At 45.9% G+C, this 144,179-nt stretch overlaps 3 protein-coding genes across 3 annotated transcripts; 1 reads left to right on the top strand and 2 right to left on the bottom strand.

The window, feature by feature from the left end:
- The first annotated feature begins 16,293 nt into the window (after nt 1-16,293).
- On the top strand, nt 16,294-19,172 carry TUBB4B (tubulin beta 4B class IVb). The gene is made up of 4 exons (XM_073640533.1): nt 16,294-16,453; nt 17,477-17,585; nt 17,663-17,773; nt 17,955-19,172. Exons 1-4 carry the CDS (start codon nt 16,397-16,399, stop codon nt 19,013-19,015), a joined length of 1,338 nt encoding a protein of 445 aa, XP_073496634.1. The 5' UTR covers nt 16,294-16,396; the 3' UTR covers nt 19,016-19,172.
- Nucleotides 19,173-21,086: 1,914 nt separating this feature from the next.
- Nucleotides 21,087-35,976, bottom strand: CIMIP2A (ciliary microtubule inner protein 2A). The gene is made up of 6 exons (XM_073642360.1): nt 35,846-35,976; nt 35,407-35,606; nt 32,876-33,027; nt 32,627-32,744; nt 31,237-31,331; nt 21,087-21,140 (listed from the first exon to the last, which is right to left on the bottom strand). The coding sequence occupies exons 1-6, from the start codon at nt 35,941-35,943 to the stop codon at nt 21,087-21,089; spliced, it is 717 nt and encodes a 238-aa protein (XP_073498461.1). The 5' UTR covers nt 35,944-35,976.
- A 22,429-nt stretch (nt 35,977-58,405) lies between these two features.
- Nucleotides 58,406-112,858, bottom strand: LOC141153140 (bcl-2-related ovarian killer protein-like). Its single transcript, XM_073637833.1, has 2 exons — nt 112,389-112,858; nt 58,406-59,958 (listed from the first exon to the last, which is right to left on the bottom strand). Exons 1-2 carry the CDS (start codon nt 112,845-112,847, stop codon nt 59,821-59,823), a joined length of 597 nt encoding a protein of 198 aa, XP_073493934.1. The 5' UTR covers nt 112,848-112,858; the 3' UTR covers nt 58,406-59,820.
- Between the last annotated feature and the right edge of the window lie 31,321 nt (nt 112,859-144,179).

Here is a 144,179-nt window from a genome sequence, read left to right as displayed (position 1 = left end):
TGAGCCGCGGATCCTGCTGACAGTACCCGCTACTAAAGAGAATGCATATTCGCTCCTCTCTATGCCCATAGTCCCAACGTGGAGAGGAGTGAATATGTTGGCGGCAGCAGCAGCAGCTCACCTCGGTGTCTGAGATGCTGACATGAGCTGCTGGCAGAAGAACGCAGCGCTGGAGCAGAGGTGAGGAAGGAAGGTGAGTATAAGTGTTTATTTGTTTTATGTGTGCAGTGATGGGGCCATACATACCAGGATTGGGGGATGAGGGGGCCACACATACCAAGATTGGGGAATGAGGGGTGCCATGCATACCAGGATTGGGGGATGAGGAGGCCACGCATAGCAGGATTGGGAGATGAGGGGGCCATACATACCAGGACTGGGGGATGAGGGGGCCACACATACCAGGATTGGGGAATGAGGGGGCCACACATACCAGGATTGGGGGATGAGGGGGCCACAAATATCAGGATTGGGGGATGAGGTGGCAACAAATGACAGGACTGGGGAATGAGGGGGCCACATATACCAGGATTGGGGGATGAGGAGGCCACGCATACCAGGATTAGGAGATGAGGGGGCCATATATACCAGGATTGGGGGATGAGGGGTGCTATGTATACCAGGATTGGGAGATGATGGGGGCATACATACCAGGATTGGGGGATGAGTTGTCCCATGCATACCAGGATTGGGGATGAGTTGTCCCATGCATACCAGGATTGGGGGGATGAGGGGTGCCATGTTGTAGAGTGTGACATGCAGAAGTAGTGCTGTTGCTTTAAAAGCATTCAGCAACTATTAGAAGTAACACAAGCACAGGAGACAGAAAGTGTTGTGCTCCAGAAGCATCCAGCAACTAGAGGGGTTAACACAGTCACAGGAGAAGGGGAGTGTTTTAGCAGAGCCCCAGGGGGATTGTGGGGACATTGTTTACTGTCTGGCCGGAGCCAAAGAGAAAGGTGGCTTATGATCTGTATCTCACAGAAGGCAAGGGAACAGAATTCAGGTCAGGAGGGAAGCTAAATAAAGGTCAGTTAGACTTCCTGAGCTAACAGTGTGGAGTATTGTCGGCCAGGAAGATAAGGACTGGAAGGAATCCTGTCATAGGGATCATCTCCCCCTCCCGCTCTCCATTTCTATGCAGGATAAAGAATGCTGTGTACAATTGAGTCCTTGTGAAGGAAAAGCCTGTGGCTGTGTATGCATTAAAACTCTGCTGTACTGTGCTACAGGATATTAGACTGTGTACTGCTGTGCTGCAAAGGAGACTGTACTGTTAGTACTGGAGCATGTTGCTAAAAGAGAAATTTGCATTGGACTGGCCGTGCCTCATTAAATGTTACTGTTCTACCTTTTATGAAGACCCTTGTCAGATGTGTCTGGTCAGCAACTGAATCTATCGTGTGCCTGAGAGAGGCTGCAGCCTATGGTCGCCCTGAGTAACGGTTCCCCCAGGATTCCAACAAATTCATGTAACCGGTCTCGCCCCTATCTGAACTTAGGCGGCGTGCATGTGACACTGGTGGTCCGTACGGGGAATCCTGAGCGGGAATTAGCGTGTAGAGGGAGAAGTGGAAAAACACAGCAGCACAGCACCTCAACTCAACTCTGCTACACCAGTTAAAGGGGACCAGCCCTAGAGAAAAATTCACTAGCAGCAATGGATGTGGAAATACAAATGAAAAGAATTAGTGAGCTGCTTCTTCAGTTAACCTGTGAAGAATTGAGAACAGTAGCAGAACATGTAAAGATGTCAGTAGAACAGATTTCCAAAGCACACAACCGCAGGCAACTGTTAGCAGCCATTAATGCAAAAATGGATGAGCTGGGGGAGAAAGAAGCTGAAGACGTCATGGGGACATTCCTCCAGGAACTAACACAGTTTCTAACCAGGTTGAAATTGGAGGATGGAGGGGCGGCACCAATTACCAAAAGCAGGAATCTCCGTCCACAGACTGAACTACAGCATTTGAAAGAACAATTCAAAGCCCTAACAACAGCCCTGCAGGAATCGACCAAACCCTCTGAACAGGTGATAGACTCAGGCAGGACCTTTAAGCTGCTCAGGTTAGGTAAATCAGGGAGACAGTCCTCTCTAACACCACAAATCACCATAAGGAAAGAATTCAAGATCCTGGGACAGATTGGAGAGTGTGAACAGAAATAGAGACTGTCTTATAGGAACTTGTTGCACCAGATTGATGCAGTCTTACAGAAAGGCTACCAGCCAGATGAGATAGTTGAGGAGGTGGTGAAAGCGATCAGCCCAGGACTGAACCTCCATAGTATGCTAGAAATGAAAAGTCAATTGATCTTGCAACAGCTGAAGATGATTTTAAAAGAGCACTATAAAGAAGAGAATACTTCAGAATTGTTCCACCGACTCATTAACCTCTCACAGAAAAATAATGAATCACCCCAAAGTTTCTTGTTCAGAGCAATTGACCTGAAGGATAGACTGTTGTTTGCATCCAGAGATGTAGAAGAGGAAGAGAAGTTTGATGCTGGACTAGTCCAGAAGAAGTTCTTGAGATCATTGGGAACGGGATTAATCAGCAAAGATGTCAAGTTGCAGCTGAAGATCCTGGCATTTTGGACGAAGTCCTAATTGAAAAAATGAATGAGGCCGCTAGTTTGGAGTGAGAGAGCGAACAGAAGTTAAAGAAAGGCTCTGCTCCTAAAATCACCAAAATGAGTCAGCTGAAGTTGGAGACTACCGGTGGCCAGTCCGAAGATCATCATAGAGACCCTCCAGTGCCACCTCTGAGAGGAAACCTTAAATCACCAACAAAAGAGAGGACCGTCAGGAGCTGACTGGGAGGAAGTAATAGGAGAACTGCGAGCCGAGTTGATTTAGGTGAAAAAGTTGATTCGTTCCAGGCCAGAATCGGTATCCCTCAGACGCAGGAGTGAGTTCCAAAACAGAAGATACCCGGCTTGTGAAGCGTGCTGTTCATCAAATCAGAGCATGGTGTGTGTCCACTGTATAAGATGTGGTGAGGAAGGACATTATGCCAAGGAATGCCAATGGTCACGGTCGATTGGGTTAAAAGACAGGAGGTTACCAGTGGGGGGCGACTGGTAACTGCAACACAGAGGAGGCCCCAGAAGCTAATCCAAATCTCACCAAACCCCAGAACGGCGCATGAGGTAAAACGGCTGCGTCAGTACTATCCCCAAGTGTGTTCCCGTCTACAACAGCTGCAAGGGAGACAGGGGCATCAGTTACTTAATGCCCAGTGTGGAGGTCAAATGATGTACTCCTGGGAGGAGGATTTCTCGGTCAGTAAAGATAGCCTCATCAGCCTAATCGGTGAAAGGTGCTTTATACAGTGCCAGCTGGATGGACTCCTAGTAAAAGCACTGTGGGACACAGGAGCCCAAGCGAGCCTTTTAAATGAAGAATGGAGAAGGCGCTACCTGCCACACACTTGCCTTCGGTCACTAAAAGAGCTCTTGGGGCCAGTGGAACTCCACGGCAAAGCCGTCAACCAGAACGTTATCCCTTTCATAGGCTGGGTGGAAGTGACTTTCCAACTCAGGGCCACGAAGAACAGCAACACCATCAAGCTTTTGGTACCTTTTCTCGTGACCAGTGATCAGAACATGGCAGAGGATTCTATCCAGGGTTATAATGGAATTAGTGAGGTCATCACGAAACATAAGGCAGGGGCGCTGGTGGTGGATGCAATTGCCACATTGCTTGCCATACCCAGCGCCGTGGGGGAAAACGTGATTTGTAGAGTAAAGAAAGCACAGAATGCAATGGACCTAAACGAAGTCAAGGTAGGCTTGCGCCCAACCATCATCCCTGCAAACCAAATGGTGGGGGTGAGGTGTAGAGTCCGGGTAGAACCGGGAAGAAAAGTCCAGAAAAGACTGTTCATGCCAAAAGACTCCTCAGAACTTCTGGAAGGCCTAGTTCAAGGTGAGACTGTGCTTACGATTCCTACTGGTGGGTTTGCTCGAGTGACAGTACCGGTGATGAATACTACGAAACACAAAATTAGACTGGCACCAAAGACTGTGTTAGGTCACATAGATACCGTTAAAACGGTATATCCAGCCAGTGTGAGACCAGCCCAGGGGTCTACAGTGAATTCAGTCTCCCACCAAGGAACAGGAGTTGTCCAGGGGAGGAAATTGCGAAACCCACCTCGGGGTCCTGGGATCCCCCAGTACCCCTGGAACACTTGTGTGCTGAAGATCTAGCGGTAGCAAAACAGATGCTGAGAGAAGAATGTCATGCGTTCTCCAAAGATGACTCTGATATAGGCTGTATCCCGTCATTGCATTTGAAAATCAATTTGAAAGACACGACCCCAGTAACCAAAAGTTACAAGTCTGTGCCAAAACCATTACATTGTGAAGTGAAAGAATATTTACAAGATCTCATCAACAGAGGTTGGGTCCAAAAGTCGAAGTCATCTTATTCCTCTCCTATTGTCTGTGTTAGGAAGAAGGACGGCACATTGAGACTCTGTTGTGATTACCGGGAACTCTACCGAAAGTCACTACCTGATCAACACCCGATACCAAAGATCCAAGATATGCTGGATAGCCTATCAGGAAGCACCTAGTTCTCTCGATCAGGGTAAGGCATACTACCAATTGGTTTGTCGAAGAGTCTAGCAGACCCTTGACAGCATTCATCACACCGTGGGGATTATATGAGTGGATCCGCATACTGTTTGGGCTCAGTTCAGCTCCAGCAGAATTCCAGAGGAGCATGGAGACATGTTTAGAAGGATTGAGGGACGATATCTGCCAGCCGTACTTGGATGACAATGTGGTATACAGCAAAACCTTCTGGGAGCATGTTGAACACGTGAGGACCATATTACAACGGTATCAACAACACGGAGTTAAGTTGACCCCAAAGAAGTGTGAACTGTTCAAAAGGCAAGTCTGATTTCTTGGGAAAATTGTGTCCAGAGAAGGATATACCATGGACCCAGCACAAATCGCTCCGATACTGGCCTTAAAAGACAAGCGGCTCGGGGAGTTGAGGCAGATATTTGGATTCCTCTCCTACTATTGTACTTACGTTCGGAACTTCTCCAGGATTGCTGCCCCACTATACCTCCTCTTGACGGGGGCAGAGACAACAACACCCACAGAGAAAAAGAAGAACGCGGGTAGGACCAGGCTTAAAAGAAACAATGCCTTTTCGTCCCAACAGACAATTCTCTGGACAGCAGACCACCACTAGGTATTAGAAGAACTAGTAGACTACCTGGTAAAACCACTCATCTTGAGATATCCTGATTTCAATAATCCATTTATTTTTCATTGTGACGCTTCTCAAGTTGGACTGGGAGCTGCCCTGTATCAGCATCAAGATGGAAAAATGAGAGTCATCGGTTACGGTTCTAGAACGTTGACAGACGCCGAGAAGAATTGCAATCTACATTCCGGAAAATTGGAGTTTCTGGCATTGAAATGGGCTACCTGTGAACAATTTAGAGATTATCTTTACTACAGCAAAGAGTTTGAGGTATACACTGACAACAACCCTTTGACCTATGCCATTATTTCAGCCAAACTGAATGCAATGGATCAGAGATGGGTCGCTGAACTAGCTGACTTCAATTTCAGCATCAAGTGCAGGCCAGGAAAATGCAATGCGGATGCTGACGGATTGTCAAGAATGCCACTAGAGCCTGAGGAGTTCATGCAAGAATGCTCCGAGGAAGTCAGTCAGGAAGCAATTGAGAGCACTACCCAAGCAGTACAAGCTTATCAGGAGGAAGACACATCATTGTGGTGTCTGTTGACGGTGGAAACCACCATAAAAGAGAGAGAACAAGATCACCCCCTGTCGGTTCAACAACTACCAAAAGGAAAAATCCATAGAGCACAATGGGAAGATCAGATAATTGGTAGAATACTACTTTATGTGGACCAAAATCGGTTTCCAAGTAAACAGGAGAGAGACAATGAGTCACCAGCAGTATCTGTTTTAATTAAAGAATGGACAAAGTTCTACTTCAGTGAAGACGGTATCCTGTATCGTAAAGGAGGACAAAACCGGCAGTTGGTACTACCCAGAGTATTTCTTAGGTTGGTCTTCAAAGAACTCCATGAAAACATGGGACACCTGGGGTGGAAAGGACAACAAATTTGATCCGTGAACATTTCTTCTGGCCGTACATGCAGAGAGATATTGAGAGGTACGTGACCAGGGAGTGTGGGTGTCTGAAAGATAAACAACGCAGCACATCAACCCGGGCACCTATGGGCAACATCCAAACTACGTATCCGTTTGTGATGGTCTCAATAGACTTTCTACATGTCGAGACGTGCAAGGGTGGTTACGAATACATCTTGATGGTGATGGACCATTTCACTTGATTTGCTCAAGCATGTGCCACCACCAATAAATCAGGTCGAACAGCGGCAGAGAAGATCTTCAATGATTTTGCTTTGAGTTTGGGTTCCCTACGAGGTTACACCACGACCAAGGAAGAGAATTTGAGAACCAGCTCTTTGCCAAGCTAGGAAAGTACTGTAGAATTCAGAGATCCCATACAGCGCCCTATCACCCAGAGGGTAATGGACAAGTGGAACGTTTTAACTGGACATTATTGTCGATGTTGCGCACTTTAACAGCTGATGAGGAGAAAGACTGGAAGAGTTCTCTGTCAAAAGTGGTACATGCCTATAACTGTACAAAGAGCGATGCAACGGGTTACTCACCTCTTTTCCTATTGTATGGACGATCGCCAAGACTGCCAATCGACATCATGTTTGATACTCCGGTGTCAGAGACTTACAGAACGTATCCGGACTTGTTCGGAAATGGAAGGAACGGATGGCAGAGGCATACAGCACAGTGTCCAAAGTGGTTACACAAGGACAGAGCAAGAGTAAGGAGTACTATGATCGAAAATGTTATGGAGCAGAATTTGCACCGGGAAGCCGGGTGCTAGTCAAGAACATGCGTGAGAAAGGCGGTCCAGGAAAACTTCGTTCATACTGGGAAGACAAGGTGTATGTGGTCGTAAGGAGGAAAGCTGATCACAGCCCAGTGTATGAAATCTGACTGGAAACAGGAGACAATAAAACCAGGATAGTCCATCGGACTTTACTACTATCCTGTGATTATCTCACACCACAACAAGACTTCCCAGAAGCAGACCGACATCGTCCGAGATCAACTAAGGGACCACCACAGACTGAAGCTCCAGAGGTGGATAGTGACCTTGAAAGTTCCGATGGAGAAGAACACACTGTTGTACTTTTCGGACCGGCAAGGAGAGGGATGTACCATCCTCAGGAGAGTGAACTAAGTCCTGAGGCTCCAGAGTTCGTACCAAGGAGTACAGATGAAGTCCAATTCAGATCTGATGATCGAACACCGGCCCCTGTAGAGACCGATCGACACTGAGGAGGAGCGGAATTACCAGACCGTGCGGAAACAAGCGATTCAGGAGAAGTACAGGAACTTACAGAGCCAGCTCCAAAAGCATCTGAGGAAGCACGGGAAATGAATGCGGCGGAAGAAACTCCTCTGACCGAAGAACCCGTGGTATCTGAGGAACAACCCACCAGGAGGATGTCGACTCAAGAAGTGAGGAGGCCCGTGATGCTGACATATGAGACACTTGGTGAACGGAGTCAAGTGCCAAGGACTGTCGACTGGAAACAGGTATCTCTGCCTGCGGACCAGGTAAGCCCACTTGAGTGGTATTCACCACCGAGAGGCAGTATGGAAGATGTTGCCTGGTGGAAAGACTTGTTTTCATGCTTTGATTTTCCTTAAAAGACTTTGTAGAAACAAAGAACTGTTAAAGCATAGAGAGAGAGCTGGTTGAAGACATATGAAAAGCTCCAGCTGAAGAGATGCTGATCATTTTAATTGTGTTAATTGTTTATTTCTTACAGGCATCTTACAAGAAAAAGGTTGTAAGATTAGGTTGTAATCAATGTTTATGAATGTTATACCAATTTCACAATGCCAATTTGTATATAAAGTTATCCAACTTTCACCACTCTGTCAGAATTGGTCAGATTGACCAATTAAGATGAATGTCGAGGACGACATTCAAAAAGGAGGGAAGAGTGTGATATGCAGAAGTAGTGCTGTTGCAGAGTCTGACATGCAGAAGTATTGCTGTTGCTTTAAAAGCATTCAGCAACTATTAGAAGTAACACAAGCACAGGAGACAGGAAGTGTTGTGCTCCAGAAGCATCCAGCAATGAGAAGGGTTAACACAGTCGCAGGAGAAGGGGAGTGTTTTAGCAGAGCCCCAGGGGAATTGTGGGGAAGTTGTCTGGCTGGAGCCAAAGAGAAAGGTGGCTTATGATCTGTATCTCACAGAAGGCAAGGGAACAGAATTCAGGTCAGGAGGGAAGCTAAACAAAGGTCACTTAGACTCCCTGAGCTAACAGTGTGGAGTATTGTCAGCCAGGAAGATAAGGACTGGAAGGAATCCTAGGGATCATAGGGATCATCTCCCTCATCAAACCCAACCCCCCTCCATCTCCATGCAGGATAAAGAATGCTGTGTACAATTGAGTCCTTGTGAAGGAAAAGCCTGTGGCTGTGTATGCATTAAAACTGTGCTGTACTGTGCTACAGGATAATAGACTGTATACTGCTGTGCTGCAAAGGAGACTGTACTGTTATTACTGGAGCCTGTTGCTAAAAGAGACATTTGCATTGCACTGGCCGTGCCTCATTAAATGTTACTGTTCTACCTTTTATGACGACCCTTGTCAGATGTGTCTGGTCAGCAACTGAATCTATCGTGTGCCTGAGAGAAGCTGCAGCCTATGGTCGCCCTGAGTAACGGTTCCCCCAGGATTCCAACGAATTCATGTAACCGGTCTCGCCCCTATCTGAATTTAGGCGGCGTGCGTGTAACACATACCAGGATTGGGGGATGAGGGGTACCATGCATACCAGGATTGGAGGATGAGGGGACCATGCATACCAGGATTGGGGATAAGGGGTGCCATGCATACGAGGATTGGGGGATGAGGAGGCCATGTATACCAGGATTGGGGAATGAGGGGTGCCATGCATACCAGGATTGGGAGATGAGGGGTGCCGTGTATACCAGGATTGGGGGTGCCATGCATACCAGGATTGGGGGATGAGGAGGCCATGCATACCAGGATTGGGGGATGAGGGGTGCCATGCATACCAGGATTGGGGATGAGGGGTGCCATGCATACCAGGATTGGGGATGAGGGGTGCCATGCATACCAGGATTGGGGATGAGGGGTGCCATGCATACCAGGATTGGGGGATGAGGGGGCCATGCATACTAGGATTGGGGGATGAGGGGTGCCATACATACCAGGATTGGGGATGAGGTGGCCATACATACCAGGATTGGGGGACGAGGAGGCCATGCATACCAGGATTGGGGGATGAGGAGGCCATGCATACCAGGATTGGGGGATGAGGGGTGCCATGCATACCAGGATTGGGGGATGAGGTGGCCACATACCAGGATTGGGAGATGAGGGGGCCATACGTACGAGGATTGGGGGATGAGGGGTGCCATGCATACCAGGATTGGGGATGAGGGGTGCCATGCATACCAGGATTGGGGGATGAGGGGGCCGTGCATACCAGGACTGGGGGATGAGGGGGGCCACACATACCAGGATTGGGGGATGAGGGGTGCCATACATACCAGGATTGGGGGATAAGGAGGCCATGCATACCAGGATTGGGGATGAGGGGTGCCATGCATACCAGGATTGGGGGTGAGGGGTGCCATGCATACCAGGATTGGGGTATGAGGTGGCCACAGATACCAGGATTGGGGGATGAGGGGATCATACGTACCAGGATTGGGGGATGAGGGGATCATACGTACCAGGATTGGGGGATGAGGGGTGCCATATATACCAGGATTGGGGGTGAGGGAGCCATGCATACCAGGATGAGGAAACAGCTTCTGCTATGGGGCCCTATGATTTCTAGGTACGCCCCTGCCCACATCTCCGCTAGATAGACAGAAGAGGAGAGTGAGTATCTAAGGCCCTGAAAATGTGGCCATGTATAAGTACAGAGTGAGCCCCAGAGCCATATAAATGTTAATAAAGCTTCTTCTATCAGCATTATCCTGGCACGTCCATGCTTGCTCCTATGTGATGCACATTCCTGCTGAGATACAGAGTCACCGGGGAGCAGACATCACACAAGACACCGGGACGTACAGTATATTCAGATATTAGGATATCAGCCACATGGTCTCCAGCCTGTGACTCTTCAGCTGTTGTGAAACTACAACTCCCAGCATGACCTGACAGATACACGGCTCAGCAAACAGCATCACACATGATGGGATTACATACACGGCTCAGCAGAAAAAAAAACACTACGTGTGAACGCATTCTTGCAGTCCTTAGACACGTAAACATTTGAGGTTTTTTTAACATTTCTATGTAACAATTATGGTATTTTTTTCATATTTGCCATCACTTTCACTCCTGCTGCTGAGAGTAATGACATAATCGCATTGTGTACAAGGCCCTTTAGGTGAATGTCCGGCCACTAAACCATGTCAGGTCAGTCCAGTGATCGGCAATTACAATAGTTGCACTAATCACCTTTTCCTTTGACTACTTCAGGGTTGTGTCAGCTCCTGTGGGGTTTCTATAGCAGCTAAACATAGTGGTATGCAATCACCGCAACACACCTAGCAGCCATGCTGATGTCCATATATGGTCCTTTCTGAGTCATGTCCCTGAGAAGGGCCCTGATTCCTGGCTGATCCACCCGATAAAACACAATCATTCATTTATACATTTAGATCTGATGCATGTGATGTCCGTTATTAGAACGGCATTGAGAGGATTCATACAATGTTTCACATGGGCCTCAAGGAAACAGCACAAACCTGATATACTTGTAACATCTAGATAAAGGACTAAAATAGCAATGCATGTATGAAAGCCTCTGCACTGTCTGGATATACTGTTACTTGTTAATTCTATGGCATTGGAGGCCTCTGAGTCCCTAAGAGCAAGGGCCTCGTTCTGTCTGCCTTCACTGCATCCCTATACCTATGTCAGAAAGATGGCTGTGCATGCTTGTATTAGTTGTATCTGGTGCTCCTTATTTTAGGGGGAAGCAATCAGAACTGATGCAAAGGAAGCCACCCTGTCTGGTCCTTGTTTGGTGATGGCAGATAATGGGGGACAGTCTTCTAGTTGTCAGACACGAGATTTTAAATAGAAAAACTCATGTCTATACTCAGACTTCTGTATTGTTTTATCTTTCTAAAACCTAGCTAAAAGTCATCAAGTTATGGGACCATAATGGGCACGTCAACTACCCCAGAATTATAGAATGAAATCCAATGACTCAGGCCATATACCCTTTTCCCACATTGTACAGGCCTTGACAAAAATTCATCACCCTGAAAATTTCCAATGGTAGGCTTAAGTTTGGTCTTTACCTTAACGTACACGCTTTAGGTAGCTGTTATCCAAACGATTGTGAAAGAAGAAAGAGAAAATTATGATTGTACAAACAATCATTCACACGTGCACCTTTTACACTCATTGTTACAGTTTGTGTAAAAGGGCTTAAACCCTACATAGTGTGCACATCACGTAATGGGCATGTCAGCTACCTTAGGAATATACAGAAGAATCTTCAATATTCTTTTGAAATTTGATATTTACCTTCAAGTTGGCCATACACATTAGATTGATGTGCTTTCTTTGAGAAAGTCACTGCCAAACTCATCTGGCAGCAGCTTTGTTCCCTCCCAAACAAAAGGATGGGGCGATTGAATTCTAATCGCCTGATCCTCCTTTCCTCCTGACATCATCTATTAGTGGTACAGAGAAGACAACTTGGCACTCAGGGTAATGCGAAAAAAAGTTCCAATTTTTATTGTGCATTCAAATGATTAAACGTTTTCTATCTTTGTTAGACCTAAAGTGCATACCAGAGGGACACAGATCACCATAGCCAATGCGCTTCTTTTTTTCTGGGGGTTCCGCTACACCTGCATTGAGTTATGATGAAGGTCTAACAAAGACCGAAAATGTTTAATCATTTGAATGCACAATAAAGATTGGAACTTTTTTTCGCATTACCTTGAGTGTCAAGTTGTCTTCTCTGTATCATGGATGGGCTGGATGTCCTGCTTGTGCACCAAGAGCATTAATCGCATGAGTGCCGTATATTACCTGATGTATCATCTATTAGTGGAACAGTCGCGAGAACCCCATACATATTATATGGTGAGCCGATCTCAGCAAAATTGGCAGATGACTTTTATCTAATGTGTATGGGGGCCTTAAATTCTTTTATATGGGGCAGTGATCAGCTGAATGATTGTTCGTAGGAATGTATGTTTCCAATCATTTCATGTGTAATCATGCCCAACAATCAAATGGTGCATTGCTAGTTTATAATTGAGCACGTTTTTAAGTTAGGACAGACACTATCGGTTATGGTCAGCACATTCCCTCAAGTAAACAGAAGATGTGCTGCTGACAATAATGTAAAGTGTATGAAAGGAATGGGAAAATAATGATTATACAAATGACCGTTCATACAAACCACTATCACATTCATGGATGGTTTATTTGTTTAAGAGGACCTTAATCCTACATAGTGAGTTCTGGGAGCTGGGGTCTGTAATGGTCACGTCAGCTACCCTTGGAATATCCAAAGGAATCTTAGAAATTAGATCATGAATCTCCTTACATAGACTAAAAAGTCCCATGGATATTTTACAGGCAGCTCAGGACACTTTTTGGCGACCTTAAGATGGGCTGTTGAAATTTGATTATCATCTTACCAAAAGTATAACTAAATATTGAAAGTTCAGCATAAAGGGGTTGTCGCACTAAATGGGTGATACATATACAGTATGATTGATGGGGATCTTTCTCTGTCAGTCCCATAGAAGTGAGTGAAGTAGTGGATTGAGCATACACACAAAAAGGACTTTGTTTCAGATCCCTAGTAATCATACACTTCTTTTTTTCTTCCTATTTTTTTTTAGAATGTTTACCTTGTTTAAACATTTGCTTCCTATGCTGAAAGCACAATCCCTTGCTGGACAGGAACACAAACTATTACTAGGTATCAGGAAAGGACCTGACAGACAAATGCTAATTGTCAGGTTGCTAATGGCTCTTGTTTGCCCTAACAACTGTGCCCTATGCTGGTTTCTGGAGATGTCCTGCTGTAAGTATGTGATATAATCACTAAATAATGGTATAAAAATAAAGTAAAAAAATTTAATTAATCCCTCCCCCTCAAAAAATGGCTCGTTGGAAAGTCGACCTGCTGGGCCTCTTACGGATTGCAATAAACAGGGTCATAAATGAATTTAGTGGGAAAAACCATATATGTCATGGATTTAGGGAATGTGATTTATACAGAGGGGTCTGGATTGGGGAATTTTGGTGCCTGGTATTAAAAGAGTTGTGTTAATGGACTCATTGAGATGAAAAATATAAAAAAAAATTGATATTTGCTTTCTAGACCAGTGGCACTCCTGTACATTCAGCGCTGCATCCCACGCCGGTTTCCTGGCATCAACATCCCACATGGAGGTTCTAATCGTCTGCAGCAGTCAAATTTAATATAAGCAACAGAAAGTTGGCTTGGAAAAAATGTGAACGCTGCAACCGATCGGCTGTCGCTGATTGGCTGCAGCAGTCACGTTACAGCCATGCTGTCCCTGTTTGGCAATTATCTCAGGTCAGAGCTTGCGGTCGGGCCGGGTATTGCGATACGAGCATGGTCCGTGTTTGGCACTTATCTCTGGTCAGAATCCCGCAGTCGGGAAGGGTATTATGAGAGAAGCGCGGTTTGTGTTTGTCAATTATCTCCAGTCAGGACCACATAGTCGGGCCGGGTATATCGATATGAGCACACTCCATGTTTAGCAATTATCTCAGGTCATAACCCCGTGATCGGGCCAGGTATATCGATACAAGTGGGGTCCGTGTTTGTCAATTATTTCAGGTCAGGCCTGGTATTGCAATACCAGGAGTGCGGTACATGTTTGGCACTTATCTCCAGTCAGGACCCCGTTATCGGATCAAGTATTATGATGCAAGTGCGGTCCGTGTTTGGCACTTATCTCCAGTCAGGACTCTGCAGTTGGGCTGGGTATATCAATATGAGCACTGTCCGTGTTTGGCAATAATCTCAGGTCATGATCCCGCGATCGGGCCAGCTATTGCCATACGAGCACGGTCCATGTTTGCCACTTATCTGCAGTAAGAACTCCGCAATCAGGCCAGGCATTACGATGCATGTGTGGCCTGAGTTTGGTAGTTATCTCTGGTCAGAACCCCGTGGTCAGGCTGAATACAAGTGCGGTCCGTGTTTGGCACTTATCTTTGGTCAGAACCCCGTGGTCGGGCTGGGTACTGTGATACGAGCGTAGTCCGTGTTCAGCACTTATTTCCGGTCAGGACACCTCCGGTTAGTACCCTGCGGTCGGGTCGTGTATTGGAATAAAAGTGGGGTCCGTGTTTGGCACTTATCTCTGGTCAGAACCCCTGTGGTTGGGCTGAATACAAGTGCGGTCCGTGTTTGGCACTTATCTTTGGTCAGAACCCCGTGGTCGGGCTGGGTACTGTGATACGAGCGTGGTCCATGTTCAGCACTTATTTCCGGTCAGGACCCTGCCGTCGGGCCGGGTATATTGATATGAGCGTGGTCGGTGTTCAGCACTTATCTCTGGTCAGGACCCCGCGGTCAGGCCGGATACTGTGATACGAGCGTGGTCTTTGTCCAGCACTTATCTCCGATTAGGACCCCACGGTTGGGCCCGGTACTGTGATACGAGCGTAGTCCATGTTCGGCTGTTATCTCCGGTTAGGACCTCGCGGTCAGTTCAGGTATATCGAAACGAGCGTGGTCCATGTTCGGCTCTTATCTCCGGTTAGAACCTCAAGGTCGGACCCGGTACTGTGATACGAGCGTGGTCCATGTTCGGCACTTATCTCCGGTCAGGACCCCGCGTTCAGGTCAGGTATATTGATACGAGTATGGTCTGTGTTCGGCACTTATCTCCGGTTAGGACCTCACGGTGAGGTCGGGTATATTAATATGAGGGTGGTCCATGTTCTGCTCTTATCTCCGGTTAGGACCTCATGGTCGGGCCGGGTACTGTGATACGAGCATGGTCCATGTTCGGCTCTTATCTCTGGTTAGGACCTCACGGTTGGGCCGGGTACTGTGATACGATCGTGGTCCGTGTTCGGCTCTTATCTCTGGTTAGGACCTCACGGTTGGGCCGGGTACTGTGATACGATCGTGGTCCGTGTTCGGCTCTCATCTCCGGTTAGGACCTCACGGTCAGGTCGGGTATATTGATGAGCGTGGTCCATGTTCGGCTCTCATCTCCGGTTAGGACCTCACGGTCGGGTATATTGATGAGCGTGGTCTGTGTTCAGCTCTCATCTCCGGTTAGGACCTCACGGTCAGGTCGGGTATATTGATACGAGCGTGGTCTGTGTGAGAACTGTTATAGTAAATGGAGGTCGGTTGACATCATAGAAGAGGTGCATTGATTCCTCACCACTTTCTGGGTAACACGGCGGACCGTGTGCTCTACAGATGGACCTATATGAACACGTCACAGACCATAAACGTAATTCTGAGAAATTTTCAGTATTGTATTTCAAATGTGTTTTTTTTGCAAATATCACATTTTTTGTAAGCAGTCTATCGTCCAGTCATATGTGAGGTAAAAAATTCACCACAGACGGCAACGTCCATTGGAAACCATGGTCACAGCTTGTGTTTGGGAATGTGTCTCTATTTAATTCATTATTTAGTGTAATAGAAGGCAACTTGTCTGAACAGGACAGGTTTCCAGGATAAACAGACCGAGAGAGGCCACAGCAGCGGGAAACCACACGGCCCTCACGCTACTACCAGCCGGTAACCAAGAGCCCTTAGGAACCGAATGTGACGCAAGTCAGTGAGAGTGCGCACTCTGCACAACGTAACACCCGTCTGTGAATAAGCGCTTGGCACCGCGCTAACAGTTCTTGGCGCCTGAAGCGCATTGCAGAGGTTACTAAGACGCTCACTATATCCCGCCTCCTTTCGACGAAAGTAGCCAATCAGGAGGCCAGTCAATCATTTGAATGGGACCAATCAGTGCGTGGTTGCGACGGGAGATAGGTGACCATGACAGCTGACAGGCAACCAATCAGATTACCCTTTTGTCAATGACAACGTTTGATTGACAGTTTTCTAAGCAATGGCAGGATCTTGAATGAGCCCGCCCACTTTCTGTCATCCAATAGGAGCACTAGCGCTTAGCAACAAGGTCTCGAGCCGCCTATAAAAGCTGCTGAGGGAGACGGTTAAGATCAGTCGCTGTCGCGGTAACTGAAGGCATTTACAGTACAGCCATCTGCCCGGATTTGTATCGTCGATATGAGGGAAATCGTGCACCTGCAGGCTGGACAGTGCGGCAACCAGATTGGCGCTAAGGTAATTAAAGCAGGAGGGAAGGGAGCCTGGCTTTCCTGTCATAACCGCTGCTTCATTCATACCTCCCCATCGAATATGGCGGCTGACAGCTATTCAGCCGCATTGCGGAGATCTTTAGTCCCTGTACGGGATGTGGACTGGCTATTTGCGCCGGCTCCACTCCCCACTAGAATATTCCTGTCACTTCCACACTCTAACTACTCGCCGGCACTCCGGTGGTTAAGCGGCAGTCTCAACGGCCTTTCCCGCCCCAAAGCCGGCAATCACGTGATGCGTGCCCTGGCACAGGACTTCGTGGTGGGCGTGTCCATCCCCTGAACCTGTCGCGTCACGTGTCACAGGTTACATATTTCAAATTCAAATCTTACAGGTTGGCGGGAAGTGACCTGAGGGCACCACGTGCTCAGTGACGTCACACCTGCCCTGTGACCGTATACTGCAGAGGCTCAGTGTGCTGTAGCTATACACCTCAGGATGGCTTGCTGGTGCTTGTGGTCTCTAAAGCATCTATCTGCTTCTATAAAGTTGATCATTAGGAGGATGGAAGCTGTCCACTATGGGGGTTAATGGGTTGTGTAATTTTGGGGGCAGAGATGTATAAAGCTGCACAGGAGTGAAATCCTAATGCTCATGGCTAATATTTCCTTTATATGGACAAGGATCCAGGCCAAGCTGTAGGCATGTAGGTGGCACTTTGGCTATATCAATTTGCCCTACAATGTAGGATCTGACTGGTGACCTCCTGTAATCGGCAGATGTTGCCCTTATGTTATGGTCCTTTATCTCAAGGGTGATTCTCATCCTAAACTAACAGCATGTCTCTAGTGTTCATGGACACTATATAATCAGTGGTGGTCAAAGCTCTGTCGCTGGAGTAGTACTTTAGTGGTGCTTGCTGTGTAACTGGATCTAGGAGCAATGGATCATATCCTGATCAGCTAATAGTCCATTGTTCGACTCCTTGAAGAAATGGCTTATTTGGCTTTCTTTTTTTTTTTTATTCCCCCCCCCCCCCCCCCCTAGTTCTGGGAGGTGATCAGTGATGAACATGGCATTGACCCAACTGGTACCTACCATGGAGACAGTGACCTCCAGCTGGAGAGAATAAATGTGTACTACAATGAAGCTACAGGTGAGTGACTTTCTATCCTCCTAGGATCTTTTTCTTTACCCCTTGAGGAGTTGCTTACGATGTAATGTTGCCTGTAGGTGGCAAATATGTTCCTCGTGCTGTCTTGGTGGACTTGGAGCCTGGTACCATGGACTCTGTACGCTCTGGACCTTTCGGACAGATCTTCAGACCAGACAACTTTGTATTTGGTGAGTAATCTGGTGTCTTGTGGCAGGGCAAACTATTGCAACCTTACAGGCTAATGACAAATTAGAATCCAGGTCCTGTTTTGGTGATCATGGGATACCCTGCAGGTGATCTGTATTCCCCCTGAGGGTTGGATGAGAAGTTCTTGCATCTTGGTAACTTGTTTCATTGTCCTTTCTATAGGTCAGAGCGGAGCTGGAAACAACTGGGCAAAAGGGCACTACACAGAGGGAGCAGAACTGGTTGACTCGGTACTGGATGTTGTGAGGAAGGAAGCAGAAAGCTGTGACTGTCTCCAGGGCTTCCAGCTCACCCACTCTCTGGGTGGTGGTACTGGGTCTGGTATGGGTACCCTCCTTATCAGCAAGATCAGAGAGGAATACCCAGACAGAATCATGAACACTTTCAGCGTCGTGCCCTCCCCCAAAGTCTCTGATACTGTAGTAGAGCCATACAATGCCACACTGTCCGTCCACCAGCTTGTAGAAAACACAGATGAAACCTACTGCATAGATAATGAAGCCCTGTATGACATCTGCTTCAGAACACTGAAACTGACAACCCCCACCTATGGTGACCTGAACCATCTGGTATCAGCTACCATGAGTGGTGTCACCACCTGCCTGCGCTTCCCTGGCCAACTGAACGCCGACCTGCGTAAACTGGCTGTGAACATGGTGCCTTTCCCTCGTCTGCACTTCTTCATGCCTGGCTTTGCCCCACTCACCAGCCGTGGCAGCCAGCAGTACCGTGCCTTAACAGTTCCAGAGCTGACCCAGCAGATGTTCGACGCCAAGAACATGATGGCTGCCTGTGACCCACGTCACGGCCGCTACCTGACCGTAGCGGCAGTGTTCAGAGGCCGCATGTCCATGAAGGAGGTAGATGAACAGATGCTGAATGTGCAGAACAAGAACAGCAGCTACTTTGTGGAATGGATTCCCAACAACGTGAAAACTGCTGTATGCGACATCCCACCCCGAGGCCTGAAGATGTCTGCTACCTTTATCGGTAACAGCACAGCCATCCAAGAGCTGTTCAAACGCATCTCCGAGCAGTTCACAGCCATGTTCCGCAGAAAGGCCTTCCTGCATTGGTACACCGGCGAGGGCATGGATGAGATGGAGTTCACCGAAGCCGAGAGCAACATGAACGACCTGGTGTCAGAGTACCAGCAGTACCAGGACGCGACAGCAGAAGAGGAAGGAGAGTTTGAGGAAGAGGCCGAGGAGGAGGCTGCATAAGGCGCCCCCTGCAGTTGTAAATTATGTCTAAAGCTGTAACTCCTGTTCATGACTCTTGTTGCTTCTTGATGTTCATGTTTATTTGTGTTTAACCTTCTCCTGTTCCTCATTTCATGCTGTACAGATCTTCTCTCCACCATTAAAGCATTTTTCATAAGTCCTTGTCTGAGGTCTTCTTACAGTGGGTACTTGAAGTACAGCTGCCTAGTGGAGTCCCCATAGGTGTGGCCACACGTGTCCCTAAAGCCTGGAACATAAGAGTGGTGGGTTACAAGAGGTCCTCCATAACTGCAGGTAACAGGTCTGACTTGTATGCACACAATGGCTTAATGGGCAGCTGTAAGGGAACCTTAATTATTAGAGATACATAAAGTTAACTTTCTTTCTTTTCACATGCTTTTGCAGTTTATAAGGGGCATCTGCTGGGACCCCACTTACACCTGGACTAGGTCCTACCATCCCCCCACTCACTCCAGGATGACCATCCTCTAGCAGAATTGATGTAAAACTAAACTGGGCCAGCATACTTGTCACTGGTTGGTCCCTAACTAAGAGTATTTCACCTCACTATGTACCCGTGTAATTTACATCTTGCTGCACAATATCTCTTTATTCTAGGGTCAGCACTGATGGTGGTCTGTTAAGATCCTGTAGCTGTGACAATATGGAAGTGTCTGTCAATTGCTGCACCCAAGAGGTGGCACAGACTTGTACTGTGGTAGCTTTAAAATATTTTATGGATTAATCTAAAGTGAAAATCCATGTAAATAAGCAACTAGCATGGATCAGTATCGGCTAATCCTGACTTAAATATGGGTCTAACTTTTGCATGAACGTTCCCAGTGTGTCCATACATGTGATCTACCTTCTGATGTAAAGATACTTTGCAGGGTGACACTGCATGGGGTCACTAGTGGCCCATAGAGACCTCATCTGCTTAGATCTCACTGACTGGTGGCTTTGGCCACTTCTAAACCAATTCTGGGACATTTTGCTGATTCAAGATGCACATATATAATTCTTTCTTGGGGTGGCCTCAAGATGTCTGTTTTGAAAATCCCAAATTTGGTCTCCATTTCCCTCATGGCTTCCTCCATGCAGTAGCTTAACTAAACGTTGCTGCAGATATAGGATTGTGAGTGATCACTTCTGAGACCTGCCCAACAACCAGTACACAGCATTGAGGCACTGCTGTAATCCAGCAAGTCGCTCCAGTGTCACTTGTACAGTCTGCTCCTGTGACACATTTTCCAGACCAACTAATTGTATATTCCAGTGTGGGGTCCCTCAACCTCCATGCTATGTCACTTACTGCATTGCACCTTAGTAATGTTACATGACTAGGCATTAAGGAGGGGGGGGGGGGGTGTTTATCTAGACCAGTGTCTTTAACAACTGGAGTTGGGGAACACTATAGACATCACCCTCCAGTAAGTAGGTGATAAACATGGTTTCTGGTGATTGGGAATGGGGTCCTACCTAATGTCCTGTGAATGGAACAGAGGTGATCGATGTATGACCAAGTGGTAGACACGTGCACTATTACTTCCAACAAAGTGGGAGAGCATGCATGGAGTGTTTACTCATTAGCAAGGGTCTGAGGCCATACCAAGCCTGTAGAATGATATTTTAACGAAAAAAAAACCCCTTTAAACACCCAGAGCGGTGGTCCCATGACTACTACTCACCCGGGATGAAGCCGTTGTAATTGGGCAAGAGACCAGCTGGGCTATAGATGTTAGTTGCAGGCCTGAAAGGTGGTTTCATTCTCTGTTCTGAGCTTGTGGCAGGTGGTCTGATGGGCATCTAGGAGACATGACTAGCTCAGAGCTGGCCCTATAGGCTTGGTAATCATAGTCAAATCACATCTCCACCCGTGTGGGCATCTAATGATTTGGGGAAGAGCAGGTTGTAGGCTCCTGAGCAGGGTGTTCACACAAACCTGGCAGCTGTCAGTTATCACCTTGTGTGTGTATATAAGGCCTTCTAGGACTGTTTAATACAAGTATAGTTATAACTTGTGACTAGTGCGAGGTTATAGCTATTTATGGAGAGCAACAAAGGGCTGGGCTCAGATGCCCGCAGTTGGAGTCCCACCTAGGATATGATTCATGAGGAGGGAGGCCTACAAACCCAAGATTATGGTGTTAGTAGTTCAGTGAGAGCAAGGAAGTTAACAATTATAAACCTAAAAAATGAAGGTGGCTGCAGCTAAACCTGACTCTGTCCTGGTCTCACTTCTGAGATATGGGGTCCTGGCACTTAACTGTATGGTGACTTGGGTTTTGATTCCTCTTAATGGGTGTCAAAAATTTATCCCTTAGATACACAGGTACAGCAAAACCAGCCCTAAGCAGGGCCGTGCAAACATCCCCCATAACCTAAGGTATTAGAAGACTTGACATGCTGGTCAGTCTGCAGTGAATGAGGACACCGAAAAAGTGATGCAAACTTGTTATTGCCATCTCTGGACTAGGATCCGAAAAGGAAGGGTGAGTCCAGCCCAGTATTGCTGAGTGCGCTGCCGTTCTTATGTATAGTGTGATGTGCTGCTGGTGAGTTCATAATGACTCATTGCGAGTCCTCCGAGTACCTGAATCATCCTAGTTGTGCAGCTCTTACTGACAGATCATGTAAGCATTATTTTGATCTTAACAGATGTAGGGCCTTTAAAGAAATTGGCTGAAATAAGTTATCACCCGTCCCTTAGAATAGGTGTTAAGTTGTTAATCAGTGAGGCTGGACTGCGGGGACCTGCACTGATCTGCAGTACACGTTCATCCACCATGTTCGTTTTGGGAAAGTTATTAAATGTCTGTCCTATTCCTCATCTAAGGGTCTAGACTTTTAGCTGAGATGAATCTGTGCTACAGTAAATTTATCACTTAAACATGAGCCGTATATGAGGGAGTCGGTGTCATGGAAATTGAGGAGTCGGAGGTTTGGCTTACCGACTCCACAGCCCTGGTTATATTCTTGTGCATAGGATGCAGTATTATAGTAGTTATAATCTTGTACATAGGAGGCAGTATTATAGTGGATATATTCTTGTACATAGGAGCAGTATTATAGTAGTTCTATTCTTGTACATAGGGACAGTATTATAGTAGTTATATTCTTGTACATAGAGGCAGCATTATAGTAGTTATAGTCTTGTAGATAGGGGCAGTATTATAGTAGTTATATTCTTGTAGATAGGGAGTAGTATTATAGTAGTTATATTCTTGTACATAGGGGGCAGTATTATAGTAGTTATATTCTTGTACATAGGGGGCAGTATTATAGTAGTTATATTCTTGTACATAGGGGGGCAGTATTATAGTAGTTATATTCTTGTACATAGGGGGGCAGTATTATAGTAGTTATATTCTTGTACATAGGGGGGCAGTATTATAGTAGTTATATTCCTGTACATAGGGGGGCAGTATTATAGTAGTTATATTCTTGTACATAGGGGGGCAGTATTATAGTAGTTATATTCCTGTACATAGGGGGGCAGTATTATAGTAGTTAAGAGCAGTATTATAGTAGTTATATTCTTGTACAAAGGGGGCAGTATTATAGTAGTTAGGAGCAGTATTATAGTAGTTATATTCTTGTACATAGGGGCAGTATTATAGTAGTTATATTCTTGTACATAGGGGGCAGTATTATAGTAGGTATATTCTTGTACATAGGAGCTGTATTATAGTAGTTATATTCTTGTACATAGGGGCAGTATTATAATAGTTATATTCTTGTACATAGGGGCAGTATTATAGTAGTTATATTCTTGTACTTAGGGGCAGTATTATAGTAGTTATATTCTTGTACATAGGGGGCAGTATTATAGTAGGTATATTCTTGTACATAGGGGGCAGTATTATAGTAGGTATATTCTTGTACATAGGAGCTGTATTATAGTAGTTATATTCTTGTACATAGGGGGCAGTATTATAGTAGTTATATTCTTGTACATAGGGGGGCAGTATTATAGTAGTTAGGAGCAGTATTATAGTAGTTCTATTCTTGTACATAGAGGCAGCATTATAGTAGTTATATTCTTGTAGATAGGGGCAGTATTATAGTAGTTATATTCTTGTAGATAGGGGGCAGTATTATAGTAGTTATATTCTTGTACATAGGGGGGCAGTATTATAGTAGTTAGGAGCAGTATTATAGTAGTTATATTCTTGTACAAAGGGGGCAGTATTATAGTAGTTAGGAGCAGTATTATAGTAGTTCTATTCTTGTACATAGGGACAGTATTATAGTAGTTATATTCTTGTACATAGAGGCAGCATTATAGTAGTTATAGTCTTGTAGATAGGGGCAGTATTATAGTAGTTATATTCTTATAGATAGGGGGCAGTATTATAGTAGTTATATTCTTGTAGATAGGGGGCAGTATTATAGTAGTTATATTCTTGTACATAGGGGGCAGTATTATAGTAGTTATATTCTTGTACATAGGGGGACAGTATTATAGTAGTTATATTCTTGTACATAGGGGGCAGTATTATAGTAGTTATATTCTTGTACATAGGGGGGCAGTATTATAGTAGTTATATTCCTGTACATAGGGGGGCAGTATTATAGTAGTTATAGTCTTGTACATAGGAGCAGTATTATAGTAGTTATAGTCTTGTACATAGGAGCAGTATTATAGTAGTTATAGTCTTGTACATAGGAGCAGTATTATAGTAGTTATAGTCTTGTACATAGGGGCAGTATTATAGTAGTTATAGTCTTGTACATAGGGGCAGTATTATAGTAGGTATATTCTTGTACATAGGGGGCAGTATTATAGTAGGTATATTCTTGTACATAGGGGGCAGTATTATAGTAGGTATATTCTTGTACATAGGAGCTGTATTATAGTAGTTATATTCTTGTACATAGGGGGCAGTATTATAGTAGTTATATTCTTGTACATAGGGGGGCAGTATTATAGTAGTTATATTCCTGTACATAGGGGGGCAGTATTATAGTAGTTATATTCTTGTACATAGGGGGCAGTATTATAGTAGTTATATTCTTGTACATAGGGGGGCAGTATTATAGTAGTTATATTCCTGTACATAGGGGGGCAGTATTATAGTAGTTATATTCTTGTACATAGGGGGGCAGTATTATAGTAGTTATATTCCTGTACATAGGGGGGCAGTATTATAGTAGTTAAGAGCAGTATTATAGTAGTTATATTCTTGTACAAAGGGGGCAGTATTATAGTAGTTAGGAGCAGTATTATAGTAGTTATATTCTTGTACATAGGGGCAGTATTATAGTAGTTATATTCTTGTACATAGGGGGCAGTATTATAGTAGGTATATTCTTGTACATAGGAGCTGTATTATAGTAGTTATATTCTTGTACATAGGGGCAGTATTATAATAGTTATATTCTTGTACATAGGGGCAGTATTATAGTAGTTATATTCTTGTACTTAGGGGCAGTATTATAGTAGTTATATTCTTGTACTTAGGGGCAGTATTATAGTAGTTATATTCTTGTACATAGGGGGCAGTATTATAGTAGGTATATTCTTGTACATAGGGGGCAGTATTATAGTAGGTATATTCTTGTACATAGGAGCTGTATTATAGTAGTTATATTCTTGTACATAGGGGGCAGTATTATAGTAGTTATATTCTTGTACATAGGGGGGCAGTATTATAGTAGTTAGGAGCAGTATTATAGTAGTTCTATTCTTGTACATAGAGGCAGCATTATAGTAGTTATATTCTTGTAGATAGGGGCAGTATTATAGTAGTTATATTCTTGTAGATAGGGGGCAGTATTATAGTAGTTATATTCTTGTACATAGGGGGGCAGTATTATAGTAGTTAGGAGCAGTATTATAGTAGTTATATTCTTGTACAAAGGGGGCAGTATTATAGTAGTTATATTCTTGTAGATAGGGGGCAGTATTATAGTAGTTATATTCTTGTAGATAGGGGGCAGTATTATAGTAGTTATATTCTTGTACATAGGGGGCAGTATTATAGTAGTTATATTCTTGTACATAGGGGGCAGTATTATAGTAGTTATATTCTTGTACATAGGGGCAGTATTATAGTAGTTATATTCTTGTATATAGAGACAGTATTATAGTAGTTATAGTCTTGTACATAGGAGCAGTATTATAGTAGTTATAGTCTTGTACATAGGAGCAGTATTATAGTAGTTATAGTCTTGTACATAGGAGCAGTATTATAGTAGTTATAGTCTTGTACATAGGAGCAGTATTATAGTAGTTATAGTCTTGTACATAGGGGCAGTATTATAGTAGTTATAGTCTTGTACATAGGGGCAGTATTATAGTAGGTATATTCTTGTACATAGGGGGCAGTATTATAGTAGGTATATTCTTGTACATAGGGGGCAGTATTATAGTAGGTATATTCTTGTACATAGGAGCTGTATTATAGTAGTTATATTCTTGTACATAGGGGGCAGTATTATAGTAGTTATATTCTTGTACATAGGGGGGCAGTATTATAGTAGTTAGGAGCAGTATTATAGTAGTTCTATTCTTGTACATAGGGACAGTATTATAGTAGTTATATTCTTGTACATAGGGGGGCAGTATTATAGTAGTTAGGAGCAGTATTATAGTAGTTATATTCTTGTACAAAGGGGGCAGTATTATAGTAGTTAGGAGCAGTATTATAGTAGTTCTATTCTTGTACATAGGGACAGTATTATAGTAGTTATATTCTTGTACATAGAGGCAGCATTATAGTAGTTATAGTCTTGTAGATAGGGGCAGTATTATAGTAGTTATATTCTTGTACATAGGGGGCAGTATTATAGTAGTTATATTCTTGTACATAGGGGGCAGTATTATAGTAGTTATATTCTTGTACATAGGGGCAGTATTATAGTAGTTATATTCTTGTACATAGGGGCAGTATTATAGTAGTTATATTCTTGTACATAGGAGCAGTATTATAGTAGTTATATTCTTGTATATAGAGACAGTATTATAGTAGTTATAGTCTTGTACATAGGAGCAGTATTATAGTAGTTATAGTCTTGTACATAGGGAGTAGTATTATAGTAGTTATAGTCTTGTACATAGGGGGCAGTATTATAGTAGTTATATTCTTGTACATAGGGGGCAGTATTATAGTAGTTATATTCTTGTATATAGGGACAGTATTATAGTAGTTATATTCTTGTATATAGGGACAGTATTATAGTAGTTATATTCTTGTACATAGAGGCAGTATTATAGTGGTTATATTCTTGTACATAGGAGCAGTTTTATAGTAGTTATATTCTTGTATATAGGGACAGTATTATAGTAGTTATAGTCTTGTACATAGGAGCAGTATTATAGTAGTTATAGTCTTGTATATAGGGGCAGTATTATAGTAGGTATATTCTTGTACATAGGAGACAGTATTATAGTAGGTATATTCTTGTACATAGAGGCAGTATTATAGTAGTTATATTCTTGTACCTAGGGGGCAGTATTATAGTAATTATATTCTTGTATATAGGGGCAGTATTATAGTAGTTATATTCTTGTACATAGGGAGCAGTATTATAGTAGTTATATTCTTGTACATAGGAGGCAGTATTATAGTAGTTATAGTCTTGTACATAGGGAGTAGTATTATAGTAGTTATATTCTTGTATATAGGGGGCAGTATTATAGTAGTTATATTCTTGTGCAAAGGGGGCAGTATTATAGTAGTTAGGAGCAGTATTATAGTAGTTCTATTCTTGTACATAGGGACAGTATTATAGTAGTTATATTCTTGTACATAGAGGCAGTATTATAGTAGTTATATTCTTGTAGATAGGGGCAGTATTATAGTAGTTATATTCTTGTACATAGGGGGGCAGTATTATAGTAGTTAGGAGCAGTATTATAGTAGTTATATTCTTGTACAAAGGGGGCAGTATTATAGTAGTTAGGAGCAGTATTATAGTAGTTATATTCTTGTACATAGGGAGTAGTATTATAGTAGTTATATTCTTGTACATAGAGGCAGTATTATAGTAGTTATATTCTTGTACATAGAGGCAGTATTATAGTAGTTATATTCTTGTACATAGGGGCAGTATTATAGTAGTTATATTCTTGTACATAGGGGGCAGTATTATAGTAGTTATAATCTTGTACATAGGAGGCAGTATTATAGTGGATATTTTCTTGTACATAGGGGCAGTATTATAGTAGTTATATTCTTGTTTATAGGAGCAGTATTATAGTAGTTATATTCCTGTACATAGGGAGCAGTATTATAGTAGTTATATTCTTTTATATAGGGAGCAGTATTATAGTAGTTATAATCTTGTACATAGGAGGCAGTATTATAGTAGATATATTCTTGTACATAGGGGCAGTATTATAGTAGTTATATTCTTGTATATAGGAGCAGTATTATAGTAGTTATATTCCTGTACATAGGGGTCAGTATTATAGTAGTTATATTCTTGTATATAGGAGCAGTATTATAGTAGTTATATTCCTGTACATAGGGAGCAGTATTATAGTAGTTATATTCCTGTACACAGGGGGCAGTATTATAGTAGTTATATTCTTGTACATAGGGGGCAGTATTATAGTAGTTATATTCTTGTACATAGGGGGCAGTATTATAGTAGTTATATTCTTGTACATAGGGGGCAGTATTATAGTAGTTATATTCCTGTACATAGGGAGCAGTATTATAGTAGTTATATTCTTGTATATAGGGGGCAGTATTATAGTAGTTATATTCTTGTAGATAGGAGCAGTATTATAGTAGTTATATTCCTGTACACAGGGGGCAGTATTATAGTAGTTATATTCTTGTATATAGGGACAGTATTATAGTAGTTATATTCTTGTACATAGAGGCAGTATTATAGTAGTTATATTCTTGTACATAGGAGACAGTATTATAGTAGTTATATTCTTGTACATAGAGGCAGTATTATAGTAGTTATATTCTTGTACATAGGGGCAGTATTATAGTAGTTATAATCTTGTACATAGGAGGCAGTATTATAGTAGATATATTCTTGTACATAGGAGCAGTATTATAGTAGTTATATTCTTGTATATAGGACAAGTATTATAGTAGTTATATTCTTGTACATAGGGGGCAGTATTATAGTAGTTATATTCTTGTATATAGGAGCAGTATTATAGTAGTTATATTCCTGTACATAGGGAGCAGTATTATAGGGGGCAGTATTATAGTAGTTATATTCTTGTATATAGGAGCAGTATTATAGTAGTTATATTCTTGTACATAGGGAGCAGTATTATAGTAGTTATATTCTTGTACATAGGGAGCAGTATTATAGTAGTTATATTCTTGTACATAGGGAGTAGTATTATAGTAGTTATATTCTTGTACATAGAGGCAGTATTATAGTAGTTATATTCTTGTACATAGAGGCAGTATTATAGTAGTTATATTCTTGTACATAGGGGCAGTATTATAGTAGTTATATTCTTGTACATAGGGGGCAGTATTATAGTAGTTATAATCTTGTACATAGGAGGCAGTATTATAGTGGATATTTTCTTGTTTATAGGGGCAGTATTATAGTAGTTATATTCTTGTACATAGGGAGCAGTATTATAGTAGTTATATTCTTGTATATAAGGGGTAGTATTATAGTAGTTATATTCTTGTACATAGGGGGCAGTATTATAGTAGTTATATTCTTGTATATAAGGGGTAGTATTATAGTAGTTATATTCTTGTATATAGGGGGCAGTATTATAGTAGTTATATTCTTGTAGATAGGAGCAGTATTATAGTAGTTATATTCTTGTATATAGGGGGCAGTATTATAGTAGTTATATTCTTGTAGATAGGAGCAGTATTATAGTAGTTATATTCTTGTATATAGGGGGCAGTATTATAGTAGTTATATTCTTGTAGATAGGAGCAGTATTATAGTAGTTATATTCCTGTACATAGGGAGCAGTATTATAGGGGGCAGTATTATAGTAGTTATATTCTTGTATATAGGAGCAGTATTATAGTAGTTATATTCCTGTACATAGGGGGCAGTATTATAGTAGTTATATTCTTGTACATAGGAGCTGTATTATAGTAGTTATATTCTTGTACATAGGGGGCAGTATTATAGTAGTTATATTCTTGTACATAGGGGGCAGTATTGTAGTAGTTATATTCTTGTACATAGGGAGCAGTATTATAGTAGTTATATTCTTGTACATAGGGAGCAGTATTATAGTAGTTATATTCTTGTACATAGGGAGTAGTATTATAGTAGTTATATTCTTGTACATAGAGGCAGTATTATAGTAGTTATATTCTTGTACATAGAGGCAGTATTATAGTAGTTATATTCTTGTACATAGGGGCAGTATTATAGTAGTTATATTCTTGTACATAGGGGGCAGTATTATAGTAGTTATAATCTTGTACATAGGAGGCAGTATTATAGTGGATATTTTCTTGTTTATAGGGGCAGTATTATAGTAGTTATATTCTTGTACATAGGGAGCAGTATTATAGTAGTTATATTCTTGTATATAAGGGGTAGTATTATAGTAGTTATATTCTTGTACATAGGGGGCAGTATTATAGTAGTTATATTCTTGTATATAAGGGGTAGTATTATAGTAGTTATATTCTTGTATATAGGGGGCAGTATTATAGTAGTTATATTCTTGTAGATAGGAGCAGTATTATAGTAGTTATATTCTTGTATATAGGGGGCAGTATTATAGTAGTTATATTCTTGTAGATAGGAGCAGTATTATAGTAGTTATATTCTTGTATATAGGGGGCAGTATTATAGTAGTTATATTCGTGTAGATAGGAGCAGTATTATAGTAGTTATATTCCTGTACATAGGGAGCAGTATTATAGTAGTTATATTCCTGTACATAGGGAGCAGTATTATAGTAGTTATATTCTTTTATATAGGGAGCAGTATTATAGTAGTTATATTCTTGTAGATAGGAGCAGTATTATAGTAGTTATATTCCTGTACACAGGGGGCAGTATTATAGTAGTTATATTCTTGTATATAGGGACAGTATTATAGTAGTTATATTCTTGTACATAGAGGCAGTATTATAGTAGTTATATTCTTGTACATAGGAGACAGTATTATAGTAGTTATATTCTTGTACATAGAGGCAGTATTATAGTAGTTATATTCTTGTACATAGGGGCAGTATTATAGTAGTTATAATCTTGTACATAGGAGGCAGTATTATAGTAGATATATTCTTGTACATAGGAGCAGTATTATAGTAGTTATATTCTTGTATATAGGACAAGTATTATAGTAGTTATATTCTTGTACATAGAGGCAGTATTATAGTAGTTATATTCTTGTACATAGGGGCAGTATTATAGTAGTTATAATCTTGTACATAGGAGGCAGTATTATAGTAGATATATTCTTGTACATAGGAGCAGTATTATAGTAGTTATATTCTTGTATATAGGAGCAGTATTATAGTAGTTATATTCCTGTACATAGGGAGCAGTATTATAGGGGGCAGTATTATAGTAGTTATATTCTTGTATATAGGAGCAGTATTATAGTAGTTATATTCCTGTACATAGGGGGCAGTATTATAGTAGTTATATTCTTGTACATAGGAGCTGTATTATAGTAGTTATATTCTTGTACATAGGGGGCAGTATTATAGTAGTTATATTCTTGTACATAGGGGGCAGTATTGTAGTAGTTATATTCTTGTACATAGGGAGCAGTATTATAGTAGTTATATTCTTGTACATAGGGAGCAGTATTATAGTAGTTATATTCTTGTATATAAGGGGTAGTATTATAGTAGTTATATTCTTGTACATAGGGGGCAGTATTATAGTAGTTATATTCTTGTATATAAGGGGTAGTATTATAGTAGTTATATTCTTGTATATAGGGGGCAGTATTATAGTAGTTATATTCTTGTAGATAGGAGCAGTATTATAGTAGTTATATTCTTGTATATAGGGGGCAGTATTATAGTAGTTATATTCTTGTAGATAGGAGCAGTATTATAGTAGTTATATTCTTGTATATAGGGGGCAGTATTATAGTAGTTATATTCTTGTAGATAGGAGCAGTATTATAGTAGTTATATTCTTGTATATAGGGGGCAGTATTATAGTAGTTATATTCTTGTAGATAGGAGCAGTATTATAGTAGTTATATTCTTGTATATAGGGGGCAGTATTATAGTAGTTATATTCTTGTAGATAGGAGCAGTATTATTCTTGTACAATTACATTTCTCACCTGGCTCTTATCAAATTCATCCATACTTGCTTTGACCCCTGGTCCAAAACCAACACCAAAAGCATATTGGTAATGAGGAATGAATCCGGTATAACCTATTGGTGACAAAGAACTACAAGTAATATGTGTGTATAACCACAAAAAAATTAGCTTAATAAAGCAAAAATATATTAAATGTTTATGTGTCAATTACAAATCTAAAGCTAAAAGTAGACACATCAACCAATGAATAATAAATGATTAAATTTTATTAGATAGTTGAATTAAAAATCCCAATGACAGAACGGGAAAGGGAATAAAATAAGATCCGAAAGAGACATACGCAAGGGGAAAATAATGACTGACTCCATCCATATGGATTATAATAACATTAAAAGGATGGCAGTGGATATAGATGACAAATGTAGGTGGGATGAAATCTATATAAATAAATAAGTAAAGTGCGCAATACAAATATACTGATAATATATATGACCATAAATTATTAATGATATGAATAAATGAATATACAAAATATATTTCAATATAATAAATACAAAACAATAAATGGTATAATATATTAAATAAGTGAAGTATACAAAAAGTTATATAAAGTGCATACTAGTATATTAATCCATTCAAAGAATAGCCAACCACATATGAATACCACTAGTAATCACTCAGTGGGTGAAAAACAGTCAAGAGGGTGCATATGAAATCATGTAAGCACATGTACTAACCCGAGCTATGTCTCACATCCGACGCGCGTTTCGCTGTTGCTTTCTCAAGGATATAATTGAGAAAGCAACAGCGAAACGCGCGTCGGATATTTATTTATATAGATTTCATCCCACCTACATTTGTCATCTATATCCACTGCCATCCTTTTAATGTTATTATAATCCATATGGATGGAGTCAGTCATTATTTTCCCCTTGCGTATGTCTCTTTCGGATCTTATTTTATTCCCTTTCCCGTTATGTCATTGGGATTTTTAATTCAACTATCTAATAAAATTTAATCATTTATTATTCATTGGTTGATGTGTCTATTTTTAGGTTTAGATTAATATGTGTGTATGTATAATATACATATATTTTATGACCCTCGAGTCACTAGTTAGCGTGGGCTCTCAGGGGTCCTCTGCAGCCTTTCTGTCTTATATAATCTCTTTCTGGCTGTCACTATAAAGCCCCTTCACAATGTCGGCCAATTTTCTGGAGGACGAATGAGGCAAGTGAGTTGATGGTGCTGCGGTGAAGAGAGTTTCAGCCGTAACACTACAGCACCATCTAGAGGCCACATTGTGTCATTTCTATGTAGGTGCCTCTATTATTTTAACTGTCACTTTGCTCTCCCCTACATGCTATTGGCAACACTTCCCAAGAAGCGGTGGTCTCTGCTGACTTACCCGGTATGGCCTTACGCTGCAGATTATGGGGTAGATCTACTTTAAGAGCTGTCACGTATTTACTTAAAGGGGATTTATATTCTGCCTTCGGCTTCCATTCTCTCTTGGTGTAAAAGTCCTGTAAGGAGAACCCAAAAACTGATTTCCAGGAAGAGCTGAAAGAGGGAGAACCTGCTATGTGACAGTGTATCAACTAATCTGGCAGGAAATAAGGCCTTCTTCAAGGACAAATCATAAGTTTTCTCATACTTTTCTGTTGCCGTGGTCGTATGTATATTCCGCTGGCTGTTCCATACGCCGTCTTGCCACAGATGAATGACCCTCCAGAAAGTCGTCCACTGCATCAGAGACCATGTGACCCAAAGAGGTGGAGTGCTGACACTGCAACATACACTGGTGACCTGGATGGGACGACACCCACGAAGATTAACCAAGACTGCTGTTTTTTACCTATACTTAGTGATTTGTGCAAAAATGGGACTATTGACAAGTGGAAGGACCCCAGCAACTCAGCCCTGAAGTGGAGATCCCGTAATGTTACAGAGCGGGGGTCCGAGTGCTGAGGAGCAGAGGGCAGAAAAGTCCAGACCTCCTCTGGTATAACATCAGCACAAACACTGCCCCCCTGCAGAGAGCTTCATGGCCGAGCAGCTGCATGCAGCCTTACATCACCAAGCACAATGCTGAGCGTCGGATGGAGTGGTGTAAAGCTGCCACCACTGGATTCTGTCGTCTGATGGAGGAGTCTGGGTTTGGTGATTCCAGGAGAACATTACCCGCCTGACTGCATTGTGCTGCTGTACAGTTTGGTGAAGGAAGATAATGCTATAGGCTTGCTATCAGGGGTCGGCCTCAGCCCCTTAGTTCCAGTGAAGGGAAATCTTTTATTTATTTATTTTTTAAATCAGATTTTTATTGAAAACTCCATATCCAAATTGTCCATTTTCAATGATCATGTATGACATAATTATTCCATATTATAAAACACAGGCAAAACATAACTTAAGTTCCCTAGCCCTCCCTTAGCCCAAATCCCAACATTGCAGAGAGAACCGTTTTCATTTACAGGTATCTGATGAAGGAGTCAACCTGAATGAATACAGATCCAGAGAACATACACCCTTGTCTTCGCTCTGTGCCAGCGCCTGAGAATTAGCGCTTTTTTTCCCCTGTTTGATATTAATATACATATAGAAGGATCTGTTAATAATTTCACTCCACACATCTCTTCTATCAAGGAGATGACTTTGTTCCAAAATGGGCCTATCTGTCTACATTCCCACATCACAAGCATCAGATGTGCCCCATCAATCCCACACCTAGGGTTTCGCCATGATGCAAAATGCCCTATCTTGTGTAGAAAGCTTGGACTTTGGTACACGATGAATTAAGTGTAATTGAGAGCCTTTGGTCCTCACAGGGCAATAATTTTTGGCAACAGTTTCCAAAATCTCTACTCATTGCTCCACCTGCCCAGATCCTTTTTGATTCCAATCAGAGAAGGCCTTTAGCTTTTGACACTTTGCCCAGAGTGGGATTACACCATAGCGGTCTGCATTTACTGTATCCCTACATACCCATAAGTTTCTTTCACCCCTCCCACACTTTATACACAAACACCAGTGTGGGAGTAAGAGGATTCCCCCGGGAGAAATCCCAGTCTGCAGAATACACAGAGGTGAGGACCATGTAGAGCACCCGACTTGTCCATCTGGTCTGTGTTCCTCATCCATGGAGGTGTTGTCGTTGGGATGCAATAAAATACAGCCATGGATCAGTAATGGCCAGGCCGCCCTCATCCTTATTACGCTGGACTTTGTAGTGTTATTCCAGCATGCTGTTTACGCCATATTAATTCCCTAAACATGGTTTGTACTTTACGAAATATGGGGGAGGAAGACAACAGAGGGGAAATCCTAATCTTTAGCACAAGACATTGTGGACAATTGTAGCTTCAGCTTTGTGGGAACAGTTTGAAGAAGACCCTTTTCTGTCCCCATGACTGTGCCCAGTGCACAAGGTCAATACAGACGTGGGGGAGTTTATAGTTGGAGGGTCTTACCCGTATATTCTGCAGGGTGGCTAGTAAAATTGGGGTACCTGCTGTATATAGTTGGGGGGTGGTCTTACCTGTATATTCTGCAGGGTGGCTAGTAATATTGGGGTACCTGCTGTATGAAGTTGGGGGGGAGTCTTGCCTGTATATTCTGCAGGGTGGCTAGTAATATTGGGGTACCTGCTGTATATAGTTGGGGGGTCTTACCTATATATTCTGCGGGGTGGCTAGTAATATTGGGGTACCTGCTGTATATAGTTGGGGGGTCTTACTTGTATAATCTGCAGGGTGGCTAGTAATATTGGGGTACCTGCTGTATATAGTTGGAGGGTCTTACCTGTATATTCTGCAGGGTGGCTAGTAATATTGGGGTACCTGCTGTATATAGTTGGAGGGTCTTACCTGTATATTCTGCGGGGTGGCTAGTAATATTGGGGTACCTGCTGTATATAGTTGGAGGGTCTTACCTGTATTTTCTGCGGGGTGGCTAGTAATATTGGGGTACCTGCTGTATATAGTTGGAGGGTCTTACCTGTATATTCTGCAGGGTGGCTAGTAATATTGGGGTACCTGCTGTATATAGTTGGAGGGTCTTACCTGTATATTCTGTGGGTGGCTAGTAATATTGGGGTACCTGCTGTATATAGTTGAAGGGTCTTACTGTATATTCTGCGGGTGGCTATTAATATTGGGGTAACTGCTGTATATAGTTGCGGGGTCTTACCTGTATATATTTCAGGTAAGACGTTTCCTTTGTCTGCAGTGCAGCTGTGAACTTGCGTTGGTTGCAGTTTGGGGGGCTCAGCTGGCGTCTTGGTGGAATGAGGGCTTTTGGTCATGGAGTGGTCAGTAAGGAGGCAGTTTGCGGTGGACCCATAGGTGTTTCCCAGCTGATAGCAAAGTTGGGGGCAAAATCCTGTACAACTATAGAATAAAACAAAATTAAATTTCTACAGAGAGTAGGGGGGCCCCAGACTAAAACAGGGGCCCCTTCTAGTTCTGGGTCACATCCCCCCTTTGTCTGCATATATCCCAGCACCCTGGAAACAAGGAGTCCTGCTTCACTCCACACTCCCCATTAGAAACAAGAATGAGCCCCTGCGCGGCCGTGGGGCCCTGTGTCAGTGAGAGCCATTGTTACACACCAGCCACAGGGCACTCACCCAGGGATGTGATATGGATCCGTGAACAGGCAGCTCCCGGGTCCTTGCGCCATTTTTACATTATAGCCCCGCCAGCTCCGAGGTGCAGGACACAACATGAACTAGGAGGAGACACTGCGGCCAGAGCATTATACTGGGGTTGTTACCAGGCAACCATTGTGAGGTAACAGGTTCTAATAACTCATCGGAATCCAAAGCTGGAACGCTTCATGTCAATAAGTATAAATATCACATATGGCGGGCTTAGATACAGGGGTGTACATAGAAATCATGGGGCCCCATAGCAGAGGTTTTAATTGCCCCCCCCCCCCCCCCCAAAAAAAAAAAAAAAAAAAAAAAAGAATTAAATAATTGTCGGGGTCACAGAAGAGCAGATCTCACAACTTTCCAGCCTTTACATAGTAATTTTCCTCCTGCTGAAGTCCTAGATTCCTCTGACCCCAAACACAGTATGAACCCCCATGGTGACCTCCTCCACATGCACAGTATAATGACCTTACTGTACCCCACCTCAACTCCCAAAGCAAGGTATGGTGACCCCAACACAGTATGATCCCTGAACTGCGACCCCCACACAGCCCTCCATGCAGTAAAATGGGTCTACATACAGTATAATGGCCCGCATTAGCCCTTCACACTGTATAATGGCCTGCACTAGCCCTCCACACTGTATAATGGCCCCCACACAAACTTTATAGTATAATGCACTCCCCATAGTCCTCCACACAGGATAATATACTACCTGTGGTCCTCCACACAGTAAAATGCAGCCCCCATAGGGTAAACTACAGTCCCATATAGGGTAAAATGCAGCCCCCAGTATTATGGCCACCATCTACTCCCTGATTTTAAAAATAAATAAATAAAATGCTCAAGTCTTCTCGTTCCCCCGCTGCTTTGGTCTCTGCAGGGCGTCTCCTCACCTCAGCAGCTCCACTGTCTGACACTGCGTGGCGCAATGAAGTGATGTCATCACGCCCGCTGCGTCAGATGCAGAGGAGGAATGATGGGAGAGGGAGTGTCAGCTGATGTTTCCTCCTCTATCATTGCTTTCAACTGTATCGGCATCTGCCTATACAGTTGAATGCGGGACGAGGGGGCGGCACTTGTTGGGGGGGACCCGATGCGAGCTCACAGGCCCCATAGCAGTCGCGTGGTGTGCAGCCATTGGCTGAACGCTACTGCTTATGACCTCATTAAACCCCGTGTTTGCGTGAGTTTCCTCCGGGTTCTCTGGTTTCTTCCCACACTCCAAACACATACTGATAGGGAATTTTGGTTGTGAGCCCAAATGGGGACAGCGATGATCATGTCTGTAAAGCGCTGGGGAATTAATAGTGCTATATAAGTGAATAAAAAATAAATAGATAAAATCCTGCGATCCCAACGTACTGTTTTCCCTTTATAAATCACTGGTGAGGCCACATCTGGAATACGGGATCCAGTTTTTGGCTCCACATTTTAAAAAGAATATTCAGAAGTTGGAGTCAGTTCAAAGGCGGCAACTAGATTATTACAAGATATGGAAGGCCTCATATGATGAGAGGTTAAAAAAGTTGAGTCTGTTTAGCTTAGAAAAACGTTTATATGTATAAATATATGTGTGGTCAATACAAAGGACTAGCACATGACTTATTCCTTCCAAAGACCATACTAAGGACCAGGGGGCACTCATTACAGGTGGAAGAAAGGTGATTCAGGCCCCTAAACAGGAAAGGATTCTTTACAGTTACAGCAGTCAGACTGTGGAATGCCAACCACAAGAGGTAGTAATGGCCGACACTATGGCTGTGTGCCCACGATGCGTTTTTTAAGCGTTTCCACAGCGGCAATTCCGCTGCAGAAACGCTTAAAAAATGCTTGGTAGAAGGCCTGCCATGTTTCCCAATGATAATCCGCATGTGCACATGCTGCGGAAATTTCCGCTGCAGGTTATCATTGCGGAAAAAAACGCAGCACTACCAATTATTTTGCGGAAACGCTGTGTTTTCGCCGCCATTGACTTGCAATGGAACGCATGGATTACGCATCACTGTATATGTAGATGCGCATTCAATGCATTCCAATGTGCGGATGGTACCCGGGTCTGGAGGACAGGAGTCTCTCCTCTGGACCTGGGTACCATAGTACCTGAAAAAAAAAATAATAAAATAAAAAATAAATATTATATTTACCTTCTGATGGCCCCCGGTGCGCTTGTCTTCACTTGCCGGCAGCGCGCTGTGGACTGAAGGACCTGCGCTGACGTAATTTAGTCATGTGACGGCTGGTCCTTCAGTGTACCGCGAGCTGCCGGCAAGCGAGGACGGAGCGAAGCAAGACTCCGGGGGCCATCGGAAGGTAAGTATAGATTTATTTTTTTATTTTTTACCATTCTTTTACGGTCACACTATATAAATCCATGCAACCATGTGACCAAGTTATCAAGCACTTTCCAAGTGATGCTTAAATCGCTTGGAAAGCGCTTGTCAACCCGCATGCGGAAATGCAAGTGAAGAACGCTTCACATCCGCATGTCACTGGCAGGAAAAACACATGTACAATCCGCATGTACAATTCGCATGTACAATCTGCATGCGTTTTTTCTGCCAGGGAGATGCAGAAACGCTCAGGAAAAATCCGGAGCATTTCTGCATCGTGGGCACATAGCCTATAACAGCTTTTATACAAGGGCTGGATGATTTCCTCAGTATACATAACATTGTTGGTTATAGATAAATTAGTGACAAAATGTAAAACTGGTGGAGGAAGGTTGAACTCGATGGACCTAGGTCTTTATTCAACCTATGTAACTACACTGTGTTCCAAATTATTATGCAAATAATATATTTCTCAGATTTTCCCAAATTACCTATATGAATTGCAGTCATTGTAATTTTCCAGTCAAATAACTATTAGAGTACAATTGAAAGGTTTTTGTACAAACTGCCTATGATAACAGTATATTTTTAAAAAAATAAAAAACTCAAACTGCACTCAAAATGCATGTTCCAAATTATTATGCACAGCAGAGTTTTCAACCTTTTCATTTTAATAAAGAACAAAAAAATGGTCATTTTTGAAATTATAAGCATTAGCAGGTTATTGCAAACTGAAATCAAACAGTTTTCAACTCAAAACTTTATTCTAGGTGATGTTACTTTTGTACATAGGACCCCTTGTTCGAAAGTAGCTTCTGAACTCTCTCGTCCATTGAATTTGTCAGGTTTTGGATGGTTTCTGCTTCAATTGTTTTGCATGAGGACAGAATACCCTCCCAGAGCTGTTGCTTAGATGTGAACTGCCTCCCGCCATCATAGACACTCCTTTTGATGATGCTCCAGAGGTTCTCAATGGGGTTGAGGTCAGGGGAGCATGGGTGCCACACCATAAGTTTGTCCCCTTTTATGCCCATAGCAGCCAGAGATGCAGATGTGTTATGTGCAGCATGAGACGGGGCATTATTGTAACGGGTCTGGGAGGTGGAACCTCTGAGCAACGATACAAAGGGGCAGTCCTTGTAAGGAAGCGGGTGGCTCCCAGGGTAGGCGGGCAGGTAGTCACGGCAAGTGACGGGGACAGTCTCTGGGTAGAAGGACAGGAGGTCACAGCAAGTGACGGGGACAGTCTCTGGGTAGAAGGGCAGGAGGTCACGGCAAGTGACGGGGACAGTCTCTGGGTAGAAGGGCAGGAGGTCACGGCAAGTGATGGGGACAGTCTCTGGGTAGAAGGGCAGGAGGTCACGGCAAGTGACGGGGACAATCTCTTGACAGGCGGGTGGTCACGGCAAGTGACGGCTAAGCCTCCAGATAGGCTAGCAGGCGGGTAGCAGGTGGACGCTCCCAGGTGAGCGGGCAAGAGTCTCTGGACAGGCAGATGGTCACAGCAAGTGATGGCTAAGCCTCCAGGTAGACTAGCAGGCAGGTAGCAGGTGGACGCTCCCAGGTGAGCGGGCAAGAGTCTCTGGACAGGCAGGTGGTCACAGGACGTGACGGCAGAGCCTCCAGGTAGGCTAGCAGGCAGGTAGCAGGCGGACGCTCCCAGGTGAGCGGGTAAGAGTCTCTGGACAGGCAGGTGGTCACAGCACGTGACGGCAGAGCCTCCAGGTAGGCTAGCAGGCAGGTAGCAGGCGGACGCTCCCAGGTGAGCGGGTAAGAGTCTCTGGACAGGCAGGTGGTCACAGCACGTGACGGCAGAGCCTCCAGGTAGGCTAACAGGCAGGTAGCAGATGAGCACTCTCAGGTGAGCGGGCAATCAGATCCATAGACAGACTGGCAGGGCTGGTAGGCAGACTGTCGGACTGCAGGAATGCAAGTAGATAGACAAGTATCAGGCAGGTATCAAGCAGGAATCTGGCAGGTAACTGGCAGGTATCTGGTAACGGGACCTGAGGGCTGAAGCAGAGTGATAGGCTATGCAACAACATTGCTCGGGCACCTCCATTTTGGAGGAGGTGCCTTATATATGGTGAGATCCTCCGGCCATTGGCCGGGGACTCCTTAGGATGGCGCGCGCGGCCCTTTTAAGAGAGGGGGAGCGCGCGCGCGCCCTAAGCACAGTGGCCGGGAAGCAGTGCGCGCTGCCAGCAGAGCGGGAGGAAGACGCCGGGCACGGAGCGGAGAGGTGAGGGGAACAGCGTCCCTGCCTAGCAGGAGGCAGGGACGCCGACGCTACAGTACCCCCCCCCCCTTTAGGCCCCCCCTTTTTTAGGCCAGACAGAAATTTATCAAGGATGAGAGGGGCATGGATGTTCTCCCGGGGCTCCCACGTTCTCTCCTCAGGACCAAACCCCTTCCAATCCACTAGAAAAAAGGTCTTTCCTCTTACCCTTTTGGTGGCCAGAATGTTCTCTACCTCAAACTCGTTTTCAGTGGAAACCGGAGCAGGAGGCGTACCTGTAGACTTGGAAAAAGAGTTAAGTACCACGGGTTTGAGGAGAGATACATGGAAGGATTTAGGGATCCGCAAGTTGGCCGGGAGTTTCAATTTATAGGCCACTGGGTTGATTTGTTTGATAACTTCCAGTGGGCCGATGAACCGAGGCCCTAACTTGTAGGAAGGAATCTTGATCCGGACATACTTGGACGAGAGCCAGACTTTATCTCCAGGACGGAATTGTGGAGGATCCAGGCGTTTTTTGTCAGCGTGTCTTTTCATCCGCTCGGACGACTCAAGGAGTGCGGATCGGGTACTCTCCCAAATGGAGGAGAATTCGCTAACGAAAGATTCCGCAGCCGGATTGTCCACCGAGGTGGAGACGGGAAATGGGATCCGAGGATGCTGACCGAAGACTACAAAAAACGGGGATTTGGAGGAAGATTCGCTCTCGTGATTATTGTAAGAGAACTCGGCCCATGGTAGGAGATCCACCCAGTCCGAATGGTGGGCATTAACGAAGTGCCGGAGGTAACTGGTCAGGATCTGATTGATCCGCTCCACTTGACCATTGGACTGTGGGTGGTAAGCGGAGGAGAAGTCCAGGGTGACGTCCAGCAGCTTACATGTGGCTCTCCAGAAGCGTGAGGTGAACTGAACCCCACGATCCGACACGATGTGGAGGGGCAGGCCATGAAGATGTGGCGGATAAAGTCTTTAGCCAGCTCGGGTGCAGACGGGAGGCCCGGCAGGGGAATGAAGTGAGTCATCTTGGAAAAGCGGTCAGCGACCACCCAAATGACCGTACAACCGGCAGAGACAGGGAGATCCGTTATAAAGTCCATAGCTATATGCTGCCATGGGCCAGAAGGTACTGGAAGAGGAGGGAGGCGACCGGCTGGCAGATGTCTCGGAACCTTGTTGCGGGCGCAGGACACACAGGCTGAAACAAAGTCTATTACGTCCTTGTGCAGGATAGGCCACCAGTAATGCCGGGTAATAAGCTGGAGGGTCTTTTTCTGAACGGCGTGGCCAGCTAGCTTAGACGAGTGACCCCAGTGTAGGATCTTCTTCCGATCAGGTACTGTTACGAACGTCTTACCGGGAGGGAGACGATTTAGATTCACGGGGGCCACCTGCATTACTCTGGCGGGATCAATGATGTGCTTAGGCTCCTCCTCTAGACCAGACACCAGGAAGGATCGGGACAAGGCGTCAGCTTTGATGTTTTTGTCTGCCGGGCGAAAATGAAGAACGAAATCAAAGCGGGCAAAAAACAAGGACCACCGGGCTTGGCGTGGGTTAAGTCTCTGGGCACTCTGGAGGTAAGCCAAGTTCTTGTGGTCCGTGTAAATAATTACCGGGTGAAGAGCCCCCTCGAGCAGGTAACGCCACTCCTCCAGTGCCAGCTTAATGGCCAATAACTCTCGGTCTCTGTGATGAAAGCCGGCCGGTGGGTGCAGCTCTCTGGCGCCCCCTTACCTCTCAGGTCAGTCAAGGTACTGCACCTAGAGAAAGTAGTGCCAGGAAGCTGCAACCAGCGCAGGGAACACGGTAGTGTGTTATCCCTTCAACGTCACTAAACCGTAACGTCACTACACAGCACAACTCGCTAGCGCCCTCTTAGCCTCAGGTCAGTCAAGGAACTGCACCTAGGATAAGCGGTCGCCAGGGAGACTGTCCTGTAACCTACTGGGTATCGGGGCCCTCTGTAGTGAGGGCGGTATATATATCTTCCTTGGCCGCGCCAGGAATATATATATCTGAACCTCCGACCGTCACTACCAGCCTTCCCCAATCCCCAGTTGGTATGCTGCCACCAGTCCCTATTTTAGATATACGCCCAGTCCGTGAATGGGCCTATATCGGGTCAGGAACCAACCCTGGGTAGCGTTTTTGGCTTGAGCCGAGCTCACACGGACGTGCGTTCGTTATGCAGAATAAAAGGCAGGCCCACAATTACTTGAGGTAATTGATTATAATAATACACTAGATACACGATATACAACTAAATATACACAGGTATAAGGTCAGGCTAAACTATACAACAATGGAATACAACACACAGAATCACCACAGCATATCAGTTACCGGTTTCTTGATTTTCTTGTGACGCAGGGAGAGGATTCTGCGATCGCAGGCACGGTTCTTTGTTACAGGCTGAGGCCTACCACCGCATGGTCAAACTGCTCCTCCCCTTGGTGGCCTCAGCTGGTGCTCAGATGTTCAGCACACCACTCTTGGGTCAAAAACTGACTTGTCTCTTGTCTGTCCTGCTATCTTACCTGCCCCGTCCCGCCCACTGCTGGTGAGGTCAGCTGGCTCAGTCTCCACCCTCAGGTCTAACTTCGATCAGAAGCCCAAATTCTATGGAACCCAATAACTTCTTCTGGGATGGTCTCATGATACCCCCAGGGGTTCCCATGGATTCGGGCCGCCGTAACCGACCTTTTGATATCAATTATGATACCCTACGGTCCTCAGGAATGGCTCCGCGCTATATCTTGGCTTCCAGAGCACGTACAAACGTCTACCGCGGAGGCTTGTGTGCGCAATGGCTCCGGGACGCCGTGATATTTTTTATTGGCCCATCCCATGCAACATGCGTGTACTTTTCATGTTTCTATATCTTATGCCTCCATGCTTGTGACAGACAAAGAAACTAGTCCTATGGGACAAATGGTCAGGTACAGATAGACGAAGCACCCCCCCCTGCTGGCTGTGTTTCCTCTCGAAGTCTTTGAAGCTCCTAGCATTCAAGTGTTAAGTAGGCCCCGGGGCTTCTTATCTTACAGGAGCCTGGATGGGGGGAAACTATCTAGTTGACGTTTTAACAGAAGGTCCCAAGGGTGGGGGCTGCTGAAGTGTGGCCATCCCTGGATATGATTTATCATTACCAAGATGGCGGCTACAGGTTCATCACACCTCCCCCTATACGAGGGCGCGAGGGGGTAGCACATTCCTGTGTTCCCCCGTGCGTCCTTCTGCACCCTCCCCTTGCCGGGATAACCCGTCAGCGTTACCGTGGTCACGGCCTCTTCTGTGGCGAATGGAGAAGTGGTACTGCTGGAGAGCGAGGCTCCAGCGTAGCAACCTGCCATTCGACCCAGAGACCGTGTGTAACCAGCTGAGGGGGTTTTGGTCCGTCTCCACGGTGAAATGGCTCCCGTACAAGTAGGGCTGCAGACGCTGCAGGGCCCATACAATTGCCAGGCATTCTTTTTCCACCGTGGAGTAAGCCACCTCCCGGGGCAGTAGCTTCCTGCTCAGGTACAAGACAGGATGTTCCTGGCCTGTCGTGTTGACCTGACTTAGCACAGCACCGAGGCCAAAGTCACTGGCGTCGGTCTGTACCACAAACGGCCGGTCGAAGTCGGCAGCTTGCAGTACAGGGGAGCTACTTAGGGCGGCCTTGAGTGCCCCGAAAGCTGTCTCGCAGGCGACTGTCCAGTCGACTGCGACGGGCAGCTTCTTCTTGGTGAGGTCTGTCAGGGGCTTGGCCAGGGTGCTATAGTGTGGGACGAACCTCCTATAGTACCCGGCGGTCCCCAAGAAGGACATCACCTGCTTTTTGGTCCTAGGAGTGGGCCAGGATGCGATGGCATCCACTTTCCCCGGTTCTGGCTTCAGAACCCCCCCGCCTACCCGGTGACCCAGGTAGAGGACCTCACTCATGCCCAGCTGGCACTTTTCCGGCTTGATGGTCAAGCCTGCCCGGTGGATCCGACCGAGCACCTGCCGCAGGTGCTCTAGGTGATCCTCCCAAGTGGGACTGAAGACTGCAATATCGTCCAAGTACGCAGCCGCGTACCCTTCAAGTCCCTCAAGCAGCGTATTGACCATCCGCTGAAAAGTGGCAGGGGCATTCTTCATGCCGAATGGCATCACTGTGGACTCGTACAGTCCAAAAGGGGTGATAAAGGCAGAGCGTTCCCTTGCCGCGGGGGTCAGAGGAATCTGCCAGTACCCCCGGCTCAGATCCATGATGGTCAGGTACTTAGCCCCGGCCATCCGATCGAGCAGGTCATCGATGCGTGGTATGGGGAACGCATCGGTGGCCGTTACAGCGTTGAGCCCCCGGTAGTCCACGCAGAACCGTGTAGTTCGGTCCTTCTTTGGTACGAGGACTACAGGCGAGGCCCACGCGCTGCTGGATGCCTGGATCACCCCCAGCTTCAGCATCTCGTCTATCTCTTGGCGCATGTTTCCCTGCACCTCGAAAGAGACCCGATATGCTGAACGCCGGATCGGCGGGTGATCGCCAGTGTCCACGTCGTGGACAGCCATCTCAGTCCTTCCGGGCAGGCTGCTGAACAGCCCCCGGAAGGGGTGCAGGGTGGTCCCCAGCTGGGACCGTTGGTCCTCCGTGAGCTGGTGGCCAACCCCCACATCCTCGATGGACCCACCCGCCTTGGCTTGGGTGAGCAGATCCAGGAGGGTTTCTACCTCTCCTTCCTCGGGAAGGTTGCACACTGGGTGGGCAGTCGCTTCCCGCTCATGATGAGCCTTCATCATGTTCACGTGGAAGGCCTTCCTCCTTCCACGGGCGTGATCCAGGGTGACCAGATAGGTGACGGCATTGAGTTTCTGGTGCACGAAGTAGGGACCTTCCCAGGCTGCCTGAAGCTTGTTCTGTGGTACGGGGACCAGTACCCACACCTTTTGACCCACCTGGTAGGTCCTCTCACAAGCATTCTGGTCGTACCACCGCTTCTGGTCGGCCTGGGCCTGGGCCATATTGTCCTGCACCAGCTTTGCCAAGGCCATCATCCTGTCCCGGTGGCGCACGACATACTCGATGACCGACACCTCGGGGGTGGCCAAATCCCCTTCCCATGCTTCCTTCACCAGAGCCAGGGGGCCCCGTACCCGTCGCCCGTACAGGAGCTCAAAGGGGGAGAACCCCGTTGAGGCCTGCGGAACCTCCCGGTAAGCAAATAGGAGGTGTGGGAGGTAACGCTCCCAGTCTCTCCCGTGGGAGTCGACCAACATCTTAAGCATCTGCTTTAAGGTGCCATTGAACCGCTCACACAGGCCATTAGTCTGTGGGTGATACGGGCTGGCCACCAGATGTTGCACCTGCATTTGCTTACAGAGGGACTCCATCAGCCGCGACATGAACTGGGTCCCTCGGTCGGTGAGCATTTCTTGGGGGAAACCCACTCTGGAGAAGATCTCCAGTAAGGCGGTAGCCACCTTGTCGGCCCGAATGGACGACAAAGCTACCGCTTCCGGGTACCGGGTGGCATAGTCCACTACCGTGAGTATGAAGCATTTCCCGGAGTGGCTGGGAGTGGACAGAGGTCCAATAAGATCCACAGCAACCCTCGAGAAAGGCTCTTCGATGATTGGCAGAGTTACCAGTGGGGCTTTGGGGCGCGGCCCCGCCTTCCCCACCCTCTGACAGGTGTCACACGAACGGCAGTAGGCACCCACCGCGGCTCCCATCCCAGGCCAGTAGAAATGCTGAGCTATCCTGGCCTTGGTTTTAGCGATCCCTAGGTGTCCGGCCATCGGAATCTCGTGTGCGATCCGCAACAATTCCGCCCTGAACGGATAGGGTACCACTAACTGTCGGTCCCTGGGCCACGCCTCCGGTGAACCCTGCTGGACCGTTACCCGGTACAGCCGTCCCTGGTCCCAGACCACCCGCTCGCAGTCTGACTCCATGGGAGGCTGTGCCGCCTGTTCCTTGAGAGCTTTCAGGCTGTCGTCTGCTTCCAACGCAGCCTGAAATTCCTGACTTGATGTGGCCAGAATCGACGAAACTGCCACATCCTCTGTCAGCCCCTCCGGGCATGTCACCTGGCCGCTGTCTGACCCGGCAGACACTTGGTCAGAAGTGGGGAAGCAGTCGGACCTCTGCAAGGCTCCTTGGGCTCCGGCGCTCCCACTCCTGGTGACAGCGGCTATGACCGCTGTGACCGTGGGTAGTGCCTGCTTCCCCTCTGTTTCTGACCAAGCCGCCCGATCAGGCAGGCTTCCTAGGCCTTTGGACATCTCGGATGTGGGGAACTCCTGCCCTGGGGTCTTACCTGGCGGCTCCTCTCTTGGGACACCCCCACCTCCCATGGCCTGTTCCTCCCCCTGCAGTGGGCCTATACTCAGCAGCCTGGATACCCCTGGGAGCCCTACACTGCCGGTAGCTGCCCCCCTCTCCATCCCTGAGCTTCCCTCTACAGAATCCTGCCCGCCCCCTCCCTCACCGGAGGACAAGAGGTCACGGCACGCCGGCTGAGCACCTCTGCGGGCATCCCCACACTCCCCACCTGCTTTCACTAACCCTGTTTGTGTTGTGTCTGTGCAGGTGTTACCCTCAGGTTTCACTCCCTCCTCCTCAGTAGGACACACACTACATACAACATGGTTGGCATTAGCAGCAGACAAATCAATACACTCTTGGGGGGCCGAACTTGGGGGTTCAGAGGGTACATACTGCGATACTAGACGCCCCAAGTCGGTCCCTAATAAAACATTTGCGGGAATATTTGGCGTTACTCCCACCTCCCGCATCCCCCTTCCGGCACCCCAGTCCAAATACACCATGGCAACGGGAAGTGCCGGCTCCACGCCTCCAACCCCGGAGACGGAAAGAGTCTTTCCTGGTACCAAGTCCTGGGGGGACACCACCTCAGGCCGTACCAGTGTTCGTTCAGCGCCCGTGTCCCGCAGTCCCATGACCGCAGAACGGCCTATGGTGACGGGTTGGATGTTGTCCAGGGACCTACCACCACCCCCTCCCACACACAAAACATTGGGCGCTCTCTGGGACTGGGATGGGGTCTTTTGGCGCTGGGGACACTCAGCCCTAAAGTGTCCTGGTTTGTTGCATAGATGACAACGTCTTACGTCTGGTCCTTGCCTGGAGAGGGCAACAGGGGGATACACCCCTTGTGTTCTAGGGGCCGGGGAAACAGGGGCATGACTGGGCTTACCCCCTCTCCAGGTGCTGCTGGCAGACTTCTTCAGCTCAGGCGCCCTGTTATTGGCATACTCGTCTGCCAGGGCGGCTGTAGCAGAAGCCCCTGTTGGTTTTCGGTCACGGAGGAACTGTCGGAGGTCCTCTGGGCAGTTCCACAAGAACTGCTCCGTGACGAACAGTTCCTGGACCTCCTGGCGGGTAGTAAGCGCTAGACCCGAGGTCCAGTGCTCTGCGGCTCTCAACAGCGCCCGCATATGATCGGTCCAGGTGTCCTTGGGGCCACGCAGCAGGCTCCGGAACTTCTGGCGGTACGACTCGGGAGTGAGGTTGTACTGCCGGATCAGGGCCCGCTTGATGCAGTCGTAGTTCTGTACCTCCCCGGCAGGTAAGTCCCCCAAGGCATCCAGGGACTTACCCCTCAAACGGGGGGTCAGGTATCTGGCCCACTGATCCCGGGCCAGATGGTGCTGAAGACAGGTCCGTTCAAATGCCACCAGAAAGGAGTCCAGGTCCCCATCCTTCTCCAGTAGAGGGAAGTCCTCAGCTCGGACTTTGGACGACTTGGTCTCCTGATGGGTTGGTTGCTCTAGCGGAAGCCCCCGCTGGGCCAGGTCCAGTTGGTGCTGGCGCTCCGCAGCTCGCTCTGCACGCTCTGCAGCTTCACGCTCCGCAGCCTCCCGGCGCTCTGCAGCCCGCTCTGCACGCTCCGCAGCCTCCCGGCGCTCCGCAGCTTCGCGCTCCTCCTCCGCTGCCTTCTCTGATGCTGCCAGGAGGGTTTTGTAGACGGCATCGCCATGAGACTGGAGACTTGCCATAGCCGCTTGTAAAAGGGCTTGTGATCTGGACAGGCTGGGCTGGGTAGGTGGTGGGCAGCCCACTGCGGGACCGTATACTGGGGACTGGCTCCCTGAGGTGCCCGGGCTGGACTCCTCCTCGCCATGAGTAACAATGTCCTCCCCTCCTGCCACACGGACCGTAGCATTAGCCTCCTGCAGGGTCTTGCTCCTGGTGCCGTCTGCCATCTTGGTAACCGACACCGCTGCAACCCTGAGTTTGCACACACCTTGTTATACTTTTAGCCTGACCGTCTAATGTTGGGCTGACCTTAAGACTCCAGCAGTGGAAGTTACCACTGGCAGTCTTTAGTGCCTGGGAGTAGGGGTCCCACAACACTATTATTCTGCAATCCCACCGCTCTGCCACCAATGTGATGAAAGCCGGCCGGTGGGTGCAGCTCTCTGGCGCCCCCTTACCTCTCAGGTCAGTCAAGGTACTGCACCTAGAGAAAGTAGTGCCAGGAAGCTGCAACCAGCGCAGGGAACACGGTAGTGTGTTATCCCTTCAACGTCACTAAACCGTAACGTCACTACACAGCACAACTCGCTAGCGCCCTCTTAGCCTCAGGTCAGTCAAGGAACTGCACCTAGGATAAGCGGTCGCCAGGGAGACTGTCCTGTAACCTACTGGGTATCGGGGCCCTCTGTAGTGAGGGCGGTATATATATCTTCCTTGGCCGCGCCAGGAATATATATATCTGAACCTCCGACCGTCACTACCAGCCTTCCCCAATCCCCAGTTGGTATGCTGCCACCAGTCCCTATTTTAGATATACGCCCAGTCCGTGAATGGGCCTATATCGGGTCAGGAACCAACCCTGGGTAGCGTTTTTGGCTTGAGCCGAGCTCACACGGACGTGCGTTCGTTATGCAGAATAAAAGGCAGGCCCACAATTACTTGAGGTAATTGATTATAATAATACACTAGATACACGATATACAACTAAATATACACAGGTATAAGGTCAGGCTAAACTATACAACAATGGAATACAACACACAGAATCACCACAGCATATCAGTTACCGGTTTCTTGATTTTCTTGTGACGCAGGGAGAGGATTCTGCGATCGCAGGCACGGTTCTTTGTTACAGGCTGAGGCCTACCACCGCATGGTCAAACTGCTCCTCCCCTTGGTGGCCTCAGCTGGTGCTCAGATGTTCAGCACACCACTCTTGGGTCAAAAACTGACTTGTCTCTTGTCTGTCCTGCTATCTTACCTGCCCCGTCCCGCCCACTGCTGGTGAGGTCAGCTGGCTCAGTCTCCACCCTCAGGTCTAACTTCGATCAGAAGCCCAAATTCTATGGAACCCAATAACTTCTTCTGGGATGGTCTCATGATACCCCCAGGGGTTCCCATGGATTCGGGCCGCCGTAACCGACCTTTTGATATCAATTATGATACCCTACGGTCCTCAGGAATGGCTCCGCGCTATATCTTGGCTTCCAGAGCACGTACAAACGTCTACCGCGGAGGCTTGTGTGCGCAATGGCTCCGGGACGCCGTGATATTTTTTATTGGCCCATCCCATGCAACATGCGTGTACTTTTCATGTTTCTATATCTTATGCCTCCATGCTTGTGACAGACAAAGAAACTAGTCCTATGGGACAAATGGTCAGGTACAGATAGACGAAGCACCCCCCCCTGCTGGCTGTGTTTCCTCTCGAAGTCTTTGAAGCTCCTAGCATTCAAGTGTTAAGTAGGCCCCGGGGCTTCTTATCTTACAGGAGCCTGGATGGGGGGAAACTATCTAGTTGACGTTTTAACAGAAGGTCCCAAGGGTGGGGGCTGCTGAAGTGTGGCCATCCCTGGATATGATTTATCATTACCAAGATGGCGGCTACAGGTTCATCACACCACGTTGGGCTGACCTTAAGACTCCAGCAGTGGAAGTTACCACTGGCAGTCTTTAGTGCCTGGGAGTAGGGGTCCCACAACACTATTATTCCCACCGCTGCCACCAATGTGATGAAAGCCGGCCGGTGGGTGCAGCTCTCTGGCGCCCCCTTACCTCTCAGGTCAGTCAAGGTACTGCACCTAGAGAAAGTAGTGCCAGGAAGCTGCAACCAGCGCAGGGAACACGGTAGTGTGTTATCCCTTCAACGTCACTAAACCGTAACGTCACTACACAGCACAACTCGCTAGCGCCCTCTTAGCCTCAGGTCAGTCAAGGAACTGCACCTAGGATAAGCGGTCGCCAGGGAGACTGTCCTGTAACCTACTGGGTATCGGGGCCCTCTGTAGTGAGGGCGGTATATATATCTTCCTTGGCCGCGCCAGGAATATATATATCTGAACCTCCGACCGTCACTACCAGCCTTCCCCAATCCCCAGTTGGTATGCTGCCACCAGTCCCTATTTTAGATATACGCCCAGTCCGTGAATGGGCCTATATCGGGTCAGGAACCAACCCTGGGTAGCGTTTTTGGCTTGAGCCGAGCTCACACGGACGTGCGTTCGTTATGCAGAATAAAAGGCAGGCCCACAATTACTTGAGGTAATTGATTATAATAATACACTAGATACACGATATACAACTAAATATACACAGGTATAAGGTCAGGCTAAACTATACAACAATGGAATACAACACACAGAATCACCACAGCATATCAGTTACCGGTTTCTTGATTTTCTTGTGACGCAGGGAGAGGATTCTGCGGTCGCAGGCACGGTTCTTTGTTACAGGCTGAGGCCTACCACCGCATGGTCAAACTGCTCCTCCCCTTGGTGGCCTCAGCTGGTGCTCAGATGTTCAGCACACCACTCTTGGGTCAAAAACTGACTTGTCTCTTGTCTGTCCTGCTATCTTACCTGCCCCGTCCCGCCCACTGCTGGTGAGGTCAGCTGGCTCAGTCTCCACCCTCAGGTCTAACTTCGATCAGAAGCCCAAATTCTATGGAACCCAATAACTTCTTCTGGGATGGTCTCATGATACCCCCAGGGGTTCCCATGGATTCGGGCCGCCGTAACCGACCTTTTGATATCAATTATGATACCATACGGTCCTCAGGAATGGCTCCGCGCTATATCTTGGCTTCCAGAGCACGTACAAACGTCTACCGCGGAGGCTTGTGTGCGCAATGGCTCCGGGACGCCGTGATATTTTTTTATTGGCCCATCCCACGCAACATGCGTGTACTATTCATGTTTCTATATCTTATGCCTCCATGCTTGTGACAGACAAAGAAACTAGTCCTATGGGACAAATGGTCAGGTACAGATAGACGAAGCACCCCCCCCCTGCTGGCTGTGTTTCCTCTCGAAGTCTTTGAAGCTCCTAGCATTCAAGTGTTAAGTAGGCTTCTTATCTTACAGGAGCCTGGATGGGGGGAAACTATCTAGTTGACGTTTTAACAGAAGGTCCCAAGGGTGGGGCTGCTGAAGTGTGGCCATCTCTGGATATGATTTATCATTACCAAGATGGCGGCTACAGGTTCATCACACCTCCCCCTATACGAGGGCGCGAGGGGGTAGCACATTCCTGTGTTCCCCCGTGCGTCCTTCTGCACCCTCCCCTTGCCGGGATAACCCGTCAGCGTTACCGTGGTCACGGCATCTTCTGTGGCGAATGGAGAAGTGGTACTGCTGGAGAGCGAGGCTCCAGCGTAGCAACCTGCCATTCGACCCAGAGACCGTGTGTAACCAGCTGAGGGGGTTGTGGTCCGTCTCCACGGTGAAATGGCTCCCGTACAAGTAGGGCTGCAGACGCTGCAGGGCCCATACAATTGCCAGGCATTCTTTTTCCACCGTGGAGTAAGCCACCTCCCGGGGCAGTAGCTTCCTGCTCAGGTACAAGACAGGATGTTCCTGGCCTGTCGTGTTGACCTGACTTAGCACAGCACCGAGGCCAAAGTCACTGGCGTCGGTCTGTACCACAAACGGCCGGTCGAAGTCGGCAGCTTGCAGTACAGGGGAGCTACTTAGGGCGGCCTTGAGTGCCCCGAAAGCTGTCTCGCAGGCGACTGTCCAGTCGACTGCGACGGGCAGCTTCTTCTTGGTGAGGTCCGTCAGGGGCTTGGCCAGGGTGCTATAGTGTGGGACGAACCTCCTATAGTACCCGGCGGTCCCCAAGAAGGACATCACCTGCTTTTTGGTCCTAGGAGTGGGCCAGGATGCGATGGCATCCACTTTCCCCGGTTCTGGCTTCAGAACCCCCCCGCCTACCCGGTGACCCAGGTAGAGGACCTCACTCATGCCCAGCTGGCACTTTTCCGGCTTGATGGTCAAGCCTGCCCGGTGGATCCGACCGAGCACCTGCCGCAGGTGCTCTAGGTGATCCTCCCAAGTGGGACTGAAGACTGCAATATCGTCCAAGTACGCAGCCGCGTACCCTTCAAGTCCCTCAAGCAGCGTATTGGCGGGATCAATGATGTGCTTAGGCTCCTCCTCTAGACCAGACACCAGGAAGGATCGGGACAAGGCGTCAGCTTTGATGTTTTTGTCTGCCGGGCGAAAATGAAGAACGAAATCAAAGCGGGCAAAAAACAAGGACCACCGGGCTTGGCGTGGGTTAAGTCTCTGGGCACTCTGGAGGTAAGCCAAGTTCTTGTGGTCCGTGTAAATAATTACCGGGTGAAGAGCCCCCTCGAGCAGGTAACGCCACTCCTCCAGTGCCAGCTTAATGGCCAATAACTCTCGGTCTCCTATAGAATAATTGCGCTCAGAAGGGGAGAAGAGTTTGGAGAAGAAGCCGCAAGTTACCATTCTTCCGGAAGACAACTTTTGGGTAAGTACCGCTCCGGCTCCAGAGGAGGAGGCGTCCACTTCCAGGAAGAATTGTTTGTTGCCGTCCGGACGATGCAGCACCGGGGCGGAAGAGAAAGCCTGTTTTAAGGAAAGAAAGGCTTCCTCTGCTTCGGGCGGCCATTCTCTGGGATTAGTGCCCTTACGGGTGAGCGCAGAGATTGGGGCAGTCCTGGAAGAGAAGTGCGGTATGAAGAGGCGGTAGTAGTTGGCGAAGCCCAGGAACCGCTGAATAGCCTTCAACCCCTCTGGTCGGGGCCACTTCTGGATGGCAGACAGTTTCTCAGGATCCATTCGTAGGCCGGTCTGAGAGATTATGTAGCCCAAGAACGGAAGCGAGGTCTGCTCAAAGAGGCACTTCTCATATTTAGCGTAGAGGTGGTTCTGCCTGAGCCTGAGCAGGACCTGACGAACATCCCTCCGGTGAGTGAGAAGATCCGGAGAGAAGACCAAGATGTCGTCCAGGTACACCACTACGCAGGAGTAGAGAAGGTCCCGGAAGATGTCATTGACCAACTCTTGAAAGACGGCGGGAGCGTTACAGAGACCGAAGGGCATTACCAGGTATTCATAGTGGCCGTCCCGGATGTTGAATGCCGTCTTCCATTCATCCCCCTGACGGATACGGACCAGGTTATACGCCCCACGGAGGTCCAGCTTGGTGAAGATTCTAGCCCCCCTAAGACTGTCAAATAATTCCGGAATGAGCGGAAGGGGGTATTTATTCTTCACTGTGATCTGATTAAGGCCTCTATAGTCTATACAGGGACGGAGTGAGCCGTCCTTCTTTTTGACGAAGAAGAAGCCTGCTCCCGCCGGGGAGGTCGATTTCCGGATAAATCCCCGGGCCAGATTCTCCTCAATATATTCGGACATGGACCGGGTCTCAGCAGCGGACAAAGGGTAAATACGCCCACGGGGAGGAGTAGCGCCGGGCATCAGGTCGAATGGGCAGTCGTTTGGTCTATGTGGGGGTAATGTCTCTGCCTCCTTTTTATTAAAGACGTCCGCATAAGACCAATAGGGAACCGGAAGACCAGGTAGATTGGCTGGGGTAGGAGAAGGACGGACAGGATGGAAGGGAACTAAACAAGTCTTATGGCAGTCCTGTCCCCAGCAAAGGACTTCTCCGGTCTGCCAATCAAGCACGGGTGCATGTTTCTGAAGCCAAGGCAGGCCTAGCAAGAGGGCGTGAGAGAGTCCAGGCAGAACATGAAAGAAGATGCTCTCAGAGTGCAGCATTCCCACCTGCAGGGTTATGGATTCGGTGATGAGTTGGATGGGATGTGGTAAGAGGCCCCCATCTACGGCAGCGACAGATAAGGGTACAGCTAGAGGTTTGGTGGGAATGCGGTATTTCTCTACCAGGGACTGAGAAATGAGATTTCCGGCAGCTCCAGAGTCAAGTTGGGCTAGTTCAAAATAACGGTTCTCCCCGCAGATGATAGAGACCGACAGCAACAGAGATGGAGAGGGTTTACTCTTCTCTAGGACGACCTCTCTGAGCGATCCTAGACACAGGCGTTTCCCGACCTCTCCGGGCAGGAACGGATCCGGTGCTCCTTACTGCCACAGTAGAAGCAGCTCCCCTCGGCTCGGCGTAACTCCTGACGGGTCTTGACCATCTTGGTCTGGTCGACCTGCATAGGCTCGGGTGAGTGCGCCTGGGGAGTAACGGGAGAAGTGACGGGTTTCTGGAAGGTAGGGGCTAGACGTGGAAACCTCCTCTCACGGGTGACCTCTTTGGCGCGCTCCTGGAACCGGATGTCTATCCGGGTGGCAAGAGTTATTAAGTCGTCGAGAGTGGTAGGAATGTCCCGACCGGCGAGTTCATCTTTAATACGGCCGGACAGACCCTCCCAAAAGACAGACACCAGGGCGTCGTTATCCCAGGCCAGCTCCGAAGCAAGGGTACGGAACCGTATGGCATATTGGCCCACGGTGAGATTTCCTTGACGGAGGCGTAGCAGAGATGATGCGGATGAGGTCTTCCGTCCTGGTTCGCCGAAGACTTTCCGGAAAGCCGTGAGAAAGGCTGGCAGGTTGGACACCAGGGGGTCTCCTCTCTCCCATAGAGGATTTAGCCAAGCCAGTGCCTCTCCCGTGAGATGGGACATGATGAAGACTACTTTGGCTCGGTCGGTGGAAAACTGGTGTGCCAACAGTTCGAAGTGCAGAGTGCACTGGTTAATGAAGCCCCGTGCCTGGCTGGGATCTCCGCCAAAACTAGGAGAAGCGGAGAGGCGGGGACCGGGAAGAGATGCCATGGAGTTGATGGGCTGCGGCGGTGCCGGGGTAGTAAGTGTGCGTGTGGAGGCAGCTCCCGAAGAGGTAGACAATGTGTCCAGGCGGGAGTTAACACTACGCAGATGACTCAGGATGGACTCCTGTTGGGACCTCTGACGGGAAAGTTCATGACACAAGTCCGAGAGCGAGGGAGCTTGGGTGCCACCGGGTTCCATGGCCCGAGCAAACTGTAATGGGTCTGGGAGGTGGAACCTCTGAGCAACGATACAAAGGGGCAGTCCTTGTAAGGAAGCGGGTGGCTCCCAGGGTAGGCGGGCAGGTAGTCACGGCAAGTGACGGGGACAGTCTCTGGGTAGAAGGACAGGTCACAGCAAGTGACGGGGACAGTCTCTGGGTAGAAGGGCAGGAGGTCACGGCAAGTGACGGGGACAGTCTCTTGACAGGCGGGTGGTCACGGCAAGTGACGGCTAAGCCTCCAGATAGGCTAGCAGGCGGGTAGCAGGTGGACGCTCCCAGGTGAGCGGGCAAGAGTCTCTGGACAGACAGGTGGTCACAGCAAGTGATGGCTAAGCCTCCAGGTAGACTAGCAGGCAGGTAGCAGGTGGACGCTCCCAGGTGAGCGGGCAAGAGTCTCTGGACAGGCAGGTGGTCACAGCAGGTGACGGCAGAGCCTCCAGGTAGGCTAGCAGGCAGGTAGCAGGCGGACGCTCCCAGGTGAGCGGGTAAGAGTCTCTGGAAAGGCAGGTGGTCACAGCACGTGATGGCAGAGCCTCCAGGTAGGCTAGCAGGCAGGTAGCAGGCGGACGCTCCCAGGTGAGCGGGTAAGAGTCTCTGGACAGGCAGGTGGTCACAGCACGTGACGGCAGAGCCTCCAGGTAGGCTAGCAGGCAGGTAGCAGGCGGACGCTCCCAGGTGAGCGGGTAAGAGTCTCTGGAAAGGCAGGTGGTCACAGCACGTGATGGCAGAGCCTCCAGGTAGGCTAGCAGGCAGGTAGCAGGCGGACGCTCCCAGGTGAGCGGGTAAGAGTCTCTGGACAGGCAGGTGGTCACAGCAGGTGACGGCAGAGCCTCCAGGTAGGCTAGCAGGCAGGTAGCAGGCGGACGCTCCCAGGTGAGCGGGTAAGAGTCTCTGGAAAGGCAGGTGGTCACAGCACGTGATGGCAGAGCCTCCAGGTAGGCTAGCAGGCAGGTAGCAGGCGGACGCTCCCAGGTGAGCGGGTAAGAGTCTCTGGACAGGCAGGTGGTCACAGCACGTGACGGCAGAGCCTCCAGGTAGGCTAGCAGGCAGGTAGCAGATGAGCGCTACCAGGTGAGCGCGCAATCAGATCCATAGACAGACTGGCAGGGCTGGTAGGCAGACTGTCGGACCGCAGGAATGCAAGTAGATAGACAAGTATCAGGCAGGTATCAAGCAGGAATCTGGCAAGTAACTGGCAGGTATCTGGTAACCGGACCTGAGGGCTGAAGCAGAGTGATAGGCTATGCAATAATATTGCTCGGGCACCTCCATTTTGGAGGAGGTGCCTTATATATGGTGAGGTCCTCCAGCCATTGGCCGGGGACTCCTTAGGACGGCGCGCACGGCCCCTTTAAGAGAGGGGGAGCGCGCGCGCCCTAAGCACAGTGGCCGGGAAGCAGCGCGCGCTGCCAGCAGAGCGGGAGGAAGACGCCGGGCACGGAGCGGAGAGGTGAGGGGAACAGCGTCCCTGCCTAGCAGGAGGCAGGGACGCCGACGCTACAATTACCATGCATGAAATGATCTCGATGGTCCAGATGGATGGAGTGGAGGATGGCTGGTTGATGGACACCGCATGCAAACACAGCTACGGCACTAACAAGGAGGAGGTGGAGTAATGTTTTGGCCTGGAATCATGGGGAGAGAGATTGTCGGCCCTTTTAGGATCCCTGAAGGGGTAAAGATGAACTGCATAATGTATGTTGAGTTTCTCAAACAGCACTTCCTTCCATGGTTCAAGAAGAAGAACCGTGCATTCCGCACCAAGATCATTTCATGCATGATAATGCCCCGTCTCATGCTGCACATAACACATCTGCATCTCTGGCTGCTATGGGCATAAAAGGGGACAAACTTATGGTGTGGCCCCCATGCTCCCCTGACCTCAACCCCATTGAGAACCTCTGGAGCATCATCAAAAGGAGTGTCTATGATGGCGGGAGGCCGTTCACATCTAAGCAACAGCTCTGGGAGGGTATTCTGTCCTCATGCAAAACAATTGAAGCAGAAACCATCCAAAACCTGACAAATTCAATGGACGAGAGAGTTCAGAAGCTCCTTTCGAACAAGGGGTCCTATGTGCAAATGTTACATCACCTAGAATAAAGTTTTGAGTTGAAAACTGTTTGATTTCAGTTTGTAATAACCTGCTAATGCTTATCATTTCAAAAATGACCATTTTTTTGTTCTTTATTAAAATGAAAAGGTTGAAAACTCTGCTGTGCATAATAATTTGGAACATGCATTTTGAGTGCAGTTTGAGCGTTTTTTTTTTTTTAAAATATACTGTTATCATAGGCAGTTTGTACAAAAACCTTTCAATTGTACTCTAATAGTTATTTGACTGGAAAATTACAATGACTGCAATTCATATAGGTAATTTGGGAAAATCTGAGAAAATATTATTTGCATAATAATTTGGAACACAGTGTATATGCACAGCTTAGCAGACAGTATAACACATAGAATTAGATACAGCCGATCAGCAGACAGTATCACACTGGATAGGATTAGATACACAGCTCAGCAAATAGTGTCAGACATAAGAGTAGATACAAGTACTTCTCACTAAATTAGAATATAATAATAATCTTTAGTTTTATATAGCGCCAACATATTCTGCAGCGCTTTACATACATTATTATGACTGTCCCCTTTGGGGATCACAATCTAAATTCCCTATCAGTATGTCTTTGGAGCATCATCAAAAAGTTAATTTATTTCAGTTCAGTATTATTGATGATTATGGCTTACAGCCAATGAAAACAGAAAAGTCATTATCTCAGTAAATTATAACAACAGCTTTAAAAATGTTTTTAAAATCTGAAATGTCTGTTCAGTAAATGCCCTCAATACTTGGTCGGGGCTCCTTTTACATCAATTACTGAATCAATGCGGCAATGTGGCATGGAGGCGATCAGCCTGTGGCACTGCTGAGGTGTTATGGAAGCCCAGGTTGCTTTGATAGCAGCCTTCAGCTCGTCTGCATTGTTGGGTCTGGGGTCTCTCATCTTCCTCTTGACAATACCCTATGGGGTTAAGGTCAGGTGAGTTTGCTGCCAATCAAGCACAGTGATACTGTTGTGTATAAACCAGGTATTGGTACTTTTGGCCGTGTGGACAGGGGCCAAGTCCTGCTGGAGAATGACATTTCCATCTCCAAAAAGCTGGTGGCTCTTGAAGCAATGACTCCAGCAGCAGTCCACTCCTTGTCAATCTCCCCCAAATTTTTGAATGGCCTTTTCTTAACAATCCTTTCAAGGCTGCTGTTATCCCGGGTGCTTGTGCACCTTTTTCTACCACATTTTTTCCTTCCACTCAACTTTCCATTAATATGCTTGGATACAGCACTCTGTGAACAGCCATCTTCTTTAGCAATGACCTTTTGTGGCTTACCCTCCTTGTGGAGTGTGTCAATGACTGCCTTCTGGACATCTGTCAAGTCAGCAGTCTTCCCCATGATTGTGGAGTCTACTGAAACAGACTAAGGGACCTTTTTAAACGCATCGGAAGCCTTTGCCGGTGTTTTTTTGTTAATTATTCTAATTTACTGAGATAATGACTTGTGTTTTTATTGGCTATAAGCCATAATCATCAACATTAACAGAAATAAACACTTGAAATAGATTACTCTGTCTGTAATGACTCTATATAATATAGGAGTTTCACTTTTTGTATTGAAGAACTGAAATAAATTGACTTTTTGATGATATTCTAATTTAGTGAGAAGCACTTTTACTACAGTTTAGCAGCACAGTATCATACATGGTAGGCTTAGATACACTGACTCAGCAGACTTGAATAACCCTGACATTATAAATCTCTCATCCTTTATTGTAGTGATATAATACACACACAGGACTTCCTATCACTCTAGTACTGTTACTCCAGGAGCTGACCTGTCACTTTGTGTATCACATGATGGAGAAGTGTCATTTTCTTTGTGATATGTTGGTGACTGTTTGTGCCCTAATGATGAAGGTTAGACCTTACAGCGTCGGCCATGGCTTCTGGAGTTGGGCACTTTGCTGAGTGTCACCCAGCTGCATTCTTCCTATTTTTATTGTCTATGTGAAAGCTGCTTATCTTGGTTCAGGCAGCACAGTTTCAGAACTATCACTTTCTTTTGCACCTCAAAAGGAAGACATTTTTTTCCTCCATAAGAAGTGTGTAAGCAGCAAAGCGGAGCATATGGCAAGGATGGTGCAGCAGATGCACAACGTCTTTTTCTCCAAATCTTCCCCTTTTCTAAAGTGTTCAATAAAACCGACCTATAAAAGGAAAAATAAATTCATACAAAGATTATAATAAAATTCCCAAGTTATAGCAGTTGTATATATATAATTATATACAGGAGATGCCCTGGTTATATCAGCTGTACATATTGTAGGGATTCACTCTGTCAGGTAGGCATTAGGCAGCGTTCACACAGGCAATGCGATTTGGTCCAAGCATATGCAGATTTATTTCTTTCATAAAACTCCAAGGGAGTTAAAACAAAAAACAGCAAAATTAAGACTTGCAGTTCTATGATTTATCCCTGTCCTACCTGGCTTTCCTACAATATATAATTATATACAGGAGACGCTCAGGTTATAGCAGCTGTACATATATAATTATATACAGGATATACCCAGGTTATACCAGCTATACACATATACAGTCATGGCCAAAACTTTTGGCTCCCTTAATATTGTTCCAGAAAATGAAGTATTTCTCCCAGAAAAATACACATGTTTTGTTATACACATGTTTATTTCCTTTGTGTGTATTGTAACAACACAAAAAAACTGAGAAAAAAGGGCAAATTGGACATCATTTCACAGAAAAAAACCCAAAATGGGCTAGACAAAATTGTTGGCACCCCCAAGTTAATATTTGGTTGCACACCCTTTTGCATAAATAACTGCAATCAGTTGCTTCCTATAACCATTAACGAGCTTCTTACACCTCTCAGCTGGAATTCTGGGCCACTCTTCTTTCACAATCTGCTTCAGGTCTCTCATATGAAGGCCCCTTTTCCCAACAGCAATTTTAAAATCTCCTCACAGGTGATCAATGGGATTTAGGTCTGGACTCATTGCTGGTCACTTTGCTGGCAGAACTCTCCAGCGCCTTGTTTCCATCCATTTCTGTGTGCTTCTTGAAGAATGTTTAGGGTCATTGTCCTGCTGTAACACCCATGACCTAGGACGCAAACCCAGCTTTCTGACACTGGTAACTACATTGCGACCCAAAATCCATTGGTAATCTTCAGATTTCATGATGCCTTGCACACAGCCAAGACTCCTGGTGCCAGAGTGTTATGTGCAGGAATAACTACTCTTTAGCGACTCGCATCGGATCAGCAAAAGGGCAGTCACAGACGCACTTTGCGTAAGCCACCATTGCTACGCAAGTCCTTAAGCCCTTAAGGGCAGGGATATTGTTCACCCACTCCCGAAGGGAAGGGGGGCATTACAGAGCCCATCCCAGACTGCTGTCGCAGGATAGCTGCTGTCTGGTGACGTGGACGATGTAGAGACAGGTACAAGAATAAATACAAAGCTAACAGCATAAAACCCAAATGAAAACCAAAGGGAAACTCTGGGACAATAGCTAATAAAGAAGAACCAATAACGACCATTAGCAACTGCTGAGAAGTGTGACGCCCCTGCGGGTTCAGTCGCCACAGAGGTACTGCATCTCACCCAGAGGTGTGGTATCTCACTCTCAGGTAAGGAGGGAGTGCTGCCCGGGACCCACACACCCGCATCCAACACACTCCACTTCAGGAGGGAAGGGCGAGATTGCTCTTAAGGAAGAGCACAGTCCCTGGTCCCTAGCTGGAGGGTGGAACCATGTAGTGGGTGTGAGTGGAGGAAGTAGTTTAAGGGAGCACTTCAGTGGGAGTATAAGAAAGCAGGGAACCATCTAGAAGGAGGCAGAGAGAACCAGTCAGACAGAGGAGAAGGAGTGGGAGCAGGAGCTCTGTAGTTCTGCTCAGAGGAGCGGGCCTGGAGTGAGAGGCCCAGGAGGACTGGCAGGACGAGGAAGGGAGCGAAAGGAAGGCTCCAAGAGGAACAGAAGGGATCCTAGGGGCACGGGAAGTGTGGATTCCACCCGTGCGCCCGAATCTGCAGGAACGTGGAGGGATCAGACGGCAAAGGGGACTGGCCCCTAACTAGTGGAGAACAACAAGGCTCAGCTAGAAACCGGAGGCTTCTGTACTTTCAGGGTGCCGCTACTCACAACCGCAACTACATCGCTAAAAAGGTAGCCGCATAGGATACAGGGAACTGCAGGTTGCCCGCCAAGATCCGAGGTTACCAGCTTAGGACACTGGTTGCGAGGCGCAGGACAGGAGAGTGAGAGCCAGCGCAGGAAGACGACCGAGGAAGGCACATAGAACGGGGTTCCATTTAAGTATTCCTGAGATACTTGAGAGATTGCTGAACCCCTTCCTTGGTGAACGCAGGACGACGTGGGAGGTTACCCTGGTACTGGTAGCCTCGAGTGCAACAACTGTGAGTAAATCTGAAGACTGCACCCCACTGTGTTCTAGAATTATTATCTGCGCCGTCACCTGCACTACACTGCACAGCAACATCTACCTCATTAACCCCTTTAAAGCCCATGACGTACTATTCCGTACCTGCGCCCTGGGCTTTAAGAGCATGGTACGGAATAGTATGTCATGGCGATCGCGCCCGCACACAGGCTGTGCGGGCGCGATCGCCGCCGGGTGTCAGCTGATTGTCACAGCTGACACCCGGTACTATGTGCAGGGAGCGGTCCCGCACCGCTCCCGGCACATTAACCCCCGCAATGCTGCGATCGAAGTCGATCGCAGCATTGCGGTGGCTAAGGGGAGGTGATCGCAATACTCACCTCCTCTTCCGGCCTCCAGCGCTGTCTGCCGCGGCTTCCCGGGTGTTGCTATGACGACCCGATGGCGTCATGACAACATCCGGGTCACCAGACAGCAGGAAGATTTTTTGGTCATGCGCAGTACATGACCAAACAATCTTCTCACTGTGCAGCGCTGACTGCCTGCATGGCACAGGGATGGTGCTCCATCCCTATGCTATGCAGGCGATCAGAATAAAAAAAGTGAAAGTCCCATAGTGGGACAAAGTAAAAAAGTTAAAAAAAACTGTAAGAAAGTGAAAAAAAAAAAAAAAAAAATTGTAAAAATATTTAAAAAAAAATAATCCACCAAAAATAAAAATATAATGTACCCATCAATAAATATTATTATGAAAAAACAAACAAACAATAAAAGTACACATATTTGGTATCGCCGCGTCAGGAATGACCTGACCTATAAAATTGTCCCACTAGTTAACCCCTTCAGTGAACACAGTAAAAAAAACAACAAAAAAAACGAAGCAAAAAACAATGCTTTATCATCATACCGCCAAACAAAAAATGGAATAACACACGATCAAAAAGACGAATATAAATAAAAATGGTACCGCTGAAAACGTCATCTTGTCCCGCAAAAAAACAAGCCACCATACAGCTCCATCAGCCGAAAAATAAAAAAGTTATAGCTCTCAGAATAAAGCGATGCAAAAAAATAATTTTTTCTGTAAAATAGCATTTATTGTGTAAAAGCGCCAAAGCCTAGAAAAACGATATAAATGTGGTACCACGGTAAACGTACTGACCCGAAGAATAAAGCAGCCTTATCAATTTTACCACACGAGGAGTAGCATAAAATTTAAAAAAAGAAAAACAATTCCTGAATTGTTGGTTTTTGTTTATTCTGCCTCCCAAAAGCTGGAATAGAAAGCGATCAAAAAATGTCACATGCCTGAAAATGGCACCAATAAAAACGTCAACTCATCCCGCAAAAAGCAAGCCATTACATGACTCTGTCGGCCAAAATATGGAAAAATTATAGCTCTCAAAATATGGCGATGCAAAAACTAGATTTTACTAAATATGTGTCTTTTAGTGTGTGACAGCTGTCAATCATAAAAACCCGATATGATTCTGGTATCTCTGTAGTCGCACCGACCCGAAGAATAAGGTCATCTAATCACTTATACCGCACTAGGAACGGCGTAAAAAATAAACGCTAGGGCTGGGGTTGGGGTTAGGGTTGTGCTAATGTTAGGGTTGGGGTTAGGGTTGTTGTTTTTTTCAAAAGTAAAAAAAAAAAAAAAAAAAAAAAAAAGATGACGATATGGCAACTAGTGTTGAACGCAAGTGTTCGCTACTTGAGTTTGCATCGGGTGCTCGGGTATGCATTGAGTATCGCGGGTGCTCGAGTCTCCGCCCCATATGCTTCGCGGCCAAAAAAACCTCGCTGGGATTGCCTGCCATGCACGAGCGATCTTGTTTTTTTTTGGGGTGTCTAATAACCGTGAAACATGCGGGCGGGGACTCGAGCATTTCACTTGAGCACCTGTGATACATAGTGCATACCTGAGTACCCAATGCAAACTCAAGTAGCGAGCACTTGCGCTCAAGACTAATGACAACTTATTCAATATGATGACCTAATGTTATCAAATTCTGTGTCGTACCTCTGGGTTCAAAATGTTCACTATACCCCTTGATGAAATCCTTGAGGGGTATAGTTTCCAAAATGGGGTCACTTGTGGGGGATTTCCACTATTTAGGCACATCAGGGGCTCTACAAACGCGACATGGCATCCGCTGTCGATTCCAGTCGATTTTGCGTTCAAAAAGTCACACAGTGCTACTTCCCTTCTGAATTCTGCCATGCGCCCAAACACTGTATTTTCCCCACATATGGGGTATTGGCGTACTCAGGAGAAATTGCACAAAAGTTTTTGGGGTCCATTTTCTCCTCTTACCCTTGTGAAAATAAAAAAATTGGGGCTAAAACATCATTTTTGTGGAAAAAGTTTTATTTTTTTATTTTCACAGCTCCATGTTATAAACTTCTGTAAAGGACTTGGGGGTTCAAGGTGCTCACCACACATCTAGATAAGTTCCCTGAGGGTCTAGTTTCCAAAATGGTGTCACTTGTGGGGGGTTTCCACTGTTTAGACACATCGGGGGCACATCCGCTAATTATTCAAGCAAATTTTACAATCAAAAAGTCAAATGGCACTCCTTCCCTTCCGAACCCTGCCGCGCGCCCAAACAGTGGTTTTCCCCCACATATGGGGTATCTGCTAACTCAGGAGAAATTGCACAACAAACTGCATAGTGCAATTTCTTCTGTTTCCCTTATGAAAATGCAAAAGTGGGGGCTGAAAAACATTTTTGTGGGAAAAATGTGAAAATGTTATTTTTACGGCTCAATGTTATAAACTTCTGTGAAGCACCTGGGGGTTCAAGGTACACACCACACATCTAGAAAAGTTCCCTGAGGGGTCTAGTTTCCAAAAGGTGTCACTTGTGGGGGGTTTCCACTGTTTAGGCACATCAGGGGCTCCCCAAATGTAACATGGCGTCCGCTAATTATTCAAGCAAATTTTACATTCAAAAAGTGAAATGGCGCTCCTTCCCTTCCGAACCCTGCCGTGCGCCCAAACAGTGTTTTTTCCCCACATATGGGATATCTGCGTGCCCAGGGGAAATTGCACAACAAATTTTGGGGTCCATTTTTTCCTGTTACCCCTGCGAAAATAAAAAAAAATTGGGTCTAAAGTAACATTTTTGTGAAAAAAGTTAAATATTATTTTTTTTCTTCCAGATTCCAAAAATTCCTGTGAAGCACCTGAAGGGTTAATGAAGTTCTTGAATGTGGTTTTGAGCACCTTAAGGGGTGCAGTTTTTAGAATGGTGTCACTTTTGGGTATTTTCTGTCATAAAGACCCCTCAAAGTGACTTTAAATATGATGTGGTCCCTAAAAAAATGGTTTTGTAAATTTTGTTGGAAAAATGAGAAATCGCTGGTCAACTCTTAACCCTTATAGCTCCCCAATAAAAAAAAATTTTGCTTCCAAAATTGTGCTGATGTAAAGTAGACATGTGGGAAATGTTATTTATTAATTATTTTGTGTGACATATCTCTCTGATTTAAGAGCATAAAAATGCAAATTTTGAAAATTGCAAAATTTTCGCCAAATTTCCGTTGTTTTCACAAATAAGCGCAAGTGATATCGAAGAAATTTTACCACAATCATGAAACACAATATATCACAAAAAAAACAATATCAGAATCAGGAGGATCCGTTGAAGCGTTCCAGAGTAATTACCTCATAAAGTGACAGTGGTCAGAATTGTAAAAATTTGCCTGCAAACCACCTTGGGTTGTAAAGGGGTTAAACATCACTTCACAGCCCTGGGGCTTAGCTCTACCTGTGGAGAACTGAACCAACTCTGCTGCACTAACATCAGCTCCAGAGGATCTGCACCGCAGCGGCGGCTCCATATAGCCACATACCACAGGTGGCGTCACGAACATTAAACTATAAAAACTATAATCCCCTTTTATTGACTGCCCTGGGTCACGGACCGGGTCACCGCCACTGTGACTTCCCCTGGCTACTGAGTACCCCACGGCCCAGGGGGCGCGTCAGAAGCAACCAAAGTCCAACCAGGAAGCACTCACCACACCACTACGCAAGGGAACGTAATAAACAGCACTGAACTGAATTAGAAGCAGACCTTAAATAGCCAGCCAAATCCAAAGACAACAATCAGGTAGTGCATTTCTCCCAGTCATGTCCATGGAGTCACTCCCTGCTCACCTGCACAGCAGGGTGCAGACATTCCCACCATTGGCTTACAGCAGCCAAGGCAGCGTCCTGCGTTGCCTGGCAATCGGTAGACACAGCGTCCCATGTCTCCCGGGTTGTGAAACAAGTGGGAAGCACGGCGTTCCATGTTCCCACATCGCTCACCACTTCCACCACATGTAGTCGCACAACACAAGTGCGCGATAGTTCCGCCCCCAGCGCAGACAGACCGGCAGAGCAGTCTGGAAACCAGTCTGGAGAATGATTGTGTAGCGCCCCGAGGGTTCAGTCGCTACAGAGGTATTGCATCTCACCCAGAGGTGTGATATCTCACTTCCAGGTAAGGATGGAGTGTGGCTCAGGACCCTAACACCCACATGCACTACACCACATTTCCGGGGGGCAGGGCGACAATGCTCCCAAGAGTGAGCACAACTGTCCCTGTCCCTGGCTGGAGTGGGGGGAGGGAACACCTAGAAAGGGGGAACCCGGTAGTGCGTGGGTGGGGAGAGTAGATTCAGGGTGCACTGAAAAGTAGGAGTATATAAGGTGGGCACCATCATGGAGTCAGAGAGAGGGGAGAGCAGGGAGAGAAGAAGGCTGGGAGCAGGGGTCTGCACGGGCTCTGCTCCGCAGGCAGGCCAAGTCTCAAGGCCTGAGCCTGGAGAGCGAAAACAGAAAGGAGAGGAACGGAGGAGGCTCCAGGAGTGGAGTGAAGGGACCCCAGGGGTGCGGACCGGCCAGTCGCCACCGTACGCCCGCCGCTACCAGAGTAGGGGGGTCAGGCCAAGAAAGGGAACCGGATACCTCATCTAGTGGAGAAGAGCAACTACCCTCAGCTAGTAACTGGAGGCCGTGGCACTGCACGTGTACGGCCCCTCACTACACCCGTTAGGAAGGCACCATATAGGACCCAGGGAAACGGAACATACGTTTGCCCGCCAAGGCCTGAGGCAGCTGGACAGAAACGTGGTCAATTGTGGGGTACGACGGGCCAGAGAAAGGACACACGAAGGGGGTCCTGAAAAGCATTCCAAAGGTTCCTGGGAGTTGGCCGAGCCCCTCACCTGGTGAGCACAGTACGACGTGGGCAGCCATTACCTGAAGAAGTGGCTTGGAGTGTAAAACTGTGAGTAAAGACCCTGGACTGCATCACTGGACTCTGAGTCATTACTGTTGCTGCCGCGCACCATCACCCCCACCATCTGCACTCACTGCCCTGAGGCTATACTTCTCCCGTGGGGAGTTATTGTTATGTTCTGCTACCAGAGCTAAGGAAAGAAAGGAGATCTGTCCCTACGATAGAACTCAGCTTAATCCCTACGATGTAACAGGGAACCTGATCCTGCGATCAGACCTGCTAAAGTCCTAAGCTAGTCTGTACGGAGACCTATAGATGTGGGGAAGGAATCCCTACAAGTACTAAGGACTGGGAGGAATATGGGACACCTTCTAACAGAAATAGTAGCAGACAGACGAACAAACAAAATATATAGAACATAGAGGTCAGTAGACCAAGCAAACTAACAGAGCACAGGCTAGCTAGAAAGTAGATATACAATGAAGTCCAGCAAAGCCAGAAGGGCGGAGCAGGATTAGATAGGCCAACAAGGTCATGTGACCAGCAAAGGAAAAAAAAACTAAGAGCAAGGTTCTAACAGTACCCCCCCTTCTAAGAGGATCCTCCGGATCCCCTAGGACCAGGCTTATCAGGAAATCTCCTGTGAAACGCTCTGATAAGTCTGGACGCGGAAACATCATCCGACCTCACCCAAGAGTTATCCTCGGGACCGAAACCTTTCCAGGCCACAAGATACTGCAAACTACCTCTATACCGTCTAGAGTTAAGGATGCGAGAAATTTCATATTCCCCGTCCTCCACCACCGGAGGAACAGAGGCAGAGGCGTCACAATCCGATACAACAGCTTTTTTCAACAGAGAGACATGAAATACCGGATTAATTCTCCAGGAGGTAGGAACCTCCAACCTAACAGCAGATTGGTTGACAACCTGAAGCACCTTAAAGGGCCCTACAAACTTGGGACCCAATTTCTTTGAAGGAATCCTCAACCGCAGATTCCTAGAGGACAACCAAACCATGTCACCAACAGCGAACAAAACCTCCTGTCGTTTCCTATCAAAGTAGTCTTTAGATTTTCTGTTGGCCTCCTGAAGATTACCACGCACATCCGTCCAAACTCTCTCCAAATCACCGGAAAAATTCTCCTCCTCAGGCACGGCAGATCCCAACTTGGAGAACGACCCAAACGACGGATGTCTCCCAGAACAACAAAAAAAAGGCGAACAACCAGCAGAAGAAGATGTATGATTGTTCAGAGCAAATTCAGCAAGTGGCAGAAACTCAGACCACCCCTCTTGATTGTCTGCCACAAAACAACGCAAGAACTGCTCAACATCCTGGTTTTTCCTTTCTGTCTGGCCATTAGATTCAGGATGATATCCGGACGAGAACGACAAATGAACTCCCAACCTATCACAAAAGGCACGCCAAAAACGAGCCACGAACTGAGGACCCCTATCAGAAACAATGTCAGTAGGAACGCCATGAAGTCTGACAATTTCCTTGACAAAGGCCTTAGCGAGAGTTTTAGTGCAGGGCAGTTTGACAAAAGGAACCAAGTGACACATCTTGCTAAAACGGTCCACGACCACCCAGATGACAGTAAAACCCTCAGAGGGGGGAAGGTCAGTTATAAAGTCCATAGCCAAATGTGTCCAAGGAGCACTGGGAACCTCCAAAGGACAAAGCAACCCCGTAGCAGGAGTATGTGAGGACTTAGATCTAGCACATATAGTACATTGACGCACCCACTTAATGACTTCCTTCTGCCATCCAGGCCACCAAAAACTGCGACCCACCAGTCTCTTGGTCTCAGAGATTCCGGGATGACCTGCCAACCGAGATTCGTGACACTCAACAAACAAATCTCTCCTAAAGGTCCCAGGCACAAACAACCTCCCATGAGGAGTGTTAGAAGGGGCATTCTCCTGTGCTTTAAGAATCTCATTTTCCAAAACGGAGTCCAAAGCAGCTATCACAACACCTTCTTGTAAAATGTTCTCCTCTTTCTCAGCACCGACTATGGGAGAAAAACTGCGAGACAAGGCATCCGCCTTAACATTCTTAGTACCAGGGATGTAAGTAACGGAGAAATTAAACCGCGAGAAAAACAGTGCCCACCTAGCCTGACGGGCATTCAGGCGCTTGGCAGCATCAAGATATATCAGATTTTTATGATCCGTAAGAACCTGAACGGGAAATTCCGCACCTTCCAAGAAGTGGCGCCAGTGTTCAAATGCGAGTTTAATAGCCAATAATTCCCGATTACCAATATCGTAATTCAGTTCAGTCTCCGAAAATTTTTTTGAAAAAAAGGCACAGGGATGTAATCCATCCCCGTTATCCTGAGACAATACTGCGCCAACCCCCACAGAGGAAGCATCAACCTCAACCAAAAACGGCCTAGTAACATCAGGCTGCATAAGGATGGGAGCAGAGGTGAACCTCTCCTTGAGATACACAAAAGCTTCAATGGCCTCAGAAGACCACTGAACCGCATCAGCACCTTTCCTGGTGAGATCAGTCAGAGGTTTGACAATACTAGAAATTTTTTTTATGAATTTTCTATAGTAATTGGCGAAACCCAAAAACCTCTGTATCGATTTCAAACCAATAGGCCTAGGCCATTCCTGCACAGCCTGAACCTTAACCGGATCCATCTCAAAACCTTTGCTGGAGATAATGTAGCCCAAAAAACTAATTCTCTGTACAGCGAACTCACATTTCTCCAGCTTAGCAAAAAGCGAATTGTCCATTAATAACTGTAATACCTCACGCACGCTCCGCCAATGAGACTCCAGATCCGGCGAATAAATCAAAATGTCATCCAAATACACAACCACATTTTTACCGATCAAAGGTCTAAGGATGTCATTAATCAGATTCTGAAAAAATGCAGGAGCATTAGTAAGACCAAAAGGCATAACCAGATTCTCAAAATGACCCACAGGAGTGTTAAAAGCAGTCTTCCATTCGTCACCCTCCTTCATGCGCAACAGATTGTATGCCCCCTTAAGGTCAATTTTAGAGAACCACTTGGTCCCCATTAACTGGTTAAACAGATCAGGAATCAATGGCAGTGGGTAAGGATTGCGTACAGTAATTTTGTTAATCTCACGAAAATCCAGACAAGGACGTAAACCACCGTCCTTTTTTTTTACAAAAAAAAATCCAACCGCCACAGGAGACTTAGAGGGCCTAATGTGACCGGCGGCCAAACTTGTCTGTATGTATTCCTCCAAAGCCTTCCTCTCAGGAATAGTAAGGTTAAATAAACGACTTTTAGGAAGAGTCGCTCCAGGGACAAATTCAATAGAACAATCATAGTCTCTATGGGGAGGCAAAACCTGCGATTCCTTCTCAGAAAAAACTCTCCAAAAATCCTGAATAGGAACAGGCAATTCTCCCCTATCCAAAGCTGCAATACGCCCATTACAACACTTGTCATAACATTTATGGCTCCAGGATTTAATTTCACTGGTAGACCAATCCAGTACAGGATTGTGAAATTTTAACCAGGGCAATCCCAATATTACTGGAGAAGGCAAGTTATTCAACACTACCAAATCCAATTTCTCATGGTGAACACCATTAATAGTGAGAGGAAATTCACAGACCTTGAGAGTAATATTCTTCAAAGGGGAACCATCCACAGAAACCACAGCAATGGGGGATGATAAAGGTTCAGGTTTTAAATTGAGTCTTTCCACGAATCCCCCATCAATAACATTCAGAGTAGACCCACAATCGACAAACACCCGAAATTCCATTATTTTTTCCTGAGCAATCATGGAAGCAGCTAAAAATACACCCTTGGAATTTAAACAGGCAATATGGGCATGACTGACCATTTTTTTTTCTTTCTTCATATGAAGCTCACAGCCTTTAATCAAATGACCAGATTTTCCGCAATAGAAACACAAGCCTTCAAAAAATCGACGGTCTTTTTCTTGAGAGCGAGGTGCCACCGATCCAATCTCCATCGGTTCACCACTGTTAGTACACACATTCTCATAACCAGAAACTGACATAGCAGAGGATTTGCTCTCATTAACCCTTGCACGCAGTCTTCTATCCACCCGTATAGCTAATTGCATAGCCTGTTGCAAATCTTCAGGTGTAGTATAAGCAATTAGCAGGTCTTTAACCCTTTCACTGAGCCCAGCAAGAAATAGACTTTTCAGAGCAGAATCGTTCCACCCTGTTTGAGTAGACCAACGACGGAAATGAGTACAATATTTTTCCACATTACCTGATCCTTGTTTTAAACGTCTCAACTCAGTCTCAGCTGATGCAACACGGTCAGGATCATCATATAATAGTCCCAAAGCAGAAAAAAAACTATCCACTGATCTGAAGCATGTATCACTAGGTTGCAAAGAAAAGGCCCACTCCTGAGGCTCTTTGCGCAAAAGTGACATTATGAACCCTACGCGCTGGGATTCATCCCCAGAGGACTTAGGTCTCAAACGAAAATACAATAAGCAAGCATTTTTGAATGAAATAAATTCTCGGTGTTCACCAAAAAATAAATCCGGCAAACATACCTTAGGCTCCAAGAAATGTGCTCCAGGACAGTTACTCACGTGCTGACGGAGCTCGGCCACCTCCAGAGAGAGTCCCTGCAGGCGATGAACCAAATCCTGAACCGACACCATGATGGAACAGAAAAATCTTTCCTTAGAGAATTTGCTGGCTGGACTTACTGTTATGTTCTGCTACCAGAGCTAAGGAAAGAAAGGAGATCTGTCCCTACGATAGAACTCAGCTTAATCCCTACGATGTAACAGGGAACCTGATCCTGCGATCAGACCTGCTAAAGTCCTAAGCTAGTCTGTACGGAGACCTATAGATGTGGGGAAGGAATCCCTACAAGTACTAAGGACTGGGAGGAATATGGGACACCTCCTAACAGAAATAGTAGCAGACAGACGAACAAACAAAATATATAGAACATAGAGGTCAGTAGACCAAGCAAACTAACAGAGCAAGACACAGAGCACAGGCTAGCTAGAAAGTAGATATACAATGAAGTCCAGCAAAGCCAGAAGGGCGGAGCAGGATTAAATAGGCCAACAAGGTCATGTGACCAGCAAAGGAAAAAAAACCTAAGAGCAAGGTTCTAACAGTTATACTACTCTCTGCTGTGCACACAACATCAGCCTCAGCGGTCTGCCCCGCAGCGGCGGTTCTCAGTGACCGCAATCCACGGGTGGCGTAGTCAGACTTTTAAACATTAAAAACCAAATAAACAGATCCGCCACTGATTTGACCACCCTGAGCCATGGGACCGGGTCGCCGCCACGGAGACTACAACCCCTGACCTTACATAGAGACCCGGCTCCGGGTATACCCCCGCACACGGCCCAGGGGGCACGTCAATTGCATCCAAGGCAGGAATTCCTAACAGTACTCCCCTGTCTAAGATAGACCTCACCACCCACCTTATTCGGAAACCTCTTATGGAATTTTTTGATAAGACGATCTCTCGGGACCCAGGACCTCTCCTCCGGACCATAAACCTTCCAGTGGATTAAATATTGGACTGAGAGAGTCCTCAATACTCTCTACCTCATACTCTTCAGTGTTGTCTACCACAATAGGAGAAGGAGGGTCCTGGGTCACCAATGGAATTACTACCTTCTTAAGCAACCCCTTTTGGAACACATTGGGAATATGCACGGAAGAAAGAAGATCGACCCTAAAGGCCACATCATTGATTATAAATGGGGTCCAATAAACCTGGGCCCCAGCTTGTAGGAAAGCACCTTAATCTTAAGGTTCTTGGTCGACACGCAGACCCTGATCTGGAGCCCTTGTTAACAACGTTTATTGGCCTGCCTCTTCATGCTCTCCCCTGTTTTCCTAATATGCTGTTGAGCCTCCCCCCAGACGTTCATAAGATGGTGGAGTGTATCAGAGACTGTCAGAAGTGTCCCACTCCCCCCCTCAAAGCATGGGGACCCAGGATCTAAACCTAGATTACAGAAGAAAAGGAACGTACCAAGAAGAGACTCAAGGTGCCTATTGTTTAAAGCAAATTCAGCCAAGGCCAGGTAAGCCCCCCATTCTCACTGGTTATAGGAGCAAAAACACCTTAAATATGACTCAAAACACTGGTTGGTTTGTTCAGTCTGCCCATTAGTCTGAGGATGGTATGCAGATGAAAATGACAGCTCCGTCCCGAGGCGCTTACAGAAAGCTCTCCAAAACCTAGAAATAAATTGGGAGCCTCGATCGGAGACAATATTCATAGGATCACCATGCAGTCGTACCACCTGAGTGAGAAACGGATCTACCATCTCCTGAGCATTGGGAAGTTTGGCGAAAGAAACCAAATGACATTGTTTAGAATTTTTTTTCTGCCACAAAATTCACATACCTTAACATATGCCTCTAAATCCTTACCCAAGGACGGCCACCAATACTCTCAAACTAAAAGATGACACGTACCCTTGATGCCCGGGAGACGCGCAGTGGCAGAGTCATGGCCCTCCCTGAGCAACCCCAACCTCAGGTGCACAGGAACAAACAACTTGTCATGGGGTGTACAAGACGGAGCCAATTCCTGTGCCTTAACCACCTCCCAGACCACATTGACTGAGGACACCCCAACCCCTTTGGGAAGAATGAACTCAGGCTCAATGACCTCAGACTGGGTGGGACAAAGACTCAGAGAGAGAGCAATACGCCTGTATGTTCTTGGTCCCGCGGAGGTAAGAAATATAAAAATTAAATCTAGTAAAGAACAAGGCCCATCGTGCCTGCCTAGAATTTAGTTCTTTTGTTTTTTCTAAATAAATCAGGTTCTTATGGTCCGTAAGTACAGTAAATGGATGTTTAGCCCCCTCGAGGAAATGTCTCCACTCCTCCAGAGCTAGCTTAATGGCGAGGAGCTCTCAGTTGCCGACGTCATAGTTCACCTCTGGGTGAGAACATTTATAAGAGAAAAAGGCGCATGGCCTCAAATTAGGGTAGGTGAACCCTGAGAAAGCACCGCCCCCACCCCTACCTCGGATGCATCCACCTCCACCACAAAATGTCTAGTAACATCTGGCTGAGCCAGAATCGGCGCAGAAGTAAAGGCCTTCTTGAGAGTGTTAAATGCCTTGATGGCAGCAGGATCCCAGTTAGAGACATCTGCCCCTTTATGAGTAAGATCAGTAAGGGGTTTCACCACCTTAGAGTACCCCCTGATAAACCTCCTGTAATAATTAGCAAAACCCAAGAAACGCTGTAAAGCTTTAAGATTGCATGGTTGGGACAAATCTAGCACTACCTTTGCCTTTGCGGGGGCCATCCATAGGATAACCCCCAGGAACTCTAAATCTTGCACTTCAAATACAAATTTCTCTAGTTTGACGTACAAGTGATGATCCTCTAATCTTTCAGAATGGTGTGCACATGGGCCCTATGTGTCTTAGAAAAGATGAGGATATCATCAATATAAACGATGACACATATACCCAGGAGGTCCCAAAAAACACCATTGACCAGTGCCTGAAATACAGCTGGGGCATTACAAAGCCAAAGGGCATGACACAATATTCATAGTGGCCTTCCGGGGTATTGAAGGCCTTTTTCCACTCATCTCCCTTCTTGATGCGGACAAGGTTATAGGCTCCCCTGAGATCCAGCTTGGTAAACCAATTAGCGCCAATAATTTGGTTAAAGAGATTGGGGATGGGGGAAAGGGGGTACTGGATTTGTACAGTAATACCATTAAGCTCCCGATAATCAATACAAGGTCGCAAACCCCCATTTTTTTTGGAAACCCCCCAAAAATCCCGCTCCCACAGGTGATTTGGAGGAGCGAATAAGCCCATTAGCCAAATTCTCCTTAATATAATCTCTCATGGCGAGTCTCTCAGGTTCTGACAAATTAAAAATTCTACCCTTAGGCAATTTCACCCCCTTATTAAGTTGGATGGAGCAATCATAGATTCTATGTGGCAGCAGCTTTTGTGTGGCCTCCTCAGAAAACACCTGTGAAAACTCCGCCAAGTACCAAGGGACCCGAGAGATGGAGCCCCCTACCCGGGACAGCATGGGCATACAATGAGACCTACAACTGTGAGACCACCTGACAATATCCTTTCCCTCCCAGTCATAACATAGTAGCGCAGGTTAAATAAAGACCTAGGTCCATCAAGTTCAACCTTTCTCCCCCAATTGTACTCCCCATACCATCACTACACTAACTTACTGGAACTAGGCCTCACAAATGAATTACCATTTTTATTTTTATCATTACTGCGCTATTACAATTACAAATAAACCAGTGTATAATTTTTTAATTAGTTTTATTTTTGTATTACTTTTATGGTATTACTAAAATCCCTGTACCTAAATCTGTTGATTCAGAAGAAGGCAAAAACCCCAGGATACATTCGGCCAATTTGCATCACGGGGAAAAATTCCTTCTTGACCCTGAGAAAGGCGATCAGTACAAGAACCCTGGATCAAAAGTATTACTATAGGTGTAATATTTAGTCTAATTTAACTGTAGCCCACAATGTTATGTGTATCGAGGAAGTCATCCAGCCCTTTTTTGAACGCTGTTATAGTATCTGCAAGCATAATCCTCAAGATGTTTATCAGAAAAAGAAACAACAATTGGCAAAAGTAATTTTTTTCATATCTAGGGGTACGTGTAGCCCCTGTCTCAACTAGTCATAGTCGTTTCTCGCTGGCTCCAGGTGTGGACACTTACAGACAAGGTGACGTGGGGAGCCACAGAGAAGACATTACCGCTGATGTCATCTTTGTTGTTTCAACTTTTGAGAGGTACCCACTCCGCTAATCTGCATAGGTTCACTGATGATCTCCGGGAATACAAAGGGAGAGGGTAGATCCCATCCAGAGGATAATTTTTCCAGAAGCCGTTCGCGTGTTCTTCTGTCCAGATGGACCGCTAAAGTCATGGCGGCTTCAAAAGACCCTGGGGGAGAGTGATGGGCCAGCATATTTTTAACCTGATTATTCAAACCAGTCAGGAATGTACTACGGAGAGAGGCATGATTCCACCCCATTTCGATAGACTATCTCCGAAATTGGCATCAATAATCCTCCGTATTGAGGTCTCCTAGGTATAGAGCCCTGAGGCTGGACTCAGCTAAAGCTGCACGGTCTGTAGCAGCAGGTGGAAGGGGAGATTGATGCTTTCCTAGGGAAGGCTCACCTACCTAAGTTAAGCAACGAAGACAGAGAACAGCTAGACGAACCGCTTTCAGCGGAGGAATTGGGAGAGGCTTTGGCATCCATGGCGGGGGACAGGGCACAGGGGGCAGACGGCATCCCAGCTGAAGTATACAAAAGCCTCAATGAGGAAATAATAACTAAATTGTTAGGGGTATTTGATGAAGCGTTGGAGAGGGAAGTGTTACCCGCTTCTATGAGGGAGGCCATTGTTGTGGTCATTCCTAAAGCTGAAAAAGATCCACAGCTGCCAGTCATATAGACCAATATCACTTTTGACGGCAGATATCAAAATACTGCTCAAGGCTCTGGCGAACAGACTAATCCGGGTAATAGACAAGGTAGTCCACTCGGACCAACCTGGCTTCATGCCAAATAAATCCACTGCTGTCAATTTAAGGAGGCTGTACTTAAACATGCAAATTCCAGCTGAAAATGCGGGTAAGAGAGTGGTGGTATCTCTAGATGCACATAAAGCCTTTGACAGTGTTGAATGGAACTACCTGTGGTCAATGCTGAGTAGCTTTGGGTTCGGGCCAGTGTTTACCTCATGGTTAAAATTGCTGTACTCCTCTCCAACAGCCAGAATTAAAGTGAATAACAAACTGTCGGAAAGCTTCCCTCTGTTTAGAGGTACTAGACAGGGGTGTCCGTTGTCCCCGCTGCTATTTGCCCTAGCTGTGGAGCCATTAGTTTCCAAAATAAGAAGATCGCAGGAGGTGAAGGGGTTTGTATATGGGAAAACAGAGGAGAAGATAGCTATACACTGTGTTCCAAATTATTATGCAAATAATATTTTCTCAGATTTTCCCAAATTACCTATATGAATTGCAGTCATTGTAATTTTCCAGTCAAATAACTATTAGAGTACAATTGAAAGGTTTTTGTACAAACTGCCTATGATAACAGTATATTTTTTAAAAAATAAAAAACTTAAACTGCACTCAAAATGCATGGTCCAAATTATTATGCACAGCAGAGTGTTCAACCTTTTCATTTTAATAAAGAACAAAAAAATGGTCATTTTTGAAATGATAAGCATTAGCAGGTTATTACAAACTGAAATCAAACAGTTTTCAACTCAAAACTTTATTCTAGGTGATGTAACATTTGCACATAGGACCCCTTGTTCGAAAGGAGCTTCTGAACTCTCTCGTCCATTGAATTTGTCAGGTTTTGGATGGTTTCTGCTTCAATTGTTTTGCATGAGGACAGAATACCCTCCCAGAGCTGTTGCTTAGATGTGAACTGCCTCCCGCCATCATAGACACTCCTTTTGATGATGCTCCAGAGGTTCTCAATGGGGTTGAGGTCAGGGGAGCATGGGTGCCACACCATAAGTTTCTCCCCTTTTATGCCCATAGCAGCCAGAGATGCAGATGTGTTATGTGCAACATAACCTGCGAATGCTTATAATTTCAAAAATGACCATTTTTTTGTTCTTTATTAAAATGAAAAGGTTGAAAACTCTGCTGTGCATAATAATTTGGAACATGCATTTTGAGTGCAGTTTGAGTTTTTTCTTTTTTTAAAAATATACTGTTATCATAGGCAGTTTGTACAAAAACCTTTCAATTGTACTCTAATAGTTATTTGACTGGAAAATTACAATGACTGCAATTCATATAGGTAATTTGGGAAAATCTGAGAAAATATTATTTGCATAATAATTTGGAACACAGTGTAAAATGGGAATCCATCTTGTAAAGACAGTTCAGTCTGAGAGGAGAAGTGGAAGGAGCAGGAGCTCTGTAGGAGGAGGGCCTAGCAGAGAGGCCAGGAGGAAGGAGAGAGGAGCAGGAAGGAAGGCTCCAGGAGGAACGAGGGGATCCTAGGGGTCAAGCCGCGGAGGGGACCGGCCCCTAAACTAGTGGAGAACTACAAGGCTCAGCTAGAAACCGGAGGCTTCTGTGCTTTTAGAGTGCAGTTGCCACAGTCACAATTACATCGCCGAAAAGGTGGCCACAGAGAGTCCAGGGGACTGCAGGTCGCCCGACAAGATCCGATGCTACCGGATTGGGACACAGATTGTGAGGCGCAGGGCAGGAGGGTGAGAGCCAGCGCAGGAAGACAACTGAGAAAGGCACATAGAACGGGGTCCTGTCAGGCACTCTTCAATTACCTGAGGGATTGCTGAATCCCTGCCTGGTGAATGCAGCGCGATGTGGGAGGCTGTAATCTGTACAGTGCAACCTGAGGAACTTAATAACTGTGAGTAAACTCTGAAGACTGCACCCCACTGTCTCTGTGAATTACTGCTGCGCCATCACTCCCTGCACTACACTGCACTACAATGCCCAGCAACATCTACAACATCTACACTGCCCTGGAGCTAAGCTCTGCCTGTGGAGAGCTAAACCAACTCTGCTGCGTCAACAACAGCTCCAGAGGATCTGCACCGCAGCGGCGGCTCCACATAGCCGCATACCACAGGTGGAGTCACGAACTTTATATAGAGAACTATAAATCCCCTGTAAATAATCCCCTTTTGATTGACCGCCCTGGGTCACGGACCGGGTCACCGCCACTGTGACATCTCCCCTAGCAACGACCGGCCCGGCACCGAGTACCCCACGGCCCAGGGGGCGCGTCATCTTTGGCGTCACTAACAGGATATGAACCCTCCCGTTATCACCGGGTATTGTGCACCTAGAGACTGTGTTCTATACTGAATGTGGCGCCCACCCCAGAAGAACGGGCGCCATTATGTGCGTGATCAAGGACAACAAAGAACCTCCCATCGTGGGCCGGGTTCCAGAATGGCACCAAAAGCAGGGCCCGCCCCAAGCAGAAGTGGCCATGTATGTAGATGTGTCCATCAAAGTGGGGGGACCACCCCTAGGAGTGACCGACAGCAGGCTGCCATGGAACCACCCCCGAAAGGGGAGAGGAGGAGTAGAGAAACAGTGGAGACAGGGTGTGGTCTCCAGCAGACCAGACAGACCGCACCCGGAAGCTGGCATGGACGGAGGTCAGGACCCAGCTCCCGCCCATAGCCTGCAGCAACTTGAGACAGCCCTCACCCTGGAGGGGGTGATCTCTAAATTGTCCCCGGAGGATACCAAGTTCCTCCAAGCTGAGGTGCACGAGCTGAGCTGCAGAGTGGAGGAGGCCCAGCAGGCAGCAGTCGCGAGATGGAAGAAGGAGTTGCTGGAGAAGATTGCTGCTTGGCAGCAGAGAACACTGTGTGCCACCAGCAGCGTTCCAGCCCCGGCGGAGTCTGATGAGCGCCAGGAGGCAGCATGCAGCACAGGAGCGGCCGCGGGAGCAGGTAGGAAGAGTTTTCCTGTCCCGGGCGCAGACAGCGCTGACCTGCTCCTGGGCCCCCTGGCGGAGCCTCCGTACCCGGGCGCGCACGCCCCAGACTTGCTCCAAGGCCCAAAGTCTCCTACACTGGGCACCTGCTACGCTGACCAGCTCCTTGATTCTCTGGTGGAATCTCCATACCCGGGCGCCTGCTCAGCTGACCTGCTCCTGGGCCCCCTACCAGAGCCACCTGCTCCCGCACCTGAGTGGGCATATGGAGGCCCCACTTATGACTGGTCCGCCAGGAATGAAGACCAGCAGGGACTCCCTCTGACGCCCACACCTGCACCTCCAGTCACCTGCGCAGGAGGAGAGGAGTTCCGGTGGGACAACCGGGAAGGGGACCTCATGGGGTTCCCGCGGGAGACGCAGGCCCAGCACTGCAGGAGGGAGCTCCTGCAGTTGGAGAAGGAGCGTTATGACCGGCAGGAGCGGTGGGAACATATGGAGGCCCGAAACATGGCGGCCAAGGCCCGGGCCCACCAGGCAAAGTCCACCACACCCAGTCCCCGTCTGGAGGGGATAGTAGTTAAATTTGACTTAGACGCCGGGTGAGGCTTTGTGAGAGAGCCCGACACTGATCGGGATGTGTTTGTCAACCGGCAGGATGTAGAACCCCACCTCCAACAGGGGCATCCCGGCCGGGACCTATACCCAGGCGACTATGTCACATTTACATGCCACAAGGGCGAGCGCGGGTGGTATGCCCTCCAGGTGTACCGAGTGGCAAAGAAGAGAGACATGCCCCCGCAGTACAAGGCTGAAGACCCGGCTGGGTCAGCCTGTAGGAACCAGGAGTTTCCTCCCCGGAGGGAGCCCCACTGTTGAACTGGCTAAGTTACAGAAACTGTATATAGTTACCCGCAGGGGTAAAACAGAAAAGTTGCGTTTTCAAAGTGAACTGCCAAAGTTTAATTGTTTTCGTGTGCCTTTACAGGTTTTGTAAGTGTACCCGGTAAGGGTATAGAGACATTGAGGTAGAGGACGGTGATCTCCCTAAAAACTTTTACTTGTATATAATTGCACTTCTTAAAGTGCCCCTTATTGGTTTTATGCAACAACGAATGACCTCAGAACAAAAACCCGTTTGGCGTGGCCGAAGATGTAGTCCAACACCTGGATCACTGTAGTATCGGCGTCTGTGCCCCCTGACAGGCAGAGACGCCGTCCCACTTACCGCCGCGCTCCCTGCCTGGCGTCCTCCGGCGCTCCTGCCTCTGTTGCTGCCGGCACGCGTGGCTTCCCAGGCACTGTGCTTAGGGCGCGCGCGCGCTCCCTCCCTCTTAAAGGGGCCGCGCGCTCCGTCCTAAGGAGTCCCCGGCCAATGGCCGGAGGACCTTTCATTTAAAAGGCACCTCCTCCAAAATGGAGATGCCCGTGCAAGGTTGTAGCTTTGTGTGTTTTACTCTGCTTCAGCCCTCAGGTCCCGCTGCTAGCCTGACTACCAGTCCAGCCCGCCAGCCTGACTACCAGTCCAGCCCGCCAGCCTGACTACAAGTCCAGCCCGCCAGCCTGACTACAAGTCCAGCCCGCCAGCCTGACTACCAGTCCGCCGGCCTGACTGCCAGTCCAGTCCACCAGCCTGACTACAAGTCCAGTCCGCCAGCTTGTCTACTCTCCAGCCCGACAGTCTGTCTACAGTCCAGTCCGCCAGTCTGTCTATGGGCTCTGCCCGCCTGCTTACCTGGAAGCACCTGCCCATTACCTGCCGTGCCTGCCACCCCGCTTACCTTAAAGCACCTGCCTGTTACCTGCCGTGCCTGCCAGCCCGCTTACCTAGAAGCACCTGCCTGTTACCTGCCGTGCCTACCAGCCAGCCTACCTGGAGGCTCCTGCTTGTTACCTGACGTGTCTGCCAGTCCGTCTGCCCGGATCACCCGTCAGCCTGCCTGCCGTGCTCATCTGCTGTACCGGTCAGTCCCTGCCTTCTGACCCGTGGGAGTCACCTGCTCTCATACAAGGTCAGCCCCCAGAGTAGCACCTGGTCCCTCTGCTCGGTCCTTCCCTGGTCACGGAGTCGATTGAGCCGCTGTACGACCTTGGTCAGTCCGAGTTAATACCTAGTTACGCCCCTCTGGTCCCTCCTTGCACCGCAGCACAGAGGTTCCACCACCCGGATCCGTAAAAGTTTGCATGGGCCATGGAACCCGGTGGCCCCCAGGCCCCTTCGCTTGCTGACCTGTACCAGGAGGTTTCTCGTCAGAGATCCCAACAGGAAACCATCCTGACCTACCTTCAGTCTGTCAACTCTCGCCTGGACACGCTGTCTGTTCCACCTGTGTCCGCCCCAAGTCGAGCGACACCTGCTCCGGCAGCGCCTACCAATACCACGGCATCCAGCCTAGGACCCCGGCTTTCTGCGCCTCCTTGTTTTGGAGGTGACCCCGTCCTATGTCGAGGCTTTCTGAACCAGTGCAACCTGCACTTTGAACTTCTGCCACATCAGTTTCCCTCCGACCGGGCCAAGGTTCGTCATGTCTCACCTCACCGGGGAAGCATTGGCATGGCTTAACCCTCTATGGGAGAGAGGGGATTCCCTGGTGTCCGATCTTCCGGCTTTCCTCACTGCCTTCCGGAAGGTCTTTGATGAACCCCGACAAAGGATTTCTACTGCCTCTTCATTGCTCCATCTCCGCCAAGGGAGTCTCACCGTGGCCCAGTATGCCATACGGTTCCGTACCCTCGCTTCTGAGCTTGCCTGGGACAGCGAGGCCCTGGTGTCCACCTTCTGGGAGGGCCTTTCCGGTCGGATTAAGGAAGAGTTAGCCGGCTGGGACATTCCTACCACCCTGGATGACCTGGTGTCACTAGCAACCCAGATTGACATCCGTTTCCTAGAACGTGCTAAGGAGACTACCCGGGAGAGAAGATTTCCTCGTCTTGCTCCTGTTTTCCAAAAACCGGCTTCCCAATCAGCAACTCCCCGGGCACGCTCGCCCAAACCTATGCAGATCGACCAGACCAAGATGGTCAAGTCTCGCCAAGAAACACGCCGAGCCGAGGGGAGCTGCTTCTACTGTGGTAGTAAGGAGCACCTGCCCGGTGAAGCCGGGAAACTCCAGTGTCTAGGACCGCTCAGAGAGGTTGTCCTGGGCAAGAATAAATCCTCTCCGTTCTTGACTTTGTCCATCTCTATCTCCTGTGGAGAGAACAGCTTCTTTGAGACCGCCCATCTGGACTCCGGAGCCGCTGGGAATCTCATTTCCCAGTCCCTTGTACAGAAATATCGGATTCCTACCAAATCTCTGGCTGAACCATTGGCAGTCGCTTCCGTGGATGGAAGACTCCTTCCGGTGACCATCTTGCTCGTCACAGAGCCCGTAACCCTGCAGGTGGGAATGCTGCACTCAGAGAGGATCTCCTTCCATGTGCTTTCCGGACTCTCTCACCCTCTTTTGCTAGGTCTACCCTGGCTACAGAGACATGAACCCGTTCTGAACTGGCAATCCGGTGAGGTGCTCCGTTGGGGGCAGGATTGCCATTAGACCTGCCTGGTTCCGGTTCGCCCGGCTCGACCTCCATCTACTCCGACTAATTTACCCGCTCTACCGGCACCTTACTGGTCCTATGCCGATGTCTTCGATAAGAAGGAGGCAGAGACACTGCCACCTCATAAGCCATATGACTGCCCTATCGACCTGATACTCAGTGCCTCTCCACCCCGTGGGCGTATTTACCCGTTGTCGTTGGCCAAAACCCGGGCCATGTCGGAGTACATAGAAGAAAATCAGGCTAGGGGATTCATCCGGAAATCTTCCTCCCCGGCTGGAGCCGGATTTTTCTTAGTAAAAAGAAAGACGGTTCACTACGCCCATGTATCGATTATAGAGGTCTCAACTGAATCACTATAAAAAACAAATACCCCCTGCCGCTCATCTCTGACCTGTTCGACCGCCTTAAAGGCGCCAAGATCTTCACCAAGCTCGATCTTCGTGGGGCGTATAACTTGGTCCGGATCCGCCAAGGAGACGAGTGGAAGACGGCATTCAATACCCGGGACGGTCACTATGAATACCGTGTGATCCCCTTCGGCCTCTGTAATGCTCCCGCCGTCTTCCAAGAATTAGTTAACGACATCTTCCGTGACCTCTTATATTTTTGCGTGGTGGTGTACCTGGACGACATCTTGGTCTTCTCTCCGGATCTTCCCATACACCGGAGGGATGTTTGTCAGGTCCTGCTTAGGCTCAGGCAGAATCACCTTTATGCAAAATTTGAGAAGTGCCTCTTCTAGCAGACCTCCCTTCCGTTCCTGGGCTATATTATCTCTAAGACTGGTCTACGGATGGACCCCGAAAAGGTCTCTGCCATCTTAAAGTGGCCCCGTCCGGAGTGGTTGAAGGCGATTCAGCGATTCCTGGGCTTCGCCAACTGTTACCGTCTCTTCATTCCACATTTCTCTTCCCGGACTGCTCCCATCTCTGCGCTCACCCGAAAGGGAGCAAATCCTAAGGAATGGCCGTCTGAAGCGGAGGAGGCCTTCCTTTCCTTAAAACAAGCCTTCTCTTCTGCCCCTGTGCTGCACCGTCCAGACAGCAACAAACAGTTCTTTCTGGAGGTTGATGCTTCCTCTTCCGGAGCCGGAGCGGTGATCACCCAGAAATCTCCATCCGGGAGAATGGTAACCTGCGACTTCTTCTCCAAGCTCTTCTCCTCATCTGAGCGCAACTACTCCATAGGAGACCGAGAACTGCTAGCCATTAAATTGGCGCTGGAGGAGTGGCGTTACCTGCTTGAGGGGACTCTGCACCCGGTGGTCATCTATACTGACCACAAAAACCTGGCTTATCTACAGAATGCCCAGAGACTCAATCCGCGTCAGGCCCGGTGGTCTTTGTTCTTCGCCCGCTTCAACTTTACCCTACATTACCGTCCTGCGGACAAGAACGTTAAAGCCAACGCCTTGTCCCGATCCTTCCTGTCGTCCGATCAAGAGGAGGAGCCTATGCATATCATTGATTCCTCCAAAGTGATGAATGTGGCCCCCTTGGACCTTTCTCGTCTCCCACCCGGTAAGACGTTTGTAGCGGTTCCAGATCGTAAGAAGGTTCTTCTCTGGGGTCATTCATCCAAACTAGCCGGCCATGCTGGCCAGAAGAAGACCTTCCTGCTCATTACCCGGCATTACTGGTGGCCTACCCTGCGCCAGGATGTGGTAGACTTCGTCACGGCCTGTTCGTCCTGTGCTCGCTATAAAGTTCCCAGACATCTTCCAGCCGGCCGTCTCCTGCCTCTTCCCGTACCAGCTGCCCCGTGGCAACACATTTCTATGGACTTTATTACTGATCTCCCTGTTTCTGCCGGTTATACGGTCATTTGGGTGGTCGCTGACCGCTTTTCTAATATGGCCCACTACATCCCTCTGCCTGGTCTCCCGTCTGCATCTGTGCTGGCTAAGGATTTCATCCATCACATCTTTCGTCTCCACGGCCTACCCCTCCACATAGTGTCTGATCGAGGGGTCCAGTTCACTTCGCGCTTCTGGAGAGCTACTTGTAAACTGCTGGATGTTTCCCTGGATTTCTCCTCTGCTTATCATCCGCAGTCCAATGGCCAAGTGGAACGTATCAATCAGATCCTTACCAGCTACCTCCGACACTTCGTCAACGCTCACCATACCGATTGGGTGGAGCTCCTACCATGGGCCGAGTTCTCCTACAACAACCATGAGAGCAAATCTTCTTCCAAGTCCCCGTTCTTTGTGGTCTACGGTCAACATCCCCGGATTCTGTTTCCCATTTCCGCTGCTGTGGACAACCCTGCCGCGGAGTCTCTGGTCAGCAAATTTTCTACCATTTGGGAGGACACTAGGTCCGCACTTCTTCAATCCTCCGAGCGGATGAAGAGACATGCTGATAAGAGACGTCTGGATCCGCCTCAATTCCGTCCGAGAGACAAGGTTTGGCTCTCCTCCAAACATGTTTGTCTCAAAATACCCTCCTATAAGTTGGGTCCACGGTTCATCGGCACATTTGAAGTCCTCCAGTGAATCAACCCAGTAGCTTACAAGTTAAAACTCCCGGCCACCTTACGGATTCCCAACTCCTTCCACGTATCTCTCCTCAAACCAGTTGTGCTTAATTCTTTTTCCGAAAATCCAGGTACCTCCCCAGCTCCGGTCTCCGCTGAGGACGTCTATGAGGTAGAGAACATTCTGGCCACCAAGAGGGTAAGAGGAAAAACCTTTTTTCTGGTGGATTGGAAGGGGTTTGGCCCAGAGGAGAGAACTTGGGAACCCAGGGAGAACATCCACGCCCCGCTTCTCCTTAAAAAATTTCTTTCAGGCCTAAAAAAGAGGGGGAGTAAAGGGGGGGGTACTGTAGTATCAGCGTCTCTGCCCCCTGACAGGCAGAGTCGCCGTCCCACTTACCGCCGCGCTCCCTGCCCGGCGTCCTCCGGCGCTCCTGCCTCTGTTGCTGCCGGCACGCGCGGCTTCCCGGGCACTGTGCTTAGGGCGCGCGCTCCCTCCCTCTTAAAGGGGCCGCTCGCGACGTCCTAAGGAGTCCCCGGCCAATGGCCGGAGGACCTTTCATATAAAAGGCACCTCCTCCAAAATGGAGATGCCCGTGCAAGGTTGTAGCTTTGTGTGTTTTACTCTGCTTCAGCCCTCAGGTCCCGCTGCTAGCCTGACTACCAGTCCAGCCAGCCAGCCTGACTACCAGTCCAGCCCGCCAGCTTGACTACCAGTCCAGCCCGCCAGCCTGACTACAAGTCCAGCCCCCCAGCCTGACTACCAGTCCAGCCCACCAGCCTGACTACCAGTCCAGTCCTCCGGCCTGACTACAAGTCCAGTCCGCCAGCCTGACTACAAGTCCAGTCCGCCAGCCTGACTACTAGTCCAGTCCACCAGCTTGTCTACTCTCCAGCCCGACAGTCTGTCTACAGTACAGTCCGCCAGTCTGTCTATGGGCTCTGCCCGCCTGCTTACCTGGAAGAACCTGCCCATTACCTGCCGTGCCTGCCACCCTGCTTACCTGGAGGCACCTGCCTGTTACCAGCCGTGCCTGCCAGCCAGCTTACCTAGAAGCACCTGCCTGTTACCTGCCGTGCCTACCAGCCAGCCTACCTGGAGGCTCCTGCTTGTTACCTGCCGTGTCTGCCAGTCCGTCTGCCCGGATCACCTGTCAGCCTGCCTGCCGTGCTCATCTGCTGTACCGGTCAGTCCCTGCCTTCTGACCCGTGGGAGTCACCTGCTCTCATACAAGATCGGCCCCCAGAGTAGCACCTGGTCCCTCTGCTCGGTCCTTCCCTGGTCACGGAGTCGATTGAGCCGCCGTATGACCTTGGTCGGTCCGAGTTGATACCTAGTTACGCCCCTCTGGTCACTCCTTGCACCGCAGCACAGAGGTTCCACCACCCGGATCCGTAACAATCACCTATGCCCTGCAGCCACACCCAGGGCCTACGTTGAGGGTTTTCGGACGGGTCCCTCATGCTCATGTTTGCTAGATTGCACCTTATTGAGAAGAATGGACACCCGGTTACAGATTGCACTGTAGCCTACTAAAAATGTTTGATATGAGAAATGTTTTATCTACTTGAAGAATGTTTTACAATGTGTTGTAAGCTGCTAAGGAAACCTGAAACGTTCAAGTAATGTGCCTCCCATAAAGGGAAGAAAAAGTTTTTTAATATCTTCTATGCGAATGCATTCTAAAAATTGCATGTCTTTAAAATATTCTGTGTTTTACTCTGTTCCAGCCCGCGAACGTGCTGTGTTTTACCAAGGGGGTATGTGGCGCCCCTGCAGGTTCAGTCATCACAGAGGTACTGCATCTCACCCAGAGGTGTGGTATCACACTCTCAGGTAAGGATAGAGTGCTGCCCGGGACCCTAACACCTGCATCCAACACATTCCACTTCAGTGGGGGCAGGGCGAGATTGCTCCTAAGGGAGAGCACAGTCCCTGGTCCCTAGCTGAAGGGTGGAACTATGTAGTGGGTGTGGGTGGAGGATGTGGATCAGGGGAGCACTTGTGAGGGAGTTGTATAAAATGGGAAGCCATCTTGTAAAGACAGTTCAGTCTGAGAGGAGAAGTGAAAGGAGCAGGAGAGCTCTGCTCAGGAGGAGGGCCTAGCAGAGAGGTCAGGAGGAAGGAGAGAGGAGCAGGAAGGAAGGCTCCTGGAGGAACGAGGGGATCCTAGGGGCACGGGCAGTGCTGGAGGCCACCCGTACGCCCGAATCTACCTGGTGTGGAAGGATCAAGCCGCAGAGGGGACCGGCCCCTTATCTAGTGGAGAACTACAAGGCTCAGCTACAAACCGGAGGCTTCTGTACTTTTAGGGTGCAGTTGCCACAGTCACAATTACATCGCCGAAAAGGTGGCCACAGAGGGTCCAGGGGACTGCAGGTCGCCCGACAAGATCCGAGGCTACCGGATTGGGACACTGATTGTGAGGCGCAGGGCAGGAGGGTGAGAGCCAGCGCAGGAAGACGACTGAGAAAGGCACATAGAACGGGTTCCTGTCAGGCATTCTTGAATTACCTGAGGGATTGCTGAACCCCTGCCTGGTGAACGCAGCACGACGTGGGAGGCTGTAATCTGTACAGTGCAACCTGAGGAACTTAACAACTGTGAGTAAACTCTGAAGACTGCACCCCACTGTCTCTGTGAATTACTGCTGCACCATCACCCCCTGCACTACACTGCACTACAACGCCCAGCAACATCTACAACATCTACACTGCCCTGGAGCTAAGCTCTGCCTGTGGAGAGCTAAACCAACTCTGCTGCGTCAACAACAGCTCCAGAGGATCTGCACTGCAGCGGCGGCTCCACATAGCCGCATACCACAGGTGGCGTCACGAACTTTATATAAAGAACTATAAATCCCCTGTAAATAATCCCCTTTTGATTGACTGCCCTGGGTCACGGACCGGGTCACCGCCACTGTGACATCTCCCCTAGCAGCCACCGGCCCGGCACCGAGTACCCCACTGCCCAGGGGGCGCATCATATAGGTGTATTGTCCCTAGGGACCCACTGACATGTATATTAGGATACATTGAGGAAATAAAAACAGACAACATGGCCAAAATAGCAATTGTGAGATTATTGTTTATTGCCAGAACATTGATTACAAAATATTGGATTAGAGAGGAGCCTCCATCCAAACGCGAATTCATTGCCCAAACAAACTATATAATTCAACTTGAAAAAAGTATTTACACCAAGAGGAATAAGCAGGAATACTTCCAGAAATTATGGCAGCCATGGTTGGATCGGATTAATTAGAGTACACCTATATATACTACTGTAGATTAAAACTCTTGGTAAACTGCATGACGGAGTGGAGAGGGAAGAAGGAAAGAAGAAAATGGGAAGAGAAGGAAAGGGAGTAGGGGAAGAAAAGAAAAGGAGTAGAGTAGGGAAGAAAAGGAAAGGAAAAAAGGGGGGGAATAAAAGAAAGAGAAAGAAAAGTCTCCATGGGGGGCGGGGATAGGGGGTAAGGGAAGGGGGGAGCTTACTGTAATATTGTAAAACGAGTATTGTCATGTAATATCTGTTCCAAGTTTTGTTATGTTTAATAAAAATTGATCTGATTAAAAAAAAAAAAAAGCTGCACGGTCTGGTTCATCATACATCTGCACCATGACCTCAAAAAATTCATTAACTGATGAACGAGTGAGCGAGTCTGGTGGTGATGAAAAGGCCCATGACTGAAGTTCCCCTATGAGGAGAGATATTATGAGGCCAACCCGAGTTTTTTCGTCCCCAGAGGACACCCAACCAAGTAGAAAATAGAGTTTACAACTCTCCTTAAAATTAGTAAATTGCTTACGATCCACCTTAGGCTCACAGGTCAAGTTTTTTAAACGCTGTTTATTACGTTAGGCACAGGAATAGCTACTCTGTAGCGACTCGCAGTCACAGATGCACTTTGCGCAAGCCCTGACTGCTAAGCAAGTCCTGACTGCTAGGCAAGTCCTTAAGGGCCTGTATATTCTTCACCCACTCCCAAAGGGAAGGGGGGCTTTACAGAGCCCTTCCCAGACTGCTGTTGCAGGAGAGCTGGCGTCTGGTGACACGGACGATGTAGAGTCAGGTACAAGAGTAAATATAAAGCTAGCAGCATAAAAATGAAAACCAAAGGGAAACCCCGGGACAATAGCTAATGAAGAAGAACCAATAAAGACCATTAGCAACTGCTGAGAAGCAACCAGAAGCCAACAAGGAAGCACTCATCACACCTGTCACGGGTGTCTCAGAAGTGACAGTCACCCTTCAGTTGGTTGCAGGAGATCTCTACGTTTGGCATTACAGACACCTTCTTAGAGGCTGTCTCTAGGACCCAGCGGCTACCTTACTCTGGCTAATTAACACTCTGGCCTGAGTGTATAAATGCTGTGTTCCAGTGGGAGATGCCGGGTGATATTCATTACTCCTTGTGAAGGCTTTAGCAAGAGCAGTACTGCTTCCTCTCTGGTGCCTGAGGACGTGTGTGCATTTGTCTGGAGTAGTCTAAAGCTAAGCAATTCCCCTTTGTTTGTCCCCCCATGTTGTCTTTAGTGTCAGTGGGGATCGACTAGTGCTCATGTCTTCCCTTCCCTAGCCTTAGCCAAACTCCAGGGAAAGACAGGGCGAGGAACGCGTGCGGCGATTGGTGAAGAGTCAATATAGGGACGTTAGGGGCGACAGGGTGATAATCTATCAGCCAGGAGGTCTCCATTCCCCCCTTTCCCTAGAGTCTGGGCTTCCTTTCCCTCTTCCCTTTGTGTTGCACTAAGTCTTTCCTACACCTTGCGTGACATTATCGCCGGCCAAACACATTTTGAAAAGGAAAAAAAAAAAACACTGACACTTTAGTTTTTTTTTCCTGTGTGTTTTTGGGCATGGACCTTTTTATTTATTTTTTTTCCTTTCTCCCTTGGTATGGGTTCAGTTGCAGAGCTCGCAGAGAGGCTGCACAGGCTGTCTCTGGAGGTGAATGACCTCTGCTGTGAGGTTCAGCAGCAGGATCAGCGGCTACAGGTCACCAATTTGGGGGTCTCTGCAGGTAGGCTTGTCCAGCCTGAACCCAAGGTTGCCCCCCACGGACAGGTTTTCAGGAGGCAGGGACAACTTTTTTGTATTTAAGGAGCCTGCAAACTGTATTTTAAACTTCGTCCTTACTCCTCTGGAAATGAGGAGCAACAGGTTGGAACTGGGATCTCTCTACTGCAGGAAGATCCTCAGTCATGGGCGTTTTCTTTACCGCATGACTCGGTTTATCTCCAGTCTGTGGAGGGGTTTTTCGGGGCTCTGGCCCTCATCTATGATGACCCTGACCGAGTCGCCTTGGCTGAGTCTAGGCATCGTTGCCTTCAGCAGAGGAATCGGTCAGTGGAGACGTACAGTTCGGAATTCTGTAGATGGGCAACAGATTCCAAATGGAATGACTCACTCCTTAGAAGTCAATTTTGTGAGGGGCTTACTGAAAGGTTGAAAGATGTCTTGGCAGTATATGAAATCCCTCAGTACTTGGAGGCTGCCATGTCGTTGGCTATGCGTCTTGATAGACGCCTTCGGGATAGACGGGTTGTGAACCTCTGTCGGGAGAGCGGTCTGTGGGTGAACCAGTACTGAGGGAGGTGGAGGAACCCATGCAGTTAGGGGGTGTCTCTGCATCATACATCTCCCCGGAGATTCGCACGAAAAAAGGCATATTTTTTTGTGGGAAGAAGGGACATTTTGTTGGGACCTGTCCTTTAATTCCTAAACAAAAGGAGACTCGATTAACTCTTGGTAGTCTGGAGTTGGATAAACAAGGGGTGCATTTGTTGCCAACCTGCAGTTACCGCTTTGTCCTGACAGCAAAGGTGGAGAGCAAAACTGAGAAAATTTCTGTGTTTGTTGACAGTGGAACCGGAGTCAGCATGGTTGATGCTAAGTTTGTGAAAATTCATGGTCTTGCTTGATGTACTCTATATAAACCTATTTCCATCTTTGCCATCGACTCGGCGGCACTTGCACAGAAAGCATTTACTCAGATTTACTCAGATTGTACATAATGCAAAACTGAGGTTGGGGTCAATTCATTGTGAAATAATCCCTTGCTATGTCCTGGACAATCTTCCCACACCGATTCTTTTGGGTATTCCTTGGCTTGTTAAACATAATCCGTTGGTGGATTGGCAAACTGGAGAGATTATTGAATGGGGAGATTACTGCCATGAGAACTGTTTAGATATTTCCCTTGCTACTGTCTCTACGGAAATATTACCTGCTTTTCTGTCTGGTTTTGAGGACGCTTTTTCTGAGGAGGGGTGTCAGGATTTGCCTCCTCATCGTGTTTATGACTGTCCTATTAACCTGACCCCCGGAGCTAAACTACCGAAGTTCAAACTGTATAATCTTTCTGGCCCTGAGAGACAAGTCATGAAGAATTTAATTGCAGAAAGTCTGGAGAAGGGACATATCAGACCCTCATCTTCGCCCGTGGCGGCAGGGTTCTTCTTTGTGAAGAAAAAAGATGGCGATCTACGTCCCTGTTTAGATTTACAGGAATTAAATCAAATTACCATCCGTGATCCATAACCTCTTCCTCTGATTCCTGATTTGTTCAGCCAGGTTGTAGGAGTTAAGGTATTCTCCAAGTTGGATTTAAGGGGAGCCTACAATCTGGTTAAAATCATAGAAGGGGATGAATGGAAAACAGCGTTCAATACCCCGGAAGGACATTTCGAGAGTCTGGTTATGCCTTTTGGTCTGACCAATGCACCTGTGGGATTACAGCATTTCATAAATAATATTTTCCATCATTTGTGGTTTGTGGTGGTCTATCTGGACGATATTTTGGTTTACTCACCTGATTTTGTGACACATCGGGGGCATGTTAAGCAGGTGTTCCAGATATTAAGGGATAACAAGCTTTAAACTTTATGCCAAACTGGAAAAATGTGTTTTCGCTGTTCAGGAGGTGCAGTTTTCGGGTTTACTTGTTGTCATCTTCGGGTTTTCGGATGGATACGGAGAAGATCCGTGCAGTCCTTGATTGGGAACGTCCCGAGAACCTGAAGGCTCTACAACGTTTTTTGGGCTTTACTAATTTTTACTGGAAATTCATCCAAAATTACTCTGTAATTGTGAGACCCCTTACTGACATGACTAAGAAGGGGTCTGATTTTTCCAAATGGTCGGACGCCTCCCTTCAGGTTTTTTTTTCCAACTGTACCTATACCCAGTCAACCCGATGTTTTCCAACCCTTTATTGTGGAGGTTGATGTGTCGGATGTCGGGGTTGGGGCTGTTTTGTATCGGTGTCCGTCCCCTGGTAAATGGCTTCCATATTCCTTCTTTTCAAAAAAATTGTCTTCGGCTCAAATTATGATGTGGGTAATAAGGAACTTTTGGCGATCAAATTGGCGTTCGAAGAATGGCGACATTAGTTGGAGAGGGCTCTCCATCCTATTACTATTATTACTAACCATAAGAACCTGTCATATCTCCAGTCAGCTAAACGTCTCAACCGTAGGAAAGCCAGATGGTCCCTGTGTTTTACTAGGTTCAATTTTGTTGTCACTTTTTGTCCAGGGGTCAAAAATGTCAAGGCTGATGTTTTGTCCCGGAGCTTCCCTGGTGGTGGTGACCATGAGAACCCTGTCCCGATATTACAGAAAGAGGTAGTCATTTCGGAACTGTATCCTGAACTGGAGGGTGAGGTGTTGGAGGCATCCCTGCCTCCTGCCCTTCAGGAAAGTTATTTGTACCATCTAATCTGCTCCGCAAAGTAATTAAGAAACATCATAACTCTGTGCTTGCTGGTCAACCAGGTGGTAAGACAACCGCGGACCTCCTCTCTCATCGTTTTTGGTGGCCGTGGTTGCATCGGGATGTGATTGAACACGTAGCTGCTTGTAGTGATTGCGTGCGTTCTAAGGTTTTGCATACCCGTCAGTCTGGTACTCTTCTTCCGCTACCTATCCTTAGTAGGCCATGGACAAATTTGTCCATGGATTTTATTACACTTACCAACCGGTTTCTGCAGGCAAAACGGTGGTTTTGGTGGTAGTAGATAGGTTCAGTAAAATGGTTCACTTCGTCGCATTACCTGCACTTCCAAATGCCAAGACACTTGCACAGGTGTTGATAAATGAGATTGTGAAGCTACACGGGGTTCCCACCGATGTGGTGTCAGATCGGGGGACCCAGTTTGTTTCCAAGTTTTGGAAGGCATTCTGTTCTCGACTGGTGGTGCAGCTGTCCTTTTCCTCTGTCTTCCACCCTCAGTCGAATAGACAGACAGAGGGTGTCAATCAGAATTTGGAGACCTACCTCAGGTGTTTCATCTCCGAAAATCAGGAGGATTGGGCATCCTACTTATCGCTGGCAGAATTTGCCATTAATAATAATCATCAAGAATCCACTGGCAGGTCACCGTTCTTCGGTGCATACGGTTATTACCCACAGTTTGGTACCTTTAGTAGGGGAGGAGCTTCAGGAGTTCCTGAAGAGGAACGGTTTGCTTCGTCGCTCTCCTCTGTATGGTGGGATGTTCTGAGTAATTTAAAGATCATGGGAGACAAGTATAAATGTATGGCTGACAGAAAACGCTTGCCAGGTCCGGACCTGAATGTGAATGACTTTGTGTGGTTGTCTACCAGGAATATAAGATTGAAAGTTCCATCTTGGAAGCTGGGACCTAGGTTTATTGGTCCCTATAAAATAACCGCCGTCATTAACCCAGCAGCGTTTTGTCTGGAACTTCCTCAGGCCCTTAAGGTCCACAACGCGTTCTACAGGTCCTTACTCAAAAAGTATATGAAAGCTCTTGACCCCTCACCTATACCACCGCCCCCAGTAATGGTTGATGATAATCTGGAGTACCAGATTTTGAGGATTATAGATTCTTGACTCCAACGTCGTTCTCTACAATACCTGGTGCATTGGAAAGGCTATGGTCCAGAGGAGAGGATGTGGGTTTCAGCATCAGAGGTGAACGCTCCCAGGTTGGTTCGTTCTTTCCACATCTCTTATCCTGAGAAATCTGGTCCTGTGTGTCCAGAGGCATCTCGTAGAGGGGGGGGGGGGGTCAGAAGTGACAGACAGTCACCCTGCAGTTGGTTGCAGGAGATCTCTACGTTTGGCATTACAGACACCTTTCTAAAGGCTGTCTCTAGGACCCAGCGGCTACCTTACTCTGGCTAATTAACACTCTGGCCTAGGTGTATAAATACCTGCTGTGTTGCAGAGGGAGGTGTCGGCGATATTCATTACTCCTTGTGAAAGCTTTAGCAAGAGCAGTACTTCTTCCTCTCTGGTGCATGAGGACTTGTGCGCATTTGTCTGGAGTCGTCTAAAGCTAAGCAATTCTCCTTTGTTTGTTCCCCCTTGTTGTCTTTAGGGTCAGTGGGGATCGACTAGTGCTCATCTCCTCCCTTCCCTAGCCTTAGCCAAACGCCAGGGAAAGACAGGGCGAGGAACACGTGGGGCGATTGGTGAAGAGTCAATATAGGGACGTTAGGGGAGACAGGGTGATAATCTGTTAGCTAGATATAGCAAATAAGTACATAAAATATAACTTTTATTAATGAAAAGTCTAAAAAGAAATTTATAACATGATGCCCATATGGTGTATCATAAGTAAAGAGATATAAATATCTACGATATGGCTGGACAGAATATCAGGCCCTATTAGGTCCAGCATAAGTAAGAATAATAAAGGTATTCAAGCTATGAAGTCCAAAAAGAGAACCCCACAGATACGCAAAAAAACAAGGTATATCTCACCAAATGCCCATATAGCAATATAGACGGTGATTATACCTATATCTGTGTATACCCATAGACAAAGCCAGCCATTATTAAATGGTAAATAAGTATACAATCAAATAGAGCTATGAGGGGCCTTCTATTATCATCCAGGCACTCAATCCTCATAAAACATGGAAACATCTCACCCGGGGTCTTTTTATATATATCTGCTCCCCCTTTACATTCCAGGTGATGAGTTAATCCATGGAACATCCCAAGCCGAGGTATACCTCACCAAATACCCATATAGCAATATATACGGTGATCATACCTATATCTGCATATACCCATAGACATAACAAGCCATTATTAAATGGTAGGTATGTATACAGAAATAGAACTATGAGGAGCCTTCTATTACCATCCAGGCATTTAAATCCTCATAGAACATGGAAACATCTCACCCGGGGTCTTTTTATGTCTGCTCCCCCTTTACATTATAGGTGATCAGTTTGTCCACGGAACATCCCGACGCGTTTCAATTCTTCATCAGGGGTATATAGTTCCTCTTCATTAAGGGTATATCATTCCTCATTCCTGCATTGGTTCCTTAATCATATCCTAATGCCTCAAGTGGGTACACATTATGCCCTGCTTTATATGCGTGCGTTAAGCCGCGCTCCTTCATAATTACCGCGCTGACCGTGACGTGTTTCCGGTCCCAGAATACCACACTGCCGGAAGTAAACATCACGCGTTACCATGGGCATGGAACGCACTTCCGGTCCCAGAATACCCCGTTACCGGAAGTCAACGTCACGCGTTCCCATGGATATGGAACGCAAGCGTGCTGCTAGGAAACACGCATCACCTTACCAATACGTGGTGCCGCCTCACGCCATGCTGGAACCCACAGGTTCCTCCCAAATGCGATCCAGCAATCATATTAAGTGGGATAAAGGATTTTCAACAGCGGGAAAAGGCCACCCTCCGTTGTCCACATCTCTATCAAAACAAATACCCCAAATAATAATAATGTGTAAGAAGGCTCTATCTGTTAGTCACCAGAAAAACTGCCTAATTGTCTAAGTAAACACGTACAGTTCTCTCCATAAATTTATACAAATAGATCATGGATTAAAAAGGTTTTTATCGAGATAGAAAAGACCATATAAGTGCAATGCTTCGGTATGTTACATGGGGGTTCCCATGGGACAAATAGTTTCAAAGAATAATATATTAATCAATCACCAAAGCCACAGCGGACCTCTCAAGAGAAACAGAAGAAAAAGGGGGGGAGGCCCTAATGAAACAACTATAGTGATAACTAATCTGCTTACCCTACCTACGTGGAGGTTGGCACCCTACAAATCCTGCGCAAATGGCGCCCCCACTCTACGGTGGCTTTCCCTATCTACTTGACCCTATTCTGTCCCTATTCTGGAAGGAATGGGGCAAAGGAAAGAATCTCATTCATACCAAGTGGGGTAGTGGTGCCCAGGGTAAAGATCCAACGAGTTTCCTTTTGTAAAATGCGTAAATCCCAGTTTCCTCCTCTTATCGAAGGTGTCACCTTTTCAATGCCCATAAATTTAATGACATTGGCATCCCCCTGGTGCATAGTGTTTACATGATTAGCTATTGGGGTATCTTTCTTGTTTTTTATATCACGTAAGTGTTCTAATATCCTTTTCTTAAACTCCCTTCGTGTCTTCCCAATATATTCCAATTTGCATATACAAGTCGCTTTGTATATCACTCCCTTCGATCGACAATTTATGAGTTCCCTAATCTTGAACTCCCTCCCCTTGACAAAGCTCCTGAAAGTATTACCCTGGGTCATGGCAGAACATGCCTTGCAGTTATTACACCGATAGCAGCCAGAAACCCCTCGATCCAACCATGTGGGACTACGCTCAGACATAAAATGACTATGGACGAGACGATCCCTAAGGGACCTCCCTCTACGATAGGTAATTTGTGGTTGTGAGGCCAACTTATCTCCAACGTCCTCATCCATACGAAGGATACCCCAATGTTTCTTAAAAATCTGTTTGACCTGTTGAGATTTATTACAGAATCGTGTTATGAATCTAATTGTAGACTCTTCTTGATGTTTGGCTTTTGGAACCAATAGCTCACTTCTCTCTCTCACCAAAGACTCTCTATAGGCCTGATTCAGAACCTTTTTAGGGTATCCTCTATCTAGAAATCTGTTTCTCAAGTCCCAAGCTTGTCTTTCATAGTCATTAACATCAGAGCAATTCCTCCTGAGCCTTAAAAATTGACCCTTTGGGATACCTCTCTTGAGTGGGACTGGATGATTGCTTTCCCATCTCAGGAGGGTATTAGTTGCTGTTGGTTTTCTATAGGTTTCTGTCCTTAATTCGCCATTAGCCTCTCTGTGAACCAATACATCTAAAAAGCCAATTTTGTTCTATTCACTTCCGATGTAAATAGTAAACCAATCGGGTTGTCATTAAGTCTTGCGACGAATTCACGGAAACTATCCGGTGTTCCGTTCCATATCACAAAAACATCGTAAATAAATCGCAGCCACATGACAACCCCGTTGGCTAGGTCACACTCATTAAAAACCATGGTTTCTTCCCACCAGCCCAGGAGCAAATTAGCATAAGAGGGAGCACATGGGCTCCCCATTGCTGTGCCCCTGAGCTGGTGGAAATATTCCCCATCGAACGTGAAGACGTTGTTATTGAGACAAAATTCAAGGAGTTTCAAGGTGAACTCATTATGTATAGTGAATTGTCTACCCCTTGATCTTAGGTAGTAGTCAACGGCTCTTAAACCAAATTCATGGGGGATCGAGGAGTATAAGGCTTCTACATCCACACTCCCCAAAATCATGTCTTGCTCCAATACAACACCCTTGAGTTTCCTCAAGAGGTCCGCTGTGTCACGCACATACGAATTTAAAGCTATCACAAATGGTCTCAGAATTTTATCAATATATGTGCCTGCCTTATGTGTGAGGCTGTTAATTCCAGACACAATGGGTCTTGCTTTTAGTGGTTCCAGACCTTTATGGACTTTAGGAAGACCATAAAAAGTCGCTGTGATCGGGTAGGCTGGGACCAGATAGTCCTTTTCATTTTTATCAATCACTTTGTTAATGAAACCTTCCTGTACCAACTCCCTGAGTTTGTTATGTAAATCCTTAGTTGGGTTATGTGATAGTCTCCGATAACCCTCCTTCTGTTCGAGTAACCCCAAACACATTGCACGATAATGGTCAGTATCCATGATGACTAAATTCCCGCCTTTGTCAGACGGTTTTATTACAATATTTTTGTCCTCTTCCAATCTCAGCAAACATTCCATTTCCCCCTTAGATAGATTATGGCTTCGATCGTTTCTACCGTATTCAAGGTCAACCAAGTCTTTTGTCACTAGATTTAAAAATACGTCTATAGAGCAAATGTCACCAGATGATGGTGGTATCTTCTGACTCCTATTCTTTAAGGCCGTAAATGGGCCTTTTCCATCAAAATTGGGGTTTAAATCTCCCAAGTGGTACAGAAGTCTAACGTCCTCCAGTAGATCTTCTTCAATCCCCAAGTCCCTACTACTTTTCTTGCCTTCCCTAATAAAGTGCTTTTTCCATTTTAATTTACGAACAAACAAATGTAAATCCTTAACCACTTCAAAAGCATCAAAATCGGTAGTAGGGACGAAGGATAGGCCCTTGCTGAGGACACACATTTCGTTTTCTAACAACTGTCTTTTAGAGAGATTAATAATCTGAAGCTCTAGTTGGGGTTGTTGAATCTGCTTCTGAGAGGATATTGTAGGTCTAAAAAATTGCTCCTCTGTGGTGATCTCTTACTGGAGCTCCTCCCCTGATTAAATCCTCTACCTCTCCCCCTAATTTTGTGATTTTTACCCTTCCCCTCAGTTTCCGATACCTCAGTTTCCGAAGAAGAAGGGTCAATATCAGTGGTCCTTGTATTTCTAATCACTGGAAAGGTGTAGGCCTTATTATCTTTAAATTCTGCCAGATCTTTACTGAAGAACTTATGTTTTCTCTCTTTTAGATGGAACTGAAAACGTTCAATCGTATTCTGCAAACTTAATTCCTTCTGTATAAATTCTGGCTCTGAGGAAAATTTTTTTGTGACCTCTATCTGCTCTTTCAAAGACTCATTAAGTGTGAATAAAGTTGATTTAATAATGGCTGGCTTTGTCTATGGGTATACACAGATATAGGTATAATCACCGTCTATATTGCTATATGGGCATTTGGTGAGATATACCTTGTTTTTTTGCGTATCTGTGGGGTTCTCTTTTTGGACTTCATAGCTTGAATACCTTCATTATTCTTACTTATGCTGGACCTAATAGGGCCTGATATTCTGTCCAGCCATATCGTAGATATTTATATCTCTTTACTTATGATACACCATATGGGCATCATGTTATAAATTTCTTTTTAGACTTTTCATTAATAAAAGTTATATTTTATGTACTTATTTGCTATATCTAGTTGATATCTTCATAATAAGTCTTTTGGTCTCTGCTGGAGTATATGATAATCTGTTAGCCAGGAGGTCTCCACCCCCCCTCCTTTCCCTAGAGTCTGGGCTTCCTTTCCCTCTTCCCTTTGTGTTGCACTAAGTCTTTCCCACACTTTGCTTGACAACACCACTACTCAAGGGAACTGAATAAACAGCAGTGAACTGATTCAGAAGCAGGCCTTAAATAGCCAGCCCAAACCCAAAGACAACAATCAGGTGATGCATTCCTCCCAGTCATGTCCAGGGAGCCACTCCCTGCTCACCTGCACAGCAGGGTGCACACATTCCCACCATTGGCTTACACCAGCCAAGTCAGCGTCCTGCGTTGCCTGACAACCGGTAGACACAACGTCCCATGTTTCCCAGGCCATGAAATAAGTGGGAAGCATGGCGTCCCGTGTTCCAACATCGCTCACCACTTCCACACACGAGACACCACCATTTGTAGTCGCACCATCTAAGTCGAGGGTGATTAGCTACATTGCCATGGGTTGTAAACTTCTTCATTATGTTGCGCACCGTGGACATCAGGATCTCTGGAGATGGACTTGTAACCTTGAGATTGTTGATATTGTTCAACAATTTTGGTTCAAGTCCTCAGACAGTTCTATTCTCCTCTTTCTGTTCTCCATGCTTAGTGTGGCACACACAGACACACAATGCAAAGATTGAGTCAACTTCATCCCTTTTTATCTGGTTTCAGGTGTGATTTTCATATTGCCCACACCTGTTACTTGGCACAGGTGAGTTTGAATGAGCATCATATGCTTGAAACAAAGTTGTTTACACACAATTTTGGAAAGGTGCCATCTGTTTTGTCTGACCAATTTTTGTGGTTTTGTGTGAAATTATGTCCAATTTGCCTTTTTTTTCTTTGTGTTTTTGTGTTTTTCCAATACACATAAAGGAATAAATATATGTATAACAAAACGTGTAATTGCAATAATTTTCTGGGAGAAATACTTCATTTTCTGGAACAATTTCAAGGGTGCCAGCACTTTCAGCCATGACTACTCTATATAGGAGTTGTCAACTATACACATATAATTACACACATGGTCAAAATTGTTGGTACCCCTCGTTTAATGAAAGAAAAACACACAATGGTCACAGAAATAACTTGAATCTGACAAAAGAAATAATAAATTAAAAATTTATGAAAATGAACAAATGAAAGTCAGAGATTGCTTTTCAACCCTGGTTCCACAGAATTAAAAAAAAAAATTAAACTCGTGAAATAGGCCTGGACAGAAATGATGGTACCCCTGAAAATAATGTGACAAAAGGGACATGTTAAATCAAGTTGTGTCCACTAATTAGCATCACAGGTGTCTACAATGTTGTAATCAGTCAGTGGGCCTGTATATAGGGCTACAGATACTCACTGTGCTGTTTGGTGACATGGTGTGTACCACACTCAACGTGGACCAGAGGAAGTAAAGGAAAGAGTTGTTTCAGGAGATTAGAAAGAAATTATAGACAAGCATGTTAAAGGTAAAGGTTATAAGACCATCTCCAAGCAGCTTGATGTTCCTGTGACTACAGTTGCACATATTATTCAGAAATTTAAGATCCATGGGACGGTAGCCAACCTCCCTGGACGTAGCCGCAGGAGGAAAATTGATGACAAATCAAAGAGATGGATAATACGAATGGTAACAAAAGAGCCCAGGATAACTTCTAAAGAGATTAAAGGTGAACTTCAAGCTGAAGGAACATCAGTGTCAGATCGCACCATCCGTCGTTTGATCCAAAGTGGACTTCATGGGAGACGACCAAGGAGAACAATATTGTTTAAAAAAATCATAAAAAAAACAGACTGGAATTTGTCAAACTACATGTTGACAAGCCACAAAGCTCCTGGGAGAATGTCCTATGGACAGATGAGACAAAAATGGAAGTTTTTGGCAAGGCAAATCAGCTCTATGTTCACAGACGGAAAAATAAAGCATATCAAGAAAAGAACACTGTCCCTACTGGGAAACATGGTGGAGGCTCTGTTATGTTCTGGGGCTGCTTTGCTGCATCTGGCACAGGGTGTCTTGAATCTGTGCAGGGTACAATGAAATCTCAAGACTATCAAGGGATTCTAGAGAGAAAAGTGCTGCCCAGTGTCAGAAAGCTTGGTCTCAGTCGCAGGTCATGGGTCTTGCAACAGGATAATGACCCAAAACACACAGCTAAAAACATCCAAGAATGGCTAAGAGAAAAACATTGGACTATTCTGAAGTGGCTTCTATGAGCCCTGACCTAAATCCTATTGAACATCTTTGGAAAGAGCTGAGACATGCTGTCTGGAAAAGGCAACCTTCAAACACGAGACAACTGGAGCAGTTTGCTCATGAGGAGTGGGCCAAAATACCTGTCGAGAGGAGCAGAAGTCTCATTGACAGTTACAGGAATCATTTGATTGCCTCAAAAGGTTGTTCAACAAAATATTGAGTTATGAAGAGTCTCATCATTTCTGTCCAGGCCTATTTCATGAATTTAATTTTTTTTTAAATTCTGTGGAAGCAGAAAAGCAATGTCTGACTTTCATTTGTTCATTTTCAAAGATTTTTAATGTATTATTACTTTTCTTAGATTCAAGTTATTCCTGTGACCATTGTGGGTTTTTCTTTCATTAAACGAGGGGTACCAACAATTTTGACCATGTGTGTATATATAGGAGTTGCCCAGGTTTTACCAGCTGTACATACAGTGGGGAAAATAAGTATTTGATACACTGCCGATTTTGCAAGTTTTCCCACCTACAAAGAAAGGAGAGGTCTGTAATTTTTATCTCACCTGTGAGAGACAGAATCTAAAAATAAAAAAATAAAAAAAACAGAAAATCACACTGTATGATTTTTGCATAATTAATTTGCATTTTATTACATGAAATAAGTATTTGATCACCTACCAACCAGCAAGAATTCTGTCTCTCACAGACCTGTTAGTTTTTCTTTAAGAAGCCCTCCTTACTCTGCACTCATTACCTGTATCAATTGCACCTGTTTGAACTTGTTACCTGTATAAAAGACACCTGTCCACACACTCAATCAATCACACTCCAACCTCTTCATCATGGCCAAGACCAAAGAGCTGTCTAAGGACACCAGGGACAAAATTGTAGACCTGCACAAGGCTGGGATGAGTTACAGGACAATAGGCAAGCAGCTTGGTGAGAAGGCAACAATTATTAGGAAATGGAAGAAACACAAGATGACTGTCAATCTTCCTTGGTCTGGGGGTTCCATGCAAGATCTTGATTCGGGGGGTATGGATGATTCTGAGAAAGGTCAGGAATCAGCCCACAACTACATGGGAGGACCTGGTCAATGACTTGAAGAGAGCTGGTGCCACAGTCTCAAACATTACCGTTAGGAACACACTACGCCATCATGGATTAAAATCCTGCAGGGCACGCAAGGTTCCCCTGCTCACGCCAGCACATGTCCAGGCCCCTTTGAAGTTCGACAATGACCATCTGGATGATCCAAAGGAGGTATGGGAGAAGGTCATGTAGTCAGATGAGACCAAAATAGAACTTTTTGGTATCAACTCCACTCGACGTGTTTGGAGGAAGAAGAAGGATGAGTACAACCCTAAGAACACCATCCCAACTGTGAAGCATAGTGGGGGACAAATCATACTTTGGGGGTGCTTTTCTGCAAAGGGGACAGGACGACTTCACCGTATTGAAGGGAGGATGAATGGGGTCATGTATCGCAAGATTTTTGGCCAGCAACCTCCTTCCCTCAGTAAGAGCATTGAAGATGGGTTGTGGCTGGGTCTTCCAGCATGACAATGACCCGAAACACACAACCAGGGCAATTAAGGCGTGGATCCGTAAGAAGCATTTCAAGGTCCTGGAGTAGCTTAGCCAGTCTCCAGACCTGAACCCAATGGAAAATCTTTGGAGGGAGTTGAAACTCAATGTTGCTCAGTGACAGCCCCAAATCCTGAAAGATCTGGAGAAGATCTGTATGGAGGAGTGGGCCAAAATCCCTGCTTCAGTGTGTGCAAACTTGGTCAAGTACTACAGGAAACATCTAACCTCTGTAATTGCTAGCAAAGGTTTCTGTACCAAATATTAAGTTCTGTTTTTCTATTATATCAAATACTTACCATATTTTTCGGACTATAAGACACACTTTTTCCACTGAGGAAAGTGGGGGGGGGGGGTGTCTTATAGTCCGAATAGATATATATATATATACTGTGGCCTTGGGTGGTGGGGAGTGTGGGGGGAGTTGCAGGGGCGGAGGAGTGGGGCACAGGAGGCAGGAGCTGCCTGCTGCAGCCTACACTGTGCCCGTGTAACATCCCTGGTGGCGTGCTGCCATGGCTTACCATCTCCCACCATGCAAGACTGCCAACTTACCTACCAGTCCAGGCTGTGCACTGTGTTCCTCTACTTGCTGTGTGCATGTGTCTTGTTTGCAGGCTTAGGGCGGCGGTGCGGGAACTTTCTGATTCTTAAAGGGACAGTGCACGCATTCCTAATGCGTCCCCAGCCTATTGCTGTGAGGCACTGGGTACTTAAGGCACCCCCGCCCAGTAGGAAGTGCCTGAGCAACACTTCCTTACAGTGTGTTCTGTGCAACTGTGAGTTGCCAGGTCCTTTCTCGTATCTTGCCTGTTTCTGCCACCCTGGGGGTTGAGTACCCAGGCCTGTACCTGTGTCCTGCATCTATCCTGTTCTGCCACCCTGGGGGCTGTATACCCAGGCCTGTTTCCTGTACCTGAGACTTCTAGTCTGTTTCCGCCACCCTGGGGACTGAGTACCCAGGCCCGTACTTGTATCTTGTTCCTGTACCTCGTTCCTGTCTGAACAGTGTCCTAGCCCCTTACTTGTTAGCCTCTTTGTCCATTCCTTCTCATATCCTGCAGTGTCTGAACCAGTACCTAACTCCAACTTGTTGTCTCTGTACTTCTATTTGTGAGCTCTGTGTCCTCTCGCTACTTCATAGCAAGTACCTTGTGTGTATCTGGCTGTTTGTCCCGTTTCCATGCCTCTGTATCTACCTCCTGAGTTCTTGCAATCTTCCTGCATTTTCCCGACTGTCTGTTCCTTGTGAACAGAGCCCTGTCCCGCCTGGCTGCGCTCTGCAGCATTCCCGCCCGACTCTGCTCTGCCCCGCTCTGCTCCTGCGGCTCTGCTCCGCTTCCCGTCCGCACCTGTGGCTCTGCTCTGCTCCGCTTCCCATCCACACCTGTGGCTCTGATCTGCTCTGCTCCGTTTCCCGTCCGCACCTGCGGCTCTGCCCTGCCCTGCTTCCTGTCTGCACATGCGGCTCTGCTCTGCCCTGCTCTGCTCCGCTTCCCGTCTGCACCTTCGGCTCTGTTCTGCTCTGCCCTGCCCTGCTCTGCTCCGCTTCCCGTCCGCATCTGCGACTCTGCTTTGCTCCGCTTCCCGTCCTCACCTGCGGCTCTGCTCTACCCTGCTCCGCTTCCCGTCCGCACCTGCGGCTCTGCTCTACCCTGCTCTTCTTCCTGTCCCCACCTGCGGCTCTGCTCTGCCCTGCTCTGCTTCCCGTCCGCACCTGCGGCTCTGCTCCGCTTCTTGTCTGCACCTGCGGCTCTGCTCTGCCCTACTCTGCTCCGCTTCCCGTCCTCACCTGCGGCTCTGCTCCTGTATCCCAGTCTGTACTGGTCCCTATCCAGCCTGTCTACCCGCCTGTCTGTATACCAGTCATACCTGCCAGTACCTGCCCGCCTGTATATTTAGCCGTGCCCGCTAGTATCTGCCTGACTATCTACACACCAGTCGAACCTGCCCATTCCTACATACCCCGGTGTGGGTCAACAGCTGTGTGATTGAGGTCTGCCCTGGAGTAGCACCTGGGCCACCTCCCTCGTCCCTCCTCGGACCACAAAGTCGAATAAGCCGCCGTGCGTCCGTGGTCGGATCTGGCGAGGCCCCTTTTCACGCCCCTCCAGGCACTCCTCGGTTCGTGGGACCACAAACCACGCTCACGCCAAACAGTCTGGGCGTGAGCGTAACAGTTTGCTCAGGCCATGGTCCCCGTTGAGTCCCACGGTCCTTCGCTCTCAGAGACATTTGAATCCTTGACTGGCGAATACACGCGCCAAGAAAAAAAAAATTCCCGAGCTGAAGTCCAGGCTATTTTCGCACCTACCCAAATGGAACTATCTGCATTCATTCCCGCGGATCCACCACGGTACCATGGGGATCCAAAACAAAGCCGTGCGTTTGTGGAGCAATGCATGCTGCATTTCAAATTCTATGCTCACTATTTTCCCACCGATCGGGTTAAAGTGGCATTTCTGATGTCCTACCTAGCGGGTGATGTCTTGAATTGGATCATCCCCCCATTGGAAGCAAGGGATCCTATCATCTCTGACCTACAGGCCTTCCTGGTGGCCTTTCTTATGGTCTTCGATGACCCTCACCCTTCTGCGAATACTACCTCTTCCAATATCCTGGAGCAATCTAGATGGGTGATGCGTGAAGTAAGCCCACCTGTTCCCCAGCCTGAAAAGGCAGCTACCCACGCAAAATCCACGGAGGATAACAGTGTTCAGCAGACAAAGCAGAATACTTCCCTTCGCAACTATAAGAGGCAGTCCAGAAGAGCACGGCGTAGAGGAAAGCCGTCACGTCAGGTACTGTCCTCCCAAAGATCCCCTGTTTCCCAGCCTGTAGAGGCAGCTTCCCACGCAGAATCCATGAAGGTTGACCTTGTTCGTCGGGCAAAGCAGAAACCGGAACTCAGTCATGAAATCGGATTGGGGTATCGCCGTGGTTATATGGAACACCCTAAAGGTCTTTGTTCTGCGAAGTTTGGGGAGTCCCAAACCTCGGGCCAGTAGGAGAGGCTGCCTGTTTCCTCTCCACAGATGACTGTGACTGTCTCCGTGGCTAATGAAGGCCTCGGATTAACCGGAAGTTTCGGTCTGAAAGCAGTGAAGAGTCGGTGTCTGATCCCCGTCCGACAACTCCAGAAAGCGGTTTGGGCATTGTCAGGGGAAGGACGAGCCCTACTCAGAAACAGTCAAAATATGTCTGTACAAATTAAGCTTCAGATAGGAGCATTACACATGAAGTCAGCATCTGTATGACCGAGGTCTGCGTTGGGGTAGCAGCTGGGCCACCACCCTCGTCCCTCCTCGGACCACGGAGTCGATTAAGCCGCCGTGCATCCATGGTGGGATCTGTCGAGGCCCTTAGTCACGCCACTCCAGGCACTACTCGGTTCATGGCCCAGTGGGACCACAAACCACGCTCACGCCAAACAGTCCGGGCGTGAGCGTAACAGCCCGCTGCTAAAGAAAATGATTATTCACTGCTCCCCACGCCCATGGACGTGTGGAGCAGTGAATATTCATTCTCCTTAATAGCGCTCACAGTGCATCCGCAGCCGTGGCTCCTGCTGCGGCTTGGCGGTCACGTGTACCCGCTATTAAAGCGCATGAATATTCACTACTCCCCACTCCCAAGGGCGTGGGGAGCAGTGAATATTCATTTTCTTTAGCAGAGGACACAGTGTAGGCTGCAGCAGGCGAATGTACATATATATTTATCTACATAAGGTGCCCAGGTTATACCAGCTGTATATATATTATATACAAGAAATGCCCAGGTTATACCAGCTGTACATGTATAATTACAGTAATGGCCGAAAGTGTTGGCACCCTTCAAATTGTTCCAGAGAATGATTTATTTATCCCAGAAAATTATTGCAATTACACATGTTTTTTTATACACATGTACACATGTTTATTTCCTTTGTGTGTATTGAAACAACACAAAAAACTGAGGAAAAAAAGGCAAATTGGACATAATTTCACACTAAACCCCAAAAATTGGCCAGACAAAATTGTTGGCACCTTTCCAAAAATTTGGGTAAACAACTTTGTTTCAAGCATGTGATACTCGTTCAAACTAACTTGTGGCAAGTAACAAGTGTGGGCAATATGAAAATCACACCTGAAACCAGATAAAAAGGGGAGAAGTTGACTCAACCTTTGCATTATGTATCTGTGTGTGCCACACTATACATGGAGAACAGAAAGAGAAGAGAACTGTCTGAGGACTTGAGAACCAAAATTGTTTAAAAATATCAACAATCTCAAGGTTACAAGTCCATCTCCAGAGATCTTGATGTTCCTTTGTCCACAGTGTACAACATAATCAAGAAGTTTACAACTCATAGCACTGTAGCTAATCTCCCTGGACATTGATGGCAGAGAAAAATTGATGAAAGGTTGTAACGCAGGATAGTCCGGATGGTGAATAAGCAGCTTCAATCAAGTTTCAAAGAAATTCAAGCTGTTCTGCAGGCTCAGGGTGCATCAGTGTCAGCGCGAACTATCCATCGACATTTGAATGAAATTAAACGCTATGTCAGGAGACCCAGGAGGACCCCACTGCTGACACAGAGACATTAAAAAGCTAGACTGAAGTTTGCCAAAATGTACGTCAGTAAGCCGAAATCCTTCTGGTAAACCGTCTTGTGGACAGATGAGACCAAGATAGTTTTTTGTTAAAGGACATCATTCTACTGTTTACTGAAAACAGAATGAGGCCAACAAAGAAAAGAACACAGTACCTACAGTCAAATATGGTGGAGGCTCAAAGATGTCTTGCGGTTGCTGCCTCTGGCTCTGACTGCCTTGACTGTGTGCACGGCATCATCAAATCTGAAGATTCCCAAAGGATTCTGGGTCGCAAAGTAGTACCCAGTATCAGAAAGCTGGGTTTGCGTCCTAGGTCATGGGTCTTCCAGCAGGACAATGACCCCAAACATACTTTAAGAAACTTCCAGAAATTGATGGAAACACAGCACTGGAGAGTTCTGAAGTGACCAGCAATGAGTCCAGATCTAAATCCCATTGAACACCTCTGGAGAGATCTTAAAATTGCTGTTGGGAAAAGACGCCTTCATATATGAGAGACCTGGAGCAGTTTGCAAAAGAAGAGCGGTCCAAAATTGCAGCTGAGAGGTGTAAGAACCTTTTAGATTGTTATAGGAAGCGATTGATTGCAGTTATTTATTCCAAAGGGTGTGCAACCAAATATTAAGTTGAGGTTGCCAACAATTTTGCCCATTTTGGGGGTTTTGTGTTAAATTATGTTCAATTTGCCTTTTTTTCTGTTTGTTTGTGTGGTTCCAATACACACACAGGAAATAAACATATGTATAATAAAACATGTGTCATTGTAATAATTTTCTGGGAGAAATACTTCATTTTCTGGAATAATTTCAAGGGTGCCAACACTTTCGGCCATGACTGTATATAGAGGATATGCCCAGGTTATACCGGTTGTACATATATCATTATATAAAGGAGATGCACAGATTATACCAGCTGTACATATATCATTATATAAAGGAGATGCACAGGTTATACCAGCTGTACATATATAATTATATACAGGAGATACCCAGGTTATACCAGCTGTACATATATAATTATATACAGAAGATGCCCAGGTTATACCAGCTGTACATATATAATTATAAACAGAAGACGCCCAGGTTATACCAGCTGTACATATATAGTGATAGACAGGAGATACCCAGGTTATACCAGCTGTACATATATAATTATATACAGAGGAGGCCCAGGTTATACCAGCTGTACATATATAGTGATATACAGGAGATGCCCAGGTTATACCGGCTGTACATATATAATTATATACAGGAGATACCCAGGTTATACCAGCTGTACATATATAATTATATACAGAAGATGCCCAGGTTATACCAGCTGTACATATATAGTGATATACAGGAGATGTCCAGGTTATACCAGCTGTACATATATAATTATATACAGAAGATGCCCAGGTTATACCAGCTGTACATATATAGTGATATACAGGAGATGTCCAGGTTATACCAGCTGTACATATATAATTATATACAGAAGATGCCCAGGTTATACCAGCTGTACATATACAATTAAATACAGGAGATGCCCAGGTTATACCAGCTGTACATGTATAATTATATACAGGAGATACCCAGGTTATACCAGCTGTACATATATAATTATATACAGGAGATGCCCAGGTTATACCAGCTGTACATATATAATTATATACAGGAGATACCCAGGTTATACCAGCTGTACATATATAATTATATACAGAAGATGCCCAGGTTATACCAGCTGTACATATATAGTGATATACAGGAGATGTCCAGGTTATACCAGCTGTACATATATAGTGATATACAGGAGATGTCCAGGTTATACCAGCTGTACATATATAATCATATACAGAAGATGCCCAGGTTATACCAGCTGTACATATATAATTATATACAGGAGATGCCTAGGTTATACCAGCTGTACATATATAATTATATACAGGAGATGCCCAGGTTATACCAGCTGTACATATATAATTATATACAGAGGATGCCCAGGTTATACCAGCTGTACATATATAATTATATACAGAGGATGCCCAGGTTATACCAGCTGTACATATATAGTGATATACAGGAGATGCCCAGGTTATACCGGCTGTACATATATAATTATATACAGGAGATGCCTAGGTTATACCAGCTGTACATATATAATTATATACTGGAGATGCCCAGGTTATACCAGCTGTACATATATAGTGATATACAGGAGATGCCCAGGTTATACCAGCTGTACATATACAATTATATACAGAAGATGCCCAGGTTATACCAGCTGTACATATATAGTGATATACAGGAGATGGCCAGGTTATACCAGCGGTATATATATAATTATATACAGGAGAAGCCCAGGTTATACCAGCTGTAGATATATAATTCTATACAGGAGATGCCCAGGTTATACCAGCTGTACATATATAAGTATATACAGGAGATACCCAGGTTATACCAGCTGTACATATACAATTAAATACAGGAGAAGCCCAGGTTATACCAGCTGTGGATATATAATTCTATACAGGAGATGCCCAGGTTATACCAGCTGTACATATATAAGTGACGCGCCCCCTGGGCCAGTGCTGTTAGGGATACCCGGAGCTGGATCAGATGGGGGTTGTAGTCTCCGAGTGGCTGTGACCCGGTCCGTGCCCAGGGTGTCAAACTCAGTGTGTGGCAGTCCTTATAGATGTTACTAGATGTTCTTTTATGTCGACTACGCCACCCGTTGATTTGCGGTCACTACGGCCGCCGCTGCAGCAGGGTCCGCTGAGGCTGGTGGTGTGTGTGCAGCTTTGGGTAGTATAACCCCCAACGGGAGGGGTATAGCCTCAGGGGGTCAGCCGTGGAGGATGGTGGTTGTGAAGGTGCAGCAAAGAGACTCAGAGGCATAAAATGCAGTTCCAGGGTTTTACTTACTGGTGTTGCTCGGGTCACTGTGTACAGCAGTGACCACCCGAGCCGTGCTGCGTCCACCAGGTCCTGGACTCGGTCAACTCCCAGGCAACTCCGGAGTGTGGTCCTGAGCTCCTTTCTGACTCTCCCTTCTTCTGGCCGTTCCCACCAGGGATCCACCTAAGTCCGGCTCCCTCGGGCCTCTTGTTGGTAAACCCTTGTCTCTGGGTTCCCTGACCCTATTCTTGGTCTGCCTTCCGGGTGGATTTAGTGGGTGGTCGTGGCAGATCCTGCCCACGACCTCCGGTCTCTGGCTGAGGATTAGTGCTGTAGCCTCCACCAGCTTGGGATCCGGTACCCTGTTGCCGACCCTTCACCCTATTAGCTCTCTTATGGGCTCTTGGGGTCCCCTCTTCCTGCGCCTCTGGGTCCCTCTTCCTTCTCCTCTGCTCTGCTTCTCAGGCTCTCAGACAGACTGTCTGACTGGCTGACTGACAACTGACTGACTGACCCTGATCTAAGATGGTGCCCACCTTATATACTCCCTCTATGTGTGAGCTCAGGTGACCAGCACCCAATGAGCTCCTAGCTTTACCCAGGCTGCTCCCCCTATCTGCCCCTACACTACTGGGATGTTCCACCCCCCCTCCCACTCCAGCCAAGGACAGACTCGGTCGTACCTGCACATTTATTAAGTGGGAGTACCGTCGGTCTGTCCCCCGGAAATGGGATGTGTGTAGTGCATGCAGCCTACTAGCTCAGTTCCACACTCCATCCTTACCCGGGAGTGGAATACCACACCTCTGGGTTGAGGTGCAATACCCCTGTAGCAGCCGAATCCTCAGGGTGCTACATAAGTATATACAGGAGATACCCAGGTTATACCAGCTGTACATATACAATTAAATACAGGAGATGCCCAGGTTATACCAGCACGCTGTGTATCACAGGACCATGTAGGTTGGATACTCACCCATCCATCCTTCCGCCTTAGCACCGGGCAGATATGTTCCTCCACATAGGCGCCCACTCTCTCGGCCAGAGGCTCCAGCACGCTCTCCATGCCATGCTCCTGGCAGTATATGGCCATTTGCCCGGCGAGGACATAGATGGACAGGACTGTGCTCCAGGGAATGTCGGCCGCGTATCCCGGGTGCCTTGTCTGTCGGTCCCAGTACTCCTGAATATTGTCATCTATGGTCTCTATTAGGACGTCGCAGGCTCTGGCCTCTGTTACCCCTTGGAATATCCGGGGCCAGCGCTTGAAGAAGATGGGAAACCTTTCCAGGAGCTCGTCCCCAGCCTGGCGCAGGGTGCGGGTGGCCACTGAGGGTGCAGGCCCATTGGTTCGGCCCGTTACATAGGCAATATAGTCTTGGGCTAATAGATAGGCCTCAGTGACTAGTGGGTCTGTGTGATTCTCTGCAGCCATCACTAGAGATGAGCTATGATGTATTTATAGCCCTGCGGACCCGTGACCTCTTCTAAAAATATCACCAGATCTGATGCAGCTTGGTCTAATACACAGACCGCCCTCATTTTCATTCACGCCAAAAAGTAAAACTCCTTGAAATGTCTCAACATTTTTGCAGAATGTGAAATATAAAATGTGCAACTTTTGGCGTTTTTACATCAGTCTCAGAAAGCTGTGCAGGCAGAGGGGGGCAGCCAATCCCACCCTGCAAATTCATCACCATTTATGCCACTTTAAGTCCATAAATACCCCAGGAATCTAATCCAGGCCCTGACTGTAGTAACAATACTGGAGCAAGGCACTAGTAAGTCGCGTCTAATTCATTAAGTGCCGCATCCTACTCCAGCAGGGCCTTCTATAAGAATGGCCTGAAACGCACCAGTCCTAATGAATCGGCCCATAGCCTTCATATGGGATGTGATATCACGATCTCACCACTAGGAGGAGAAGGCATTCCATGTTCAGATGTGACTGCTACTGAAGCAGACTGCAGCGCATTGTCTGGGACCATGTAATATTATCAGAAATATGGAAGGGAAAATCAGGACAGGCTTTTCTACCTTTTAGTAAAAAGGACTGTACTGTGACTGTGACATCACTGTGTTTATTATCCCTGTACTGTGACATCACTGTGTTTATTATCTATGTACTGTGACATCACTGTGCGTATTATCCCTATACTGTGACATCACTGTGTTTAGTATCTCTGTACTGTGACATCACTGTGTGTATTATCCCAATACTGTAACATCACTGTGTTTAGTATCTCTGTACTGTGACATCACTGTGCGTATTATCCCAATACTGTAACATCACTGTGTTTAGTATCTCTGTACTGTGACATCACTGTGTATATTATCTCTGTACTGTGACATCACTGTGTGTATTATCCCAATACTGTAACATCACTGTGTTTAGTATCTCTGTACTGTGACATCACTGTGTGTATTATCCCAATACTGTAACATCACTGTGTTTAGTATCTCTGTACTGTGACATCACTGTGTTTATTATCCCTGTACTCTGACATCACTGTGCGTATTATCCCTATACTGTAACATCACTGTGTTTAGTATCTCTGTACTGTGACATCACTGTGTGTATTATCTCTGTACTGTGACATCACTGTGATTATTATCCCTGTACTGTGACATCACTGTGTGTATTATCTCTGTACTGTGACATCACTGTGCATATTATCCCTGTACTGTGACATCACTGTGCGTATTATCTCTATACTGTAACATCACTGTGTTTAGTATCTCTGTACTGTGACATCACTGTGTGTATTATCCCTGTACTGTGACATCACTGTGTTTAGTATCTCTGTACTGTAACATCACTGTGTTTATTATCCCTGTACTCTGACATCACTGTGTGTATTAACCCTGTACTGTTACATCACTGTGTGTATTATTCCTGTACTGTGACATCACTGTGTGTATTATCTCTGTACTGTGACATCACTGTGTGTATTATCCCTGTACTGTGACAGCACTGTGTGTATTATCTCTGTACTGTGACATCACTGTGCGTATTATCCCTGTACTGTGACATCACTGTGCGTATTATCCCTATACTGTAACATCACTGTGTTTAGCATCTCTGTACTGTGACATCACTGTGTGTATTATCCCTGTACTGTGACATCACTGTGTTTAGTATCTCTGTACTGTAACATCACTGTGTTTATTATCCCTGTACTCTGACATCACTGTGTGTATTAACCCTGTACTGTTACATCACTGTGTGTATTATTCCTGTACTGTGACATCACTGTGTGTATTATCTCTGTACTGTGACATCACTGTGTGTATTATCCCTGTACTGTGACAGCACTGTGTGTATTATCTCTGTACTGTGACATCACTGTGCGTATTATCCCTGTACTGTGACATCACTGTGCGTATTATCCCTATACTGTAACATCACTGTGTTTAGCATCTCTGTACTGTGACATCACTGTGTGTATTATCCCTGTACTGTGACATCACTGTGTTTAGTATCTCTGTACTGTGACATCACTGGGTTTATTATCCCTTTACTCTGACATCACTGTGTGTATTATCCCTGTACTGTGACATCACTGTGTGTATTATCTCTGTACTGTTGTAACGGGTCTGGGAGGTGGAACCTCTGAGCTACTATACAAAGGGGCAGTCCTTGTAAGGAAGCGGGTGGCTCCCAGGGAAAGCGGGCAGGCAGTCACGTCAAGTGACAGGGACAGTCTCTGGGTAGAAGGGCAGGAGGTCACGGCGAGTGATGGGGACAGTCTCTTGACAGGCGGGTGGTCACGGCAAGTGACAGCAGGATAAGAGTCTCTAGACAGGCGGGTGGTCACGGCAAGTGACAGCAGGGTAAGAGTCTCTCGACAGGCAGGTGGTCACGGCAAGTGACAGCAGGATAAGAGTCACTGGACAGGCGGGTGGTCACGGCAAGTGACAGCAGGGTAAGAGTCTCTGGACAGGCAGGTGGTCACAGCAAGTGACGGCTAAGCCTCCAGGTAGGCTAGCAGGCGGGTAGCAGGTGAGCGCTCCCAGGTGAGCGGGTAAGAGTCTCTGGACAGGCTGGCAGCCAGGCAGGTATCAGGCAGGTATCTGGCAGGTGCTTCCTGGTCCGCAGGCGGACTGATCCATAGACAGACTGGCAGATGCTGGTAGGCAGACTGTCAGACCGCAGGATTGCAAGCAGGTAGACAGCACTGGAAAACAAGCTGGCAACGGGACCTGGGGGCTGAAGCAGAGTTGAAAGGCTTTGCAACAACATTGCTCGGGCACCTAAATTTTGGAGGAGGTGCCTTATATATGGTGAGATCCTCCGGCCGGGGACTCCTTAGGACGGCGCGCGCGGCCCCTTTAAGAGAGAGGGAGCGCGCGCGCCCTAAGCACAGTGACCGGGAAGCAGTGCGCGCTGCCAGCACAGCGGGAGGAGGACGCCGGGCTCGGAGAGGAGAGGTGAGGGGAACGGCGTCCCTGCCTAGCAGGAGGCAGGGACGCCGACGCTACAGTACGCCCCCCTATAGGCCCCCCCTTTTTTAGGCCAGAGAGAAATTTATCAAGGATTGTAGGGGCATGGATATTCTCCCGGGGCTCCCACGTTCTCTCCTCAGGACCAAATCCCTTCCAATCCACTAGAAAAAAGGTATTTCCTCTTACCCTTTTGGTGACCAGAATGTTCTCTACCTCAAACTCGTTTTCAGCGGAAACCGGAGCAGGAGGCGTACCTGTAGACTTGGAAAAAGAGTTAAGTACAACGAGTTTGAGTAGAGATACATGGAAGGAGTTAGGGAGCCGCAAGTCGGCCGGGAGTTTCAATTTATATATGTTTGATAACTTCCACTGGGCCGATGAACCGAGGCCCTAACTTGTAGGAAGGAATCTTGAGCCGGACATATTTGGACGAGAGCCAGACTTTATCTCCAGGACGGAATTGTGGCGGATCCAGACGTCTTTTGTCAGCCTGTTTTTTCATCCGCTCGGATGACTGAAGAAGTGCGGATCTGGTACTTTCCCAAATGGAGGAAAATTCGCTAACAAGAGATTCCGCAGCCGGATTGTCCACCGAGGTGGAGAAGGGAACCGGGATCCGAGGATGCTGACCGTAGACTATAAAAAACGGGGAATTGGAGGAAGATTCGCTCTCGTGATTATTGTAGGAAAATTCGGCCCACGGTAAAAGATCCACCCAGTCGGAATGGTGGGCATTAACAAAGTGCCGGAGGTAACTGGTTAAAATTTGGTTGATCCGCTCTACTTGACCATTGGACTGTGGGTGATAAGCAGAAGAGAAGTCCAAGGTGACCCCCAGCAATTTACACATGGCTCGCCAGAAGCGAGAGGTGAACTGAACTCCTCGATCGGATACGATGTGGAGAGGAAGACCATGAAGACGGAAAATATGATGGATAAAGTCTTTAGCCAACTCAGATGCAGACGGGAGGCTCGGCAGGGGAATGAAGTGAGCCATCTTAGAAAAGCGGTCAGCGACCACCCAAATGACTGTACAACCGGCAGAGACAGGGAGGTCCGTTATAAAGTCCATGGCTATATGCTGCCACGGGGCAGCAGGTACAGGAAGAGGCAGGAGGCGGCCGGCTGGCAGGTGTCTAGGAATCTTGTTGAGGGCGCAGGACGCACAGGCTGAAACAAAGTCTATTACGTCCTTGTGCAGGGTAGGCCACCAGTAATGCCGGGTAATAAGCTGGAGGGTCTTTTTCTGACCAGCATGGCCAGCTAGCTTAGACGAATGTCCCCAGTGTAGGACCTTCTCATGATCAGGTACTGTTACGAACGTCTTACCGGGTGGAAGACGATTTAGATTCACGGGGGCCACCTGCATTACTTTGGCGGGGTCGATGATGTGCTTAGGCTCCTCCTCTAGATCAGAGACCAAAAAGGATCAGGACAAGGCATCAGCTTTGATGTTTTTGTCTGCCGGGCGAAAATGAAGAATGAAATCAAAGCGGGCGAAGAACAAGGACCACCGGGCTTGGCGTGGGTTAAGTCTCTGGGCACTCTGGAGGTAAGCCAAGTTCTTGTGGTCCGTGTAAATTATTACCGGGTGAAGAGCCCCCTCGAGCAGGTAACGCCACTCCTCCAGTGCCAGCTTAATGGCTAATAATTCTCGGTCTCCTATAGAATAATTGCGCTCAGAAGAGGAGAAGAGTTTGGAGAAGAAGCCGCAGGTTACCATTCTTCCGGAAGACGACTTTTGGGTGAGTACCGCTCCGGCTCCGAAGGAGGAAGCGTCTACTTCTAGGAAGAATTGTTTGTTGCCGTCCGGACGATGCAGCACAGGGGCGGAGGAGAAAGCTTGTTTCAAGGAAAGGAAGGCCTCCTCTGCTTCGGGCAGCCATTCTTTGGGATTAGAGCCCTTACGGGTGAGCGCAGAGATAGGGGCAGTCCGGGAAGAGAAGTGGCGGTAGTAGTTGGCGAAGCCCAGGAACCGCTGAATAGCCTTCAACCCCTCCGGTCGGGGCCACTTCTGGATGGCAGACAGTTTCTCAGGATCCATTCATAGGCCTGTCTGAGAGATTATATAGCCCAGAAACGGAAGCGAGGTCTGCTCAAAGAGGCACTTCTCATATTTTGCGTAGAGGTGGTTCTGTCTGAGCCTGACCAGGACCTGACGAACGTCCCTCCGGTGTGTGGGAAGATCCGGAGAGAAGACCAAGATGTCGTCCAGGTACACCACCACGCAGGAGTAGAGAAGGTTACGGAAGATGTCATTGACCAACTCTTGAAAGACGGCGGGAGCGTTACAGAGACCGAAGGGCATTACGTAGTATTCATAGTGGCCGTCCCGGGTGTTGAATGCCGTCTTCCATTCATCCCCCTGACGGATACGGACCAGGTTATACGCCCCACGGAGATCCAGCTTGGTGAAGATTCTAGCACCCCTCAGACGGTCAAATAATTCAGGAATGAGCGGAAGGGGGTATTTATTTTTCACCGTGATCTGGTTAAGGCCTCTATAGTCTATACAGGGATGGAGTGAGCCGTCTTTCTTTTTGACGAAGAAGAAGCCTGCTCCCGCCGGGGAGGTAGATTTCCGGATAAATCCCCGGGCCAGATTCTCCTCGATATATTCAGACATGGACCGGGTTTCAGCAACGGACAAAGGGTAAATACGCCCACGGGGAGGAGTAGCGCCGGGTATCAGGTCGATTGGGCAATCGTATGGTCTATGAGGGGGTAATGTCTCTGCTTCTCTTTTGTTAAAGACGTCCGCATAAGACCAATAGGGAACCGGTAGGCCGGGTAGATTGGCTGGGGTAGGAGAAGGACGGGCAGGACGAATGGGAACTAAACAAGTTTTATGGCAGTCCTGCCCCCAGCGAAGGACTTCTCCGGCCTGCCAATCAAGCACGGGTGCATGTCTCTGGAGCCAAGGTAGGCCTAGCAAGAGGGCATGAGAGAGTCCAGGCAGAACATGGAAGAAGATGCTCTCAGAGTGCAGCATTCCCACCTGCAGAGTTGTGGATTTGGTGATGAGTTGGATGGGATGCGGTAAGAGACCCCCATCCACGGAGGCGACAGATAAGGGTACAGCCAGAGGTTTGGTGGGAATGCGGTATTTCTCTACCAGGGACTGAGAAATTAGATTTCCGGCAGCTCCAGAATCAAGTTGAGCAAGTTCAAAGTAACGGTTCTCCCTGCAGATGATAGAGACCCACAGCATCAGAGAAGGAGAGGATTTATTTTTGTCTAGGACGACCTCTCTGAGCGATCCTAGACACAGGCGTTTCCCAACCTCTCCGGGCAGGAACGGATCCGGTGCTCCTTACTGCCACAGTAGAAACAGCTCCCCTCGGCACGGCAAGACTCTTGACGGGTTTTGACCATTAGGTTTGGTCGACCTGCATGGGCTCTGGCGAGTGCGCCCGGGGAGTTACAGAGGAAGAGACGGGATTCAGAAAAGTAGGAGCAAGGCGTGGAAACCTCCTCTCACGGGTGACCTCTTTGGTGCGCTCCTGGAACCGGATATCAATCCGGGTGGCAAGTGTCACTAAGTCATCGAGAGTGGTAGGAATGTCCCAACCGGCAAGTTCATCTTTAATCCGGCCAGACAGGCGCTCCCAGATGACGGAAACCAGTGCCTCATTATCTCAGGCAAGCTCGGAAGCAAGGGTACGGAACCGTATGGCATATTGACCCACGGTGAGACTCCCTTGACGGAGGCGCAGCAGAGATGAGGCGGATGAGGTCTTTCGTCCTGGTTCGCCGAAGACTTTCCGGAAGGCCTTGAGAAAGGCTGGCAGGTTGGATACCAGGGGGTCTCCTCTCTCCCATAGAGGATTTAGCCAAGCCAGTGCCTCCCCAGTGAGATGGGACATGATGAAGGCCTCCTTGGCTCGGTCAGTGGTGAACTGGTATGCCAAAAGTTCAAAGTGCAGGGTGCACTGGTTAATGAAGCCTCGTGCCAGGCCGGGATCTCCACCAAAATGAGGCGGGGCGGAAAGGCGTGCACCGGGAAGGGATGCCATGGTGTTGATGGGCAGCGGCGCTGCCGGAATAGTAGTTGTGCGGGTGAAAGCAGCTCCCGATGTGGCGGTCAGTGTGTCCAGGCGGGAGTTAACACTACGCAGGTGGCCCAAGATGGAGTCCTGTTGGGACCGCTGATGGGATAATTCATGACATAGGTCCGAGAGCAAGGGAGCTTGGGTGCCACCGGGTTCCATGGCCCGAGCAAACTGTAACGGGTCTGGGAGGTGGAACCTCTGAGCTACTATACAAAGGGTCAGTCCTTGTAAGGAAGCGGGTGGCTCCCAGGGAAAGCGGGCGGGCAGTCACGTCAAGTGACCGGGACAGTCTCTGGGTAGAAGGGCAGAAGGTTACGGCGAGTGACGGGGACAGTCTCTTGACAGGCGGGTGGTCACGGCAAGTGACAGCAGGATAAGAGTCTCTAGACAGGCGGGTGGTCACGGCAAGTGACAGCAGGGTAAGAGTCTCTCGACAGGCAGGTGGTCATGGCAAGTGACAGCAGGATAAGAGTCTCTGGACAGGCAGGTGGTCACGGCAAGTGACAGCAGGGTAAGAGTCTCTGGACAGGCAGGTGGTCACAGCAAGTGACGGCTAAGCCTCCAGGTAGGCTTGCAGGCGGGTAGCAGGTGAGCACTCCCAGGTGAGCGGGTAAGAGTCTCTGGACAGGCTGGCAGGCAGGCAGGTATCAGGCAGGTATCAGGCAGGTATCCGGTAGGTGCTTCCTGGTCCGCGGGCGGACAGATCCATAGACAGACTGGCAGGTGCTGGTAGGCAGACTGTCGGACCGCAGGATTGCAAGCAGGTAGACAGCACTGGAAAACAAGCTGGCAACGGGACCTGGGGGCTGAAGCAGAGTTGAAAGGCTTTACAACAACATTACTCGGGCACCTCCATTTTGGAGGAGGTGCCTTATATATGGTGAGATCCTCCGGCCATTGGCCGGGGACTCCTTAGGACGGCGCGCGCGGCCCCTTTAAGAGAGAGGGAGCGCGCGCCCTAAGCACAGTGACCGGGAAGCAGCGCGCGCTGCCAGCAGAGCGGGAGGAGAACGCCGGGCACGGAGCGGAGAGGTGAGGGGAACGGCGTCCCTGCCTAGCAGGAAGCAGGGACGCCGACGCTACAACTGTGACATCACTGTGCGTATTATCCCTGTACTGTGACACCACTGTGCGTATTATTCCTATACTGTAACATCACTGTGTTTAGTATCTCTGTACTGTGACATCACTGTGTGTATTATCCCTGTACTGTGACATCACTGTGTTTAGTATCTCTGTACTGTGACATCACTGGGTTTATTATCCCTTTACTCTGACATCACTGTGTGTATTATCCCTGTACTGTAACATCACTGTGTATATTATTCCTGTACTGTGACATCACTATGTGTATTATCTCTGTATTGTGGCATCACTCTGTGCATTATCTCTGTACTGTGACATCACTGGTATATTATCGCTCCACTATGACATCACTGTGTATATTATCCCTGTACTGTGACATCACTGTGTGTATTATCCCTGTACTGTGACATCATTGTGTTTATTATCCATGTACTTTGACATCACTGTGTGTATTATCCATGTACTTTGACATCACTGTGTTTATTATCCCTGTACTATGACAACACTGTGTGTATTATCTCTGTATTGTGGCATCACTGTGTGTATTATCTCTGTATTGTGGCATCACTGTGTGCATTATCTCTGTACTGTGACATCACTGTGTGTATTATCCCTGTACTGTGACATCATTGTGTGTATTATCTCTGTACTGTGACATCACTGTGTTTATTATCCCTGTACTGTGACATCACTTTGTTTATTATCCCTGTACTGTGACATCACTTTGTTTATTATCCATGTACTTTGACATCACTGTGATTATTATCCATGTACTGTGATATCACTGTGTGTATTATCCCTGTACTGTGGCATCACTGTGTTTATTATCCCTGTACTGTGACATCACTGTTTATTATCCCTGTACTGTGACATCACTGTGTGTATTATTCCTCTACTGTGACATCACTGTGTGTATATTCCTGTACTGTGACATTACTGTGTTTATTATCCGTGTACTGTGACATCACTGTGTGTATTGTTCCTGCACTGTGACATCACTGTGTGTATTATCTCTGTACTGTGGCATCACTGCGTGTATTATTCCTGTACTTTAACATCAATGTGTTTATTATCCCTGTACTGTGACATCACTGTGTGTATTATCTCTGTATTGTGGCATCACTGTGTGTATTATCTCTGTACTGTGACATCACTGTGTTTATTATCCCTGTGCTGTGACATCACTGTGTTTATTATCCCTGTACTGTGACATCACTGTGTGCATTATCCCTGTACTGTGACATCACTGTGTGTATTATCCCTGTTCTGTGACATCACTGTGTTTATTATCCCTGTGCTGTGACATCACTGTGTTTATTATCCCTGTACTGTGACATCACTGTTTATTATCCCTGTACTGTGACATCACTGTGTTTATTATTCCTGTGCTGTGACATCACTGTGTGTATTATTCCTGTACTGTGATATAACTGTGTGTATTATTCCTGTACTGTGACATCACTGTGTTTATTATCCCTGTACTGTGACATCACTGTGTGTATTATTCCTGTACTGTGACATCACTGTGTTTATTATCCTTCTACTGTGACATCACTGTGTGTATTATCCCTGTACTTTGACATCACTGTGTGTATTATCTCTGTACTGTGACATCACTGTGTGTATTATCTCGGTACTGTGACATCACTGCGTGTATTATTCCTTGTACTGTGACATCACTGTGTGTATTATTCTTGTACTGTGACATCACTGTGTGTATTATTCCTGTACTGTGACATCACTGTTATTATTATCCCTGTACTGTGACATTACTGTGTGTATTATCTCTGTATGGTGACAACATTGCGTGTATTATCTCTGTATTGTGATATCATTGTGTGTATTATCCCTGTACTGTGACATCACTCTGTGTATTATTCCTGTACTGTGACATCAATGTTTTTAATATCCCTGTACAGTGACATCACTGTGTGTATTATCTCTGTATTGTGGCATCACTGTGTGTATTATCTCTGTACTGTGACATCACTGTGCTTATTATCCCTGTAATGTGACATCACTGTGTGCATTATCCCTGTACTGTGACATCACTGTGGGTATTATCCATGTATTGTCTCACAACTGTGTTTATTATCCCTGTACTGTGACATCACTGTGTGTATTACCTCTGTACTGTGACATCACTGTGCGTATTATCCCTGTACTGTGACATCACTGTGCGTATTATCCCTATACTGTAACATCACTGTGTTTAGTATCTCTGTACTGTGACATCACTGTGTGTATTATCTCTGTACTGTGACATCACTGTGGGTATTATTCCTGTACTGTGACATCACTGTGTTTATTAGCCCTGTACTGTGACATCACTTTGTATATTATCCCTGTACTGTGACATCACTTTGTTTATTATCCATGTACTTTGACATCACTGTGATTATTATCCATGTACTGTGAGACCACTGTGTGTATTATCCCTGTACTGTGGCATCACTGTGTTTATTATCCCTGTACTGTGACATCACTGTGTTTATTATCCTTGTACTGTGACATCACTGTGTGTATTATTCCTCTACTGTGACATCACTGTGTGTATTATTCCTGTACTGTGACATCACTGTGTTTATTATCCCTGTACTGTGACATCACTGTGTGTATTGCTCCTGCACTGTGACATCACTGTGTGTATTATCTCTGTACTGTGGCATCACTGCGTGTATTATTCTTGTACTTTAACATCAATGTGTTTATTATCCCTGTACTGTGACATCACTGTGTATTATCTCTGTATTGTGTCATCACTGTGTGTATTATCTCTGTACTGTGACATCACTGTGTTTATTCTCCCTGTGCTGTGACATCACTGTGTTTATTATCCCTGTACTGTGACATCACTGTGTGCATTATCCTTGTAATGTGACATCACTGTGTGTATTATCCCTGTACTGTGACATCACTGTGTTTATTATCCCTGTGCTGTGACATCACTGTGTTTATTATCCCTGTACTGTGACATTACTGTTTATTATCCCTGTACTGTGACATCACTGTGTTTATTATTCCTGTACTGTGACATCACTGTGTGTATTATTTCTGTACTGTGACATAACTGTGTGTAATATTCCTGTACTGTGACATCACTGTGTTTATTATCCCTGTACTGTGACATCACTGTGTGTATTATTCCTGTACTGTGACATCACTGTGTTTATTATCCCTCTACTGTGAGATCACTGTGTGTATTATCCCTGTACTTCGACATCACTGTGTGTATTATCTCTGTACTGTGACATCACTGTGTGTATTATCTCGGTACTGTGACATCACTGCGTGTATTATTCCTTGCACTGTGACATCACTGTGTGTATTATTCCTGTACTGTGACATCACTGTGTGTATTATTCCTGTACTGTAACATCACTGTTATTATTATCCATGTACTGTGACATCACTGTGTATATTATCTCTGTATGGTGACATCATTGTGTGTATTATCTCTGAATTGTGACATCATTGTGTGTATCATCCCTCTACTGTGACATCACTCTGTGTATTATTCCTGTACTGTGACATCACTGTGTTTAATATCCCTGTACAGTGACATCACTGTGTGTATTATTCCTGTACTGTAACATCACTGTTATTATTATCCATGTACTGTGACATCACTGTGTATATTATCTCTGTATGGTGACATCATTGTGTGTATTATCTCTGAATTGTGACATCATTGTGTGTATCATCCCTCTACTGTGACATCACTCTGTGTATTATTCCTGTACTGTGACATCACTGTGTTTAATATCCCTGTACAGTGACATCACTGTGTGTATTATCTCTGTATTGTGGCATCACTGTGTGTATTATCTCTGTACTGTGACATCACTGTGTTTATTATCCCTGTACTGTGACATCACTGTGTGCATTATCCCTGTACTGTGTCATCACTGTGGGTTTTATCCCTGTATTGTCTCACAACTGTGTTTATTATCCCTGTACTGTGACATCACTGTGTGTATTACCTCTGTACTGTGACATCACTGTGCGTATTATCCCTGTACTGTGACATCACTGTACTTATTATCCCTATACTGTAACATCACTGTGTTTAGTATCTCTGTACTGTGACATGACTGTGTGTATTATCCCTGTACTGTGACACCACTGTGTTTAGTATCTCTGTACTGTGACATCACTGTGTTTATTATCGCTGTAGTCTGACATAACTGTGTGTATTATCCCTGTACTGTGACATCAACGTGTGTATTATTCCTGTAGTGTGACATCACTGTGTGTATTATCTCTGTACTGTGACATCACTGTGTGTATTATCCCTGTACTGTGACATCACTGTGTGCATTATCTCTGTACTGTGACATCACTGTGCGTATTATCCCTACACCGTAACATCACTGTGTTTATTATCCCTTTACTCTGACATTACTGTGTGTATTATCCCTGTACTGTAACATCACTGTGTGTATTATTCCTGTACTGTGACATCACGGTGTGTATTATCTCTGTATTGTGGCATCACTCTGTGCATTATCTCTGTACTGTGACATCACTGTGTGTATTATCGCTCCACTATGACATCACTGTGTATATTATCCCTGTACTGTGACATCACTTTGTTTATTATCCCTGTACTATGACATCACTGTGTTTATTATCCCTGTACTGTGACATCACTGTGTGCATTATCCCTGTACTGTGACATCACTGTGTTTATTATCCCTGTACTGTGACATCACTGTGTGTATTATCTCTGTCCTCTACTGTGACATCACTGTGTTTATTATCCCTGTACTGTGACATCACTGTGTTTATTATCCCTGTACTGTGACATCACTGTGTGTATTATTCCTGTACTGTGACATCACTGTGTGTATTATCTCTGTACTGTGACATCACTGCTTGTATTATTCCTGTACAGTGACATCAATGTGTTTACTGTGACATCACTGTGTGTATTATCTCTGTATTGTGGCATCACTGTGTGTATTATCTCTGTACTGTGACATCACTGTGTTTATTATCCCTGTTCTGTGACGTCACTGTGTTAATTATCCCTGTACTGTGACATCACTGTGTGCATATCCCTGTATTGTGACATCACTGTGTGTATTATCCCTGTACTGTGACATCACTGTGTTTATTATCCCTGTGCTGTGACATCACTGTGTTTATTATCCTTGTACTGTGACATCACTGTTTATTATCCCTGTACTGTGACATCACTGTGTTTATTATTCCTGTACTCTGACATCACGGTGTGTGTTATTCCTGTACTGTGACATAACTGTGTGTATTATTCCTGTACTGTGACATCACTGTGTTTATTATCCCTGTACTGTGACATCACTGTGTGTATTATTCCTGTACTGTGACATCAATGTGTGTATTATCTTTGTACTGTGACATCACTGTGTGTATTATCTCGGTACTGTGACATCACTGCGTGTATTATACCTTGTACTGTGACATCACTGTGTGTATTAATCTTGTATTGTGACATCACTGTGTGTATTATTCCTGTACTGTGACATCACTGTTATTATTATCCCTGTACTGTGACATTACTGTGTGTATTATCTCTGTATGGTGACATCATTGTGTGTACTATCTCTGTATTGTGACATCATTGTGTGTATTATCCCTGTACTGTGACATCACTCTGTGTATTATTCCTGTACTGTGACATCACTGTTTTTAATATCCCTGTACAGTGACATCACTGTGTGTATTATCTCTGTATTGTGGCATCACTGTGTGTATTATCTCTGTACTGTGACATCACTGTGTTTATTATCCCTGTACTGTGACATCACTGTGTGCATTATCCCTGTACTGTGACATCACTGTGGGTATTATCCCTGTATTGTCTCACAACTGTGTTTATTATCCCTGTACTGTGACATCACTGTGTGTATTACATCTGTACTGTGACATCACTGTGCGTATTATCCCTGTACTGTGACATCACTGCGCGTATTATCCCTATACTGTAACATCACTGTGTTTAGTATCTCTGTACTGTGACATGACTGTGTGTATTATCCCTGTACTGTGACATCACGGTGTTTAGTATCTCTGTACTGTGACATCACTGTGTTTATTATCGCTGTAGTCTGACATCACTGTTTGTATTATCCCTGTACTGTGACATCACTGTGTGTATTATCTCTGTACTGTGACATCACTGTGTGTATTATCTCTGTACTGTGACATCACTGTGTGTATTATCCCTGTACTGTGACATCACTGTGTTTATTATCCCTGTACTGTGACATCACTTTGTTTATTATCCCTGTACTATGACATCACTTTGTTTATTATCCATGTACTTTGACATCACTGTGATTATTATCCATGTACGGTGAGATCACTGTGTGTATTATCCCTGTACTGTGGCATCACTGTGTTTATTATCCCTGTACTGTGACATCACTGTGTTTATTATCCCTGTACTGTGACATCACTGTGTGTATTATTCCTCTACTGTGACATCACTGTGTGTATTATTGCTGTACTGTGGCATCACTGTGTTTATTATCCCTGTACTGTGACATCACTGTGTGTATTGTTCCTGCACTGTGACATCACTGTGTGTATTATCTCTGTACTGTGTCATCACTGCGTGTATTATTCCTGTACTTTAACATCAATGTGTTTATTATCCCGGTACTGTGACATCACTGTGTGTATTATCTCTGTATTGTGGCATCACTGTGTGTATTATCTCTGTACTGTGACATCACTGTGTTTATTCTCCCTGTGCTGTGACAACCCTGTGTTTATTATCCCTGTACTGTGACATCACTGTGTGCATTATCCATGTAATGTGACATCACTGTGTGTATTATCCCTGTACTGGGACATCACTGTGTTTATTATCCCTGTGCTGTGACATCACTGTGTTTATTATCCCTGTACTGTGACATCACTGTGTTTATTATCCCTGTACTGTGACATCACTGTTTATTATCCCTGTACTGTGACATCACTGTGTTTATTATTCCTGTACTGTGACATCACTGTGTGTATTAATCCTGTACTGTGACATAACTGTGTGTATTATTCCTGTACTGTGACATCACTGTGTTTATTAACCCTGTACTGTGACATCACTGTGTGTATTATTCTTGTACTGTGACATCACTGTGTTTATTATCCCTCTACTGTGAGATCACTGTGTGTATTATCCCTGTACTTTGACATCACTGTGTGTCTTATCTCTGTACTGTGACATCACTGTGTGTATTATTCCTGTACTGTGACATCACTGTGTGTATTATTCTTGTACTGTGACATCACTGTGTGTATTATTTCTGTACTGTGACATCACTGTTATTATTATCCCTGTACTGTGACATCACTGTGTGTATTATCTCTGTATAGTGACATCATTGTGTGTATTATCTCTGTATTGTGACATCACTGTGTGTATTATCTCTGTACTGTGTCATCACTGCGTGTATTATTCCTGCACTTTAACATCAATGTGTTTATTATCCCTGTACTGTGACATCACTGTGTGTATTATTCCTGAACTGTGACATCACTGTGTTTATTATCCCTCTACTGTGAGATCACTGTGTGTATTATCCCTTTACTTTGACATCACTGTGTGTCTTATCTCTGTACTGTGACATCACTGTGTGTATTATTCCTTGTACTGTGACATCACTGTGTGTATTATTCTTGTACTGTGACATCACTGTGTGTATTATTTCTGTACTGTGACATCACTGTTATTATTATCCCTGTACTGTGACATCACTGTGTGTATTATCTCTGTATAGTGACATCATTGTGTGTATTATCTCTGTATTGTGACATCATTGTGTGTATTATCCCTGTACTGTGACATCACTCTGTGTATTATTCCTGTACTGTGACATCACTGTGTTTAATATCCCTGTACAGTGACATCACTGTGTGTATTATCTCTGTATTGTGGCATCACTGTGTGTATTATCCCTGTACTTTGACATCACTCTGTGTATTATTCCTGTATTGTGACATCACTGTGTTTAATATCCCTGTACAGTGACATCACTGTGTTTATTATCCCTGTACTGTGACATCACTGTGTGCATTATCCCTGTACTGTGATATCACTGTGGGTATTATCCCTGTATTGTCTCACAACTGTGTTTATTATCCCTGGACTGTGACATCACTGTGTGTATTACCTCTGTACTGTGACATCACTGTGCGTATTAACCCTGTACTGTGACATCACTGTGCGTATTATCCCTATACTGTAACATCACTGTGTTTAGTATCTCTGTACTGTGACATGACTGTGTGTATTATCCCTCTACTGTGACATCACTGTGTTTAGTATCTCTGTACTGTGACATCACTGTGTTTATTATTGCTGTAGTCTGACATCACTGGGTGTATTATCCCTGTACTGTGACATCACTGTGTGTATTATCCCTGTACTGTGACATCACTGTGTGTATTATCTCTGTACTGTGACATCACTGTGCGTATTATCCCTATACTGTAACATCACTGTGTTTAGTATCTCTGTACTGTGACATCACAGTGTGTATTTTCCCTGTACTGTGACATCACTGTGTGTATTATCACTGTACTGTGACATCACTGTGTGTGTTATCTCTATACTGTGACATCACTGTGCGTATTATCCCTATACTGTAACATCACTGTGTTTAGTATCTCTGTACTGTGACATCACTGTGTGTATTTTCCCTGTACTGTGACATCACTGTGTTTAGTATCTCTGTACTGTGACATTACTGTGTTTATTATCCCTTTACTCTGACATCACTGTGTGTTTTATCCCTGTACTGTAACATCACTGTGTGTATTATTCCTGTACTGTGACATCACGGTGTGCATTATCTCTGTATTGTGCCTTCACTCTGTGCATTATCTCTGTACTGTGACATCACTGTGTGTATTATCGCTCCACTATGACATCACTGTGTATATTATCCCTGTACTGTGACATTACTTTGTTTATTATCTCTGTACTGTGACATCACTGTGTTTATTATCCCTGTACTCTGACATCACTGTGCGTATTATCCCTATACTGTAACATCACTGTGTTTAGTATCTCTGTACTGTGACATCACTGTGCGTATTAACCCTGTACTGTGACATCACTGTGCGTATTATCCCTATGCTGTAACATCACTGTGTTTAGTATCTCTGTACTGTGACATGACTGTGTGTATTATCCCTCTACTGTGACATCACTGTGTTTAGTATCTCTGTACTGTGACATCACTGTGTTTATTATCGCTGTAGTCTGACATCACTGTGTGTATTATCCCTGTACTGTGACATCACTGTGTGTATTATTCCTGTAGTGTGACATCACTGTGTGTGTTATCTCTTTACTGTGACATCACTGTGTGTATTATCTCTGTACTGTGACATCACTGTTTATTATCCCTGTACTGTGACATCACTGTGTTTATTATTCCTGTACTGTGACATCACTGTGTGTATTAATCCTGTACAGTGACATAACTGTGTGTATTATTCCTGTACTGTGACATCACTGTGTTTATTAACCCTGTACTGTGACATCACTGTGTGTATTATTCTTGTACTGTGACATCACTGTGTTTATTATCCCTCTACTGTGAGATCACTGTGTGTATTATCCCTGTACTTTGACATCACTGTGTGTCTTATCTCTGTACTGTGACATCACTGTGTGTATTATTCCTGTACTGTGACATCACTGTGTGTATTATTCTTGTACTGTGACATCACTGTGTGTATTATTTCTGTACTGTGACATCACTGTTATTATTATCCCTGTACTGTGACATCACTGTGTGTATTATCTCTGTATAGTGACATCATTGTGTGTATTATCTCTGTATTGTGACATCACTGTGTGTATTATCTCTGTACTGTGTCATCACTGCGTGTATTATTCCTGCACTTTAACATCAATGTGTTTATTATCCCTGTACTGTGACATCACTGTGTGTATTATTCCTGAACTGTGACATCACTGTGTTTATTATCCCTCTACTGTGAGATCACTGTGTGTATTATCCCTTTACTTTGACATCACTGTGTGTCTTATCTCTGTACTGTGACATCACTGTGTGTATTATTCCTTGTACTGTGACATCACTGTGTGTATTATTCTTGTACTGTGACATCACTGTGTGTATTATTTCTGTACTGTGACATCACTGTTATTATTATCCCTGTACTGTGACACCACTGTGTGTATTATCTCTGTATAGTGACATCATTGTGTGTATTATCTCTGTATTGTGACATCATTGTGTGTATTATCCCTGTACTGTGACATCACTCTGTGTATTATTCCTGTACTGTGACATCACTGTGTTTAATATCCCTGTACAGTGACATCACTGTGTTTATTATCCCTGTACTGTGACATCACTATGTGCATTATCCCTGTACTGTGATATCACTGTGGGTATTATCCCTGTATTGTCTCACAACTGTGTTTATTATCCCTGGACTGTGACATCACTGTGTGTATTACCTCTGTACTGTGACATCACTGTGCGTATTAACCCTGTACTGTGACATCACTGTGCGTATTATCCCTATACTGTAACATCACTGTGTTTAGTATCTCTGTACTGTGACATGACTGTGTGTATTATCCCTCTACTGTGACATCACTGTGTTTAGTATCTCTGTACTGTGACATCACTGTGTTTATTATTGCTGTAGTCTGACATCACTGGGTGTATTATCCCTGTACTGTGACATCACTGTGTGTATTATCCCTGTACTGTGACATCACTGTGTGTATTATCTCTGTACTGTGACATCACTGTGCGTATTATCCCTATACTGTAACATCACTGTGTTTAGTATCTCTGTACTGTGACATCACAGTGTGTATTTTCCCTGTACTGTGACATCACTGTGTGTATTATCACTGTACTGTGACATCACTGTGTGTGTTATCTCTATACTGTGACATCACTGTGCGTATTATCCCTATACTGTAACATCACTGTGTTTAGTATCTCTGTACTGTGACATCACTGTGTGTATTTTCCCTGTACTGTGACATCACTGTGTTTAGTATCTCTGTACTGTGACATTACTGTGTTTATTATCCCTTTACTCTGACATCACTGTGTGTTTTATCCCTGTACTGTAACATCACTGTGTGTATTATTCCTGTACTGTGACATCACGGTGTGCATTATCTCTGTATTGTGCCTTCACTCTGTGCATTATCTCTGTACTGTGACATCACTGTGTGTATTATCGCTCCACTATGACATCACTGTGTATATTATCCCTGTACTGTGACATCACTTTGTTTATTATCTCTGTACTGTGACATCACTGTGTTTATTATCCCTGTACTCCGACATCACTGTGCGTATTATCCCTATACTGTAACATCACTGTGTTTAGTATCTCTGTACTGTGACATCACTGTGCGTATTAACCCTGTACTGTGACATCACTGTGCGTATTATCCCTATGCTGTAACATCACTGTGTTTAGTATCTCTGTACTGTGACATGACTGTGTGTATTATCCCTCTACTGTGACATCACTGTGTTTAGTATCTCTGTACTGTGACATCACTGTGTTTATTATCGCTGTAGTCTGACATCACTGTGTGTATTATCCCTGTACTGTGACATCACTGTGTGTATTATTCCTGTAGTGTGACATCACTGTGTGTGTTATCTCTTTACTGTGACATCACTGTGTGTATTATCTCTGTACTGTGACATCACTGTTTATTATCCCTGTACTGTGACATCACTGTGTTTATTATTCCTGTACTGTGACATCACTGTGTGTATTAATCCTGTACAGTGACATAACTGTGTGTATTATTCCTGTACTGTGACATCACTGTGTTTATTAACCCTGTACTGTGACATCACTGTGTGTATTATTCTTGTACTGTGACATCACTGTGTTTATTATCCCTCTACTGTGAGATCACTGTGTGTATTATCCCTGTACTTTGACATCACTGTGTGTCTTATCTCTGTACTGTGACATCACTGTGTGTATTATTCCTGTACTGTGACATCACTGTGTGTATTATTCTTGTACTGTGACATCACTGTGTGTATTATTTCTGTACTGTGACATCACTGTTATTATTATCCCTGTACTGTGACATCACTGTGTGTATTATCTCTGTATAGTGACATCATTGTGTGTATTATCTCTGTATTGTGACATCACTGTGTGTATTATCTCTGTACTGTGTCATCACTGCGTGTATTATTCCTGCACTTTAACATCAATGTGTTTATTATCCCTGTACTGTGACATCACTGTGTGTATTATTCCTGAACTGTGACATCACTGTGTTTATTATCCCTCTACTGTGAGATCACTGTGTGTATTATCCCTTTACTTTGACATCACTGTGTGTATTATCTCTGTATAGTGACATCATTGTGTGTATTATCTCTGTATTGTGACATCATTGTGTGTATTATCCCTGTACTGTGACATCACTCTGTGTATTATTCCTGTACTGTGACATCACTGTGTTTAATATCCCTGTACAGTGACATCACTGTGTGTATTATCTCTGTATTGTGGCATCACTGTGTGTATTATCCCTGTACTTTGACATCACTCTGTGTATTATTCCTGTATTGTGACATCACTGTGTTTAATATCCCTGTACAGTGACATCACTGTGTTTATTATCCCTGTACTGTGACATCACTGTGTGCATTATCCCTGTACTGTGATATCACTGTGGGCATTATCCCTGTATTGTCTCACAACTGTGTTTATTATCCCTGGACTGTGACATCCCTGTGTGTATTACCTCTGTACTGTGACATCACTGTGCGTATTAACCCTGTACTGTGACATCACTGTGCGTATTATCCCTATACTGTAACATCACTGTGTTTAGTATCTCTGTACTGTGACATGACTGTGTGTATTATCCCTCTACTGTGACATCACTGTGTTTAGTATCTCTGTACTTTGACATCACTGTGTTTATTATTGCTGTAGTCTGACATCACTGGGTGTATTATCCCTGTACTGTGACATCACTGTGTGTATTATCCCTGTACTGTGACATCACTGTGTGTATTATCTCTGTACTGTGACATCACTGTGCGTATTATCCCTATACTGTAACATCACTGTGTTTAGTATCTCTGTACTGTGACATCACAGTGTGTATTTTCCCTGTACTGTGACATCACTGTGTGTGTTATCCCTGTACTGTGACATCACTGTGTGTGTTATCTCTATACTGTGACATCACTGTGCGTATTATCCCTATACTGTAACATCACTGTGTTTAGTATCTCTGTACTGTGACATCACTGTGTGTATTTTCCCTGTACTGTGACATCACTGTGTTTAGTATCTCTGTACTGTGACATTACTGTGTTTATTATCCCTTTACTCTGACATCACTGTGTGTTTTATCCCTGTACTGTAACATCACTGTGTGTATTATTCCTGTACTGTGACATCACGGTGTGCATTATCTCTGTATTGTGCCTTCACTCTGTGCATTATCTCTGTACTGTGACATCACTGTGTGTATTATCTCTCCACTATGACATCACTGTGTATATTATCCCTGTACTGTGACATCACTTTGTTTATTATCTCTGTACTGTGACATCACTGTGTTTATTATCCCTGTACTCTGACATCACTGTGCGTATTATCCCTATACTGTAACATCACTGTGTTTAGTATCTCTGTACTGTGACATCACTGTGCGTATTAACCCTGTACTGTGACATCACTGTGCGTATTATCCCTATGCTGTAACATCACTGTGTTTAGTATCTCTGTAGTGTGACATGACTGTGTGTATTATCCCTCTACTGTGACATCACTGTGTTTAGTATCTCTGTACTGTGACATCACTGTGTTTATTATCGTTGTAGTCTGACATCACTGTGTGTATTATCCCTGTACTGTGACATCACTGTGTGTATTATTCCTGTAGTGTGACTTCACTGTGTGTGTTATCTCTTTACTGTGACATCACTGTGTGTATTATCTCTGTACTGTGACATCACTGTGTGTATTATCCCTGTACTGTGACATCACTGTGTGTATTATCTCTGAACTGTGACATCACTATGCGTATTATCCCTATACTGTAACATCACTGTGTTTAGTATCTCTGTACTGTGACATCACTGTGTGTATTTTCCCTGTACTCTGACATCACTGTGTTTAGTATCTCTGTACTGTGACATTACTGTGTTTATTATCCCTTTACTCTGACATCACTGTGTGTTTTATCCCTGTACTGTAACATCACTGTGTGTATTATTCCTGTACTGTGACATCACGGTGTGCATTATCTCTGTATTGTGGCATCACTCTGTGCATTATCTCTGTACTGTGACATCACTGTGTGTATTATTGCTCCACTATGACATCACTGTGTATATTATCCCTGTACTGTGACATCACTTTGTTTATTATCCCTGTACTATGACATCACTGTGTTTATTATCCCTGTACTGTGACATCACTGTGTGCATTATCCCTGTACTGTGACATCACAGTGTTTATTATCCCTGTACTGTGACATCACTGTGTGTATTATCTCTGTCCTCTACTGTGACATCACTGTGTTTATTATCCCTGTACTGTGACATCACTGTGCTTATTATCTCTGTACTGTGACATCACTGTGTGTATTATTCCTGTACTGTGACATCACTGTGTGTATTATCTCTGCACTGTGACATCACTGCGTGTATTATTCCTGTACAGTGACATCAATGTGTTTATTATCCCTATACTGTGACATCACTGTGTGTATTATCTCAGTATTGTGGCATCACTGTGGGTATTATCTCTGTACTGTGACATCACTGTGTTTATTATCCCTGTGCTGTGACGTCACTGTGTTAATTATCCCTGTACTGTGACATCACTGTGTGCATTATCCCTGTATTGTGACATCACTGTGTATATTATCCCTGTACTGTGACATCACTGTGTTTATTATCCCTGTGCTGTGACACCACTCTGTTTATTATCCCTGTACTGTGACATCACTGTTTATTATCCCTGTACTGTGACATCACTGTGTTTATTATTCCTGTACTGTGACATCACTGTGTGTATTATTCCTGTACTGTGACATAACTGTGTGCATTATTCCTGTACTGTGACATCACTGTGTTTATTATCCCTGTACTGTGACATCACTGTGTGTATTATTCCTGTATTGTGACATCAATGTGTGCATTATCCCTGTACTGTGACATCACTGTTTTTATTATCCCGGTACTGTGACATCATTGTGTTTATTATCGCTGTACTGTGACATCACTGCGTGTATTATTCCTCTACTGTGACATCACTGTGTTTATTATCCCTGTACTGTGACATCACTGTGTGTATTATTCCTGTAGTGTGACTTCACTGTGTGTGTTATCTCTTTACTGTGACATCACTGTGTGTATTATCTCTGTACTGTGACATCACTGTGTGTATTATCCCTGTACTGTGACATCACTGTGTGTATTATCTCTGTACTGTGACATCACTATGCGTATTATCCCTATACTGTAACATCACTGTGTTTAGTATCTCTGTACTGTGACATCACTGTGTGTATTTTCCCTGTACTCTGACATCACTGTGTTTAGTATCTCTGTACTGTGACATTACTGTGTTTATTATCCCTTTACTCTGACATCACTGTGTGTTTTATCCCTGTACTGTAACATCACTGTGTGTATTATTCCTGTACTGTGACATCACGGTGTGCATTATCTCTGTATTGTGGCATCACTCTGTGCATTATCTCTGTACTGTGACATCACTGTGTGTATTATTGCTCCACTATGACATCACTGTGTATATTATCCCTGTACTGTGACATCACTTTGTTTATTATCCCTGTACTATGACATCACTGTGTTTATTATCCCTGTACTGTGACATCACTGTGTGCATTATCCCTGTACTGTGACATCACAGTGTTTATTATCCCTGTACTGTGACATCACTGTGTGTATTATCTCTGTCCTCTACTGTGACATCACTGTGTTTATTATCCCTGTACTGTGACATCACTGTGCTTATTATCCCTGTACTGTGACATCACTGTGTGTATTATTCCTGTACTGTGACATCACTGTGTGTATTATCTCTGCACTGTGACATCACTGCGTGTATTATTCCTGTACAGTGACATCAATGTGTTTATTATCCCTATACTGTGACATCACTGTGTGTATTATCTCAGTATTGTGGCATCACTGTGGGTATTATCTCTGTACTGTGACATCACTGTGTTTATTATCCCTGTGCTGTGACGTCACTGTGTTAATTATCCCTGTACTGTGACATCACTGTGTGCATTATCCCTGTATTGTGACATCACTGTGTATATTATCCCTGTACTGTGACATCACTGTGTTTATTATCCCTGTGCTGTGACACCACTCTGTTTATTATCCCTGTACTGTGACATCACTGTTTATTATCCCTGTACTGTGACATCACTGTGTTTATTATTCCTGTACTGTGACATCACTGTGTGTATTATTCCTGTACTGTGACATAACTGTGTGCATTATTCCTGTACTGTGACATCACTGTGTTTATTATCCCTGTACTGTGACATCACTGTGTGTATTATTCCTGTATTGTGACATCAATGTGTGCATTATCCCTGTACTGTGACATCACTGTTTTTATTATCCCGGTACTGTGACATCATTGTGTTTATTATCGCTGTACTGTGACATCACTGCGTGTATTATTCCTCTACTGTGACATCACTGTGTTTATTATCCCTTTACTGTGACATCACTGTGTGTATTATTCCTGTACTGTGACATCACTGTGTGTATTTTCTCTGTACTGTGACATCACTGAGTGTATTATTTCTGTACTGTGACACCAATGTGTGTATTATTCCTGTACTGTGACATCACTGTGTGTATTATCTCTGTACTGTGACATCACTGTGTTTATTATCCCTGTGTTGTGACATCACTGTGTTTATTATCCCTGTACTGTGACATCACAGTGTGTATTATCTCTGTCCTCTATTGTGACATCACTGTGTTTATTATCCCTGTAATGTGACATCACTGTGTTTATTATCCCTGTACTGTGACATCACTGTGTGTATTATTCCTGTACTTTGACATCACTGTGTGTATTATCTCTGTACTGTGACATCACTGCGTGTATTATTCCTGTACTGGGACATGAATGTGTTTATTATCCCTGTACTGTGACATCACTGTGTGTATTATCTCTGTATTGTTGCATCACTGTGTGTATTATCTCTGTACTGTGAGATCACTGTGTTTATTATCCCTGTGCTGTGACATCACTGTGTTTATTATACCTGTACTGTGACATCACTTTGTGCATTATCCCTGTACTGTGACATCACTGTGTGTATTATCCCTGTACTGTGACATCACTGTGTTTATTATCCCTGTACTGTGACATCACTGTGTGCATTATCCCTGTAATGTGACATCACTGTGTGTATTATCCCTGTACTGGGACATCACTGTGTTTATTATCCCTGTGCTGTGACATCACTGTGTTTATTATCCCTGTACTGTGACATCACTGTTTATTATCCCTGTACTGTGACATCACTGTGTTTATTATTCCTGTACTGTAACATCACTGTGTGTATTATTCCTGTACTGTGACATAACTGTGTGTATTATTCCTGTACTGTGACATCACTGTGTTTATTAACCCTGTACTGTGACATCACTGTGTGTATTATTCCTGTACTGTGACATCACTGTGTTTATTATCCCTCTACTGTGAGATCACTGTGTGTATTATCCCTGTACTTTGACATCACTGTGTGTCTTATCTCTGTACTGTGACATCACTGTGTGTATTATCTCGGTACTGTGACATCACTGCTTGTATTATTCCTTGTACTGTGAAATCACTATGTGTATTATTCTTGTACTGTGACATCACTGTATGTATTATTCCTGTACTGTGACATCACTGTTATTATTATCCCTGTACTGTGACATCACCGTGTGTATTATCTCTGTATAGTGACATCATTGTGTGTATTATCTCTGTATTGTGACATCATTGTGTGTATTATCCCTGTACTGTGACATCACTCTGTGTATTATCCCTGTACAGTGACATCACTGTGTGTATTATCTATGTATTGTGGCATCACTGTGTGTATTATCTCTGTACTGTGACATCACTGTGTTTATTTTCCCTGTACTGTGACATCACTGTGTGCATTATCCCTGTACTGTGATATCACTTTGGGTATTATCCCTGTATTGTCTCACAGCTGTGTTTATTATCCCTGGACTGTGACATCACTGTGTTTATTATCCCTGTACTGTGACATCACTGTGTGTATTATTCCTGTACTTTGACATCACTGTGTGTATTATCTCTGTACTGTAACATCACTGCGTGTATTATTCCTGTACTGGGACATGAATGTGTTTATTATCCCTGTACTGTGACATCACTGTGTGTATTATCTCTGTATTGTTGCATTACTGTGTGTATTATCTCTGTACTGTGAGATCGCTGTGTTTATTATCCCTGTGCTGTGACATCACTGTGCTTATTATACCTGTACTGTGACATCACTGTGTGCATTATCCCTGTACTGTGACATCACTGTGTGTATTATCCCTGTACTGTGACATCACTGTGTTTATTATCCCTGTGCTGTGACATCACTGTGTTTATTCTCCCTGTGCTGTGACATCACTGTGTTTATTATCCCTGTACTGTGACATCACTGTGTCAATTATCCCTGTAATGTGACATCACTGTGTGTATTATCCCTGTACTGGGACATCACTGTGTTTATTATCCCTGTGCTGTGACATCACTGTGTTTATTATCCCTGTACTGTGACATCCCTGTTTATTATCCCTGTACTGTGACATCACTGTGTTTATTATTCCTGTACTGTGACATCACTGTGTGTATTATTCCTGTACTGTGACATAACTGTGTGTATTATTCCTGTACTGTGACATCACTGTGTTTATTAACCCTGTACTGTGACATCACTGTGTGTATTATTCCTGTACTGTGACATCACTGTGTTTATTATCCCTCTACTGTGAGATCACTGTGTGTATTATCCCTGTACTTTGACATCACTGTGTGTCTTATCTGTGTACTGTGACATCACTGTGTGTATTATCTCGGTACTGTGACATCACTGCTTGTATTATTCCTTGTACTGTGAAATCACTGTGTGTATTATTCTTGTACTGTGACATCACTGTATGTATTATTCCTGTACTGTGACATCACTGTTATTATTATCCCTGTACTGTGTCATCACCGTGTGTATTATCTCTGTATAGTGACATCATTGTGTGTATTATCTCTGTATTGTGACATCATTGTGTGTATTATCCCTGTACTGTGACATCACTCTGTGTATTGTTCCTGTACTGTGACATCACTGTGTTTAATATCCCTGTACAGTGACATCACTGTGTGTATTATCTATGTATTGTGGCATCACTGTGTGTATTATCTCTGTACTGTGACATCACTGTGTTTATTATCCCTGTACTGTGAGATCACTGTGTGCATTATCTCTGTACTGTGATATCACTGTGGGTATTATCCCTGTATTGTCTCACAGCTGTGTTTATTATCCCTGGACTGTGACATCACTGTGTGTATTACCTCTGTACTGTGACATCACTGTGCGTATTAACCCTGTACTGTGACATCACTGTGCGTATTATCCCTATACTGTAACATCACTGTGTTTAGTATCTCTGTACTGTGACATGACTGTGTGTATTATCCCTCTTCTGTGACATCACTGTGTTTAGTATCTCTGTACTGTGACATCACTGTGTTTATTATCGCTGTAGTCTGACATCACTGTGTTTATTATCCCTGTACTGTGACATCACTGTGTGTATTATTCCTGTAGTGTGACATCACTGTGTGTGTTATCTCTGTACTGTGACATCACTGTGTGTATTATCTCTGTACTGTGACATCACTGTGTGTATTATCCCTGTGCTGTGACATCACTGTGTGTATTATCTCTGTACTGTGACATCACTGTGCGTATTATCCCTATACTGTAACATCACTGTGTTTAGTATCTGTGTACTGTGACATCACTGTGTGTATTATCCCTGTGCTGTGACATCACTGTGTGTATTATCTCTGTACTGTGACATCACTGTGCGTATTATCCCTATACTGTAACATCACTGTGTTTAGTATATCTGTACTGTGACATCACTGTGTGTTTTATCCCTGTACTGTAACATCACTGTGTGTATTATTCCTGTACTGTGACATCACGGTGTGCATTATCTCTGTATTGTGGCATCACTCTGTGCATTATCTCTGTACTGTGACATCACTGTGTGTATTATCGCTCCACTATGACATCACTGTGTATATTATCCCTGTACTGTGACATCACTTTGTTTATTATCCCTGTACTATGACATCACTGTGTTTATTATCCCTGTACTGTGACATCACTGTGTGCATTATCCCTGTACTGTGACATCACTGTGTTTATTATCCCTGTACTGTGACATCACTGTGTGTATTATCTCTGTCCTCTACTGTGACATCACTGTGTTTATTATCTCTGTACTGTGACATCACTGTGCTTATTATCCCTGTACTGTGACATCATTGTGTGTATTATTCCTGTACTGTAACATCACTGTGTGTATTATCTCTGCACAGTGACATCACTGCGTCTATTATTCCTGTACAGTGACATCAATGTGTTTATTATCCCTATACTGTGACATCACTGTGTGCATTATCCCTGTACTGTGACATCACTGTGTTTATTATCCCTGTACTGTGACATCACTGTGTGTATTATCTCTGTCCTCTACTGTGACATCACTGTGTTTATTATCACTGTACTGTGACATCACTGTGCTTATTATCCCTGTACTGTGACATCACTGTGTTTATTATCCCTGTACTGTGACATCACTGTGTGTATTATTCCTGTATTGTGACATCAATGTGTGCATTATCCCTGTACTGTGACATCACTGTTTTTATTATCCCGGTACTGTGACATCATTGTGTTTATTATCGCTGTACTGTGACATCACTGTGTGTATTATTCCTCTACTGTGACATCACTGTGTTCATTATCCCTTTACTGTGACATCACTGTGTGTATTATTCCTGTACTGTGACATCACTGTGTGTATTTATGCGGGGGCATTTATGCATATAGCATTTATGCATACTTTATCGAAGTGCCATAATTTAGCAAAGTGCCCTGGCAGTTAGAAAATGGCATTGCTAATATTCATCTTTCTTCTCTTCTTACAGGTATATATTTTTCACTGCTTGTGTGATCTGTCCTGAAAACTGCATTATATCTCCATGCAATGCTCTGCAGCCTATCAATTTCTGGTATATATTTTTCACTGCTTGTGTGATCTGTCCTGAAAACTGCATTATATCTCCATGCAATGCTCTGCAGCCTATCAATTTCTGGTATATATTTTTCACTGCTTGTGTGATCTGTCCTGAAAACTGCATTATATCTCCATGCAATGCTCTGCAGCCTATCAATTTCTGGTATATATTTTTCACTGCTTGTGTGATCTGTCCTGAAAACTGCATTATATCTCCATGCAATGCTCTGCAGCCTATCAATTTCTGGTATATATTTTTTCACTCCTCTAGCTTTTTTATTCCATGATACTTAAAGGTCATCACACTTACTTTAAGAGTTTATGATCCATGCCGAGTTTACTAGTCTGTTTTTTTTTTTTTTTTTTTTTCCCTGCACTTTATGGTCTCCTGTTGTCTTTTAAGCTAGTGATTGATTGTTAATGAGTTAAATCTGTGCAGATCTAAGCAGATACGTCCCTATATATTGAGACTTAGTTAAGGGGAGGCATTTATGCTGGGGCATTTATGCATACTTTATCGAAGTGCCATAATTTAGCAAAGTGCCCTGGCAGTTAGAAAATGGCAGTTGGACAGGGCAGGAGACAGGTAAGACATGCAAGACAATTAAACAAACTTGCTTCCAGGTCATCTTTTTGGCAAACAGTATTCACCATTTGTATCTGTGCCATTTATACTCTGGTTGCTACAATCATCCACATTCACCGTTCACCCACAAATGCGGCACACTTCATCCATATTAATCCCTCACTCCTCTCTTCTCCTATGTACAGTTGTCATGCTCTCTTCACAATGTTATACCACGCAGATCCATTCATTCCCACCATACAACGCAGGAAACGCTCTCACAAATCACTCAATCATCTGCTCACTCTCTGTATCTTCCTTCTATTAGTCGCAGGTGATATTTCTCCCAACCCAGGACCCTCCAGTAATAATAACACTAACTCTTTCCCTGTTACATTCAGAAACCCTGCTAATCTCATTAATATTCCCTGCATATCTTCTGTCTCATTCAACTGTGCCCTTTGGAATGCACGCTCAGCTTGTAATAAACTCTCTTACATCCATGACTTTTTCCTCTCTAATTCCCTCAACCTTCTGGCTCTCACTGAAACCTGGATCCAGCAGTCGGACACCACCGCCGCTGCAGCTCTCTCCTATGGTGGCCTACATTTCTCTCATACCCCGCGACCTGACAACAGATCAGGTGGAGGTGTTGGTCTGCTTCTTTCAACAAAATGTACTTTTCAGGTTATCCCCCCTGTACCCTCCCTTATCTTCCCGTCCTTTGAAGCCCACACAGTCAGACTCTACCGGCCCTTCTCCCTGCGAGTGGCGGTTGTCTATCGCCCCCCAGGTCCCCTCCGTCAATTCCTGGATCACTTTGCTGCCTGGCTTACAAATTTTCTATCCTGCGACATCCCCACGATAATCATGGGAGACTTTAACATCCCAATTGGCGATCCTCTTTCCCCATCTGCCACGCATCTTTTATCATTAACCTCCTCCTTCGGCCTTTCACAGCTTGCTAATTCTCCTACACATGAGGACGGGAACACATTGGACCTGATCTTCTCCCGGCTTTGCTCAGTACATGACTTTACTAACTCTCCCCTTCCACTCTCTGACCATAATCTTCTTTCATTCTCTGTCAAGAACTGTGACTCTACTCAAGACACTCCCACCGTCCACACTTATAGAAATTTACGCGCCATTAACACCCAGAAATTTATAAAAAGGTTGCAATCATCATTGGCCCCAATCTCCTCCCTCTCATGTCCCGAATCTGCATTGAAGCATTATAACAA

This window comes from Phyllobates terribilis, unplaced genomic scaffold, assembly GCF_046119375.1.
Source record: "Phyllobates terribilis strain yellow unplaced genomic scaffold, ASM4611937v1 Scaffold_7__3_contigs__length_470593459, whole genome shotgun sequence".
NCBI classification, from domain to species: Eukaryota; Metazoa; Chordata; class Amphibia; order Anura; family Dendrobatidae; genus Phyllobates; species Phyllobates terribilis.
Note: the sequence above shows the minus strand (reverse complement) of the source record. Positions and strands in the feature narration are given on the sequence as shown.

Bases quoted from the DNA above. Each gene is read 5' to 3' on its own strand.
- TUBB4B (XM_073640533.1), top strand. From the start codon at position 16,397: ATGAGGGAAATCGTGCACCTGCAGGCTGGACAGTGCGGCAACCAGATT. The intron at 16,454-17,476 runs GTAATTAAAGCA...CCCCCCCCCTAG, and splicing joins GCAACCAGATTGGCGCTAAG to TTCTGGGAGGTGATCAGTGA. The intron at 17,586-17,662 runs GTGAGTGACTTT...TGTTGCCTGTAG, and splicing joins GTACTACAATGAAGCTACAG to GTGGCAAATATGTTCCTCGT.
- CIMIP2A (XM_073642360.1), bottom strand. From the start codon at position 35,943: ATGTTGTGTCCTGCACCTCGGAGCTGGCGGGGCTATAATGTAAAAATG. The intron at 35,607-35,845 runs GTGAGTGCCCTG...TTTATTCTATAG, and splicing joins GATCCATATCACATCCCTGG to TTGTACAGGATTTTGCCCCC. The intron at 33,028-35,406 runs GTAAGACCCCGC...CGTCCCATCCAG, and splicing joins CTTACCTGAAATATATACAG to GTCACCAGTGTATGTTGCAG.
- LOC141153140 (XM_073637833.1), bottom strand. From the start codon at position 112,847: ATGGCTGCAGAGAATCACACAGACCCACTAGTCACTGAGGCCTATCTA. The intron at 59,959-112,388 runs GTGAGTATCCAA...TTCCTTTTATAG, and splicing joins TAAGGCGGAAGGATGGATGG to GTCGGTTTTATTGAACACTT.